Source organism: Rhinoderma darwinii, assembly GCF_050947455.1.
Source record: "Rhinoderma darwinii isolate aRhiDar2 chromosome 5 unlocalized genomic scaffold, aRhiDar2.hap1 SUPER_5_unloc_16, whole genome shotgun sequence".
Classification (NCBI taxonomy): Eukaryota; Metazoa; Chordata; class Amphibia; order Anura; family Rhinodermatidae; genus Rhinoderma; species Rhinoderma darwinii.
The window spans coordinates 320,256-461,044 of NW_027461772.1; the positions used below are offsets into that span (position 1 = coordinate 320,256).

General features: G+C 44.1%; 27 non-coding genes and 8 pseudogenes across 27 annotated transcripts; all 35 read left to right on the top strand.

Annotated features, from left to right (window-relative positions):
• The first annotated feature begins 14,729 nt into the window (after positions 1-14,729).
• On the top strand, positions 14,730-14,871 carry LOC142685991 (U2 spliceosomal RNA; annotated as a pseudogene).
• Positions 14,872-16,205: 1,334 nt separating this feature from the next.
• On the top strand, positions 16,206-16,408 carry LOC142685962 (U2 spliceosomal RNA; annotated as a pseudogene).
• A 6,442-nt stretch (positions 16,409-22,850) lies between these two features.
• On the top strand, positions 22,851-23,044 carry LOC142685952 (U2 spliceosomal RNA). Its single transcript, XR_012855367.1, has one exon. It is a non-coding gene; the product is annotated as a U2 spliceosomal RNA (small nuclear RNA).
• Positions 23,045-24,328: 1,284 nt separating this feature from the next.
• Positions 24,329-24,398, top strand: LOC142685999 (U2 spliceosomal RNA; annotated as a pseudogene).
• A 791-nt stretch (positions 24,399-25,189) lies between these two features.
• Positions 25,190-25,373, top strand: LOC142685956 (U2 spliceosomal RNA). Its single transcript, XR_012855370.1, has one exon. It is a non-coding gene; the product is annotated as a U2 spliceosomal RNA (small nuclear RNA).
• A 6,192-nt stretch (positions 25,374-31,565) lies between these two features.
• On the top strand, positions 31,566-31,756 carry LOC142685940 (U2 spliceosomal RNA). Its single transcript, XR_012855362.1, has one exon. It is a non-coding gene; the product is annotated as a U2 spliceosomal RNA (small nuclear RNA).
• A 6,298-nt stretch (positions 31,757-38,054) lies between these two features.
• Positions 38,055-38,244, top strand: LOC142685938 (U2 spliceosomal RNA). Its single transcript, XR_012855360.1, has one exon. It is a non-coding gene; the product is annotated as a U2 spliceosomal RNA (small nuclear RNA).
• A 6,304-nt stretch (positions 38,245-44,548) lies between these two features.
• Positions 44,549-44,768, top strand: LOC142685969 (U2 spliceosomal RNA; annotated as a pseudogene).
• Positions 44,769-50,898: 6,130 nt separating this feature from the next.
• LOC142685929 (U2 spliceosomal RNA) lies at positions 50,899-51,097 on the top strand. Its single transcript, XR_012855356.1, has one exon. It is a non-coding gene; the product is annotated as a U2 spliceosomal RNA (small nuclear RNA).
• Positions 51,098-57,389: 6,292 nt separating this feature from the next.
• LOC142685972 (U2 spliceosomal RNA) lies at positions 57,390-57,599 on the top strand (annotated as a pseudogene).
• Positions 57,600-64,240: 6,641 nt separating this feature from the next.
• On the top strand, positions 64,241-64,430 carry LOC142685977 (U2 spliceosomal RNA). The gene has a single exon (XR_012855385.1). It is a non-coding gene; the product is annotated as a U2 spliceosomal RNA (small nuclear RNA).
• Positions 64,431-65,710: 1,280 nt separating this feature from the next.
• On the top strand, positions 65,711-65,852 carry LOC142685989 (U2 spliceosomal RNA; annotated as a pseudogene).
• Positions 65,853-67,146: 1,294 nt separating this feature from the next.
• LOC142685954 (U2 spliceosomal RNA) lies at positions 67,147-67,332 on the top strand. The gene has a single exon (XR_012855369.1). It is a non-coding gene; the product is annotated as a U2 spliceosomal RNA (small nuclear RNA).
• Positions 67,333-73,970: 6,638 nt separating this feature from the next.
• Positions 73,971-74,158, top strand: LOC142685963 (U2 spliceosomal RNA). Its single transcript, XR_012855375.1, has one exon. It is a non-coding gene; the product is annotated as a U2 spliceosomal RNA (small nuclear RNA).
• A 6,126-nt stretch (positions 74,159-80,284) lies between these two features.
• LOC142685926 (U2 spliceosomal RNA) lies at positions 80,285-80,475 on the top strand. Its single transcript, XR_012855354.1, has one exon. It is a non-coding gene; the product is annotated as a U2 spliceosomal RNA (small nuclear RNA).
• A 1,293-nt stretch (positions 80,476-81,768) lies between these two features.
• LOC142686004 (U2 spliceosomal RNA) lies at positions 81,769-81,959 on the top strand. The gene has a single exon (XR_012855392.1). It is a non-coding gene; the product is annotated as a U2 spliceosomal RNA (small nuclear RNA).
• Positions 81,960-89,268: 7,309 nt separating this feature from the next.
• Positions 89,269-89,439, top strand: LOC142685947 (U2 spliceosomal RNA; annotated as a pseudogene).
• A 6,384-nt stretch (positions 89,440-95,823) lies between these two features.
• On the top strand, positions 95,824-95,994 carry LOC142685981 (U2 spliceosomal RNA; annotated as a pseudogene).
• A 7,974-nt stretch (positions 95,995-103,968) lies between these two features.
• Positions 103,969-104,159, top strand: LOC142686016 (U2 spliceosomal RNA). Its single transcript, XR_012855403.1, has one exon. It is a non-coding gene; the product is annotated as a U2 spliceosomal RNA (small nuclear RNA).
• A 1,307-nt stretch (positions 104,160-105,466) lies between these two features.
• On the top strand, positions 105,467-105,657 carry LOC142686028 (U2 spliceosomal RNA). Its single transcript, XR_012855414.1, has one exon. It is a non-coding gene; the product is annotated as a U2 spliceosomal RNA (small nuclear RNA).
• A 1,320-nt stretch (positions 105,658-106,977) lies between these two features.
• LOC142686040 (U2 spliceosomal RNA) lies at positions 106,978-107,168 on the top strand. The gene has a single exon (XR_012855425.1). It is a non-coding gene; the product is annotated as a U2 spliceosomal RNA (small nuclear RNA).
• A 1,293-nt stretch (positions 107,169-108,461) lies between these two features.
• Positions 108,462-108,652, top strand: LOC142685921 (U2 spliceosomal RNA). The gene has a single exon (XR_012855350.1). It is a non-coding gene; the product is annotated as a U2 spliceosomal RNA (small nuclear RNA).
• Positions 108,653-109,947: 1,295 nt separating this feature from the next.
• On the top strand, positions 109,948-110,138 carry LOC142685933 (U2 spliceosomal RNA). The gene has a single exon (XR_012855357.1). It is a non-coding gene; the product is annotated as a U2 spliceosomal RNA (small nuclear RNA).
• A 1,303-nt stretch (positions 110,139-111,441) lies between these two features.
• On the top strand, positions 111,442-111,632 carry LOC142685945 (U2 spliceosomal RNA). The gene has a single exon (XR_012855366.1). It is a non-coding gene; the product is annotated as a U2 spliceosomal RNA (small nuclear RNA).
• Positions 111,633-112,943: 1,311 nt separating this feature from the next.
• On the top strand, positions 112,944-113,134 carry LOC142685958 (U2 spliceosomal RNA). Its single transcript, XR_012855371.1, has one exon. It is a non-coding gene; the product is annotated as a U2 spliceosomal RNA (small nuclear RNA).
• An 8,146-nt stretch (positions 113,135-121,280) lies between these two features.
• On the top strand, positions 121,281-121,471 carry LOC142685970 (U2 spliceosomal RNA). The gene has a single exon (XR_012855379.1). It is a non-coding gene; the product is annotated as a U2 spliceosomal RNA (small nuclear RNA).
• Positions 121,472-122,775: 1,304 nt separating this feature from the next.
• Positions 122,776-122,966, top strand: LOC142685982 (U2 spliceosomal RNA). The gene has a single exon (XR_012855387.1). It is a non-coding gene; the product is annotated as a U2 spliceosomal RNA (small nuclear RNA).
• Positions 122,967-124,253: 1,287 nt separating this feature from the next.
• Positions 124,254-124,444, top strand: LOC142685994 (U2 spliceosomal RNA). Its single transcript, XR_012855388.1, has one exon. It is a non-coding gene; the product is annotated as a U2 spliceosomal RNA (small nuclear RNA).
• Positions 124,445-125,766: 1,322 nt separating this feature from the next.
• LOC142686000 (U2 spliceosomal RNA) lies at positions 125,767-125,957 on the top strand. The gene has a single exon (XR_012855389.1). It is a non-coding gene; the product is annotated as a U2 spliceosomal RNA (small nuclear RNA).
• A 1,299-nt stretch (positions 125,958-127,256) lies between these two features.
• LOC142686002 (U2 spliceosomal RNA) lies at positions 127,257-127,447 on the top strand. The gene has a single exon (XR_012855390.1). It is a non-coding gene; the product is annotated as a U2 spliceosomal RNA (small nuclear RNA).
• Positions 127,448-128,760: 1,313 nt separating this feature from the next.
• LOC142686003 (U2 spliceosomal RNA) lies at positions 128,761-128,951 on the top strand. The gene has a single exon (XR_012855391.1). It is a non-coding gene; the product is annotated as a U2 spliceosomal RNA (small nuclear RNA).
• A 1,297-nt stretch (positions 128,952-130,248) lies between these two features.
• On the top strand, positions 130,249-130,439 carry LOC142686005 (U2 spliceosomal RNA). Its single transcript, XR_012855393.1, has one exon. It is a non-coding gene; the product is annotated as a U2 spliceosomal RNA (small nuclear RNA).
• Positions 130,440-131,762: 1,323 nt separating this feature from the next.
• On the top strand, positions 131,763-131,953 carry LOC142686006 (U2 spliceosomal RNA). The gene has a single exon (XR_012855394.1). It is a non-coding gene; the product is annotated as a U2 spliceosomal RNA (small nuclear RNA).
• Positions 131,954-133,263: 1,310 nt separating this feature from the next.
• LOC142686007 (U2 spliceosomal RNA) lies at positions 133,264-133,454 on the top strand. The gene has a single exon (XR_012855395.1). It is a non-coding gene; the product is annotated as a U2 spliceosomal RNA (small nuclear RNA).
• A 1,308-nt stretch (positions 133,455-134,762) lies between these two features.
• On the top strand, positions 134,763-134,953 carry LOC142686008 (U2 spliceosomal RNA). Its single transcript, XR_012855396.1, has one exon. It is a non-coding gene; the product is annotated as a U2 spliceosomal RNA (small nuclear RNA).
• The last annotated feature ends 5,836 nt before the right edge of the window (positions 134,954-140,789 follow it).

A 140,789-nucleotide genomic window follows, 5' to 3' on the forward strand; every position in this document is an offset into this window, starting at 1 on the left:
TAAACATTAATAAGATGAATATCTATTGTATGCATATAAGATAAAGGGACAAAGAAAAAAGGGCGGGGGGCGGGACTTACAAGCCCTAAATGAGCATGATGGTAACGGTGGGGATACACTCTAAATGAATTATAAACCTAGAAACGGAGTCCGACACACCAAGGTTTGGTTAAAAATGACAAATTTTATTAGAACAGATAACAAAAGACATTTAAAAGTTAAAGATGATGGCCACAGTGTGAAAAGGATGCCAGACAGTGATGTAGGCAATGTTAGAGTTGTAATACATTAAATAACAAAGTGACAAGGGGAAGAAATGAGCAATTCCTAATTCATAAATGAATGAATAAATGAAATAACTAAATAAATGAATAAATAAATATATAAATAAATAAATATGAGTGTAGCTATAGTGCACACAGTCCTGCACCCAGTGTAATGGGTGAGGATCACACCAGGCGGTGATATTAATCACAGCCAGATGCAGGAGTTGGAGAGAGCAACAGTCCACTCGCACATGTATAACCATCAAAGGAATACATGCATAGAAGGAACGGCTGAAATAGCTGAAATGAAGCAAAACGTCTTACCCATGTCACAGTTGGCACTGTCTGGCATCATACACCTACACACGTACACCCTTCACTTACCTTATTTTATCTCTTTATCTTTGCACGCATACACACACATACGTTTTATATTCCTAATTTTACACCATCTACATATCCTGATTTTTAGTTCAATTATGTACCTATTTAGCATTCTTTAGTCACTATCACTTATCTAGTAGTACATACACTTTCACATCACATTCATCATTGGTGCGTGAAACAGTGCCATCATAATTTTGGATAACACACTTTTTCACGTTTTCTTGGGTCTTGACTATAGTGTATTAAATTATTGTATTCATATATGTTGATATTTTCTGAATGTATTGTGTGTACATATTATACATGAATCTTGATATACATTTTTTGTACATATGAGTGGGCGCACATATATGTATATATCACACCACATATATATATATATATATATATATATATATAGATTTTTTAACACATATAACAGTTGTTATACATTCTTTATAGGTCACATAACCACTAGTTTTTATATTTATATTTCTGGTTCATGTATGTGTGTGTATATATATATATATATATTTTTATATTTTCATGTATATATTTGGGTATGCGCTCACATGGCCCCCCCTTTTTAACAACTTGTACTTGTATATCTCGATTTAAACCAAACTGTAATATTGGAATTATGTGGATCTATCTGATTGCATCTGCCTATGTTTGGTCTGAGAGAAAATATATGGAAATTTCTTTGGATTTGTGCACATACGCATACATGCAATATCCTTTTATATTTTCTTATTTGTTTATACTATGGAATTGCGGTAGGGAAAGCAGTAGGGACAGTCGAACAAAGAATGAATAAATTGTAACCAATGCAATATTTATATTTATTTTATTATTATGTTTTCATTCATTTTTCCAATTCTGTTATATATATTCTTTACACACATTCTTTTATTATATATATTTTTTATTTTTTACTTTTTATTATTTTTTATTTTATTTATTTATTTATTTATTTATTTTTTTAATTCATATTTATTTTTATTTATATTTATTTTTATTTTCATATTTATTCTTATTAACATTTATTTTTATTATATTTTTCACATATTGTATATATATTTTTGCATTCATTTCATCTATTTATTCAATTTGTTTTATTTAAATTTATATATTTTGTTTTTCTGTGCCATACATACTGTGATTAAATTCATCCAAACATTTCATTATTATTCTGGCACTTGCAATCTGATATATGTATACTCTGTTTCCCCTATGATGTTCGTTGCTCTATCTTTGTTCAGTGCGCATGCGCGGCCTGGCGGTCTGGGATTTCGCTGCCGCGGCCGGAATAACATGGAGGCGTGGCTCTCGTCCTCCTGGGTCCAGGGTCGTGCCTGGGATGCTGATACGCCGGAACTTCTTCTCCGGCTGTCTGTGTCCCTGGCCGGACTGGGTCGCGGGACACCAGATCCTCGTCCCTGCTCCGTTTCCGGCGGATGATGTACCGGACTGTCGGGCCGCGACACATCATGTGTCAACAATGATTTCAAGCAGCCACAGCTGCTCCCCTGCTGTTTTATTGGCTTTTGTTGGTTTAAATGTGGTCTTTTCACTTTCTGACACCACCCCCAGACGAAGGCTCGAGGGCCGAAACGCGCGTCGGGGTTGATGCCAGACAGTGCCAACTGTGACATGGGTAAGACGTTTTGCTTCATTTCAGCTATTTCAGCCGTTCCTTCTATGCATGTATTCCTTTGATGGTTATACATGTGCGAGTGGACTGTTGCTCTCTCCAACTCCTGCATCTGGCTGTGATTAATATCACCGCCTGGTGTGATCCTCACCCATTACACTGGGTGCAGGACTGTGTGCACTATAGCTACACTCATATTTATTTATTTATATATTTATTTATTCATTTATTTAGTTATTTCATTTATTCATTCATTTATGAATTAGGAATTGCTCATTTCTTCCCCTTGTCACTTTGTTATTTAATGTATTACAACTCTAACATTGCCTACATCACTGTCTGGCATCCTTTTCACACTGTGGCCATCATCTTTAACTTTTAAATGTCTTTTGTTATCTGTTCTAATAAAATTTGTCATTTTTAACCAAACCTTGGTGTGTCGGACTCCGTTTCTAGGTTTATAATTCATTTAGAGTGTATCCCCACCGTTACCATCATGCTCATTTAGGGCTTGTAAGTCCCGCCCCCCGCCCTTTTTTCTTTGTCCCTTTATCTTATATGCATACAATAGATATTCATCTTATTAATGTTTAACCTTTGGGACTTGGGTTTGGCTGGCGCTGCTCTTTTGGTGCTCTCCATATAGGTATAGTACTTTCATGTTCTGTTTTCTTTGCAGATTCTGGGAGGTCCACCAGCATGGACTTCAAGGCCAGGGAAAGATCCTGGTTGACCAAGTTAGACTTGGTCTTTAAAGATGATCCCACAGTGGGAGATCCCGACACCCGGGGTAACATAGCTGCTATTAAAAATAACCTCAAGTCATTATTTCACAAGCGAACCAAAACCTGGTGGAATAAGGCCTTTTTGGAGAAATATCTACAGAGAGGCCTTATACCCAGAGGACTCAGGATTCAGGTCTTCCCGACCCTCAACAGTTTGGACGAATGCTTTGTCTCCCGGTGGGAGGACACTTGCAGGACGTCATCCCAAACGTTCATGGAACTGCTGATTGGTCTGGATAAGCAGACACTTGAGATGCTTAACGTTGAGATCGAAAACACACAGACTGAACTCAAGACCAAGTTGAGTGATGAGGAGTGGATCAACACATTCCAACAACTTGATCTTGAGATGGACAAATGGGAGAAAAATATTCAAGACATCAAAAGTCGTAAATTCCAACGAGACCTGAACGATAAGTTAACAAACCGCATGTACAGGTGGCAATATCCCAAACAATTCAGTGCGGATGGAAGAAGATCTCCCTCTGTGTCATCAGCGAGCTCCATGTCAGAGTCTGAAGACAATGCGCAGAGAGGCAGGACACGGAGTGGAATAGATTACAGGAGACCAAATACGTTTAGACAGAAGAGTCGGCAGAGAGGTAGGGGTGGCGAACAACGGATGCAGACATTTAATCATGATCCAGCCAATAGACAAAGAGGAGAAGGCTGGCGCAACCAAATGGCCACCCATTTGCCCGAAAACCCGAGAATGCAGGTAATTAATCTTTCTACCCATTATTTGTCCCCTACAGATATTGGGGTATTGTCCAAGGGATTGACCTTTGCACCCTCTTCCCATTTTGACACCTTCACAGCGGTAAAGGACTTACATCTATTTGCCAGAGGACTGATCTTCAAAAGATGGTTCCACAGGAAGGAAGATGAGATTTTTGACACACCGGAAGAAAGAGAGGCTTTACAGTCTTTACAACAGCTACTTAAAGAACAACAAAATCCTGAGACAGGTACGATCCCTCAAACTATAAGAAAACGATCTTCCAAATTTCCCCCATTCACTATATGCCCACCAATCGACTTATTTGTTAAATTGGTAGCCCGGGATTTCGAGAGAATATCCACGGGTATCAAACATGACAATCTAACCCGTGCTGAACGGAGGAGCCTAAAGAGATTGCAAACGCTCGAGGATACTGTAATTAAACCCGCAGATAAGGGGGGCAATATAGTGATATGGCCGAGGGTTATGTATGAACGGGAAGCATATCGGCAACTGAGAAACACGACCTGTTATAAAAAGCTGACTTTTAATCCTCTCTCCTCTTTCAGTAGTTTGCTCGACGATATATTAAAAGAAGCTCAAAATGAGGGTATTATCTCTGCGGCCCTTATTGAATGTCTCATGGTACAGGATCCCACAGTAGCAAGCCTATACTTATTACCCAAGATACATAAAGACCCCAAACTACCACCAGGGCGTCCTATCATATCGGGAAGAGGCAACTTAAGCGACAACATAAGTAAGTATATTGATGCTATACTGAAGCCCATGGTTGAGACTTTACCATCATATCTCAGGGACTCCTCAGACCTTCTTAAAAGACTGGAAGGGATTCAATTAGAACCCAATATGCTGCTTGCTACGTGTGACGTAGAATCCTTATACACTAACATCCGACACCAGGATGGCCTCCAAGCAGTGTCATACTTTCTGGGGATGACTGACAGTCATCCATCTATGTCTCAGCTTATTCTCACCCTTCTAGAATTTGTGCTCACGCACAACTTCTTCACCTTTAACGGATCCTTCTACCTACAGCTCCAGGGCACGGCAATGGGGGCAGCCTGCGCACCTTCATATGCCAACCTGTTCCTGGGGCTGTGGGAGAGGGATCTGTTCCTATCTGATCGGATATCATCAATGGACAAGGTGGTCCTTTGGACCAGGTTCATTGATGATATCTTTATTATTTGGCATGGCACCAGTGATGAATTTGCTCTTTTCATGAGAAATCTTAACATCAATGATCTGAACATTCACCTGACCTGGAAAACTAGTGAAGTAGCTATTGATTTTCTGGACGTATTGATCAGACGGGATAACGACGGGTATATCAGGACAGATATACATAGAAAGGATACGTCAGTTAATGCATACTTACATGCCTCATCTTCGCACCCTAGTCATCTGATCCGTGCCATCCCTATCGGCCAGTTTTTGAGGATTAAAAGGCTATGCTCATCTAATGATGACTTCGAGTTACAGGCCAAGAATCTTAAACAACGTTTTCTTGACAGGGGATACAACAGAAGATGTATCAACAGGGCATACGAGAGGGCAAGGCGTTCGACACGGACCCAACTTCTTCACTCCAGCACCAAGAGAAATGTGGATTCGACAATCAGGTATGTTACCACTTACCATGACAGATGGGGACAGATGAGGAAATGTTTGGCCAAACATTGGTCAATATTACAAACCGATGCTACCTTATCAAAAATTCTCCCTTCAAAACCTGCGGTAGCATCGAGAAGAGCAAGGAATCTTCGGGATACCCTTGTCCACAGTTACCACCAACCCCAAAGTATAAAACCAATCTTTGGAGCATCAAAACCAAAATGGGGCTGTCGCCCCTGCGGAAGATGCATAGCCTGCCCAAATGTGGCTAACAGTGATGAATTTGTGGATTCAACTGGCCAGATGACATACAAAATCACGTGGCCAATCAACTGTGGTACTAAGGGTGTGATTTATTACGCCTGGTGTCCGTGCCCAAAGATCTACATTGGTCTTACCAGTAGAGAACTCAAAATTAGAACAAGGGAACACGTGAACAGCATAGAGGCAGCGAGGGGCACTGCCCCAGAAAACATTGATTTATTAAAAACTCTCCCGAGGCATTTCTTTACGTATCATGGATGTGAATCCAGAGCCCTCAAAGTCAAAGGCATTGATTGTGTAAAGACTGACTTGAGAGGTGGTTCAATAATGAAAAAACTGGCAAAATTGGAATCCAGATGGATCTGGAAATTAAAGACAGTACAACCGAATGGCCTGAACGAAAATTTGGGATTTGCAGCATTTTTATAGGGGTGTCGGGTTTTCCCATGGTGTCAGTTTTTATTCTAGCAACGATTAAGTCACTGTCGTTTCTAATTTTTATTTTATTTTCCTAATTTTTATTTTTAATGTTACAGATGATCGTTTTCGAACTTGCTGTGATCTAACATTTAATGACCTCCTGAGACCATAACAACTTCCTTATTTGATCTCTAGACAGTTTATTCTAGGGGATTTACTCAACCATTTTTCAACAATGGACATGCAGAAAATCATGGGGATATGATATTAATATGTGTAAATATTTAAATATGCATTATTAGTGTAAATTTGCATAGTTGGGTGTCAATATCAGTTTCCTGTATCCGCAGGAATTATTCAAGTGTGCTTTTTACACTATTTTATTATATTATTCAAATGGATTTCTTCTATTAATTTTCTCACCTTATGATTATTGTCATACACACACATACACCTACACACGTACACCCTTCACTTACCTTATTTTATCTCTTTATCTTTGCACGCATACACACACATACGTTTTATATTCCTAATTTTACACCATCTACATATCCTGATTTTTAGTTCAATTATGTACCTATTTAGCATTCTTTAGTCACTATCACTTATCTAGTAGTACATACACTTTCACATCACATTCATCATTGGTGCGTGAAACAGTGCCATCATAATTTTGGATAACACACTTTTTCACGTTTTCTTGGGTCTTGACTATAGTGTATTAAATTATTGTATTCATATATGTTGATATTTTCTGAATGTATTGTGTGTACATATTATACATGAATCTTGATATACATTTTTTGTACATATGAGTGGGCGCACATATATGTATATATCACACCACATATATATATATATATATATATATATATATAGATTTTTTAACACATATAACAGTTGTTATACATTCTTTATAGGTCACATAACCACTAGTTTTTATATTTATATTTCTGGTTCATGTATGTGTGTGTATATATATATATATATATTTTTATATTTTCATGTATATATTTGGGTATGCGCTCACATGGCCCCCCCTTTTTAACAACTTGTACTTGTATATCTCGATTTAAACCAAACTGTAATATTGGAATTATGTGGATCTATCTGATTGCATCTGCCTATGTTTGGTCTGAGAGAAAATATATGGAAATTTCTTTGGATTTGTGCACATACGCATACATGCAATATCCTTTTATATTTTCTTATTTGTTTATACTATGGAATTGCGGTAGGGAAAGCAGTAGGGACAGTCGAACAAAGAATGAATAAATTGTAACCAATGCAATATTTATATTTATTTTATTATTATGTTTTCATTCATTTTTCCAATTCTGTTATATATATTCTTTACACACATTCTTTTATTATATATATTTTTTATTTTTTACTTTTTATTATTTTTTATTTTATTTATTTATTTATTTATTTATTTTTTTAATTCATATTTATTTTTATTTATATTTATTTTTATTTTCATATTTATTCTTATTAACATTTATTTTTATTATATTTTTCACATATTGTATATATATTTTTGCATTCATTTCATCTATTTATTCAATTTGTTTTATTTAAATTTATATATTTTGTTTTTCTGTGCCATACATACTGTGATTAAATTCATCCAAACATTTCATTATTATTCTGGCACTTGCAATCTGATATATGTATACTCTGTTTCCCCTATGATGTTCGTTGCTCTATCTTTGTTCAGTGCGCATGCGCGGCCTGGCGGTCTGGGATTTCGCTGCCGCGGCCGGAATAACATGGAGGCGTGGCTCTCGTCCTCCTGGGTCCAGGGTCGTGCCTGGGATGCTGATACGCCGGAACTTCTTCTCCGGCTGTCTGTGTCCCTGGCCGGACTGGGTCGCGGGACACCAGATCCTCGTCCCTGCTCCGTTTCCGGCGGATGATGTACCGGACTGTCGGGCCGCGACACATCATGTGTCAACAATGATTTCAAGCAGCCACAGCTGCTCCCCTGCTGTTTTATTGGCTTTTGTTGGTTTAAATGTGGTCTTTTCACTTTCTGACACCACCCCCAGACGAAGGCTCGAGGGCCGAAACGCGCGTCGGGGTTGATGCCAGACAGTGCCAACTGTGACATGGGTAAGACGTTTTGCTTCATTTCAGCTATTTCAGCCGTTCCTTCTATGCATGTATTCCTTTGATGGTTATACATGTGCGAGTGGACTGTTGCTCTCTCCAACTCCTGCATCTGGCTGTGATTAATATCACCGCCTGGTGTGATCCTCACCCATTACACTGGGTGCAGGACTGTGTGCACTATAGCTACACTCATATTTATTTATTTATATATTTATTTATTCATTTATTTAGTTATTTCATTTATTCATTCATTTATGAATTAGGAATTGCTCATTTCTTCCCCTTGTCACTTTGTTATTTAATGTATTACAACTCTAACATTGCCTACATCACTGTCTGGCATCCTTTTCACACTGTGGCCATCATCTTTAACTTTTAAATGTCTTTTGTTATCTGTTCTAATAAAATTTGTCATTTTTAACCAAACCTTGGTGTGTCGGACTCCGTTTCTAGGTTTATAATTCATTTAGAGTGTATCCCCACCGTTACCATCATGCTCATTTAGGGCTTGTAAGTCCCGCCCCCCGCCCTTTTTTCTTTGTCCCTTTATCTTATATGCATACAATAGATATTCATCTTATTAATGTTTAACCTTTGGGACTTGGGTTTGGCTGGCGCTGCTCTTTTGGTGCTCTCCATATAGGTATAGTACTTTCATGTTCTGTTTTCTTTGCAGATTCTGGGAGGTCCACCAGCATGGACTTCAAGGCCAGGGAAAGATCCTGGTTGACCAAGTTAGACTTGGTCTTTAAAGATGATCCCACAGTGGGAGATCCCGACACCCGGGGTAACATAGCTGCTATTAAAAATAACCTCAAGTCATTATTTCACAAGCGAACCAAAACCTGGTGGAATAAGGCCTTTTTGGAGAAATATCTACAGAGAGGCCTTATACCCAGAGGACTCAGGATTCAGGTCTTCCCGACCCTCAACAGTTTGGACGAATGCTTTGTCTCCCGGTGGGAGGACACTTGCAGGACGTCATCCCAAACGTTCATGGAACTGCTGATTGGTCTGGATAAGCAGACACTTGAGATGCTTAACGTTGAGATCGAAAACACACAGACTGAACTCAAGACCAAGTTGAGTGATGAGGAGTGGATCAACACATTCCAACAACTTGATCTTGAGATGGACAAATGGGAGAAAAATATTCAAGACATCAAAAGTCGTAAATTCCAACGAGACCTGAACGATAAGTTAACAAACCGCATGTACAGGTGGCAATATCCCAAACAATTCAGTGCGGATGGAAGAAGATCTCCCTCTGTGTCATCAGCGAGCTCCATGTCAGAGTCTGAAGACAATGCGCAGAGAGGCAGGACACGGAGTGGAATAGATTACAGGAGACCAAATACGTTTAGACAGAAGAGTCGGCAGAGAGGTAGGGGTGGCGAACAACGGATGCAGACATTTAATCATGATCCAGCCAATAGACAAAGAGGAGAAGGCTGGCGCAACCAAATGGCCACCCATTTGCCCGAAAACCCGAGAATGCAGGTAATTAATCTTTCTACCCATTATTTGTCCCCTACAGATATTGGGGTATTGTCCAAGGGATTGACCTTTGCACCCTCTTCCCATTTTGACACCTTCACAGCGGTAAAGGACTTACATCTATTTGCCAGAGGACTGATCTTCAAAAGATGGTTCCACAGGAAGGAAGATGAGATTTTTGACACACCGGAAGAAAGAGAGGCTTTACAGTCTTTACAACAGCTACTTAAAGAACAACAAAATCCTGAGACAGGTACGATCCCTCAAACTATAAGAAAACGATCTTCCAAATTTCCCCCATTCACTATATGCCCACCAATCGACTTATTTGTTAAATTGGTAGCCCGGGATTTCGAGAGAATATCCACGGGTATCAAACATGACAATCTAACCCGTGCTGAACGGAGGAGCCTAAAGAGATTGCAAACGCTCGAGGATACTGTAATTAAACCCGCAGATAAGGGGGGCAATATAGTGATATGGCCGAGGGTTATGTATGAACGGGAAGCATATCGGCAACTGAGAAACACGACCTGTTATAAAAAGCTGACTTTTAATCCTCTCTCCTCTTTCAGTAGTTTGCTCGACGATATATTAAAAGAAGCTCAAAATGAGGGTATTATCTCTGCGGCCCTTATTGAATGTCTCATGGTACAGGATCCCACAGTAGCAAGCCTATACTTATTACCCAAGATACATAAAGACCCCAAACTACCACCAGGGCGTCCTATCATATCGGGAAGAGGCAACTTAAGCGACAACATAAGTAAGTATATTGATGCTATACTGAAGCCCATGGTTGAGACTTTACCATCATATCTCAGGGACTCCTCAGACCTTCTTAAAAGACTGGAAGGGATTCAATTAGAACCCAATATGCTGCTTGCTACGTGTGACGTAGAATCCTTATACACTAACATCCGACACCAGGATGGCCTCCAAGCAGTGTCATACTTTCTGGGGATGACTGACAGTCATCCATCTATGTCTCAGCTTATTCTCACCCTTCTAGAATTTGTGCTCACGCACAACTTCTTCACCTTTAACGGATCCTTCTACCTACAGCTCCAGGGCACGGCAATGGGGGCAGCCTGCGCACCTTCATATGCCAACCTGTTCCTGGGGCTGTGGGAGAGGGATCTGTTCCTATCTGATCGGATATCATCAATGGACAAGGTGGTCCTTTGGACCAGGTTCATTGATGATATCTTTATTATTTGGCATGGCACCAGTGATGAATTTGCTCTTTTCATGAGAAATCTTAACATCAATGATCTGAACATTCACCTGACCTGGAAAACTAGTGAAGTAGCTATTGATTTTCTGGACGTATTGATCAGACGGGATAACGACGGGTATATCAGGACAGATATACATAGAAAGGATACGTCAGTTAATGCATACTTACATGCCTCATCTTCGCACCCTAGTCATCTGATCCGTGCCATCCCTATCGGCCAGTTTTTGAGGATTAAAAGGCTATGCTCATCTAATGATGACTTCGAGTTACAGGCCAAGAATCTTAAACAACGTTTTCTTGACAGGGGATACAACAGAAGATGTATCAACAGGGCATACGAGAGGGCAAGGCGTTCGACACGGACCCAACTTCTTCACTCCAGCACCAAGAGAAATGTGGATTCGACAATCAGGTATGTTACCACTTACCATGACAGATGGGGACAGATGAGGAAATGTTTGGCCAAACATTGGTCAATATTACAAACCGATGCTACCTTATCAAAAATTCTCCCTTCAAAACCTGCGGTAGCATCGAGAAGAGCAAGGAATCTTCGGGATACCCTTGTCCACAGTTACCACCAACCCCAAAGTATAAAACCAATCTTTGGAGCATCAAAACCAAAATGGGGCTGTCGCCCCTGCGGAAGATGCATAGCCTGCCCAAATGTGGCTAACAGTGATGAATTTGTGGATTCAACTGGCCAGATGACATACAAAATCACGTGGCCAATCAACTGTGGTACTAAGGGTGTGATTTATTACGCCTGGTGTCCGTGCCCAAAGATCTACATTGGTCTTACCAGTAGAGAACTCAAAATTAGAACAAGGGAACACGTGAACAGCATAGAGGCAGCGAGGGGCACTGCCCCAGAAAACATTGATTTATTAAAAACTCTCCCGAGGCATTTCTTTACGTATCATGGATGTGAATCCAGAGCCCTCAAAGTCAAAGGCATTGATTGTGTAAAGACTGACTTGAGAGGTGGTTCAATAATGAAAAAACTGGCAAAATTGGAATCCAGATGGATCTGGAAATTAAAGACAGTACAACCGAATGGCCTGAACGAAAATTTGGGATTTGCAGCATTTTTATAGGGGTGTCGGGTTTTCCCATGGTGTCAGTTTTTATTCTAGCAACGATTAAGTCACTGTCGTTTCTAATTTTTATTTTATTTTCCTAATTTTTATTTTTAATGTTACAGATGATCGTTTTCGAACTTGCTGTGATCTAACATTTAATGACCTCCTGAGACCATAACAACTTCCTTATTTGATCTCTAGACAGTTTATTCTAGGGGATTTACTCAACCATTTTTCAACAATGGACATGCAGAAAATCATGGGGATATGATATTAATATGTGTAAATATTTAAATATGCATTATTAGTGTAAATTTGCATAGTTGGGTGTCAATATCAGTTTCCTGTATCCGCAGGAATTATTCAAGTGTGCTTTTTACACTATTTTATTATATTATTCAAATGGATTTCTTCTATTAATTTTCTCACCTTATGATTATTGTCATACACACACATACACCTACACACGTACACCCTTCACTTACCTTATTTTATCTCTTTATCTTTGCACGCATACACACACATACGTTTTATATTCCTAATTTTACACCATCTACATATCCTGATTTTTAGTTCAATTATGTACCTATTTAGCATTCTTTAGTCACTATCACTTATCTAGTAGTACATACACTTTCACATCACATTCATCATTGGTGCGTGAAACAGTGCCATCATAATTTTGGATAACACACTTTTTCACGTTTTCTTGGGTCTTGACTATAGTGTATTAAATTATTGTATTCATATATGTTGATATTTTCTGAATGTATTGTGTGTACATATTATACATGAATCTTGATATACATTTTTTGTACATATGAGTGGGCGCACATATATGTATATATCACACCACATATATATATATATATATATATATATATAGATTTTTTAACACATATAACAGTTGTTATACATTCTTTATAGGTCACATAACCACTAGTTTTTATATTTATATTTCTGGTTCATGTATGTGTGTGTATATATATATATATATATTTTTATATTTTCATGTATATATTTGGGTATGCGCTCACATGGCCCCCCCTTTTTAACAACTTGTACTTGTATATCTCGATTTAAACCAAACTGTAATATTGGAATTATGTGGATCTATCTGATTGCATCTGCCTATGTTTGGTCTGAGAGAAAATATATGGAAATTTCTTTGGATTTGTGCACATACGCATACATGCAATATCCTTTTATATTTTCTTATTTGTTTATACTATGGAATTGCGGTAGGGAAAGCAGTAGGGACAGTCGAACAAAGAATGAATAAATTGTAACCAATGCAATATTTATATTTATTTTATTATTATGTTTTCATTCATTTTTCCAATTCTGTTATATATATTCTTTACACACATTCTTTTATTATATATATTTTTTATTTTTTACTTTTTATTATTTTTTATTTTATTTATTTATTTATTTATTTATTTTTTTAATTCATATTTATTTTTATTTATATTTATTTTTATTTTCATATTTATTCTTATTAACATTTATTTTTATTATATTTTTCACATATTGTATATATATTTTTGCATTCATTTCATCTATTTATTCAATTTGTTTTATTTAAATTTATATATTTTGTTTTTCTGTGCCATACATACTGTGATTAAATTCATCCAAACATTTCATTATTATTCTGGCACTTGCAATCTGATATATGTATACTCTGTTTCCCCTATGATGTTCGTTGCTCTATCTTTGTTCAGTGCGCATGCGCGGCCTGGCGGTCTGGGATTTCGCTGCCGCGGCCGGAATAACATGGAGGCGTGGCTCTCGTCCTCCTGGGTCCAGGGTCGTGCCTGGGATGCTGATACGCCGGAACTTCTTTTCCGGCTGTCTGTGTCCCTGGCCGGACTGGGTCGCGGGACACCAGATCCTCGTCCCTGCTCCGTTTCCGGCGGATGATGTACCGGACTGTCGGGCCGCGACACATCATGTGTCAACAATGATTTCAAGCAGCCACAGCTGCTCCCCTGCTGTTTTATTGGCTTTTGTTGGTTTAAATGTGGTCTTTTCACTTTCTGACACCACCCCCAGACGAAGGCTCGAGGGCCGAAACGCGCGTCGGGGTTGATGCCAGACAGTGCCAACTGTGACATGGGTAAGACGTTTTGCTTCATTTCAGCTATTTCAGCCGTTCCTTCTATGCATGTATTCCTTTGATGGTTATACATGTGCGAGTGGACTGTTGCTCTCTCCAACTCCTGCATCTGGCTGTGATTAATATCACCGCCTGGTGTGATCCTCACCCATTACACTGGGTGCAGGACTGTGTGCACTATAGCTACACTCATATTTATTTATTTATATATTTATTTATTCATTTATTTAGTTATTTCATTTATTCATTCATTTATGAATTAGGAATTGCTCATTTCTTCCCCTTGTCACTTTGTTATTTAATGTATTACAACTCTAACATTGCCTACATCACTGTCTGGCATCCTTTTCACACTGTGGCCATCATCTTTAACTTTTAAATGTCTTTTGTTATCTGTTCTAATAAAATTTGTCATTTTTAACCAAACCTTGGTGTGTCGGACTCCGTTTCTAGGTTTATAAAGGCCCCATGGAATTGCCTAGAAGTAGGCTGAATCGCTGCAAGGGGTGAACAGCAGTATTAGGCAGGCTCGGTCAACGCCAGGCCCATTCGGGTTATCGCTTCTCGGCCTTTTGGCTAAGATCAAGTGTAGTACTTTAGGGTATTGCCTTGTTTCTTGGTCAGGAGGTGCCCTGGTACCCTTTTCCTTGGCCTGGGGGGATCGTCTCTTTTACAAGAGACTTCACCCCTCTGCTGCTATTGGGGAGGAGGATTAGTCCAGGGCAACGAGGAGCGATCACCCACCTGACACCTCGGTGTTGAAGGTTTATCCTGAAAACCATCAGAATGGAGGCCATACCGGAATATATGAAGACCAGGAATGCTGTTCGTTTTACGGTGACGGAACTGGAAAGGACCAAGAAAGACCTGCGTTTTCTGAGCGAAGATTTGTTGCTGGGACTGTTTCGGCTGAGCAAGGAGGACATACTGGCTGTAATGGACTACCCACGGAGAGGTGTTTATGACGTCACGTTCATCAATGAAGAAACGTATTTGAAGTTTTTGGGAATCATGTTGAAGTCACGTGAAGATCCTAAGTTGGGAGGTGTGGTGATGGTACCACACTTTCCTGTGTGGCAGCGACTTGTGACCGTCAAGATGTACTCGCCATATGTTGAAGAGGAGGATATTAGTATATTCCTAGGAAAGTATTGCGAGAAAGTTGTGGAGAAAGGCAAAGTTCTGAATGAATTTGGCTTTTGGACCGGGAAATGGAGATTTTTTTGTTCAATGAAACTGGACAGAACTTCAGGAAAAATGGTAACCCCACCAGCTCGCTTTAAAATTGGAAACACGACTGGAGATTTGTTCTTTTCTGGGATGGACATTTTTTGCAGGAACTGTAAGAAATATGGGCACAATACAGCAGAATGTCAAAAGACTGTCTGTACGAAATGTTTGCAGGAAGGCCATAGCTACCAAGACTGCAAAGAGGAAAAGATTTGTAACATGTGTGGAGAGGCTGGGCATGTCTTCAGGATATGTCCAAAGAGACATAGAAGAGGAGTGCAACAAGAGAGTGGAACGAGTATGGAGAAAAGTAAATCGAATGTTGAAGAGGTTGCTTCAGTAACGGAAAAAATGGAGAATAGTGGAGGAGAAAGTGTTAAAGATATAGATATGGGGAAAGAAAAAATGGCTGAAAAAAGAAAAATTGAGAAAGCTAAAATATCTAAAGAAGAAAGTGAAGAAAGAAAGAAGATAATGAGAGAGGTTATGATTTTACGGGAGAAGGCGGATATAGAGGATTTGCGTGAAAGAATAGAATCGCATTTGTCAAAACATTTTTTCCGCTTTATGGAAAGATTTAGCATACCACCTTGGTTGGTGGAAGAGGTTAAAAGCGAATGGGATGGTGAAACCCTGAAGCAGGAACAATTAGAAATGCTTGTTATTTTTGCGATGAAAAAAGGCTTGGTGCCATGATTTAAATGGCAACAGGTATGGATGTATTTGTGTAATGTATATGTATGTTCAATAAATATATTAAAAGAGGAAAATTAAAAAAAAAAAAAAAATTAATAAAAAAATAATAACAATTTTGCAAAAAAAAAAAAAAAAAAAAAAAAAAAAAAAAAAAAATCTGTTCTTATCAGTTTAATATCTGATACGTCCCCTATCTGGGGACCATATATTAAATGGATTTTTAGAACAGGGAGATGGAAATAGAGCTTGCTCTGTCCACTCCACGCATTGACCTGGTATTGCAGTATTTCCAGGACCGGTGCACCCTTCCCTTATGTGTTGACTAAAATCAGATTCCAAAAGTGCTATTTGTGTTTGCTATTGTTTTTGTCTTTCTGATGGGATCTCCCCTTTTAATCCCATTATTTCAACACCTGTTGGACAATGCATTTGTACAGTCATGTGTGATAATGAGCTCATTTATTAAATGCAATTAATTAATACATTGCCACCTCTTGTTGTGTGTGTGTGTGTGTGTGTGTGTGTGTCTTCTGTGTTTCTGTGTTTCCGGCATTTCACATTGGAACAGCTCATTCACCTTCCTTGTCTTCTCTCCGCCCTCCCTCCTAGGTAAGTTAAAGAGCTGCACCTGAGCCAGCCACTGATTGATGCAGCACCACAGTCAAATAGTGGAGTGGAGTGGAGTAGGGGAACAGCAAACAGCCATTAAAGCAGCCAGCCGCCTACCCGCCACAATGGACCTACCTGTGTACACTAGATGGATGTGATGGAATGTACTGTCGTCCCTACATTTCAAGAAGAAGTAAGAATTGCAGTTGCAACAAACCCTTGCTTGCCTACAAAGAGAGCAGCAATTTGGATTTGTTACTTTGTTACCTGGAAGAATAACAAACTGTGCAAGGATGGAGGTTGTAGGAGCAAGGAGAAGTTGTCTGTAAAGTTGGTGGATGCTTATTTTCCATTTTGCAGTCCCTTGTCTCCCTCTTGTGGCCTCCTGGAGGCAAATAAATGTGCAAAAAAAAGACAGCCTGGCGGCCGGCTGTTGCAGTGTTGCCCTCTCAGGCAACACTGAGTGACTGACTGAGCCTCACCGTCTTATATAAAGTTCAGACGGAACTTTGCACGTGTCATAGTGGAGCCCTCAGGATTCCAGAGCCAGCTTTCTGACATCATAATGGGGCCTCAGAGATAGATAAAAGCCTGGGCCCAGGCAGTGTTGGTCAGTGCTGCTCAGCAGGCAGCACTGGACTGGATTAAAGCTAATACAAGTTGTGAAGGAACAAGGGGTGGCTGTGGGCATGCACTTACTGCTGCTGCTGCTGCTGCCAGTATTTGCACGGCAGGAGGGCATTTGGGCGTTGCCAAGAAGGCGTTTTTATGTAGATTCCTCCTCTTTCAGCACTGCATTGTGGTGCAAGCAAAAGAAGCAAATCCTGTGTAGCTTCCTCTCCGGCCTTTATTCACCTCCCGCTTAGTAGCTGTAAATGTGTGTGAGCCTGCAGGGCCCCATGGAATTGCCTAGAAGTAGGCTGAATCGCTGCAAGGGGTGAACAGCAGTATTAGGCAGGCTCGGTCAACGCCAGGCCCATTCGGGTTATCGCTTCTCGGCCTTCTGGCTGAGATCAAGTGTAGTGCTGTTTATTCGTATCAGTACTGCCTTGGTTTTGGTTGGGAGGTGCTCCGGTACCCTCTCTCTCGGCCTCGGGGGATTGTCCAGGTTCGCCTGGACTTCACCCCCGTGCTGCTATTTGGGAGAGAGGCTTAGTCCGGAGCAACGAGCGGCGATCCCCCTGGCCACAGTGACCCGTGTGTCTCTGTGGTGCGATACCCAGTGAGTTATCATGGCGGCAGATGATACTCTCACGTTCGAGCCGAACTTCACTCGGCTAAAAAACTCGGTACGTTTTACGTATACGGAGGAGGCTCCAGCCAATCGTGGATTGAAACACCTGATCGAAGAGGTGCTTTTGGGAGTATTTGCGATCCGGCCATTGGAGATTTTGGCAATCCAGGACTATCCTAGGCGTGGGATCTATGATGTGACCTTGCGATATGACGGTATATACTTGGATTTTGCAAATCGCTTGAAAAAGGTAGGCAGAGATCCCAGGCTTAAAGGGGTCCAGATTATGGAGCATTTTTCTTCAGATCGGAAACTCATGGTGATTAAAATGTATTCTCCTTATATAACTGAAGATGAGATAATATTTTTTTTAAAAAATTTTTGTACTTTGGTTATTCCTAAGGGGAAGGTTATGAATGAGTTTGATGTATGGACCTCTAAATGGAAATTTTTTGTTGAACTTAAAGACGACCCAAAAGCACCTGAGGAAAAATTGGTACCCCCAGCTCGTTTTAAATTGGGCAATATTAACGGTGATATTTTTTTTAACGGTATGGAGGAATTTTGTAGAATTTGCAAAAAATATGGGCATACAAAAAATGATTGTGAGAGTACTTGCACAAATTGTGGTAGCCAAAACCATACTGTTAAAAATTGTAACAAACCAAAAAAGTGTAGTCTGTGTCAAGACACCAGTCACTTTTACATAGCTTGTCCCCACAGACAGAAACCGCAGAAGAGACCACAAATTTCTACATACCGACCCCAACGAGAGAAACAACTGGAAAACCAGCCGGCCCCCGAAGAGGAAGCAAGAATGGAGACCCAAGAAGCAAGTCACACTTTGGACATTAATACTGGTAAGTCTGTTGCCTCTCTGGATAACGAAGGATTTCAGTCTCAAATTAGGATGAAGGACCGACAAAAGGAGAGGAAGCGAATAGAGAAGCAGGGGACGGGGATGCCTTTTTCTCGAAAGGAAGGTAGAAACCCGGAGGAAGCTGTTTCTCAAGAAAAACAAGAAGATCTAGGTGCGAAAAAACGGAAGACAGGTGAGCCTCAAAATCAGGACGTACTAAGGATGACAAACCGGTACTTAGCAATACAACCTGTAGGTGAACCTGGAGCAACCAGCACTGTCCCGGAAACCCCAGAAGAGATGGCCCAGATGTCTGTTGGACAGCCTGGCGCTTCCCATTCAGGAGGCCCTATGGAAGAGACGGACTACGGGTCAAAAACACCAGAGAGGGGAAAGACGGGTTTAACGATCATTCCAAATACTCTCCTTAGTCCTCTGTGTGAGGATTTTTCGGAGGAGGCAACAGACAGCGATTCCAGTTCTACAAGCTTCTTGCACTGCGTAACTTCTAGAGGTGACCTGGAAAACTCTGACAGCTCTCAGGGGTTGGCTAGGCTGGAAGAAGAAATAAAGGTTTTAAGGGGTTGAAAATTGTGTTTTATCCCACCTTTTATATCTCATCAATGGCAGTTTTAAAAGGACTCTCCCTAAATGTAAGGGGACTCAAGTCAAAAATACGCAGAACAGTCCTTTTTAATTATTTATCCCTGCTTTCTGCTTCAGTGTTCTTTTTGCAGGAGTGTGGCATCCCTCATCGGGCAGAATATCAAAAATACGAAACAGATTGGAAATATGGAACTTCGGTATGGTCTGGTTCTAACCTATCAAAATCTGCAGGAGTGGCAATCCTTTTTAAGGGTAATATTAACATTACTTTTAAACAAGAAATTTTACCAGGCAGGATTTTATTAGTAAAGGCTTTTATAAATGGTATTAAGTGGCAGTTTTTAAATTTTTATGGATCACCAGATAAAAAAGAAAGAGAAGAAATGCTGGGAATTTTACCTCTTTTTATAACCGATTCCTGTCCCTTGGTTTTAGCTGGGGATTTTAATTGTGTTTTAAGAGGTGAAAAAAGAATTACGCAGTCCTCCAGTAGAAACTACGATAAAACTTCTGGTCTTTTAAGTAACATTGTGAGTGATTTTAAACTTACAGATGTCTTCAAAAATTGTAATAAAAAAATGTCAGATCTAGATAGCACTACTTGGAGTAACATACGATGTAGCTCAAGAATTGATTTTATTTTTTCTTCTCAGCAAATTTTACCTGTCCACTGTGAACTTTTAACAAACATGTTCTCTGACCATAAAGGCCTTTTATTTGTTCTAAATTTTGACTCTGGTTTTAGAAGAGGCTCCAGTTCATGGAAGATGAATGTAGCACTTTTAAAGGATGAAAAAATAATTGCAGATTTTATTAGGTTTTATAATAGGTGTAAGCGAAAGAGAGACCCTACAGAATCCATGACGTTATGGTGGGATAAGATGAAGAAGAAGATCAAAAATTTTTTCATAAGGTATGGAATTCAAAGAGCAAAAGAAAAAAGAGCGGTCTATGAAAAATTAAATATTCAATTGCAAACTCTTTACAAAATAAGGTCTGTGGGGGTAGAAGTGACTGAGGAGATAATACAGGTTAAAAAAGAAGCCCAAATGTTTCTGGAAGATAAAGGAAAAGAGATAATTTTTAAAGCAAAAATACAACACATGGAAGAAAACGAGAAATGCTCCAGATACTTTTTTAAAAAAAGTATACAAAAGAAGATTCATATAGATAAAATGGAAGGAGAAACCGATATTGACAACATTTTAAAAAAAACTCATATTTATTATAAAAATCTTTTTAGCGAAAAAAATGTGGATACTAATTTTATGGAGAACGTTTTAAAAGAAGTTTCATGTGTTTTAGATTTTAATGCCCAATCTGCTTTATTACAGCCCATCACCGAGAAAGAGATGCTGGATACTATAAATAGTTTTAAGTTGGGCAAGGTTCCAGGAGCTGATGGGGTACCAATCGAATTTTACAGAACTTTTTATGAGGTTTTAAAGGATGATTTTTTATCTCTCCTTTTAGAAGTTTTTAGCTCAAAGATTTTACCAGAATCCTGGAAAATGGGTGATGTATCATTACTGCACAAAAAAGGTAATAAAGAAGAGATCAAGAACTGGAGGCCGATAACTTTATTAAATTGCGACTACAAGGTAATGGCCAAGATCTGTGCAAACAGACTCAAAACTGTGATTGAGAAACTTATTCACCCCAATCAAGTCTGTGGAATTCCAGGAAGAAGTATATGGGAAAATCTTAACCTCATAAAAGATCTGATAAATGATGCAAACAGCAGGAAAAGCAACTTGGCAATTTTAATGGTAGATTTTGAAAAAGCATTTGACAGGGTCTCACACCAGTTTTTATTCAATGTTTTAGGAAAGATGGGCGTACCAGAAAATTTTATAAATTCTTTAAAAGCATTTTATAGGGACTGTCAAAGTAGAATTTTAATTAATGGTTTTAAGTCCCAGGCTGTTCCCCTCAGGTCCGGTGTGAAACAAGGTTGTCCCCTATCACCTCTACTTTTTATCTGTGCCCTTGAACCCCTTTTATGCATGATTAGGAGAGATAATGACATTTGTGGGGTAGCTCTCCCGGGTAGCAAGGGTACTGAAGCCAAGGTTGTAAGTTATATGGATGATGTTGCAATAACCTGTAAGGATAATATATCATTAAAAAAGACCTTAAAACAAATCCATTATTTCTGCTGTGCATCAGGTTTTAAAGTAAATTTTAATAAATGTGAGATTTTAAAGATTGGTGCAATAGATATGCAAGACATTGAGATTCCAATTGTAGAGAAAGTGAAGATTTTAGGTATTTATTTTAATGAATACAATAATGTAACGGAGAACTGGGAGGGGATCATGCAAAAAGTAAACCAGAAGTTATGTATATGGAGAATGAGAGATCTGACTATGGAGGGCAAAGTGCTTATTATTAAAATGGTGATCCTGCCTTTGATTTTATACTTGAGCTTAGTCTTCCCCCCTCCCACCCGTATTTTATGCAAATTGCAAAAAGCATGTTTCACTTTCTTTTGGAATTCAAAAATGGAAAAATTAAAAAGAGAAATCGTTTTTAAACCCAAAGATAAAGGAGGAAAAGATTTTACTGATTTTAGAGTTTTCTTATACACTAAGTTCTTTTCATTATGTTTTAAGAATTTTTTTAAAGAAAACTACTGGTCATTCTTCTTGAGATATAATTTGGGAAATTTCATGAGGCGTTTTGGGTGGTTTCAAACTGATCTTAAACATCCCTACAGTTTCAACATGCCAGATATTTATGAGATTTTAGAGAAAATTGTTATCCTTTTTAATCTCACTAAGGTAAAAACAGATGTCTTAATGAATGGCAAAGTTTTAACAAAATTTATTTCAAAATCCACTGAGGTTTGTTTTATTGGGAATTTTAATGAGATACAATGTAAGAATATATGGAAAATGCTGAATTCTTTTTATCTTTTTAATTCCCAGAAAGACCTAGCCTGGAGCTGCGTCCACAGTTGCCTGCCATGCCGTTCCTTCCAACACAGAAGGCATTTGTCATCTACAGCCAATTGCCCAAGAGAGGGATGCCACAACGAGGAAACTGTTTTTCATCTATTATGGACTTGCGATTTTGCGAAGGACGTTTGGAAGAAGATTTTACCGCTACTAAAAACAATCACGGCAATAAAGACTTTGAACTATTACGTCATATTATATGGACAAATAGACTGTGTTTCCTTTCCAGACAGATGGACGGCATGGAGGATCATAAACTGTGTGAAGGCAGCTCTTTGGAAGGCACGGAACATTTTACTTTTTAAAAAGGATATTTTATCGGTGGATAATGTAATTGGGATGATTTTAAGTGAAATGTTTTTATATCTTTTACTTGATAAACAAAAGGACGCTTCTGCATATGTAAAATGGCATTTTAATGATTGGAATTCTATATTGTAAATGTCTTGCACCTGTATGTAAAATCTTTTGAAATTTGAATAAACGGTTTTGTATCCTTGTGGTACAGCCAAAACAAAAAAAAATCTGTTCTTATCAGTTTAATATCTGATACGTCCCCTATCTGGGGACCATATATTAAATGGATTTTTAGAACAGGGAGATGGAAATAGAGCTTGCTCTGTCCACTCCACGCATTGACCTGGTATTGCAGTATTTCCAGGACCGGTGCACCCTTCCCTTATGTGTTGACTAAAATCAGATTCCAAAAGTGCTATTTGTGTTTGCTATTGTTTTTGTCTTTCTGATGGGATCTCCCCTTTTAATCCCATTATTTCAACACCTGTTGGACAATGCATTTGTACAGTCATGTGTGATAATGAGCTCATTTATTAAATGCAATTAATTAATACATTGCCACCTCTTGTTGTGTGTGTGTGTGTGTGTGTGTGTGTGTCTTCTGTGTTTCTGTGTTTCCGGCATTTCACATTGGAACAGCTCATTCACCTTCCTTGTCTTCTCTCCGCCCTCCCTCCTAGGTAAGTTAAAGAGCTGCACCTGAGCCAGCCACTGATTGATGCAGCACCACAGTCAAATAGTGGAGTGGAGTGGAGTAGGGGAACAGCAAACAGCCATTAAAGCAGCCAGCCGCCTACCCGCCACAATGGACCTACCTGTGTACACTAGATGGATGTGATGGAATGTACTGTCGTCCCTACATTTCAAGAAGAAGTAAGAATTGCAGTTGCAACAAACCCTTGCTTGCCTACAAAGAGAGCAGCAATTTGGATTTGTTACTTTGTTACCTGGAAGAATAACAAACTGTGCAAGGATGGAGGTTGTAGGAGCAAGGAGAAGTTGTCTGTAAAGTTGGTGGATGCTTATTTTCCATTTTGCAGTCCCTTGTCTCCCTCTTGTGGCCTCCTGGAGGCAAATAAATGTGCAAAAAAAAGACAGCCTGGCGGCCGGCTGTTGCAGTGTTGCCCTCTCAGGCAACACTGAGTGACTGACTGAGCCTCACCGTCTTATATAAAGTTCAGACGGAACTTTGCACGTGTCATAGTGGAGCCCTCAGGATTCCAGAGCCAGCTTTCTGACATCATAATGGGGCCTCAGAGATAGATAAAAGCCTGGGCCCAGGCAGTGTTGGTCAGTGCTGCTCAGCAGGCAGCACTGGACTGGATTAAAGCTAATACAAGTTGTGAAGGAACAAGGGGTGGCTGTGGGCATGCACTTACTGCTGCTGCTGCTGCCAGTATTTGCACGGCAGGAGGGCATTTGGGCGTTGCCAAGAAGGCGTTTTTATGTAGATTCCTCCTCTTTCAGCACTGCATTGTGGTGCAAGCAAAAGAAGCAAATCCTGTGTAGCTTCCTCTCCGGCCTTTATTCACCTCCCGCTTAGTAGCTGTAAATGTGTGTGAGCCTGCAGGGCCCCATGGAATTGCCTAGAAGTAGGCTGAATCGCTGCAAGGGGTGAACAGCAGTATTAGGCAGGCTCGGTCAACGCCAGGCCCATTCGGGTTATCGCTTCTCGGCCTTTTGGCTAAGATCAAGTGTAGTACCTGCTCAAGCTGAGGTTAGTAATCATCCCTGCCGGTGGTACGTGGGCCATCGTAGGGGGATGACAGAACGCCGAGGTGAGGGCAGGGAACCACAACGGTCATCGCTCTGGTGTACGCATTTGGTTTAAAGGTACCATTTGTAGGTGACCAGGCGACCGCCGGATCGAGGTCATTAGGCCGGGTAGTTTGGAAGCCCGAGTTGCTATGTGCCCCAGGGCTGGTGACCCTGGGGTGCCCTAACTCACTGGGGGTGGGATCCCACTGAGTGAAGGCACACTTGCACGCACTCTCTTTCACGCTATATGAGCACACACCTTTATTCTCCCGGCCTTCTGGCTGGGAGATGAGGAATTTTTTTTATACCTGGCGGATGTCCAGGCTGTATCACAGCGCACATCCACTTATTTAATTTTGTTTTTCACTGTGTGTTTGTCACGTTTGTCACAAGGATTTTGGGATGCGGTGCCCTTTTGGGACCCTCCTGAGGTCTAGGGGGAAAATGTGTGGCCTTCTGGTTCCTTTTTCCCCTGCAACCCGGCCTCCCTTCTTCGGAGGGGAGGTGCAACTAGGATGCAGGCTCCTAGGTGGACACTGGGGTGGCAGCCCAGGTAGAAGCCTAGGAGTGTGTTTGGGTCTCCCTAAGCTTCGGCGAGGGGGGACCATCGATCCTTGATCCTCTAGGCCTATGGTTTGGAGGGTCAGGGAATGGTTATGCGGGGCCTCTCTCTTTTAAGAGAAGGGCTGCGATAGACCGCATCCTTGTGCACTTTTTGTGTGGCACCTCTGCACTTTTTATGCACTTGGGTGATAGAAAGCACGACTCGGGCTTTTAAAAAAAAAAAAAAAAAAAAAATCTGTTCTTATCAGTTTAATATCTGATACGTCCCCTATCTGGGGACCATATATTAAATGGATTTTTAGAACAGGGAGATGGAAATAGAGCTTGCTCTGTCCACTCCACGCATTGACCTGGTATTGCAGTATTTCCAGGACCGGTGCACCCTTCCCTTATGTGTTGACTAAAATCAGATTCCAAAAGTGCTATTTGTGTTTGCTATTGTTTTTGTCTTTCTGATGGGATCTCCCCTTTTAATCCCATTATTTCAACACCTGTTGGACAATGCATTTGTACAGTCATGTGTGATAATGAGCTCATTTATTAAATGCAATTAATTAATACATTGCCACCTCTTGTTGTGTGTGTGTGTGTGTGTGTGTGTCTTCTGTGTTTCTGTGTTTCCGGCATTTCACATTGGAACAGCTCATTCACCTTCCTTGTCTTCTCTCCGCCCTCCCTCCTAGGTAAGTTAAAGAGCTGCACCTGAGCCAGCCACTGATTGATGCAGCACCACAGTCAAATAGTGGAGTGGAGTGGAGTAGGGGAACAGCAAACAGCCATTAAAGCAGCCAGCCGCCTACCCGCCACAATGGACCTACCTGTGTACACTAGATGGATGTGATGGAATGTACTGTCGTCCCTACATTTCAAGAAGAAGTAAGAATTGCAGTTGCAACAAACCCTTGCTTGCCTACAAAGAGAGCAGCAATTTGGATTTGTTACTTTGTTACCTGGAAGAATAACAAACTGTGCAAGGATGGAGGTTGTAGGAGCAAGGAGAAGTTGTCTGTAAAGTTGGTGGATGCTTATTTTCCATTTTGCAGTCCCTTGTCTCCCTCTTGTGGCCTCCTGGAGGCAAATAAATGTGCAAAAAAAAGACAGCCTGGCGGCCGGCTGTTGCAGTGTTGCCCTCTCAGGCAACACTGAGTGACTGACTGAGCCTCACCGTCTTATATAAAGTTCAGACGGAACTTTGCACGTGTCATAGTGGAGCCCTCAGGATTCCAGAGCCAGCTTTCTGACATCATAATGGGGCCTCAGAGATAGATAAAAGCCTGGGCCCAGGCAGTGTTGGTCAGTGCTGCTCAGCAGGCAGCACTGGACTGGATTAAAGCTAATATAAGTTGTGAAGGAACAAGGGGTGGCTGTGGGCATGCACTTACTGCTGCTGCTGCTGCCAGTATTTGCACGGCAGGAGGGCATTTGGGCGTTGCCAAGAAGGCGTTTTTATGTAGATTCCTCCTCTTTCAGCACTGCATTGTGGTGCAAGCAAAAGAAGCAAATCCTGTGTAGCTTCCTCTCCGGCCTTTATTCACCTCCCGCTTAGTAGCTGTAAATGTGTGTGAGCCTGCAGGGCCCCATGGAATTGCCTAGAAGTAGGCTGAATCGCTGCAAGGGGTGAACAGCAGTATTAGGCAGGCTCGGTCAACGCCAGGCCCATTCGGGTTATCGCTTCTCGGCCTTTTGGCTAAGCTCAAGTGGCTTGTCAGAGGGTCTCCTAGCCTGTCATACCCTTGGCCTTAGAGCATTGGCAGTTTACTGTCTGAAGCTCTATGCTGCTATAAGGGGAAGACCACGGAGAACAAGAAGGCGATCGACTGAGTTCCCAGACAGGGATACAGATAATATGGCTTCTTATGGCCGAATCCGATTCCTGGAGCGTGGACAAAATTTTGTGAAGAACGGCATCCGAATTGATATTGGAGAAAATTATCGGGAGGAGTTCGGATTGAAACATCTGGCTACAGAGATCCTGTTTGGACTTCTTCTGGTAGAAAAGAATGACATTCTCTGCCTACAACATCCGGCAAAAGACTATTATATCCTGGTCTTGGAGACAACAGCTGCCTGCCAGAACTTCTACCAGACTCTGAAATTGAAAGAGGGGAGTCCAGAGCTGGAAGGACTTAAATTCACCTTGCTGTACTCCTATGGTGAAGCGTATGTGACTGTCTTCATGTACAATCCGTATGTCACCATGGACAATATTGCTCGGTTCCTGCTGCGGTATTGTACGGACATTAAAAATGGCCAGAAGGTGATGGACGAAGTTGGCCTATGGACAGGCAAATACAAATTTTTGGTGAAGTTTGGAGCAGACCCAGATGGGATTGGGGGAGTTCACCACCCGCCTTCCAATTTCACCATTGGCCGTGACAGAGGCTATCTGTTCTACAACAATATGCCCTCCTATTGTAGGAAATGTAGGAAGTTTGGGCACAAGCCAGATGGATGCAAAGCAGAGGCGGCTGACACACGCTTCTGCAGTCACTGTGGGAAACTTGGCCACAATAGAGACGAGTGTCAGGAGGAGATCACATGTAATCTGTGTGGTGGGAAGAGACACACGTTCAAAGATTGCCCAGATAGGGTAAAGACTTGGGCGCAGGTTGCAGCGTCAGCTCAACAACAACCTGGACTGACTATTCTATCCAAGGAGCCTGCTGCTGGGCCATCTGTTGCTGGCCTCATACGGAAGGTGGCCCCAGTATCAGAGGGAAAAAAGAACCTATCCGTTATCCTGAGTCCTTCCGTAATGGTGGCAGGTCCTGTAGCAGTTACAGAGTCCGATGTCCCATCCGAGGCCAAGGGTCTGCCATCTAGCGGTTCTCGTGTGACTGATGTCCGCTCTCCCGGTCTTCCTGATGGCCAAGAGGATGACTGGGGTGAAGTGATGGAGCTGGAGGAGAAAAGAAAAAGGAAAAAGGTTGAGTCGGCTGAGTCTAGTAGTGTCAAGTCGAAAAAGACTATGAAGGCAAAATTAAAAGACGTACAGCCAGTGCTGGCAATGGAGACACCGCAACCAGTATCGGCAATTGAGATGTCTCAACCTATCCAGCCCACCATGGATATCCAGGAGTTCGCAACTCCAAGCCTGGGGGATATACTTCCTGAACTTTCTGATTCTGATGGGTCATCATGAAGTCTGAATGATGTCCTGTCTGAAGTTGCTCTCGCTGAATGTGAGGAGTGTGAGGAGCTCTGCCAGAAGGGCTGCCTTTTTTTCGTTTTTGAGCACATTGAACTTTGATATTGTTTTTCTGCAAGAATGTGATATAGATCACAGTATGGACTATAAAGAGCTGAGAGACAGTTGGCCTCACGGACAATCGGTTTGGTCAGGCGAAAATTCAAATAAGTCAACAGGAGTAGGTGTTTTATTGAAAGGGCAGAATTGCCGAATTATTTCCTTTGTTGAACTTATCCCCGGGAGGGCGCTTTTAGTTATTGTTGACTATAATGGGAGTGAAGTGAAACTCCTCAATGTGTATGCCTCACCTGATACTAATGAAAGGTCAGAATTGATTGAAGATATCCAGCCATTTATTGCCGGCTCAACATCGCTTGTAGTAGCAGGTGATCTCAATTGTGCACTCGAAAGTGAAGATCGAACTGGAGGTGCTGCAAGAAGAGTAGATAAAACCGTGCAACAGTGGAAAAATTTCATTTGCGATTTTGAATTGTCTGATGTATGGAGGAGTCTGAAGAGGTCTGAACCAGGTTATACCTGGGAGAACATTACAGTCAAGTCCAGACTGGATTATGTACTCACATCGAAAAATATGAAGCCAGTGGACATTAAGATTGAAGACAATATCTTCTCTGACCATAAAATGCTCAGTGCAACTATTCATATCCCTGCAAATGAAAGAGGAAGAGGAGTATGGAGATTAAATACCAGCTTTCTGGAAGACAAAGTGATGCAGGAGGAATTCATTGTAGCCTACAAAAAATGGGCAACTGCTAAAGGAAAATTTCCATCAATCCTAGAATGGTGGGACAATACTAAAGAGAAGATCAAGAACTTCTTCTTAGATTATGGGATTAAAAGAGCCCGAGAGAAGAAAAGGTGGTACAAGAGACTCAACACAAAATTACAGACTTACCTGAGTTTGAAGAACGCTGGTGTTGATGTCGCTGACCTGGTGGGAAAAATTAAAAAAGAAATTAAAGAGGTCATCCATCAAAAAGGACAAGAAGTGATCTTTAATACTAAAGTGCAACAGTTGGAAAATAACGAGAAATGTTCACGCTTCTTTTTCAAGAAAAGTATGGAACAGAAAAATATCATGACCAATATCGCTGGTCAAACCAGCAAAGAAGGTATGCTTCAAGAGGCCAAGAAATTCTATCAGTCTCTCTTTGACAAAAAGAAGATAGATATGTCTTATGTCTCACACGCCCTAGAAGCGCTAGAACTTAAGCTTGGCCAAGCTGAGAAAGAAGACTTATGCAAGGAACTTACCTTGGGAGAACTCCTGAGTGTAATCAAGAGTTTCGCAAGAGGGAAGGCTCCAGGATCAGATGGTCTATCAGTGGAGTTCTTTTCAACATTCTGGAACACTCTGAAGGAAGACCTGCTGGAGATCTTCAAAGCAGCAATGAAGAGCGAGCTGTTACCTGAGTCATGGAGGAGAGGAATAGTTACTTTGCTGTTCAAGAAAGGAGACAAGACCAGCCTTGAAAATTGGAGGCCAATAACCCTCCTCAATGTCGATTACAAGGTGTTATCCAAAATCTTGGTCAATAGAATTAAGAAACACATCGACAAGGTCATCCACCAAGACCAAGTTTGTGGGGTACCGGGTAGAAGTATCGCAGATAACCTAAATACCATCAGGGACTGCATCTGGTACTCCAAAGACAGAAAGCAAGATTTGGCCGTGTTGTCACTGGACTTTCAGAAGGCCTATGACCGAGTCTCGCACGAGTTTCTGTGGCTTGTGCTGAAGAAAATGAATTTTCCTGAGACCGTGATCAAACAAGTCGCATTACTGTACAAAGAATCCTATAGCCAAGTTACCATTAATGGCTTCTTGTCTGGAAAAGTGGATCTGATGTCTGGGGTAAAACAAGGATGCCCCCTGTCGCCCATCCTCTTCATCTGTGTCCTCGAACCCCTGCTCACGCTGTTGAGGAAAGAGAAGATCATTAGAGGGGTGCCGATTCCAGGAGGAGGTGGGCAGTCAGTGAAAGTAAGTGCCTATATGGACGATGTCAATATTTTATGCTCCAATAAACAATCTGTGAGGAGGGCGCTACTGCTAACAGACTTCTTCTGTCAAGCATCAGGATTCAGATTGAATAAGAATAAGTGCGACTGCTTCACACTGAAGGAATGGAGGGATTTCGACTTACCAGAGGTCAATACCCAGTGCGACAGAATCAAAATTCTTGGTGTCATATTCACGCCCCAGAATGATGGAAAAGAAAGCTGGGAGCTGATAAGTGAAAAGGTGAAGAAGAAGATTGAGTTTTGGAAACTCAGACAGCTAACAATTGAAGGGAAGAACTTGGTCATCAAAGCACTAGTACTACCTCTGCTGTTGTACTTGAGCCAGGTTTTTCTACCAAGCGAAAATCGTCTTAAGGAACTCCAAAGGATATGTTTCCATTTCATCTGGAATTCAAAAATGGAGAAAGTTAGACGAGAGATAATGTACAAGCAGAAGAAGAATGGAGGAAAGGAGATTATCTTCTTTAAACGCTTTCTATATCTGCAGTATTTCTCCTTGTGTTTCAAGAACATCAAGACGAATAAAACCTGGGCCTATTTTCTAAGGTATGCCGCTGGACACGTGTTCAGAAAGAGAAAGTGGATAGAGCTGCCCCTTACAAAGCCTACCCTGCTGCTACCACCTGTGCAGTATGTATGTTTGGAAAGAACCATCCGTGTCTACCAACTGGAAGGTATGGAACAGGAACATCTTAAGAATGCCAGAAAGCTGAGAATGTTGCTGGACAGTCACCAAGAGACAACAAATGTGAGTAACTTCACAACATCAAAGTCTATGGAGCTATGGAGAAACACCAACGCTCCTTACCTATCAAATGTTCTTAAAGACTTGTCTTGGATGATTCTACACGAAAGTCTCCCTACCAGGGCATTTCAGTATAGAAGAGGGCTCGTCTCCACTCCAAGATGCCCAAGAGCTGGGTGTCCTGGAGAAGAAAGCGTCATGCACTTAATGTGGAACTGTGCCTATGCTCAGAAGGTATGGAAAACTGTTGGCATTCTACTGAAATTTACCTGTGAATTAAGGTTCCTGAACCATGAAGTGGTGCTGTATGGAGACTTCAAGCATCCTGTGGGAGAGAAGAAGAGAGTGTTGTGGATTATCTTGAACTGTTTAAAAAATGCCCTATGGAAGGTGCGCAACATCTTACTGTTCAGAAGAGACACCATTTCCGAGAAAGACTGTATAAAGCTGGCCCTAAGTGAAATTTACGTCTTCTATTTGTTGGACAGGAAGAGAGTGGGTCCAAAAGCCTCAAGCTGGTGGAATTTAAGAAGTTGGAACGTCCTGTTGGAAGATGTTTGAACTGAAGCTTTTTTCTGTTTCGCAGATTTTATAAGAAATAGCTGAATAAGAACTAAAAAAATTAAAATGTAAAAATCTGTTCTTATCAGTTTAATATCTGATACGTCCCCTATCTGGGGACCATATATTAAATGGATTTTTAGAACAGGGAGATGGAAATAGAGCTTGCTCTGTCCACTCCACGCATTGACCTGGTATTGCAGTATTTCCAGGACCGGTGCACCCTTCCCTTATGTGTTGACTAAAATCAGATTCCAAAAGTGCTATTTGTGTTTGCTATTGTTTTTGTCTTTCTGATGGGATCTCCCCTTTTAATCCCATTATTTCAACACCTGTTGGACAATGCATTTGTACAGTCATGTGTGATAATGAGCTCATTTATTAAATGCAATTAATTAATACATTGCCACCTCTTGTTGTGTGTGTGTGTGTGTGTGTGTGTCTTCTGTGTTTCTGTGTTTCCGGCATTTCACATTGGAACAGCTCATTCACCTTCCTTGTCTTCTCTCCGCCCTCCCTCCTAGGTAAGTTAAAGAGCTGCACCTGAGCCAGCCACTGATTGATGCAGCACCACAGTCAAATAGTGGAGTGGAGTGGAGTAGGGGAACAGCAAACAGCCATTAAAGCAGCCAGCCGCCTACCCGCCACAATGGACCTACCTGTGTACACTAGATGGATGTGATGGAATGTACTGTCGTCCCTACATTTCAAGAAGAAGTAAGAATTGCAGTTGCAACAAACCCTTGCTTGCCTACAAAGAGAGCAGCAATTTGGATTTGTTACTTTGTTACCTGGAAGAATAACAAACTGTGCAAGGATGGAGGTTGTAGGAGCAAGGAGAAGTTGTCTGTAAAGTTGGTGGATGCTTATTTTCCATTTTGCAGTCCCTTGTCTCCCTCTTGTGGCCTCCTGGAGGCAAATAAATGTGCAAAAAAAAGACAGCCTGGCGGCCGGCTGTTGCAGTGTTGCCCTCTCAGGCAACACTGAGTGACTGACTGAGCCTCACCGTCTTATATAAAGTTCAGACGGAACTTTGCACGTGTCATAGTGGAGCCCTCAGGATTCCAGAGCCAGCTTTCTGACATCATAATGGGGCCTCAGAGATAGATAAAAGCCTGGGCCCAGGCAGTGTTGGTCAGTGCTGCTCAGCAGGCAGCACTGGACTGGATTAAAGCTAATACAAGTTGTGAAGGAACAAGGGGTGGCTGTGGGCATGCACTTACTGCTGCTGCTGCTGCCAGTATTTGCACGGCAGGAGGGCATTTGGGCGTTGCCAAGAAGGCGTTTTTATGTAGATTCCTCCTCTTTCAGCACTGCATTGTGGTGCAAGCAAAAGAAGCAAATCCTGTGTAGCTTCCTCTCCGGCCTTTATTCACCTCCCGCTTAGTAGCTGTAAATGTGTGTGAGCCTGCAGGGCCCCATGGAATTGCCTAGAAGTAGGCTGAATCGCTGCAAGGGGTGAACAGCAGTATTAGGCAGGCTCGGTCAACGCCAGGCCCATTCGGGTTATCGCTTCTCGGCCTTTTGGCTAAGCTCAAGTGGTTTAGCTGGGAGGTCCGTCTGAGTGTTCGCCCTTGGCCTTGTGGCATCGCTGGTCCGCCAGCTTAAGCCACCTGCTGCTTTAGGGGGTGATCCAGGAGACAGGGAAGGCGATCGGAGGACGAGGACGAGGAGGATTATGGCTGGACCGCCTAATGCACCAAATACAGTTCGGCTGTTTATCGCAGAGGAGAAGAGGACGTCGTATGGAATTTTGCATGTGCAACAGAAGGTGTTGGAAGGAATTCTGGGAATGGCACACGAATCGATCTTCTGTCTTCAGTCCTTTCCCCAGCAAGGATTCTTTGATGCAAGTTTTTCCACCGTGAGTGAAATGAGGACCTGCTACCTCCGGAGTCAGGAGAACCTTTCCCATCCAGAGCTGCAGGGAATTGATTTTGTCCCTTGTGAGACCAAGAAAAAGAGGATCCCGGTGGTAATCCACATGTACAATCCTTTTGTTGAGGATGAGGAGATCCAGGCATTTTTGGGTCGTTATTGTGCCTATGTCTCTGGGGTGGAGAAAAGGAAGAACATTCTTGGGACTTTTAATGGTATGAGGAGGGTTTGGGTGGAGCTGCGTCCAGACCCAAATGGGCATGATGGTCTGTGCCACCCTCCCCAGAATTTTGCTATTGGGAACAACAGAGGTTTCCTTCACTACCCTGGCCAGCCGGATTTTTGTAGGGTGTGCTACGCCTTTGGCCACACCCGGGAGAATTGTACCACTGGACAGGTATGCAGAAACTGTTACAAGCCTGGACATGAGACTGCCAATTGCGAGGAGGCACGTAAGTGTCACTTCTGCGGATCTGTGGAACACCTGGCCAGGCGGTGCCCTAAGGTGTATGGAGAGGTACAGAGGTCCTATGCCGGGGTCGTGAGAGGTGAGATTGCTGCCTCCGGTCCAACAGCGCCGCCTGTGATGGAGCCGGAGGTTCATGAGGCGGCTGTTGTGGAGGATGTTCCTGTTGCGGTGATGACGGAAGCTGTTGCAGTTCCAGACCTGTTGGTCGCTGAAGGGGAGGAGGCTCAAGCTCCATCTGAGTCCTCTGGAGATCCGGGGGAGATGCAGGTTGATAAATCCTCTCTGAAGCGCAAGGAACCAGAGAGCGTAGTTTCAACGCCATTGAGTGAGCGCATTGAGGAATTTTCCAGTCCGGGTGGGGGAGGGGGAGATTCATCGGCTGCGGTGGACTCTGACTCTTCTACCTCTTCTTTTGGGGCTGGCTACCTTGAGAGCGGTACTGTTACCAAGTTGGCGAAAACCATTCACTTCACAAGAGGTGTAGTGGGGAATAAGAAGGAGAATGTGGCTCGTACTGCTGCGGATGGGACTCCGACGAAACATAGAGGAAGGGGTGCTTTAAAGAAGTCGTGAGGCCCTGTGTTTGAATTGTTTTGACTTTCATTTATAAATAATGCATTTTGTTATAGGTTCCTTAAATGTCCGGAGTATCAGGACTGCAACAAGAAGAGCTGCAACTTTTGATTTTCTGTCAAATTATCATTTTGATGTTTTATGTTTGCAGGAGTGTTGTTTGCTGGAGGAACCTATAAATGCTACCTGGGCCTTGGGTCCTGCAATTTGGTCAGGATCCCAGGAAAGAAACGGGGGGGTGGGAATATTATTTAAAAGTAATGATTTTGTTGTGAAGAAGGTAATTCACATAGTTCAGGGGAGGGTTTTATTAGTTAATTTTGAGTATAGAGGTGCCTCTTATAAAGTTATTAATGTCTATGCTCCGACTGGACGGAGAGAAAGAGCGGAGATGTTTGAGAAATTATATTTTTTCTTGGGGGGGAGGGAAAATTGTTTCCTTCTGGGAGACTTTAATTGTACAGTGAATGCAGGGGATAGGAGTAATGTTGGAGGGGGAGGTGATAGTGGGGTGGATAGTACTGGGAAACAATTAAATGAAATTGTGAGTTTATTTGAACTTAAGGATTGTTTTCGTGAAAAAAATGATGGTTCTTTTGGTTATACGTATTTTAGTAATACTGGAAATATATCGTCACGAATTGATTTTATTTTTTGTTCTAGGTCATTAACTGTTATGGACTTTAAAAGGAGGAGGATGCCGTTCACGGATCATGCGTGGATCGAATGTGTGGTTAAAAGTAACAGTACGTATGAATTTGGTAGGGGTGTATGGAAATTAAATGTGACATTGTTGGATGATGAATGTGTTCGGGAGCAATATAGGAGATTGTTTGGGATGTGGCAATCAAAGAAAGGGGAGTTTTTTAGTGTGATTGACTGGTGGGAATGGGTTAAAAGGGAAACAAAAAGGTTTTTTGTAAAAAAAGGGTGTGAAAGAGGAAGGAAGGAAATGGAGGAGTATGAGAGATGGCAAAAAAGATTGGAGTATTTGTATGAACTTAGACGGGTGGGTATGAATGTTGAAGGTGAGATTGAAGAAGCGCGTGATTATGTTAAAAGATGTTTGGAGGAAAAAGGTAAGAAAATTATTGCACAAGCTAGAGTGGAAGTAAGGGAAAAAGATGAGAAATGCACAAAGTTTTTCTTTAAAAAAGCTTTTAATAAAAAAACTGGAATGGTGAGTGTGTTGAGAGAGGATGGTGTAGAAGTGTTTGGTAAAAATGAGATTCTGGATGAAGTATGGAAGTTTTATACGGATTTGTTTACTGAGAAGAAGCGTGATTGTTCATTAGAGCGTGAATGTTTGGGGTATGTGGATAAACAGTTGGATGAGATTGATCAGAGTTTTTTGAGTGAGGACATAAGGAAGAGTGAAGTAGAGGATGCAATGAATGGTATGAAGAAGGGGAAAGTAGCAGGGAGTGATGGTTTGCCTGTAGAATTTTATTGTGTATTTTGGGATATGATTGGTGATTATGTATGGGAAGTTTGTAAGGAAGTTTTGGAGAGAGGTAGGTTGTCAAAAAGTATGAGTGAAAGTGTGACTGTTCTTTTGTTTAAGAAGGGGGAGAAAAAGAGTTTAAAAAATTGGAGGCCGATAGCGCTCTTAAATTGCGATTACAAGATTATATCTAAGATTATTGCTAATAGGTTGAGAAGTGTGATTGACTGTATGGTTGGTGAAGAACAAATGTGTGCAGTGCCTGACAGGAGGATTTCTGAATGTTTGCTGGGTTTGAGAGATGTGTTGTGGGACTGTAAGGATAGGAAACAAGGTGTGGCTGTGATTACGGTTGATTTTGAGAAGGCGTATGATAGAGTTGTGCATGATTTTATGTTCAAGATTTTGAGGAAAATGGGTGTACCGGAGAGAATGGTTGGATGGATTCAGTGTTTATACAGAGATATAGGGAGTAGAATCCAGGTGAATGGTTTTCTGAGCGAGAAGGTGAGGATTATGTCAGGAGTTCGTCAAGGGTGTCCATTGTCACCAATTTTATTTGTTTGTGTGATTGAACCGTTGTTGGGTATGTTTAGGCGGGACAAGGTAATGCGGGGTGTAGAAATCCCTGGCAGTAAGGGGAGAGATGTGCGTGTGATTGGTTATATGGATGATGTCACGGTTGTGTGTAAATGTATGGCTGCTGTTAAGCGGGCTAAGTTGCTGATTGAATGTTTTTGTATGATGAGTGGGTTTAAGTTGAATGTGGATAAAAGTGGTTGTAAGTTTTTTGATGAATGGAAGGAAAATGACTTGTGTGGATGGCCAGTGAGACAGGGTGGGGTGGAAGTTCTGGGGGTGATTTTTGACAATGATTTGTATGGGAAAGAGAGTTGGGGGAGAGTTTTAGAACGGGTGAAAAATAAAACAAATTTTTGGTCTTTAAGGACTTTATCGATTGATGGGAGAGTTTTGGTGATTAAATCTGTGATTATTCCAATTTTGTTGTATATTAATTATGTTTTTCCTCCGCCTGACAGATGTCTGGCGAGAATCATCCGAGTAATTTTTTTGTTCCTTTGGAACTCAAAGATGGAGAAATTGAAGCGAGAGAAAGTGGTGAAGAGAAGAGTGAATGGTGGAAAAGGTCTGATGAATATTGAATGTTTTCTGGCGGTGAAGTATGTAAGTTTTTGTATGTCGATCAGTAAGAAGGAAAGTGTGTATGGTTGTATGGTGAAGTATTTGGCTGGAAGGGTGTTACTGAGATATAAATTAATGGTAAGGGATTTGAGGGAGCCAACAAGTTTTGGTACTCCATGGTTTTATATGAGGATTGATAGGTGCATTAGGAGGAACCACTTAGAGAATGTGACAGTGAATGATTGGTGTGAGAGCAAGAAAGTGATGAAAGTTTTGGAGTCAAGAGAGATGGTTGAATGTGTGGCTGGTTTGACTGAGAATGAGAGTAAAGCAGTGTGGAAGAATGTGCAAAATAAAGAGTTAGTAAACAGGCAAAAGGATCTTGCTTGGATGACTGTGCATAGGTGTTTATCTACGCGCGAGTTTCAACGGAGAAGAAGGTTGGTAAACAGTGAGAACTGCCCCAGGGCAGGATGTGGTAGGTGTGAGAATTATGTTCATTTACTGTGGGAGTGTGAGTATGCTAAGAATGTATGGAAAGGGATGGGTAAATTGATTAAAGGTATAACTGGGGTTGAATTATTGACGTTTAATATGATGATGTTTGGGTTGTGTGGTGTGAATAGAGAGAAAGCTAGGTTGTTGTGGTTGATTGTAAATTGCGTAAAAGAAGTGTTGTGGGATGTCAGGAATATCTTAGTTTTTAAGCAAAAGGACGTTGAAGTGTATGAGTGTTTGGGCATGATCCGTGGACGTTTATTTCTGTATGTGTTATGTGACCGAAAAAGACTTGGCAGTGATGCCGAAGGAGTCTGGAAATACAAAAAATGGCGGTCATGGCTTATTAATTGAATTTAATGTGTTTTTTTTCTTTTCTTATAAGAATGGGTTTTTTTTGTTTTTTTTGGGAGGATACAATGTATTTGTGTTTGTATTTTTGGATATTTCTCTTTTGAAATGATGGATGTATCTTTGAATATTTTGTTTTTGTACTTTTCATGACAAATGTATGAAATGTAATCTGACTTTATTTTCAATAAAAATTAAAAAAAAAAATCTGTTCTTATCAGTTTAATATCTGATACGTCCCCTATCTGGGGACCATATATTAAATGGATTTTTAGAACAGGGAGATGGAAATAGAGCTTGCTCTGTCCACTCCACGCATTGACCTGGTATTGCAGTATTTCCAGGACCGGTGCACCCTTCCCTTATGTGTTGACTAAAATCAGATTCCAAAAGTGCTATTTGTGTTTGCTATTGTTTTTGTCTTTCTGATGGGATCTCCCCTTTTAATCCCATTATTTCAACACCTGTTGGACAATGCATTTGTACAGTCATGTGTGATAATGAGCTCATTTATTAAATGCAATTAATTAATACATTGCCACCTCTTGTTGTGTGTGTGTGTGTGTGTGTGTGTCTTCTGTGTTTCTGTGTTTCCGGCATTTCACATTGGAACAGCTCATTCACCTTCCTTGTCTTCTCTCCGCCCTCCCTCCTAGGTAAGTTAAAGAGCTGCACCTGAGCCAGCCACTGATTGATGCAGCACCACAGTCAAATAGTGGAGTGGAGTGGAGTAGGGGAACAGCAAACAGCCATTAAAGCAGCCAGCCGCCTACCCGCCACAATGGACCTACCTGTGTACACTAGATGGATGTGATGGAATGTACTGTCGTCCCTACATTTCAAGAAGAAGTAAGAATTGCAGTTGCAACAAACCCTTGCTTGCCTACAAAGAGAGCAGCAATTTGGATTTGTTACTTTGTTACCTGGAAGAATAACAAACTGTGCAAGGATGGAGGTTGTAGGAGCAAGGAGAAGTTGTCTGTAAAGTTGGTGGATGCTTATTTTCCATTTTGCAGTCCCTTGTCTCCCTCTTGTGGCCTCCTGGAGGCAAATAAATGTGCAAAAAAAAGACAGCCTGGCGGCCGGCTGTTGCAGTGTTGCCCTCTCAGGCAACACTGAGTGACTGACTGAGCCTCACCGTCTTATATAAAGTTCAGACGGAACTTTGCACGTGTCATAGTGGAGCCCTCAGGATTCCAGAGCCAGCTTTCTGACATCATAATGGGGCCTCAGAGATAGATAAAAGCCTGGGCCCAGGCAGTGTTGGTCAGTGCTGCTCAGCAGGCAGCACTGGACTGGATTAAAGCTAATACAAGTTGTGAAGGAACAAGGGGTGGCTGTGGGCATGCACTTACTGCTGCTGCTGCTGCCAGTATTTGCACGGCAGGAGGGCATTTGGGCGTTGCCAAGAAGGCGTTTTTATGTAGATTCCTCCTCTTTCAGCACTGCATTGTGGTGCAAGCAAAAGAAGCAAATCCTGTGTAGCTTCCTCTCCGGCCTTTATTCACCTCCCGCTTAGTAGCTGTAAATGTGTGTGAGCCTGCAGGGCCCCATGGAATTGCCTAGAAGTAGGCTGAATCGCTGCAAGGGGTGAACAGCAGTATTAGGCAGGCTCGGTCAACGCCAGGCCCATTCGGGTTATCGCTTCTCGGCCTTTTGGCTCAGATCTGTAGTGGGTTTGAAACCATTAGGCAAGGTTCCTACAGTGGAAACCTACCTGCTCGGCCTTTTCGGTTTTCGGACCGAACTGCTGCTATTGAGGGGTGGCTGAAAGCTGTAGTGCCTTTTCCTTAGGAGGATCCGGATTCTTTTCGTGGAGGGAGAAATTCTTTGGACGTGGGATTCTGGATTATCGATTTGGATCAGGAGGCGATCGAGCTTGGATTTCTGGGCTGTGAGTATATTTTTCATTTGGAACGATGGAAGGAAGATCGGATAATTTCCAGGACTTCTTTGCGGATGATACTCCTTTGAAGGACACGATTCGTTTTGTCATCTCGCCGCAATACCGCCAGGTAAAAGAACTGGGGTTTCTTTATTCCAATGTGTTTGGTCCTATCCTGAAGATCAAGGATGGGGATTATTTTTGTGTTCAATCGTTTAACTCCCGTGGAATTCACGATGTTACTTTGAACTCTTGTGGGATTTGTGAAGCAGCGTATGCTCTCTATGAGCGAAATAGAGGACATGCTATGTTGGAGGGAGTAAAGGTCCTTCCTTTGTTTCAATATCAATATAAACTGCTGACAGTGCAAATGTACAACCCATTTATTTCTGATATGGAAGTCACATCTTTTTTGTACAACTTTTGTGAGAAGGTGACCCTTAAGAAACATGGGATTACTAATTTCGGTGCATGGAATGGGAAAAGGATCTACAGTGTGGTCTTTAAAAAAGATCCGACTGCTGAGGGGGGTGTTCTGAGACCACCCCCTATTATTTTCATCAACAGGAGTAGGGGTTATCTTTTTTTTACGGGGATGCCCCAATACTGTCGTAGATGTCGCAAATATGGACATGCTGACATGGCCTGTAAGCGTTGCATGAAATGCCATGATTCCGTTCATCAGGAAACAGATTGTCCTAAAAAAAGAGTGGAGGAAATTTTGTCAGATGAGGACTTCGTGCCTCCAGAAGAGGCGCAGGCTCCTATAGGTTCTGTGGTACAGAATAAGGGCAAGGAAAAAAAAGAGGAAAAAAAGAAGGATAAAAAGAGCTCCCAGGGGAAAACAAAATCCTCAGGTGTGGAGGCTTCAGTGGTAGAAAAAGAGAAAAAAATATCAAAAGAGAAAAAGGAGAAGAAAAAAGAGGAATTAACTGTGGTGTTGGAGACTCCCCTTTCACCCCCTGGGCAAGCAGGTTCGTCTGGTGCTCAGGAGGAGATGGAGGTGGCAACAAAAAGTTTAAAAAGATATACTAGAGAAGAAGAGAAAGTGAGTGATGAAGAGACTGACCAAAGTGGGAAGAAAAGCAAGGTTTATGATCTTCTTGGAGATATTTCTCCCTCTGACTCATCTGGAGCTGAAGATCTGAAGATTGATACTTCTCCACCATTTATCGATGAGGGCGGGGGAGAAAGCCCTGGCATCTTGGTTAAAAGATGATCAGGGCTGCCTCCCTGAATGTTCAGGGGTTTAATAACCAATATAAACGTACAGCCATTTATGATTTTTTTAATAATGAAAATTATGACTTTGTTTTCTTACAGGAATGTAATTTAGAAAAGAGATTATGTTATAAGTATCTACAAGGTATATGGAAAGGTAAATCTTGTTTTTCAGGTGGAAACGAATTCAAAAGTGACGGGATAGGTTTTTTATGTTCTAAAGATTGGGAAATTGTTAGGCATGAAGAAATATACCCAGGGCGCATACTTATGGTGGAGGTTTTAAAAGATAGCAAAAAAATCAAGTGTTTTTGCATATATGCAAATACAGAAAAAAAATTGAGAATTCACCTTTTTGAGTTACTACAGTTGTTTATTGTTGGTTCAGATCCCATCATCATTGGTGGTGATTTTAACTGCCAAATCTGTAAAAAAAAAGAAGGATCAGTATCTGTTTTGAAAAATATTCTTTCTGCCTGTAACCTTAAAGATACCTGGGAACTAGGTGGAAAAAGGAAAGAGTATGAGCTTACTTGGAGTAATCGTGGATGCTCATCTAGACTAGATTATATTTTTGTATCTAGTGATTTGATGTGTTCTTCTTTTAAATCCTTTGACAGTTGTTTTTCAGATCACAAGTTAATTGAATGTACACTAAATTATGAGGTTTCAGAAGGTAAGGTGCCATCACACTGGAAACTTAATGTGTCCCTCTTGGAAGGAAGTAAGGTTAAAGAAGAATTCTGTAAGTTTTATGATAAACTAAAACAAAAAGAGGGCGAGTTTAATAATGTATTGGAGTGGTGGGATTTCATGAAGAGGGGTTTTAAAACCTTCTTTGTTAAATATGGGAAGAAGATAGCCTATGCAAAAAAGAAACTATACATTGATCTTAGTTCTAGGCTCCAGTGTTTTTACCTATTTAGAAACAATGGTATAGAAATGGATGATCAAATTGAGGATGTAAAAAGTCAGATAAAAAATTTATTAAAAGAAAAAGGGAAAGAGATTATTTTCAACTCTCGTGTAAGAATCCTTGAAAAGGATGAGAAATGCTCTCATTTCTTTTTTAAAAAAATTAACGGGAAAAAAGATTTTATTGAGTGTCTAGAAGGGGAAACAAACCGTGAAGAAAAATTATTAAAAGCAAAAAATTTTTATGAGGAATTATTTTCCGAAAAGGTGCTTGATGCCTCTTTAAAGGAACATTTTATGGGGTTGTTAGATAAAAAGCTTAGCACTGATGAGATGATGTTTCTAGAGGAGGAATTTACTAAAAATGAAATATTAGATACGATTAATAGTTTTCAGAATTTAAAAACCCCTGGTATGGATGGTCTACCAATAGAATTCTATAAAAAAATTTGGGATGTAATAGGTGAGGATGTGTTCAAAGTTTTTTCTCAAATTGAATCTTCATTAATAATCCCGGAGTCCTGGTTGGAGGGTCTTATTGTTTTAATTTTTAAAAAAGGTGATAAAAAATTAATCAAGAATTGGAGGCCAATTACGCTACTGAACACCGATTATAAAATGTATGCAAAATTGTTAGGGAATCGTTTAAAAAAAGTGATAGCATCAATAATTGGGGTTGACCAGACATGCGCTGTGCCAAAAAGAAAAATTGTCGATTCTTTGGTTTTGCTACGGGATATTATTTGGGACAGCAAGGACCGCAATCAGGATTTAGCTTTGATCTCCTTTGATTTTGAAAAAGCTTATGATCGAGTTTCACACGATTTCTTATTCACAGTTTTAAGCAAATTAGGATGTTCAGAGGGTTTTATTAATCGTATTAAAATCTTATACAATGGAGGTTTTAGTAAAATTTCAGTTAATGGTTCCTTATCTGATAAAGTTCATATTCGATGTGGGGTGAAACAGGGCTGCCCTCTGTCACCTATCTTATTTATATGTGCAATTGAACCCCTCTTAGAGGCCTTTAGAAAAGATAAAGTAATTAACGGTTTTTTTATCCCGGGCTGTAAAAATGAACAAGTTAAAGTTATTGCATATATGGATGACGTGACAGTTTTGGTGCGTGATCTTAGAAGTTTTAATAGGGTTTTAAGAACAGTGGATTGGTTCTGTGGAGCATCAGGTTTCAAAGTGAATTTAGATAAAACCGGTGTTTTAACAATTGGGAAATTTACCCTTGAACCTGATTGTAAGTTGCTTAAAATGCATGACATGAAGATTTTAGGTATCTATTTTTCAGAATCTTGTGGGAATATAAAAAATTGGGAATCCTTGCTGGAAAGGGTAAGGAAAAAGATTTCCTTTTGGAATTTGCGAACTTTGACTCTTGAAGGTAAAATTTTGATCATAAAACAGGTTTTACTCCCCATGATTTTGTACATATCTGCTGTTTTTATCCCCCCAAATAATATCATGAAAAAACTTATTAAAATCTGTTTTTATTTCCTATGGAAATCAAATATGGAAAGAGTCAAAAGGGAGGAGTTGTATAAACCTAAGAATAAAGGAGGGAAAGGCTTCCCCGATATTAGGTCTTTTTTGTATATTAAATATTTGGCCTATTGTACAAGCACTTTATTGGGGCCCAGTTCAAAGATAAAAACTTTTCTTATTTATAATCTTGGGTTTTATATAAGGAAATACAAGTGGTTAGAAATTGACTTAAACAGACCATATAAGTTTTTACCACCAGAACATTATATTATTTTAGAGAAAATTTTAAGGGAGTTTGAGTTGTTAAAATCTGACTTAAGTATTATTACTAATCATAGAAAAGTGTTAAAGATCTTAGATGAGAGGAAAATTATGAGTTCTGTAACAGGTTTCTCTGTAAGAATTGTACAAGGTATTTGGATCAATGTTAACCTGTTTTACTTGTCTAACGAACATAAGGACCTGTTGTGGTGTATGTTGAAGGATTGCTTACCTACAAGAGAATTTCAGCATAGAAGAGGTTTGGTAAGACATGAAAGATGCCCAAGAGTAAGATGTAGCGGAAGTGAAACGCCAACGCATATTTTTTGGAATTGCTCATTTGCACAAAAGATTTGGAGGAAAGTTAGCATCTTAGTTAAATATTTGAGCAAAATTGATCATTTTGATTTTAATATGATCTTTTATGGATTGGGCATTGGTAAAGAGGATTTTAAAGTCGTATGGTTAATATTTACATGTGTTAAGATGGCTTTATGGAAAGCAAGAAATATTGTATTATTTAAAAGAGATCAGCTATCTGTTGAAAACTGTCTTAAACTATGTTTAAGCTATCTGTATGTATATTTCTGGAGAGATAAATTATTACTAGGTACTGTGAGAGCAAATGAGATTTGGAAACCAGAAATGTGGAATGTACTTACCTTGTGATGTGTAATCTTGTATTGTTTTCTTCTTTGTTATACCTGTAAAAAAAAAAAAAAAAAAAAAAAGTTAAAATATAATTTAAAAAAAACAGAAAACAAAACATATTAAAAAAAGAGAAAAAAAGTAATAATAACAATTAAAAAATGGATAAGATCATGAAAATTATATATTCATACTACAATGATGGTTTTGATGAAATCTAAGACTTTCAACCTATGTTTTGCGTTTTAAGATTTCAAATCTGAGTAGAGAAAAAAAAAAAAAAAAAAAAAAAAAAAAAAAAAAATCTGTTCTTATCAGTTTAATATCTGATACGTCCCCTATCTGGGGACCATATATTAAATGGATTTTTAGAACAGGGAGATGGAAATAGAGCTTGCTCTGTCCACTCCACGCATTGACCTGGTATTGCAGTATTTCCAGGACCGGTGCACCCTTCCCTTATGTGTTGACTAAAATCAGATTCCAAAAGTGCTATTTGTGTTTGCTATTGTTTTTGTCTTTCTGATGGGATCTCCCCTTTTAATCCCATTATTTCAACACCTGTTGGACAATGCATTTGTACAGTCATGTGTGATAATGAGCTCATTTATTAAATGCAATTAATTAATACATTGCCACCTCTTGTTGTGTGTGTGTGTGTGTGTGTGTGTGTGTCTTCTGTGTTTCTGTGTTTCCGGCATTTCACATTGGAACAGCTCATTCACCTTCCTTGTCTTCTCTCCGCCCTCCCTCCTAGGTAAGTTAAAGAGCTGCACCTGAGCCAGCCACTGATTGATGCAGCACCACAGTCAAATAGTGGAGTGGAGTGGAGTAGGGGAACAGCAAACAGCCATTAAAGCAGCCAGCCGCCTACCCGCCACAATGGACCTACCTGTGTACACTAGATGGATGTGATGGAATGTACTGTCGTCCCTACATTTCAAGAAGAAGTAAGAATTGCAGTTGCAACAAACCCTTGCTTGCCTACAAAGAGAGCAGCAATTTGGATTTGTTACTTTGTTACCTGGAAGAATAACAAACTGTGCAAGGATGGAGGTTGTAGGAGCAAGGAGAAGTTGTCTGTAAAGTTGGTGGATGCTTATTTTCCATTTTGCAGTCCCTTGTCTCCCTCTTGTGGCCTCCTGGAGGCAAATAAATGTGCAAAAAAAAGACAGCCTGGCGGCCGGCTGTTGCAGTGTTGCCCTCTCAGGCAACACTGAGTGACTGACTGAGCCTCACCGTCTTATATAAAGTTCAGACGGAACTTTGCACGTGTCATAGTGGAGCCCTCAGGATTCCAGAGCCAGCTTTCTGACATCATAATGGGGCCTCAGAGATAGATAAAAGCCTGGGCCCAGGCAGTGTTGGTCAGTGCTGCTCAGCAGGCAGCACTGGACTGGATTAAAGCTAATACAAGTTGTGAAGGAACAAGGGGTGGCTGTGGGCATGCACTTACTGCTGCTGCTGCTGCCAGTATTTGCACGGCAGGAGGGCATTTGGGCGTTGCCAAGAAGGCGTTTTTATGTAGATTCCTCCTCTTTCAGCACTGCATTGTGGTGCAAGCAAAAGAAGCAAATCCTGTGTAGCTTCCTCTCCGGCCTTTATTCACCTCCCGCTTAGTAGCTGTAAATGTGTGTGAGCCTGCAGGGCCCCATGGAATTGCCTAGAAGTAGGCTGAATCGCTGCAAGGGGTGAACAGCAGTATTAGGCAGGCTCGGTCAACGCCAGGCCCATTCGGGTTATCGCTTCTCGGCCTTCTGGCTAAGCTCAAGTGGTTTAGCTAGGGGGACCTTGGGAGTACGCTCTTCCTTCGGCCTTGTGGCATCGGCAGCTTGCTGTCTTAAGCCACCTGCTGCTATAGGGGGAAGACTACGAACAAGACCGAAAAGGCGATCGATCATCATGGGTGTGATCATCCGTTATATTCCAGCCGGCGAAGCGCGGATTCGTTTTTCGTTTCGATTTGAAGTGGAGGAGAGCAAGGTGGATCGGTTCCAGTTACCTTACTTCGTGAGAGAAATCCTTTACAAGATCTTGTTGGTGAAGAAGGAGACCATCGTTTGCCTGAGGGATTCCAGGAAAGGAGCCTACATTTTGACCTTGGATTCTATTTCTGCCTGCCAAAATTTATTTGAGGTACTCAAGACCTGCAAAGAGAACCCGGAGCTCGATGGACTGACCGTAACCATCCTTTATTCTGGTGGGGATGTGCCTTTGGTGGTATGTATGTATAACCCTTTTGTGCCTGTGGAGGACATTGCTTTGTTTCTGAGAAAATACTGCAGTAGCATAAAATATTCGCATAAGGTCATGAACTCGGAAGATTTGTGGACTGGCAAACACAAGTTTTTTGTTAAATTGGCTGGAGATCCAGGTGGTGTTGGGGGACTGTGTCATCCACCATCAAACTTTTCCATTGGGCGTGACAAGGGATATCTCTTTTACCCAGAGATGCCTCTGTTTTGCAGGAAGTGCAAGAAATTTGGCCACACTGCAGATGGTTGTGAAAGTCCGGCTGTCTTTTGTGGTCGCTGTAATAAAGAAGGTCATCTGTCTAAGGACTGCAGCACAATGGTCTGCAATGTTTGTGGAGAAGAAGGTCATGCCTTTAAGGACTGCAGTATGCGTACATCCAGATCTTGGGCTGATCAAGTGGCTGGAAGGAGTGGCGCTGTCCAGGTTGGGCTCCCTGCTGCGGACCCAGGGGGGAGTAATCAACCTGAGCAGCCAAAACTACTTGCTGAGAAGCCAACAGTAAAAATCAAGACCGGGGTGGAGCTTGTGGGGCACTCTGCTGCTGCAGCTGAGGTGGGGAGGGCACTCCCTGCTGAGGCTGTAGCTGGTGGAAAGCCCAGATCAAGTGAGGAAGCCATGGAAGTCGCCTTAAGGGAAACAAAACGCAAGAAAGGCAAAAAAGACGGGGAGGAGCAACCCCTGGGAGTTAAAAGACCCTCAAAGATGAGTGCTGAAGAAATTGATACATGTCAGCTAATGTCAAGGCCTCTAATACCACTAATGTCAGCGTCTGATCCTTTCAATATTGAGGATTTTGTAAGTCCAGAGTCACTATTGGGCTTTATATCCAAAAGTTCGAGCTCCAGCTGATAAAATCATCTATTAGATGGCATCTTTAAAATATGCCTCACTTAATGTGAGAAGTTTGAAGAGCCCCACACGGAGGGCTGCTTTGTTTAAGTATTTGGAGTCTGTGGACTGTTCTATTTATTTTTTACAGGAATGTGCAATTGATCACAGCCCAAACTACAGTGATATCCGGAAGGACTGGACTATTGGGCCATCAGTCTGGTCTGGAGATAACATAAATAAAAATTCGGGTGTTGGGGTTTTATTTAGAGGTTCAGATATACAAATATTGTCATATTTTGAGATTGTTCCTGGGAGAGCTCTACAGGTGAATGTCAAGTATAATGGGTTAGAGATCAAGTTGATAAATGTGTATGCTTCACCTGAGAAACAAGAAAGGGCTGATTTGCTTAATGATATGCAAGTTTTTATCCCAGGGCCAACACCGATTCTAATGGCTGGTGATTTTAATTGTAATATGAGTGGTGAACAGCGTGAGAGTAGAAGTGTACATGTGAGAACGGATAAAACAGAGAAACAACTTAAAAATTTTACAATAGATTTTAATCTCTCTGATATGTGGAAGAGTTTACATCCCAATGACCCTGGATATACTTGGGAGAATAATGTCTGTAAATCTAGAATAGATTTTGTTTTAATATCAGATAGTGTTAAATTGAATAATATTTCTCTTTTATCTAATATATTCTCAGATCATAAATGTTTGTATGCACATGTCACTTTACCTGGCCTGGAGAAAGGAAGAGGAGTCTGGAAACTCAATACTACATTGCTGGAAGATATGCAAATTAAAAATGAGTTTATTCTTGTATATAAAAAATGGAGGTTGGGTCAGTCTAAATACGAGAGTATTCTGGCATGGTGGGAGGAGGTAAAGAAATGGATAAAACAGTTTTTTATTAGGAAAGGGATGCAAAAGGCCAGGGAAAAAAAACAGTGGTTTAAAGTATTGAACACAAAAATGCAGACGTATTACAGGTTAAAACAAGAGGGTCTAGAAATGGATGATGTTATTGCAATGACAAAAAGTGATATCAAGAATGCGATAAGTGCAAAAGGTAAGGAGGTGATTTTTAATGCAAAAGTGCAATGTTTAGAAAATGATGAGAAATGTTCAAGGTTTTTCTTTAAAAAAGTGGTGGAAAATAAAGGAATGATTGTCGAGATGGAAGGTAAGAAGACAAATGACGAGATTTTAGTAGAAGCGCAGAAGTTTTATCAGGATCTTTTTAATAAAAAAACAATTGACCATTCTTTTACTGAAGACCTTTTAAATGCTATGGATTTAAAACTCGAGAATTCTGATCAGGAAAGTCTATGTGAGAGTGTGAGTTTACCAGAACTGTTGAGTGTGTTTAAAAGTTTCTCTAAGGGGAAAACACCAGGCTCTGACGGATTACCCGTGGAGTTTTACTTATGCTTCTGGTCTATTTTAAAAGATGATCTTATAAGTGTTTTTAAAAACGCTCTTTCATGTAAAATTTTGCCTGCCTCCTGGCGTGATGGAGTAGTTACTCTGATTTTTAAGAAAGGTGATAGGACAAAATTGGAGAACTGGAGACCTATAACCTTATTAAATGTGGATTACAAAGTGTTAGCAAAGGTCTTAGTAAATAGGATGAAAAAAGTGATCTCCAAAGTAATTCACAGTGACCAAGTATGTGGAGTGCCAGGGAGGAAAGTAAGTGATCATCTTAATCTTATCAGAGACGTTCTATGGTATCAGAAACAATGCAAACAGAGAGTGGCGATTTTATCTTTAGATTTTCAAAAGGCCTATGATAGGGTCTCGCATGAATTTTTATTGATGGTCTTAAAAAGAATGTGCTTTCCTGATTTTATTATTGAAAGAATTGCGCTTTTATATAAAAATTGTGTTAGTCGTATTTTAGTAAATGGTTTTCTGTCTCAAGAAGTGTTTTTGCAATCGGGAGTTAAACAAGGATGCCCGCTTTCCCCGATACTTTTTATATGTACAATAGAGCCACTTTTAACCCTTTTAAGGAAAGATAAGATTATTAAAGGTGTGCCAATTCCTGGGAGTGGAGGACAAAGTGTCAAGACTATAGCCTATATGGACGATGTTAACATTTTTTGCACAAATGAATCATCCTTGAAACGTGCAATAAGGCAAACTGAATACTTTTGTGAGGGTTCTGCCTTTAGATTAAACAAAGAGAAATGTGATTGCTTTGCAATAGGGGAATGGTGCAATACGGAAGTACAAGTGCAATATAATAAGATCAAGATTTTAGGGATTATCTTTGATAGTGGAAATAATGGAGAAGAAAGTTGGTCTATAGTGAAAGAGAAAGTACAAAAGAAGATAAGTTTTTGGAAAATGAGAAAATTAACTATTGAGGGGAAGATACTTATTATGAAATCTCTGCTTTTACCTATAATGTTATATCTAAGCATTGTTTTCCCACCGAAAGAATGCACTTTAAAGTTTTTAAATAAGATTTGCTTTCATTTTATATGGAGTTCAAAAATGGATAAAATTAAAAGAGAGGTTATGTTTACGGCAAAGAAATTGGGAGGTAAAGATGTACCAAACATTAAGAGGTTTTTATATGTGAAATTCTTTTCTATGTGTTTTAATGGCCTACACGGTCATAGTTATTGGTCGTATTTTCTAAGATATGCTGCTGGTCATATTTTTAGGAAAAGAAAATGGATAACCTTGTCTTTAACATCCCCTGTTCTATATGTTCCCCCAATTCATTATGCTATTTTAGAAAGAATTATTCGTATGTATGATATTAGTGGTTTTGATGCAAATGTTTTAAGTAATACAAGAAAATTAAATTTGGAAGTTAGGAAGAACGAACAACTATCAATGGTTTTAAATTATTCTGTTGAAAAGACTCAAAAAATATGGAGAATGACCAATATGGCTTTCCTGTCAAATGAACTCAAGGACTTAGCATGGCAAATTGTACACCAATGTTTACCTACCCGGGATTTTCAACATAAGAGAAGGCTAGTTAGAACTGCAAAATGTACGAGAGCAGGATGCTTTAATGATGAGACAGTTCTACATTTATTTTGGAATTGTTTTTATGCTCAAAATGTTTGGCGTTATATTGGTTCTCTGTTGAAATTTGTATCTGATCTTAATGTTTTGAATCATGAAGTAATACTATATGGTGTTTTTAATGTCCCGACAAGTGAAAAGAGTCGAGTTCTATGGATTACTGTAAATTGTATAAAGATGGCATTGTGGAAAGTTAGAAACATCTTGCTTTTTAAACGTGATTCCATTACAGAGAAGGACTGTATTAAGTTGGCTCTTAGTGAGATGTACGTTTTTTATCTCCTGGACAAAAAAAGGTTGGGACTGAGGAAAGCAAAGAGCCTTTGGAATATTCATCTATGGAATATGTTTCTGCAAGATTAAGTTGCTTTTCTGATGTCAGGACTTTGATGTTCTTTGTTCTTATCTGTTGTTCATGTTTTGCAAAATTCTTCTGATATAATGTATTGTATTTTCTGAATAATTCAATAAAAAAGTAAAAAATCAAAAAATCTGTTCTTATCAGTTTAATATCTGATACGTCCCCTATCTGGGGACCATATATTAAATGGATTTTTAGAACAGGGAGATGGAAATAGAGCTTGCTCTGTCCACTCCACGCATTGACCTGGTATTGCAGTATTTCCAGGACCGGTGCACCCTTCCCTTATGTGTTGACTAAAATCAGATTCCAAAAGTGCTATTTGTGTTTGCTATTGTTTTTGTCTTTCTGATGGGATCTCCCCTTTTAATCCCATTATTTCAACACCTGTTGGACAATGCATTTGTACAGTCATGTGTGATAATGAGCTCATTTATTAAATGCAATTAATTAATACATTGCCACCTCTTGTTGTGTGTGTGTGTGTGTGTGTGTGTGTCTTCTGTGTTTCTGTGTTTCCGGCATTTCACATTGGAACAGCTCATTCACCTTCCTTGTCTTCTCTCCGCCCTCCCTCCTAGGTAAGTTAAAGAGCTGCACCTGAGCCAGCCACTGATTGATGCAGCACCACAGTCAAATAGTGGAGTGGAGTGGAGTAGGGGAACAGCAAACAGCCATTAAAGCAGCCAGCCGCCTACCCGCCACAATGGACCTACCTGTGTACACTAGATGGATGTGATGGAATGTACTGTCGTCCCTACATTTCAAGAAGAAGTAAGAATTGCAGTTGCAACAAACCCTTGCTTGCCTACAAAGAGAGCAGCAATTTGGATTTGTTACTTTGTTACCTGGAAGAATAACAAACTGTGCAAGGATGGAGGTTGTAGGAGCAAGGAGAAGTTGTCTGTAAAGTTGGTGGATGCTTATTTTCCATTTTGCAGTCCCTTGTCTCCCTCTTGTGGCCTCCTGGAGGCAAATAAATGTGCAAAAAAAAGACAGCCTGGCGGCCGGCTGTTGCAGTGTTGCCCTCTCAGGCAACACTGAGTGACTGACTGAGCCTCACCGTCTTATATAAAGTTCAGACGGAACTTTGCACGTGTCATAGTGGAGCCCTCAGGATTCCAGAGCCAGCTTTCTGACATCATAATGGGGCCTCAGAGATAGATAAAAGCCTGGGCCCAGGCAGTGTTGGTCAGTGCTGCTCAGCAGGCAGCACTGGACTGGATTAAAGCTAATACAAGTTGTGAAGGAACAAGGGGTGGCTGTGGGCATGCACTTACTGCTGCTGCTGCTGCCAGTATTTGCACGGCAGGAGGGCATTTGGGCGTTGCCAAGAAGGCGTTTTTATGTAGATTCCTCCTCTTTCAGCACTGCATTGTGGTGCAAGCAAAAGAAGCAAATCCTGTGTAGCTTCCTCTCCGGCCTTTATTCACCTCCCGCTTAGTAGCTGTAAATGTGTGTGAGCCTGCAGGGCCCCATGGAATTGCCTAGAAGTAGGCTGAATCGCTGCAAGGGGTGAACAGCAGTATTAGGCAGGCTCGGTCAACGCCAGGCCCATTCGGGTTATCGCTTCTCGGCCTTTTGGCTACGACCAAGTGTAGTAGTCAGGGTGCGAGTCCTGGAGTGATCCAGCAGTTTCCTTTGCAGGAGCTGCTGTCTAATTTTCTGTGGTTTTTACCGACAGTGTCTTATTGAAGAATGGCTGGGCTGAAGAATACCATCCGGATGGAAGTGGATCCCAAGGACCATCAGAAGAACAACCTCCGTTTTATGATTGAAAAGATCATTGAAGGTAAAGCTGGTGTGCAGAGAAATCTGATTTTTGCTGTTCAGGACTTCTGGAAAACAGGTGTGTACGACGTTACCTTCATAAATGAAGAAATTTGCATAAACGTCTATGAATGGCTGCGCAGTAACAAGGATGACCCCATGATGCAAGGTATAAAATGTACGCCGTTGTTCGGATTGAATGAAATTGTTATCACGGTGCATGTCTACAATCCCTACACCAAGATGGAGGTACTTGTAAATTTTCTCCTTAACTACTGCCAGTATGTTAGAGATGGAGTACCCCAGGTGAATTGCATGGGTATTTTCAACTGCAAATACAAGTTCAGAGTGAAGTTAAAGCAGGACCCTAATTACTTAGGAGGTTTTATGCACCCACCTGCGAGTTTCTCTGTGGCAGGCCAGAGGGGTTTCATAATGTACCCTGGGCAGCCAAAGTACTGCAGAAATTGTTTTCTTTTTGGTCATACACAGGATGTTTGCACTAAAGGAAGTTGCTGCAGGAACTGTAAGCAGGAGGGGCACACAGCTAATGAGTGTCCTACTCCACGGGCCTGTGATATCTGTGGTAAAACTGACCATTTATTTAGAGATTGCCCCAATGCAGCTGCACAGAAGGAGCAGAATCAGAAGAGGGCGGAGGAGGCTCAGCAAAGAGAAGTGGAGCGGCGGGAACACAGTGCAACGCAAAGGAGATCATTTGCAAGTGTGGTAAGAGGCCCAGCCAGTGAAGAGGTAAGGAGGGGTGATGAGACTACTACACAAACACCTGTGGTGAGTGCCCTGCCCCCGCTTTTACCTCCTTTGAGAAGTTTGGAGGAAGTGATTGAGGAGTTCACCAGCTCTGTTCATGCATCTGACCCATGTAACATAGAGGAATATCCATCTGAGTTAGAGACTATAAAGAGTCAAAGGGAGGGTGGTGGGGATAAAAGCTCTGAGGAAGACAGTCAAACCTTCTTGGTTCGCAGGGAAAAATCCTGTAAAAAAAGACGCACTGAGAAGAGTGAGAAGGAAGGTGTGGAAACAAGCAACCCTTTTCAGGTGCTGGAGATTGACCCTATGGACGCTGACACAGTATGCCCTGCAGTTTAGGGATAAGTGATGTGTTTCACTCACCTGTGGTCTTCACATTATGCAAGGAAGAGGAGACCTCTGGGAAGAGAAATTTGTGTTATTTTTAGTCCTATGTGCAAAAATGTATTCTGTTGTACTTTTATGTATTTTCTTTTTATGTTGCTCTCCATGAGCTAGAAGTTTTTAGTTGAATATGGGCATCAGGATAGTGTCTCAAAACGTCAGAGTCTTCAAGAGTAAAAATAGACGAGCTGCTATTCTAGAGTTCCTGGCACAGGAAAGTGCTTCTATTTTTTGTTTGCAGGAATGTGGTTTGTGTGAGTCAATTGGAAGTGATGAATGGGTGCATGGAAGTATGGTATGGTCAGGCAGTGTGTTAAATAAAAATGATGGGGTGGGAGTTTTGTTTAAAGGGAGGGAAGTATCTTTAGTTAGTTATACTGTTATAGAACAAGGTAGATGCATTTTAGTTATCTTTGAGTACAAAAATGTACAGTTATGTTTAATTAATATATATGCTCCAACAAATAAAGTAGAAAGAAATGTTTTATTTGAAAAAATTAAGTTTTTCATTCCAGGGAGAATGCCTGTAATTTTAGTTGGTGATCTAAATTGTGATCTCACTAAGTGTAATGTTGACATATCAGGGAAAACATTTTTGGATTTAGTTAGTGATTTTAATTTATCAGATATGCAAAAGTTATGTAAAATAGACCCGAATTTAAATACCTATCATGCTGATAGGGGGAGAATTCATAGTAGGTTGGATTATTGCTTTGTTTCGCAAAATGTTATTTCTTTAAGTTATAAACAGCATGGGGTTTTGTTTTCAGACCATGAGTGTGTAATATGTGAGGTGGATGTGGATGCAAAGGGTGTGTATGGGCGGGGTTTATGGAAATTAAATGTGAGTCTGTTGGAAAGTGAGGATGTGAGGCGGGAATATGCAAATCGGTATGCATGTTGGGTAAGGAAGAAAAGTGATTTTACTGATATCTGTAGGTGGTGGGATTGGGTTAAAATGAAGACAAGATCGTTTTTCAAAAATGTTGGGTATAAATTTGCTGCGATTAAGAGGGAAAAGTATGTGAGGTTGAATGCTCAGTTGAGTTTATTATATAAGTTAAGGGATGAAGGTTCTGATGTGAGTGAGGATATATTAGTTATCAAAAGAGAGGTTAATGAATTTATGTTTGAGAGAGGTAAGAGTGTTATTTTTAGAGCAAAATTGGAGAGAATGGAATATGATGAGAAATGTACACGGTTTTTTTTCAAAAAAGTGTTTGGTAAAAAACAAAGTATGAATGTGTTGATTGGGGAGGATGGTAGTGAGGTGAGTGGTGATGATGTGAGTGAGGAAGTGGCAAAGTTCTATGAAGAGTTGTATGCAGAAAAATGGAGGGATGATACTTTGGAGAGTGAGGTGTTGAATGGGATGGATAAAAATTTGAGTGATGTTGAGAAAGAATGTGTTATGAAGGATGTGACTATGGATGAAGTATGGAAGGTAATAAATAGTATGGCTGTGAATAAGACACCAGGGGAAGATGGACTCCCTATAGAGTTCTATAGGTTAATGTGGGATGTGATTGGAAAAGATGTGATAGAATTGTGTAAATATATGTGGGTGAATGAAGAAATTACTGAAAGTATGCGTGCGGGTGTGATTGTGTTGATTCCGAAAAAGGGAGAGTTAAAGGAATTGAAAAATTGGCGCCCAATAACGTTACTCAATTGTGATTATAAGATTTACGCAAAAGTGATAGCCAATAGGATGCGTGATGTGATTGAGAGTGTGGTTGGGGATGAGCAATGTTGTGCGGTACCTGGGAGAAGAATACATGAGAATGTGTGTATGTTAAGAGATTGTTTGTGGGATTGTATGGAAAGGAAGAAGGATGTGCATTTGGTAAGTTTGGATTTTGAAAAAGCGTATGATAGGTTGTCTCATAAGTTTTTGTATAAGGTGTTGCTGAAAATGGGCTTTCCAGCTGAGTTTGTATGTAGAATTAGGAGTTTATATGGTGGGATATATAGTCGTGTGTTACTGAATGGGTGTGTGGGTAGGAGAGTGATTGTGTCTTCTGGTGTGCGTCAAGGATGTCCGTTGTCACCGGTTGCTTTCATTTGTGCGATTGAGCCATTATTGTGTTTGTTAAGGAAAGATAAGGTTGTGCGTGGTGTTCAGATTCCAGGGAGTGGGGGGAGAGAGTGGAAGGTAAGTGGCTATATGGATGATGTGTGCGTTCTATGCGATTCTGAATGTGCTATAAAACGTGTGAAACTGTTAGTGTCCTTTTTTTGTGGCGCGTCTGCTTTTCGTGTTAACTGGAGTAAGAGTGAATGTAAAAGTTTTGGGAGCAGTAAGGTGAGGGGGGATATAGGGGTGAACATTGTGGATGGACCAATTAAGGTGTTGGGGGTGAAATTTACAGAAAAATTAGATGGGAAAGAATGTTGGGATGATGTAAAGAAGAAAGTGGAAAGTAAATTATGTTTTTGGAGGATGAGAAGTTTATCTTTTACTGGGAAGATTTTGATCATTAAGAGTGTTGTTTTGCCAATATACTTGTATATTGCTTTTGTGTTTCCACCTAATTATATGTGTTTGAGGAGCTTAAATAGGATTTTGTTTGTTTTCTTGTGGGGATCAAAAATGGAGCGAGCAAGGAGGGAGGTGGTAATTAAATCTGTGAGGAATGGTGGATTGGGTTTTCCTAACTTAGAAGTATTCTTTGGGGTAAATATGTGTATTTTTCTTCTAAGAGTAGTTAGGGCAGACTTAAAATATTCTGTTATGTGTAAATATTTGTTTGGGACTTACCTGATTCGGATGAAGTGGTGTGCGAGAGATTTACGTAGTCCAGTTGCGTTTGTTGTGCCTGTATGGTATGTGTGGATGTATAAGTTTCTTGTGAAATATAAGTTGCATGGTGTGGATGTTAGGATGTTGCGCAATAAGAGTTTGGTGTACAGGATGATTGAGTGTGCGGAGACTGAGTGCGGTATAAATATGGTGAGAGGAAGAGATGTGGGGAAAGTATGGAAGAAAGTAAGAATGGATGGTTTGACAAATAAGCAGAGTGAATTGGTGTGGCAAAGTTTGCATGGAGTGTTACCAGTAAGAGAATTCCAGAGGAATCGTGGGCTAATCAGGAGTGATATGTGTCCAAGGTCTGATTGTAATGGAAGGGAGAGTGTTATTCATTTGTTCTGGAATTGTAAGTATGCAAGAGAAGTGATAAAGAGAATGGGACCGTTATGTAAGGAGTTGACTGGGGTGAGTTTGTTGTCTTTTGAAATGTTTATGTTTGGGTTGTGTGCGTGTAATGGAGAAAAAGAGAGAGTGTTGTGGTTGTTGCTTGCATGTATAAAAGAAGTATTATGGGATGTAAGGAATGTATATGTGTTTAAAAGGAAAGAACTGGCTGTTAGAGACAGTGTGAGAATGGCATTGGGAAAGCTGTATGTTTGTTTTTTGTGGGATAAAAAGAGAAAAGGGGAAATGGATGCAGAGGGGGTGTGGAAAGTTAAAAAATGGATTGATATTGTTGATTGTTCATCATGATTTCTTTTTTCTGTAATGTTTTATGCAATGATGTTGCTGTTTTTGTTGTTGACCTTTGGAAAAATATATTTAGAATGTTTTCTGGATGATGATGGGACAGTTTTTTCGTGAAATTGTCATAGAACGGATATGGTTGTGGTTGATCGTATTCATTCCCATCTGAGGGAAAGCAAAAAAAAAAAAAAAAAAAAAAAAAAAATCTGTTCTTATCAGTTTAATATCTGATACGTCCCCTATCTGGGGACCATATATTAAATGGATTTTTAGAACAGGGAGATGGAAATAGAGCTTGCTCTGTCCACTCCACGCATTGACCTGGTATTGCAGTATTTCCAGGACCGGTGCACCCTTCCCTTATGTGTTGACTAAAATCAGATTCCAAAAGTGCTATTTGTGTTTGCTATTGTTTTTGTCTTTCTGATGGGATCTCCCCTTTTAATCCCATTATTTCAACACCTGTTGGACAATGCATTTGTACAGTCATGTGTGATAATGAGCTCATTTATTAAATGCAATTAATTAATACATTGCCACCTCTTGTTGTGTGTGTGTGTGTGTGTGTGTGTGTCTTCTGTGTTTCTGTGTTTCCGGCATTTCACATTGGAACAGCTCATTCACCTTCCTTGTCTTCTCTCCGCCCTCCCTCCTAGGTAAGTTAAAGAGCTGCACCTGAGCCAGCCACTGATTGATGCAGCACCACAGTCAAATAGTGGAGTGGAGTGGAGTAGGGGAACAGCAAACAGCCATTAAAGCAGCCAGCCGCCTACCCGCCACAATGGACCTACCTGTGTACACTAGATGGATGTGATGGAATGTACTGTCGTCCCTACATTTCAAGAAGAAGTAAGAATTGCAGTTGCAACAAACCCTTGCTTGCCTACAAAGAGAGCAGCAATTTGGATTTGTTACTTTGTTACCTGGAAGAATAACAAACTGTGCAAGGATGGAGGTTGTAGGAGCAAGGAGAAGTTGTCTGTAAAGTTGGTGGATGCTTATTTTCCATTTTGCAGTCCCTTGTCTCCCTCTTGTGGCCTCCTGGAGGCAAATAAATGTGCAAAAAAAAGACAGCCTGGCGGCCGGCTGTTGCAGTGTTGCCCTCTCAGGCAACACTGAGTGACTGACTGAGCCTCACCGTCTTATATAAAGTTCAGACGGAACTTTGCACGTGTCATAGTGGAGCCCTCAGGATTCCAGAGCCAGCTTTCTGACATCATAATGGGGCCTCAGAGATAGATAAAAGCCTGGGCCCAGGCAGTGTTGGTCAGTGCTGCTCAGCAGGCAGCACTGGACTGGATTAAAGCTAATACAAGTTGTGAAGGAACAAGGGGTGGCTGTGGGCATGCACTTACTGCTGCTGCTGCTGCCAGTATTTGCACGGCAGGAGGGCATTTGGGCGTTGCCAAGAAGGCGTTTTTATGTAGATTCCTCCTCTTTCAGCACTGCATTGTGGTGCAAGCAAAAGAAGCAAATCCTGTGTAGCTTCCTCTCCGGCCTTTATTCACCTCCCGCTTAGTAGCTGTAAATGTGTGTGAGCCTGCAGGGCCCCATGGAATTGCCTAGAAGTAGGCTGAATCGCTGCAAGGGGTGAACAGCAGTATTAGGCAGGCTCGGTCAACGCCAGGCCCATTCGGGTTATCGCTTCTCGGCCTTTTGGCTAAGACCAAGTGTATTTATACAGGAGGTTTTTAGTCAGAAGGTGCTCAGGTACCCTCTCTCTCGGCCTCGGGGGATCGTCCAGGTTCGCCTGGACTTCACCCCCGTGCTGCTATTTGGGAGAGAGGCTTAGTCCTGAGCAACGAGTTGCGATCCCCCCCCCCAGCCCTTTGGTAAGTCTCAGGACCCCATAGGGCGCAGCAATTGCTGTGCGGTTCGGCCTGGCCACGGAAATGGCAGGCGAGCCTGATGCGGTGCCGGTGTATGCCCGGCTAAGGAACTCTGCCCGATTTATCGTGGCAGAGGGTGGAGGCGGTCCACGTGGCGTAAAGTTCTTGGTCCACAAGATCCTGGAAGAACTACTGGCGGTCCACAAGAATGAGATTCTGGCTATCCAGGACTACCCGAAACGAGGCATTTTCGACGTCACCTTTATGGGAGAAGGAATCCTCCGTGATGCCATGGACCGAGCTGAGAGGAGAAAAGGTGAACTCGTGGTAGCGGGAGTCCAGGTAGTAGAACATGCCTTCGAAATTACGAAACTCGTGGTGATTAAAATGTACTCCCCATATGTGAAGGATATGGAAGTGGCAGCATTCTTAGCTGCCTACTTCAAGAATGTCAAACTGTTGGGGAGAGTTATGAACGAGTGTGGAGTGTGGACCGTCAAGTGGAAGTTTTTAGTAACATTGATAAAGGACCCCTCCACCCAGGAAACGAGATTACCACCGGCTCGTTTTAAAATTGGAAATGTGAATGGCGACCTCTATTTTTCAGGGATGCCAAACTTCTGCAGGGCCTGCGGTACTTATGGACATACCAGTTTTAACTGCGATGTCACCTGTAGAAACTGTGGAAGCAAAGAGCACAATATGAGAGAGTGCTCACAAGAGAAAAAATGTAATTTTTGCCAAAAAACTGGTCATTTGTACTATTCTTGTCCCCATAGGTACCGAGGCGAAGAAAATGAGCAACCCGAGGCGCCCCCACGTGCTCCACCAGCGGACCAGTCCCACCCCCGGGGAGAGGAGCATGCCGGGGCCGCGAAGGAGCAGCGAGGCACCTGGGCTTCAGTGGTGCGGAGTAATGGAGCCAAAGCAGGTGCCTCGCAGCCAGCAACCTCTGAGGAAAGGAAGGAGCCCAGCGCCAATGACAAAAGGCAAGCTAAGCGGAAGGCGGAAAAGGAGCAGGCCACCAATGATACTGTGGCATCCCAGAGGGCTGGTTGTCCAGTGGGTGCCGGGCCTGCTCCTGTACCTGGGTCTCAGGAGTCTGACTCCGAGCAGGAGAACTGGGTAGCGGTGGGTCCCCGAAAAAAGGGAAAACAGGAGCGTGCTGGTAGGAGGGAATCAGGGGAGGAGCAGATGGACACATACGTGAAGAAAAGTGAGGCTCCTCCTAGGACCACCTCCTCGCCTGACCTGGTGAGGAGGGTGGGCACTGTTCCCTCCCAGATACCGGACACCCCGCCGTGTGCGCAACCTCCCCCTCTAAGACGGCGTCAACAGAGCCTGGGGGGAGAGGCGGGGCCCTTGGGGGACCCACCCGAAATGGACCTACGTGGTCACCCAGTGGAGACCCAGGTGACGCTAAGCGAGAGTGGGCTCCCCTTGTACGAGATAAGAGTTGCTGGCACGGCTCTCAGTGAAGGTAGTTCCTCTCCCTTTTCGTCCCTCTTTGCAGGCGATTCGGACGAGGGTGGGGATATGAGCGCAAACGAGAGTTCTGGTAATGCTGGTGGAGGAAATGTCTGATTTTAAGTTCCACGAATATTTATTATTTTAAAATCAAGACGTTATTTTAATCTCCACAATGTCAGAAGTAAAGGGAATCTCCCTCAACGTGAGGGGCGCCAAGTCCAAAGTTAGAAGGGTTGCTCTCTTAAGCTTTTTAGCTGGCCTGGCAGCCTCTGTTTTTTTCCTGCAGGAGTGCGGCATTCCCCATATGATGAAGTACCATAAATACCAAGAGGATTGGAAGTATGGTCCATCAGTCTGGTCTGGATCTAACGAGTCCAGATCAGCAGGGGTCGCCATTCTTTTTAAGGGAAACGTTTTAATCGATTTTATCCAAGAGATTCTTCCAGGACGTATTTTATTGGTTAAGGCTTTTATTGACGGTGTGAAATGGCAGTTCTTAAATTTTTATGGCTCACCTGACAAAAATGAAAGAGAAGAAATGTTAGCGATTTTACCTCTTTTTATTAACACGACTGAGCCTTTTATCCTCGCAGGTGATTTTAATTGTATCCTGAGAGGGGAACGCCGGCTTACCAGTGCTACAAGCAGGAACTATGATAAGACCTCTGGACTGCTCAAAGATATGGTGGGTGATTTTAAATTAAAAGACGTTTATAAAGAGTGTAACAGGAGCAGTCCAGAGGAAGCCGGCGTTACCTGGAGCAACGCCACCTGTAGCTCCAGGATAGATTTTATATTTTGTAATGAGAATCTACTGCCTTTTAAATGTGAAGTTTTAACCAATGTTTTTTCTGATCACAAGCTTTTATCATTTTATGTAAAGCGTGATTTTAATAACATTATTAGTAAAAAGTCCTGGAAGTTAAATGTTTCCCTTTTAGATGATCCACAGGTTTTTACAGATTTTATTGAATTTTACAAAGAGAGTAGGCGGGTGAGAGACACGCGGGCTCCCATCACCACATGGTGGGAGAAAATGAAAAGGAAAATAAAAGAATTTTTTATTAAAAAAAGCGTGGCGAAAGCCAGAGAGAAGCAAGCTTTTTTTAAAATTCTCAACACCCGCCTACAGACCCTGTACAAGATGAGAGCGCACGAGATAGAGGTAAAAGACGACATCGCCAACTTAAAAAAAGAGATAGCTCAGTGCCTGGAGCAGAAAGGTAAAGAAATTATATTTCGTTCTAAAGTACAGCACGTGGAAGAGAACGAGACCTGCTCCAGGTACTTTTTTAAGAAAATGAACAATAAAAAAGCTATTCTTAAAAATATTGATGGGGTGTCGGATATACAGGGTCTTTTAAGTAAAGTTCATGAGTTTTATACTGACCTTTTTAATGTGAAAACTGTGGATCGTGATTTTATGCGTGACTCGCTGAAGGAGATTACCACTGTTTTAGACCCTGTCTCCCAGAATTTTTTATTGCAGGAACTGTCGGAGCAGGAGATTTTAGAGACAGTGAAGAGTTTTAAAGCAGGTAAAGTTCCTGGCCCGGACGGTATACCCAGCGAGTTTTATGTCAAATTTTACGACATTTTAAAAGATGATCTCTTAAACCTTTTTACCGAAGTCTTTCATTCCAAGATGCTGCCTAAGTCCTGGCGGAAGGGTGAGGTCTCCTTGCTATACAAGAAAGGTGACATCGCAGTTTTAGAGAATTGGAGACCAATAACCCTTCTGAATAGTGACTACAAAATAATGGCAAAACTATGCGCAAACCGTTTAAAAGCCATAGTACCCCACATCATACACTCTAACCAGGTATGTGGGGTGCCAGGCCGCAGCATCTGGGATAATATTAATTTAATAAAAGATGCGATTGAAGACACAAAATCTAGAAACGGAAAATTAGCCATTTTATCCATAGATTTTCAAAAAGCTTTCGACCGAGTATCGCACTTTTATCTTTTTAAGGTTTTAGAGCGGATGGGTATACCTGAAGGTTTTTTACTATCTATTAAAGCCTTTTATAAAGATTGCACAAGCAAAATTTTAGTAAATGGTTTTAAGACACAGGACGTTCTTTTAAACTCTGGGGTGAAGCAGGGGTGTCCCTTGTCCCCACTGCTTTTCATATGTGCACTAGAGCCTCTGCTATGCGCAATACGCCGTGATAAACAAATACGTGGAGTCCCCCTGCCGGGGGGAGGCGGCATAGAGGCTAAAGCAGTGGGGTACATGGATGATGTGGCGATACTTTGTAGGGACACCCTGTCGCTTCAGAAAGCCCTAAAACAAATTGAGTTTTATTGCTGTGCTTCTGGTTTTAGAATAAATTTCAGCAAAAGTAATATTTTAAGAATAGGAAGCATGGTTTTTAGAGACGTACCCGTTCCTGTGTCAGATACTATTAAAGTTTTAGGTATCTCCTTCAGTGAGCACGACAATGGTTTTATAAGTTGGGACATGGTGGCGCAGAAGGTAAACAATAAAATTTGTATGTGGAATATGAGGAAACTCACCATGGAGGGAAAAATTTTAATCATAAAAATGGTCATTTTACCCCTTCTTTTATATACAAGCATGGTGTTCCCTCCCCCAACAGTTTTATTACGAAAAATAACAAAAGCATGTTTTACCTTCTTTTGGAGTTCCAGGATGGAGAAATTGAAACGAGAAACGGTAATAAAGTCCAAACCAAAGGGTGGCAAAGATTTTCCTGATTTTAATAGGTTTCTTTTAATTAAGTTCTTTAGTTTCTGTTTTAATTCCCTTTTTAAAGAGCACTATTGGTCTTACTTTTTACGTTTTAATACTGGGTTTTTTATGCGGAGGTTTGGTTGGTTTAACATAATTTTATCCTCACCATACGCTTTTAAATTACCAGCTAACTACGTAATTTTAGAAAAAATAGTGGCTCTCTTCAATTTAAAAGGGAAGACCGTGAATGAACTCAAGAATAGCAAAAAACTAATAAAAGACCTGAGAGAGAGCGAGACGGTCAGCAATGTAGAGAATTTTAATACACAACGATGTGCTTTTATTTTCAAAATGATTAATGTGTTTTATCTTTTTAATACACAGATGGACCTGGCCTGGAGCTGCGTTCATCAATGTCTTCCATGCCGGGCATTCCAGTACAGAAGAGGATTCGCGAGGTCTGCCGTCTGCCCGAGGGAAGGCTGCCAGGCCGAGGAGACGATAAGACATATTTTTTGGACATGTGACTTTGCAAAAGAATTTTGGAAAAAAATATTCCCTCTTTTGGTGAAGATGGCAGACCTAAAGGACTTAAACTATGAGGATATTTTATATGGACTTTTTGGATGCCCAACCGCGAATCAGAAAATAATTGCATGGAAGACGATGAATTGCGCCAAAGAAGCTCTATGGAAGGCCAGGAACATCCTCCTTTTTAAGCACGACGTTTTATCGGTTGATGATGTTTTAGGTCTTTGTTTTAGTGAGATGTATATTTATTTTTTATTAGACAAAAAAAGGAATGCCACCCTTCTAAATAAATGGTTTGTGACTGACTGGAACTCCAAATAAATAAAGATTTGCCCCATGTCCCCCTACATAAATTTTAAGGAAATTTGATTTTACTATTGTTACAATGTAAAAAAAATTTTTATCTATCTATGTAACCAAAAAGTATTTTATTGTAAAATTGAATTTTTTTATCAATAAATCATTGACACCCCTGCAAAGGGGTAGCCAACTGAAAAAAAAAAAATCTGTTCTTATCAGTTTAATATCTGATACGTCCCCTATCTGGGGACCATATATTAAATGGATTTTTAGAACAGGGAGATGGAAATAGAGCTTGCTCTGTCCACTCCACGCATTGACCTGGTATTGCAGTATTTCCAGGACCGGTGCACCCTTCCCTTATGTGTTGACTAAAATCAGATTCCAAAAGTGCTATTTGTGTTTGCTATTGTTTTTGTCTTTCTGATGGGATCTCCCCTTTTAATCCCATTATTTCAACACCTGTTGGACAATGCATTTGTACAGTCATGTGTGATAATGAGCTCATTTATTAAATGCAATTAATTAATACATTGCCACCTCTTGTTGTGTGTGTGTGTGTGTGTGTGTGTCTTCTGTGTTTCTGTGTTTCCGGCATTTCACATTGGAACAGCTCATTCACCTTCCTTGTCTTCTCTCCGCCCTCCCTCCTAGGTAAGTTAAAGAGCTGCACCTGAGCCAGCCACTGATTGATGCAGCACCACAGTCAAATAGTGGAGTGGAGTGGAGTAGGGGAACAGCAAACAGCCATTAAAGCAGCCAGCCGCCTACCCGCCACAATGGACCTACCTGTGTACACTAGATGGATGTGATGGAATGTACTGTCGTCCCTACATTTCAAGAAGAAGTAAGAATTGCAGTTGCAACAAACCCTTGCTTGCCTACAAAGAGAGCAGCAATTTGGATTTGTTACTTTGTTACCTGGAAGAATAACAAACTGTGCAAGGATGGAGGTTGTAGGAGCAAGGAGAAGTTGTCTGTAAAGTTGGTGGATGCTTATTTTCCATTTTGCAGTCCCTTGTCTCCCTCTTGTGGCCTCCTGGAGGCAAATAAATGTGCAAAAAAAAGACAGCCTGGCGGCCGGCTGTTGCAGTGTTGCCCTCTCAGGCAACACTGAGTGACTGACTGAGCCTCACCGTCTTATATAAAGTTCAGACGGAACTTTGCACGTGTCATAGTGGAGCCCTCAGGATTCCAGAGCCAGCTTTCTGACATCATAATGGGGCCTCAGAGATAGATAAAAGCCTGGGCCCAGGCAGTGTTGGTCAGTGCTGCTCAGCAGGCAGCACTGGACTGGATTAAAGCTAATACAAGTTGTGAAGGAACAAGGGGTGGCTGTGGGCATGCACTTACTGCTGCTGCTGCTGCCAGTATTTGCACGGCAGGAGGGCATTTGGGCGTTGCCAAGAAGGCGTTTTTATGTAGATTCCTCCTCTTTCAGCACTGCATTGTGGTGCAAGCAAAAGAAGCAAATCCTGTGTAGCTTCCTCTCCGGCCTTTATTCACCTCCCGCTTAGTAGCTGTAAATGTGTGTGAGCCTGCAGGGCCCCATGGAATTGCCTAGAAGTAGGCTGAATCGCTGCAAGGGGTGAACAGCAGTATTAGGCAGGCTCGGTCAACGCCAGGCCCATTCGGGTTATCGCTTCTCGGCCTTTTGGCTAAGATCAAGTGTAGTGCTTTAGGGTATTGCCTTGTTTCTTGGTCAGGAGGTGCCCTGGTACCCTTTTCCTTGGCCTGGGGGGATCGTCTCTTTCACAAGAGACTTCACCCCTCTGCTGCTATTGGGGAGGAGGATTAGTCCAGGGCAACGAGGAGCGATCACCCACCTGACACCTCGGTGTTGAAGGTCTATCCTGAAAACCATCAGAATGGAGGCCATACCGGAATATATGAGGACCAGGAATGCTGTTCGTTTTACGGTGACGGAACTGGAAAGGACCAAGAAAGACCTGCGTTTCCTGAGCGAAGATTTGTTGCTGGGACTGTTTCGGCTGAGCAAGGAGGACATACTGGCGGTAATGGACTACCCACAGAGAGGTGTCTATGACGTCACGTTCATCAATGAAGAAACGTATTTGAAGTTTTCGGTAAACTTGTTGAAGTCACGTGAAGATCCAAAGTTGGAAGGTGTGGTGTTGGTACCACACTTTTCTGTGTGGCAGCGTCTTGTGACCGTCAAGATGTACTCGCCATATGTTGAAGAGGAGGATATTAGTATATTCCTAGGGAAGTATTGCGAGAAAGTTGTGGAGAAAGGCAAAGTTCTGAATGAATTTGGCTTCTGGACCGGAAAATGGAGATTTTTTTGTTCAATGAAACTGGACAGAACTTCAGGAAAAATGGTAACCCCACCAGCTCGCTTTAAAATTGGAAACACGACTGGAGATTTGTTCTTTTCTGGAATGGACATTTTTTGCAGGAACTGTAAGAAATATGGGCACAATACAGCAGAATGTCAAAAGATTGTGTGTACAAAATGTTTGCATGAAGGCCACGACTATCAAGACTGCAAAGAGGAAAAGATTTGTAACATGTGTGGAGAGGGTGGGCATGTCTTCAGGATATGTCCAAAGAGACATAGAAGAGGAGTGCAACAAGAGAGTGGAGCAAGCAGGGAGAAAAGTAAACCGAATATTGAAGAGGTTTCTTCAGTAACGGAAAAAGTGGAGAATAGTGGAGGAGGAGGTATTAAAGATACTGATGTGGGCAAAGGTAAAATTGCTGAAAAAAGGAAAATTGGGAAAGCTAAAATATCTAAAGAAGAAAGTGAAGAAAGAGAGGATATAATAAGAGAGTCGATTAATTTACGGAAGAAGGCGGATGTAGAGGTTTTGCGTGGAATAATAGAGACGCATTTGACAAAACAATTTTTCCGTTTTATGGAAACATATAAAATACCACCTTGGTTGGTGGAAGAGGTCAAGAATGAATGGGATGGTAAACCCCTGAAGCAGGAACTATTGGAGATGCTTGCTGTTTGCGCGGTTAGAAAAGGCTTGGTGACATGATTTAAATGTTTCTGATGTCAGGACTTTGATGTTTTTTGTTCTTATCTGTTGTTCATGTTTTGCAAAATTCTTCTGATATAATAAAAAAGTAAAAAAAAATCTGTTCTTATCAGTTTAATATCTGATACGTCCCCTATCTGGGGACCATATATTAAATGGATTTTTAGAACAGGGAGATGGAAATAGAGCTTGCTCTGTCCACTCCACGCATTGACCTGGTATTGCAGTATTTCCAGGACCGGTGCACCCTTCCCTTATGTGTTGACTAAAATCAGATTCCAAAAGTGCTATTTGTGTTTGCTATTGTTTTTGTCTTTCTGATGGGATCTCCCCTTTTAATCCCATTATTTCAACACCTGTTGGACAATGCATTTGTACAGTCATGTGTGATAATGAGCTCATTTATTAAATGCAATTAATTAATACATTGCCACCTCTTGTTGTGTGTGTGTGTGTGTGTGTGTGTCTTCTGTGTTTCTGTGTTTCCGGCATTTCACATTGGAACAGCTCATTCACCTTCCTTGTCTTCTCTCCGCCCTCCCTCCTAGGTAAGTTAAAGAGCTGCACCTGAGCCAGCCACTGATTGATGCAGCACCACAGTCAAATAGTGGAGTGGAGTGGAGTAGGGGAACAGCAAACAGCCATTAAAGCAGCCAGCCGCCTACCCGCCACAATGGACCTACCTGTGTACACTAGATGGATGTGATGGAATGTACTGTCGTCCCTACATTTCAAGAAGAAGTAAGAATTGCAGTTGCAACAAACCCTTGCTTGCCTACAAAGAGAGCAGCAATTTGGATTTGTTACTTTGTTACCTGGAAGAATAACAAACTGTGCAAGGATGGAGGTTGTAGGAGCAAGGAGAAGTTGTCTGTAAAGTTGGTGGATGCTTATTTTCCATTTTGCAGTCCCTTGTCTCCCTCTTGTGGCCTCCTGGAGGCAAATAAATGTGCAAAAAAAAGACAGCCTGGCGGCCGGCTGTTGCAGTGTTGCCCTCTCAGGCAACACTGAGTGACTGACTGAGCCTCACCGTCTTATATAAAGTTCAGACGGAACTTTGCACGTGTCATAGTGGAGCCCTCAGGATTCCAGAGCCAGCTTTCTGACATCATAATGGGGCCTCAGAGATAGATAAAAGCCTGGGCCCAGGCAGTGTTGGTCAGTGCTGCTCAGCAGGCAGCACTGGACTGGATTAAAGCTAATACAAGTTGTGAAGGAACAAGGGGTGGCTGTGGGCATGCACTTACTGCTGCTGCTGCTGCCAGTATTTGCACGGCAGGAGGGCATTTGGGCGTTGCCAAGAAGGCGTTTTTATGTAGATTCCTCCTCTTTCAGCACTGCATTGTGGTGCAAGCAAAAGAAGCAAATCCTGTGTAGCTTCCTCTCCGGCCTTTATTCACCTCCCGCTTAGTAGCTGTAAATGTGTGTGAGCCTGCAGGGCCCCATGGAATTGCCTAGAAGTAGGCTGAATCGCTGCAAGGGGTGAACAGCAGTATTAGGCAGGCTCGGTCAACGCCAGGCCCATTCGGGTTATCGCTTCTCGGCCTTTTGGCTAAGACCAAGTGTATTTATACAGGAGGTTTTTAGTCAGAAGGTGCTCAGGTACCCTCTCTCTCGGCCTCGGGGGATCGTCCAGGTTCGCCTGGACTTCACCCCCGTGCTGCTATTTGGGAGAGAGGCTTAGTCCTGAGCAACGAGTTGCGATCCCCCCCCCAGCCCTTTGGTAAGTCTCAGGACCCCATAGGGCGCAGCAATTGCTGTGCGGTTCGGCCTGGCCACGGAAATGGCAGGCGAGCCTGATGCGGTGCCGGTGTATGCCCGGCTAAGGAACTCTGCCCGATTTATCGTGGCAGAGGGTGGAGGCGGTCCACGTGGCGTAAAGTTCTTGGTCCACAAGATCCTGGAAGAACTACTGGCGGTCCACAAGAATGAGATTCTGGCTATCCAGGACTACCCGAAACGAGGCATTTTCGACGTCACCTTTATGGGAGAAGGAATCCTCCGTGATGCCATGGACCGAGCTGAGAGGAGAAAAGGTGAACTCGTGGTAGCGGGAGTCCAGGTAGTAGAACATGCCTTCGAAATTACGAAACTCGTGGTGATTAAAATGTACTCCCCATATGTGAAGGATATGGAAGTGGCAGCATTCTTAGCTGCCTACTTCAAGAATGTCAAACTGTTGGGGAGAGTTATGAACGAGTGTGGAGTGTGGACCGTCAAGTGGAAGTTTTTAGTAACATTGATAAAGGACCCCTCCACCCAGGAAACGAGATTACCACCGGCTCGTTTTAAAATTGGAAATGTGAATGGCGACCTCTATTTTTCAGGGATGCCAAACTTCTGCAGGGCCTGCGGTACTTATGGACATACCAGTTTTAACTGCGATGTCACCTGTAGAAACTGTGGAAGCAAAGAGCACAATATGAGAGAGTGCTCACAAGAGAAAAAATGTAATTTTTGCCAAAAAACTGGTCATTTGTACTATTCTTGTCCCCATAGGTACCGAGGCGAAGAAAATGAGCAACCCGAGGCGCCCCCACGTGCTCCACCAGCGGACCAGTCCCACCCCCGGGGAGAGGAGCATGCCGGGGCCGCGAAGGAGCAGCGAGGCACCTGGGCTTCAGTGGTGCGGAGTAATGGAGCCAAAGCAGGTGCCTCGCAGCCAGCAACCTCTGAGGAAAGGAAGGAGCCCAGCGCCAATGACAAAAGGCAAGCTAAGCGGAAGGCGGAAAAGGAGCAGGCCACCAATGATACTGTGGCATCCCAGAGGGCTGGTTGTCCAGTGGGTGCCGGGCCTGCTCCTGTACCTGGGTCTCAGGAGTCTGACTCCGAGCAGGAGAACTGGGTAGCGGTGGGTCCCCGAAAAAAGGGAAAACAGGAGCGTGCTGGTAGGAGGGAATCAGGGGAGGAGCAGATGGACACATACGTGAAGAAAAGTGAGGCTCCTCCTAGGACCACCTCCTCGCCTGACCTGGTGAGGAGGGTGGGCACTGTTCCCTCCCAGATACCGGACACCCCGCCGTGTGCGCAACCTCCCCCTCTAAGACGGCGTCAACAGAGCCTGGGGGGAGAGGCGGGGCCCTTGGGGGACCCACCCGAAATGGACCTACGTGGTCACCCAGTGGAGACCCAGGTGACGCTAAGCGAGAGTGGGCTCCCCTTGTACGAGATAAGAGTTGCTGGCACGGCTCTCAGTGAAGGTAGTTCCTCTCCCTTTTCGTCCCTCTTTGCAGGCGATTCGGACGAGGGTGGGGATATGAGCGCAAACGAGAGTTCTGGTAATGCTGGTGGAGGAAATGTCTGATTTTAAGTTCCACGAATATTTATTATTTTAAAATCAAGACGTTATTTTAATCTCCACAATGTCAGAAGTAAAGGGAATCTCCCTCAACGTGAGGGGCGCCAAGTCCAAAGTTAGAAGGGTTGCTCTCTTAAGCTTTTTAGCTGGCCTGGCAGCCTCTGTTTTTTTCCTGCAGGAGTGCGGCATTCCCCATATGATGAAGTACCATAAATACCAAGAGGATTGGAAGTATGGTCCATCAGTCTGGTCTGGATCTAACGAGTCCAGATCAGCAGGGGTCGCCATTCTTTTTAAGGGAAACGTTTTAATCGATTTTATCCAAGAGATTCTTCCAGGACGTATTTTATTGGTTAAGGCTTTTATTGACGGTGTGAAATGGCAGTTCTTAAATTTTTATGGCTCACCTGACAAAAATGAAAGAGAAGAAATGTTAGCGATTTTACCTCTTTTTATTAACACGACTGAGCCTTTTATCCTCGCAGGTGATTTTAATTGTATCCTGAGAGGGGAACGCCGGCTTACCAGTGCTACAAGCAGGAACTATGATAAGACCTCTGGACTGCTCAAAGATATGGTGGGTGATTTTAAATTAAAAGACGTTTATAAAGAGTGTAACAGGAGCAGTCCAGAGGAAGCCGGCGTTACCTGGAGCAATGCCACCTGTAGCTCCAGGATAGATTTTATATTTTGTAATGAGAATCTACTGCCTTTTAAATGTGAAGTTTTAACCAATGTTTTTTCTGATCACAAGCTTTTATCATTTTATGTAAAGCGTGATTTTAATAACATTATTAGTAAAAAGTCCTGGAAGTTAAATGTTTCCCTTTTAGATGATCCACAGGTTTTTACAGATTTTATTGAATTTTACAAAGAGAGTAGGCGGGTGAGAGACACGCGGGCTCCCATCACCACATGGTGGGAGAAAATGAAAAGGAAAATAAAAGAATTTTTTATTAAAAAAAGCGTGGCGAAAGCCAGAGAGAAGCAAGCTTTTTTTAAAATTCTCAACACCCGCCTACAGACCCTGTACAAGATGAGAGCGCACGAGATAGAGGTAAAAGACGACATCGCCAACTTAAAAAAAGAGATAGCTCAGTGCCTGGAGCAGAAAGGTAAAGAAATTATATTTCGTTCTAAAGTACAGCACGTGGAAGAGAACGAGACCTGCTCCAGGTACTTTTTTAAGAAAATGAACAATAAAAAAGCTATTCTTAAAAATATTGATGGGGTGTCGGATATACAGGGTCTTTTAAGTAAAGTTCATGAGTTTTATACTGACCTTTTTAATGTGAAAACTGTGGATCGTGATTTTATGCGTGACTCGCTGAAGGAGATTACCACTGTTTTAGACCCTGTCTCCCAGAATTTTTTATTGCAGGAACTGTCGGAGCAGGAGATTTTAGAGACAGTGAAGAGTTTTAAAGCAGGTAAAGTTCCTGGCCCGGACGGTATACCCAGCGAGTTTTATGTCAAATTTTACGACATTTTAAAAGATGATCTCTTAAACCTTTTTACCGAAGTCTTTCATTCCAAGATGCTGCCTAAGTCCTGGCGGAAGGGTGAGGTCTCCTTGCTATACAAGAAAGGTGACATCGCAGTTTTAGAGAATTGGAGACCAATAACCCTTCTGAATAGTGACTACAAAATAATGGCAAAACTATGCGCAAACCGTTTAAAAGCCATAGTACCCCACATCATACACTCTAACCAGGTATGTGGGGTGCCAGGCCGCAGCATCTGGGATAATATTAATTTAATAAAAGATGCGATTGAAGACACAAAATCTAGAAACGGAAAATTAGCCATTTTATCCATAGATTTTCAAAAAGCTTTCGACCGAGTATCGCACTTTTATCTTTTTAAGGTTTTAGAGCGGATGGGTATACCTGAAGGTTTTTTACTATCTATTAAAGCCTTTTATAAAGATTGCACAAGCAAAATTTTAGTAAATGGTTTTAAGACACAGGACGTTCTTTTAAACTCTGGGGTGAAGCAGGGGTGTCCCTTGTCCCCACTGCTTTTCATATGTGCACTAGAGCCTCTGCTATGCGCAATACGCCGTGATAAACAAATACGTGGAGTCCCCCTGCCAGGGGGAGGCGGCATAGAGGCTAAAGCAGTGGGGTACATGGATGATGTGGCGATACTTTGTAGGGACACCCTGTCGCTTCAGAAAGCCCTAAAACAAATTGAGTTTTATTGCTGTGCTTCTGGTTTTAGAATAAATTTCAGCAAAAGTAATATTTTAAGAATAGGAAGCATGGTTTTTAGAGACGTACCCGTTCCTGTGTCAGATACTATTAAAGTTTTAGGTATCTCCTTCAGTGAGCACGACAATGGTTTTATAAGTTGGGACATGGTGGCGCAGAAGGTAAACAATAAAATTTGTATGTGGAATATGAGGAAACTCACCATGGAGGGAAAAATTTTAATCATAAAAATGGTCATTTTACCCCTTCTTTTATATACAAGCATGGTGTTCCCTCCCCCAACAGTTTTATTACGAAAAATAACAAAAGCATGTTTTACCTTCTTTTGGAGTTCCAGGATGGAGAAATTGAAACGAGAAACGGTAATAAAGTCCAAACCAAAGGGTGGCAAAGATTTTCCTGATTTTAATAGGTTTCTTTTAATTAAGTTCTTTAGTTTCTGTTTTAATTCCCTTTTTAAAGAGCACTATTGGTCTTACTTTTTACGTTTTAATACTGGGTTTTTTATGCGGAGGTTTGGTTGGTTTAACATAATTTTATCCTCACCATACGCTTTTAAATTACCAGCTAACTACGTAATTTTAGAAAAAATAGTGGCTCTCTTCAATTTAAAAGGGAAGACCGTGAATGAACTTAAGAATAGCAAAAAACTAATAAAAGACCTGAGAGAGAGCGAGACGGTCAGCAATGTAGAGAATTTTAATACACAACGATGTGCTTTTATTTTCAAAATGATTAATGTGTTTTATCTTTTTAATACACAGATGGACCTGGCCTGGAGCTGCGTTCATCAATGTCTTCCATGCCGGGCATTCCAGTACAGAAGAGGATTCGCGAGGTCTGCCGTCTGCCCGAGGGAAGGCTGCCAGGCCGAGGAGACGATAAGACATATTTTTTGGACATGTGACTTTGCAAAAGAATTTTGGAAAAAAATATTCCCTCTTTTGGTGAAGATGGCAGACCTAAAGGACTTAAACTATGAGGATATTTTATATGGACTTTTTGGATGCCCAACCGCGAATCAGAAAATAATTGCATGGAAGACGATGAATTGCGCCAAAGAAGCTCTATGGAAGGCCAGGAACATCCTCCTTTTTAAGCACGACGTTTTATCGGTTGATGATGTTTTAGGTCTTTGTTTTAGTGAGATGTATATTTATTTTTTATTAGACAAAAAAAGGAATGCCACCCTTCTAAATAAATGGTTTGTGACTGACTGGAACTCCAAATAAATAAAGATTTGCCCCATGTCCCCCTACATAAATTTTAAGGAAATTTGATTTTACTATTGTTACAATGTAAAAATTTTTTTTATCTATCTATGTAACCAAAAAGTATTTTATTGTAAAATTGAATTTTTTTATCAATAAATCATTGACACCCCTGCAAAGGGGTAGCCAACTGAAAAAAAAAATCTGTTCTTATCAGTTTAATATCTGATACGTCCCCTATCTGGGGACCATATATTAAATGGATTTTTAGAACAGGGAGATGGAAATAGAGCTTGCTCTGTCCACTCCACGCATTGACCTGGTATTGCAGTATTTCCAGGACCGGTGCACCCTTCCCTTATGTGTTGACTAAAATCAGATTCCAAAAGTGCTATTTGTGTTTGCTATTGTTTTTGTCTTTCTGATGGGATCTCCCCTTTTAATCCCATTATTTCAACACCTGTTGGACAATGCATTTGTACAGTCATGTGTGATAATGAGCTCATTTATTAAATGCAATTAATTAATACATTGCCACCTCTTGTTGTGTGTGTGTGTGTGTGTGTGTGTCTTCTGTGTTTCTGTGTTTCCGGCATTTCACATTGGAACAGCTCATTCACCTTCCTTGTCTTCTCTCCGCCCTCCCTCCTAGGTAAGTTAAAGAGCTGCACCTGAGCCAGCCACTGATTGATGCAGCACCACAGTCAAATAGTGGAGTGGAGTGGAGTAGGGGAACAGCAAACAGCCATTAAAGCAGCCAGCCGCCTACCCGCCACAATGGACCTACCTGTGTACACTAGATGGATGTGATGGAATGTACTGTCGTCCCTACATTTCAAGAAGAAGTAAGAATTGCAGTTGCAACAAACCCTTGCTTGCCTACAAAGAGAGCAGCAATTTGGATTTGTTACTTTGTTACCTGGAAGAATAACAAACTGTGCAAGGATGGAGGTTGTAGGAGCAAGGAGAAGTTGTCTGTAAAGTTGGTGGATGCTTATTTTCCATTTTGCAGTCCCTTGTCTCCCTCTTGTGGCCTCCTGGAGGCAAATAAATGTGCAAAAAAAAGACAGCCTGGCGGCCGGCTGTTGCAGTGTTGCCCTCTCAGGCAACACTGAGTGACTGACTGAGCCTCACCGTCTTATATAAAGTTCAGACGGAACTTTGCACGTGTCATAGTGGAGCCCTCAGGATTCCAGAGCCAGCTTTCTGACATCATAATGGGGCCTCAGAGATAGATAAAAGCCTGGGCCCAGGCAGTGTTGGTCAGTGCTGCTCAGCAGGCAGCACTGGACTGGATTAAAGCTAATACAAGTTGTGAAGGAACAAGGGGTGGCTGTGGGCATGCACTTACTGCTGCTGCTGCTGCCAGTATTTGCACGGCAGGAGGGCATTTGGGCGTTGCCAAGAAGGCGTTTTTATGTAGATTCCTCCTCTTTCAGCACTGCATTGTGGTGCAAGCAAAAGAAGCAAATCCTGTGTAGCTTCCTCTCCGGCCTTTATTCACCTCCCGCTTAGTAGCTGTAAATGTGTGTGAGCCTGCAGGGCCCCATGGAATTGCCTAGGAGTAGGCTGAATCGCTGCAAGGGGTGAACAGCAGTATTAGGCAGGCTCGGTCAACGCCAGGCCCATTCGGGTTATCGCTTCTCGGCCTTCTGGCTAAGCTCAAGTGGTTTAGCTAGGGGGACCTTGGGAGTACGCTCTTCCTTCGGCCTTGTGGCATCGGCAGCTTGCTGTCTTAAGCCACCTGCTGCTATAGGGGGAAGACTACGAACAAGACCGAAAAGGCGATCGATCATCATGGGTGTGATCATCCGTTATATTCCAGCCGGCGAAGCGCGGATTCGTTTTTCGTTTCGATTTGAAGTGGAGGAGAGCAAGGTGGATCGGTTCCAGTTACCTTACTTCGTGAGAGAAATCCTTTACAAGATCTTGTTGGTGAAGAAGGAGACCATCGTTTGCCTGAGGGATTCCAGGAAAGGAGCCTACATTTTGACCTTGGATTCTATTTCTGCCTGCCAAAATTTATTTGAGGTACTCAAGACCTGCAAAGAGAACCCGGAGCTCGATGGACTGACCGTAACCATCCTTTATTCTGGTGGGGATGTGCCTTTGGTGGTATGTATGTATAACCCTTTTGTGCCTGTGGAGGACATTGCTTTGTTTCTGAGAAAATACTGCAGTAGCATAAAATATTCGCATAAGGTCATGAACTCGGAAGATTTGTGGACTGGCAAACACAAGTTTTTTGTTAAATTGGCTGGAGATCCAGGTGGTGTTGGGGGACTGTGTCATCCACCATCAAACTTTTCCATTGGGCGTGACAAGGGATATCTCTTTTACCCAGAGATGCCTCTGTTTTGCAGGAAGTGCAAGAAATTTGGCCACACTGCAGATGGTTGTGAAAGTCCGGCTGTCTTTTGTGGTCGCTGTAATAAAGAAGGTCATCTGTCTAAGGACTGCAGCACAATGGTCTGCAATGTTTGTGGAGAAGAAGGTCATGCCTTTAAGGACTGCAGTATGCGTACATCCAGATCTTGGGCTGATCGAGTGGCTGGAAGGAGTGGCGCTGTCCAGGTTGGGCTCCCTGCTGCGGACCCAGGGGGGAGTAATCAACCTGAGCAGCCAAAACTACTTGCTGAGAAGCCAACAGTAAAAATCAAGACCGGGGTGGAGCTTGTGGGGCACTCTGCTGCTGCAGCTGAGGTGGGGAGGGCACTCCCTGCTGAGGCTGTAGCTGGTGGAAAGCCCAGATCAAGTGAGGAAGCCATGGAAGTCGCCTTAAGGGAAACAAAACGCAAGAAAGGCAAAAAAGACGGGGAGGAGCAACCCCTGGGAGTTAAAAGACCCTCAAAGATGAGTGCTGAAGAAATTGATACATGTCAGCTAATGTCAAGGCCTCTAATACCACTAATGTCAGCGTCTGATCCTTTCAATATTGAGGATTTTGTAAGTCCAGAGTCACTATTGGGCTTTATATCCAAAAGTTCGAGCTCCAGCTGATAAAATCATCTATTAGATGGCATCTTTAAAATATGCCTCACTTAATGTGAGAAGTTTGAAGAGCCCCACACGGAGGGCTGCTTTGTTTAAGTATTTGGAGTCTGTGGACTGTTCTATTTATTTTTTACAGGAATGTGCAATTGATCACAGCCCAAACTACAGTGATATCCGGAAGGACTGGACTATTGGGCCATCAGTCTGGTCTGGAGATAACATAAATAAAAATTCGGGTGTTGGGGTTTTATTTAGAGGTTCAGATATACAAATATTGTCATATTTTGAGATTGTTCCTGGGAGAGCTCTACAGGTGAATGTCAAGTATAATGGGTTAGAGATCAAGTTGATAAATGTGTATGCTTCACCTGAGAAACAAGAAAGGGCTGATTTGCTTAATGATATGCAAGTTTTTATCCCAGGGCCAACACCGATTCTAATGGCTGGTGATTTTAATTGTAATATGAGTGGTGAACAGCGTGAGAGTAGAAGTGTACATGTGAGAACGGATAAAACAGAGAAACAACTTAAAAATTTTACAATAGATTTTAATCTCTCTGATATGTGGAAGAGTTTACATCCCAATGACCCTGGATATACTTGGGAGAATAATGTCTGTAAATCTAGAATAGATTTTGTTTTAATATCAGATAGTGTTAAATTGAATAATATTTCTCTTTTATCTAATATATTCTCAGATCATAAATGTTTGTATGCACATGTCACTTTACCTGGCCTGGAGAAAGGAAGAGGAGTCTGGAAACTCAATACTACATTGCTGGAAGATATGCAAATTAAAAATGAGTTTATTCTTGTATATAAAAAATGGAGGTTGGGTCAGTCTAAATACGAGAGTATTCTGGCATGGTGGGAGGAGGTAAAGAAATGGATAAAACAGTTTTTTATTAGGAAAGGGATGCAAAAGGCCAGGGAAAAAAAACAGTGGTTTAAAGTATTGAACACAAAAATGCAGACGTATTACAGGTTAAAACAAGAGGGTCTAGAAATGGATGATGTTATTGCAATGACAAAAAGTGATATCAAGAATGCGATAAGTGCAAAAGGTAAGGAGGTGATTTTTAATGCAAAAGTGCAATGTTTAGAAAATGATGAGAAATGTTCAAGGTTTTTCTTTAAAAAAGTGGTGGAAAATAAAGGAATGATTGTCGAGATGGAAGGTAAGAAGACAAATGACGAGATTTTAGTAGAAGCGCAGAAGTTTTATCAGGATCTTTTTAATAAAAAAACAATTGACCATTCTTTTACTGAAGACCTTTTAAATGCTATGGATTTAAAACTCGAGAATTCTGATCAGGAAAGTCTATGTGAGAGTGTGAGTTTACCAGAACTGTTGAGTGTGTTTAAAAGTTTCTCTAAGGGGAAAACACCAGGCTCTGACGGATTACCCGTGGAGTTTTACTTATGCTTCTGGTCTATTTTAAAAGATGATCTTATAAGTGTTTTTAAAAACGCTCTTTCATGTAAAATTTTGCCTGCCTCCTGGCGTGATGGAGTAGTTACTCTGATTTTTAAGAAAGGTGATAGGACAAAATTGGAGAACTGGAGACCTATAACCTTATTAAATGTGGATTACAAAGTGTTAGCAAAGGTCTTAGTAAATAGGATGAAAAAAGTGATCTCCAAAGTAATTCACAGTGACCAAGTATGTGGAGTGCCAGGGAGGAAAGTAAGTGATCATCTTAATCTTATCAGAGACGTTCTATGGTATCAGAAACAATGCAAACAGAGAGTGGCGATTTTATCTTTAGATTTTCAAAAGGCCTATGATAGGGTCTCGCATGAATTTTTATTGATGGTCTTAAAAAGAATGTGCTTTCCTGATTTTATTATTGAAAGAATTGCGCTTTTATATAAAAATTGTGTTAGTCGTATTTTAGTAAATGGTTTTCTGTCTCAAGAAGTGTTTTTGCAATCGGGAGTTAAACAAGGATGCCCGCTTTCCCCGATACTTTTTATATGTACAATAGAGCCACTTTTAACCCTTTTAAGGAAAGATAAGATTATTAAAGGTGTGCCAATTCCTGGGAGTGGAGGACAAAGTGTCAAGACTATAGCCTATATGGACGATGTTAACATTTTTTGCACAAATGAATCATCCTTGAAACGTGCAATAAGGCAAACTGAATACTTTTGTGAGGGTTCTGCCTTTAGATTAAACAAAGAGAAATGTGATTGCTTTGCAATAGGGGAATGGTGCAATACGGAAGTACAAGTGCAATATAATAAGATCAAGATTTTAGGGATTATCTTTGATAGTGGAAATAATGGAGAAGAAAGTTGGTCTATAGTGAAAGAGAAAGTACAAAAGAAGATAAGTTTTTGGAAAATGAGAAAATTAACTATTGAGGGGAAGATACTTATTATGAAATCTCTGCTTTTACCTATAATGTTATATCTAAGCATTGTTTTCCCACCGAAAGAATGCACTTTAAAGTTTTTAAATAAGATTTGCTTTCATTTTATATGGAGTTCAAAAATGGATAAAATTAAAAGAGAGGTTATGTTTACGGCAAAGAAATTGGGAGGTAAAGATGTACCAAACATTAAGAGGTTTTTATATGTGAAATTCTTTTCTATGTGTTTTAATGGCCTACACGGTCATAGTTATTGGTCGTATTTTCTAAGATATGCTGCTGGTCATATTTTTAGGAAAAGAAAATGGATAACCTTGTCTTTAACATCCCCTGTTCTATATGTTCCCCCAATTCATTATGCTATTTTAGAAAGAATTATTCGTATGTATGATATTAGTGGTTTTGATGCAAATGTTTTAAGTAATACAAGAAAATTAAATTTGGAAGTTAGGAAGAACGAACAACTATCAATGGTTTTAAATTATTCTGTTGAAAAGACTCAAAAAATATGGAGAATGACCAATATGGCTTTCCTGTCAAATGAACTCAAGGACTTAGCATGGCAAATTGTACACCAATGTTTACCTACCCGGGATTTTCAACATAAGAGAAGGCTAGTTAGAACTGCAAAATGTACGAGAGCAGGATGCTTTAATGATGAGACAGTTCTACATTTATTTTGGAATTGTTTTTATGCTCAAAATGTTTGGCGTTATATTGGTTCTCTGTTGAAATTTGTATCTGATCTTAATGTTTTGAATCATGAAGTAATACTATATGGTGTTTTTAATGTCCCGACAAGTGAAAAGAGTCGAGTTCTATGGATTACTGTAAATTGTATAAAGATGGCATTGTGGAAAGTTAGAAACATCTTGCTTTTTAAACGTGATTCCATTACAGAGAAGGACTGTATTAAGTTGGCTCTTAGTGAGATGTACGTTTTTTATCTCCTGGACAAAAAAAGGTTGGGACTGAGGAAAGCAAAGAGCCTTTGGAATATTCATCTATGGAATATGTTTCTGCAAGATTAAGTTGCTTTTCTGATGTCAGGACTTTGATGTTCTTTGTTCTTATCTGTTGTTCATGTTTTGCAAAATTCTTCTGATATAATGTATTGTATTTTCTGAATAATTCAATAAAAAAGTAAAAAATCTGTTCTTATCAGTTTAATATCTGATACGTCCCCTATCTGGGGACCATATATTAAATGGATTTTTAGAACAGGGAGATGGAAATAGAGCTTGCTCTGTCCACTCCACGCATTGACCTGGTATTGCAGTATTTCCAGGACCGGTGCACCCTTCCCTTATGTGTTTACTAAAATCAGATTCCAAAAGTGCTATTTGTGTTTGCTATTGTTTTTGTCTTTCTGATGGGATCTCCCCTTTTAATCCCATTATTTCAACACCTGTTGGACAATGCATGAGTGATAATGAGCTCATTGATTAAATGCAATTAATGAATAGATTGCCACCTCTTGTTGTGTGTCGTCTGTGTTTCTGTGTTTCCGGCATTTCACATTGGAACAGCTCATTCACCTTCCTTGTCTTCTCTCCGCCCTCCCTTTTAGGTAAGTTAAAGAGCTGCACCTGAGCCAGCCACTGATTGATTGATTGATTGATTGATTGATTGATTGATTGATGCAGCACCACAGTCAAATAGTGGAGTGGAGTAGGGGAACAGCAAACAGCCAATAAAGCAGCCCGCCCGCTCGCCTGCCCGCCACAATGGACCTACCTGTGTACACTAGATGGATGTGATGGAATGTACTGTCGTCCCTACATTTCAAGAAGAAGTAAGAATTGCAGTTGCAACAAAGCCTTGCTTGCCTACAAAGAGAGCAGCAATTTGGATTTGTTACTATGTTACCTAGAAGAATAACAAACTGTGCAAGGATGGAGGTTGTAGGAGCAAGGAGAAGTTGTCTGTAAAGTTGGTGGATGCCTATTTTCCATTTTGCAGTCCCTTGTCTCCCTCTTGTGGCCTCCTGGAGGCAAATAAATGTGCAAAAAAAAGACAGCCTGGCGGCCGGCTGTTGCAGTGTTGCCCTCTCAGGCAACACTGAGTGACTGACTGAGCCTCACCGTCTTATATAAAGTTCAGACGGAACTTTGCACATGTCATAGTGGAGCCCTCAGGATTCCAGAGCCAGCTTTCTGACATCATAATGGGGCCTCAGAGATAAAAGCCTGGGCCCAGGCAGTGTTGGTCAGTGCTGCTCAGCAGGCAGCACTGGACTGGATTAAAGCTAATACAAGTTGTGAAGGAACAAGGGGTGGCTGTGGGCATGCACTTACTGCTGCTGCTGCTGCTGCTGCTGCTGCTGCCAGTATTTGCACGGCAGGAGGGCATTTGGGCGTTGCCAAGAAGGCGTTTTTATGTCGATTCCTCCTCTTTCAGCACTGCATTGTGGTGCAAGCAAAAGAAGCAAATCCTGTGTAGCTTCCTCTCCGGCCTTTATTCACCTCCCGCTTAGTAGCTGTAAATGTGTGTGAGCCTGCAGGGCCCCATTGAATTGCCTTGGAGTAGGCTGAATCGCTGCAAGGGGTGAACAGCAGTATTAGGCAGGCTCGGTCAACGCCAGGCCCATTCGGGTTATCGCTTCTCGGCCTTTTGGCTAAGATCAAGTGTAGTATCTGTTCTTATCAGTTTAATATCTGATACGTCCCCTATCTGGGGACCATATATTAAATGGATTTTTAGAACAGGGAGATGGAAATAGAGCTTGCTCTGTCCACTCCACGCATTGACCTGGTATTGCAGTATTTCCAGGACCGGTGCACCCTTCCCTTATGTGTTTACTAAAATCAGATTCCAAAAGTGCTATTTGTGTTTGCTATTGTTTTTGTCTTTCTGATGGGATCTCCCCTTTTAATCCCATTATTTCAACACCTGTTGGACAATGCATGAGTGATAATGAGCTCATTGATTAAATGCAATTAATGAATAGATTGCCACCTCTTGTTGTGTGTCGTCTGTGTTTCTGTGTTTCCGGCATTTCACATTGGAACAGCTCATTCACCTTCCTTGTCTTCTCTCCGCCCTCCCTTTTAGGTAAGTTAAAGAGCTGCACCTGAGCCAGCCACTGATTGATTGATTGATTGATTGATTGATTGATTGATTGATTGATGCAGCACCACAGTCAAATAGTGGAGTGGAGTAGGGGAACAGCAAACAGCCAATAAAGCAGCCCGCCCGCTCGCCTGCCCGCCACAATGGACCTACCTGTGTACACTAGATGGATGTGATGGAATGTACTGTCGTCCCTACATTTCAAGAAGAAGTAAGAATTGCAGTTGCAACAAAGCCTTGCTTGCCTACAAAGAGAGCAGCAATTTGGATTTGTTACTATGTTACCTAGAAGAATAACAAACTGTGCAAGGATGGAGGTTGTAGGAGCAAGGAGAAGTTGTCTGTAAAGTTGGTGGATGCCTATTTTCCATTTTGCAGTCCCTTGTCTCCCTCTTGTGGCCTCCTGGAGGCAAATAAATGTGCAAAAAAAAGACAGCCTGGCGGCCGGCTGTTGCAGTGTTGCCCTCTCAGGCAACACTGAGTGACTGACTGAGCCTCACCGTCTTATATAAAGTTCAGACGGAACTTTGCACGTGTCATAGTGGAGCCCTCAGGATTCCAGAGCCAGCTTTCTGACATCATAATGGGGCCTCAGAGATAAAAGCCTGGGCCCAGGCAGTGTTGGTCAGTGCTGCTCATGAGTGATAATGAGCTCATTGATTAAATGCAATTAATGAATAGATTGCCACCTCTTGTTGTGTGTCGTCTGTGTTTCTGTGTTTCCGGCATTTCACATTGGAACAGCTCATTCACCTTCCTTGTCTTCTCTCCGCCCTCCCTTTTAGGTAAGTTAAAGAGCTGCACCTGAGCCAGCCACTGATTGATTGATTGATTGATTGATTGATTGATTGATTGATTGATTGATTGATGCAGCACCACAGTCAAATAGTGGAGTGGAGTAGGGGAACAGCAAACAGCCAATAAAGCAGCCCGCCCGCTCGCCTGCCCGCCACAATGGACCTACCTGTGTACACTAGATGGATGTGATGGAATGTACTGTCGTCCCTACATTTCAAGAAGAAGTAAGAATTGCAGTTGCAACAAAGCCTTGCTTGCCTACAAAGAGAGCAGCAATTTGGATTTGTTACTATGTTACCTAGAAGAATAACAAACTGTGCAAGGATGGAGGTTGTAGGAGCAAGGAGAAGTTGTCTGTAAAGTTGGTGGATGCCTATTTTCCATTTTGCAGTCCCTTGTCTCCCTCTTGTGGCCTCCTGGAGGCAAATAAATGTGCAAAAAAAAGACAGCCTGGCGGCCGGCTGTTGCAGTGTTGCCCTCTCAGGCAACACTGAGTGACTGACTGAGCCTCACCGTCTTATATAAAGTTCAGACGGAACTTTGCACGTGTCATAGTGGAGCCCTCAGGATTCCAGAGCCAGCTTTCTGACATCATAATGGGGCCTCAGAGATAAAAGCCTGGGCCCAGGCAGTGTTGGTCAGTGCTGCTCAGCAGGCAGCACTGGACTGGATTAAAGCTAATACAAGTTGTGAAGGAACAAGGGGTGGCTGTGGGCATGCACTTACTGCTGCTGCTGCTGCTGCTGCTGCTGCTGCTGCCAGTATTTGCACGGCAGGAGGGCATTTGGGCGTTGCCAAGAAGGCGTTTTTATGTCGATTCCTCCTCTTTCAGCACTGCATTGTGGTGCAAGCAAAAGAAGCAAATCCTGTGTAGCTTCCTCTCCGGCCTTTATTCACCTCCCGCTTAGTAGCTGTAAATGTGTGTGAGCCTGCAGGGCCCCATGGAATTGCCTAGGAGTAGGCTGAATCGCTGCAAGGGGTGAACAGCAGTATTAGGCAGGCTCGGTCAACGCCAGGCCCATTCGGGTTATCGCTTCTCGGCCTTTTGGCTAAGATCAATTGGATTTATCCAGGAGACTTGTCAGGAGGTGCTTCCGGTACCCTTTCTCTCGGCCTGGGGGGATCGTCTGGGTTCATAGCCCAGACTTCACCCCCCTGTCGCTATTGGGAGAAGGGCCTAGTCCGGGAGCAACGGGAAGGGATCCCCAGGCAATCGGCCTGTTTCCTGCCAGACGGGAGAGATGCCAGCCAGGATTTCGTACGCATCGGGTGAGGCCCGGATGAAGAATACTATTCGTATTGAAGTGGAGGAAAGACACAGACCAAAGAAGAACTTGGAATTTATCGCCAGAGAAGTGCTTTTGGGTTCGCTTGGACTACATCACAGGGATATTTTTTGCTTCCAGGACAACGAAGCCAAAGGAACCCACACCATCACCTTCCAGGATCTCGGGTGCTGCCAGAACGTCGTAAAGAAGGTAAACGAACTAATGTATGATGAAAAGTTTGATGGACTAGAGTTCGTATTACTTTTTGCCTATGATGAGATCCCTCTGGTAGTCTATCTCTACAATCCCCATGTAGAGACTGATGATATAACCACTTACCTTCAGAGATATTGTGATGACGTAAAATTTATGAACAAAATTAATAATGCTGTTGGATTTTGGGGAGGCAAGCGAAAATTTTTGGTCCGCTTAAAAAAAGACCCAGAGGGAATCGGAGGCATGCAGCACCCACCCTCTACCGTAGTTATTGGGAAAAGCAGAGGTTATATATTTTACCCGGGTATGCCCACATATTGCCGGCAGTGTGGACGCTTTGGACATACCCAGGTTTCCTGCAAAGATGAGAAGTTGGATAGGTGCAATAATTGTGGCCAATACGGACATCAAATGAAGAGTTGCCCCAAAGAGAGACTGTGCAATTTATGTGGGGGCAAGGGCCACATGTTCAGGGATTGCCCCAGCAGAGCCAGGAATCGTACCTACGCTGACACGGTGAAGAGTTTTGTGAAATCCACACCTGGGTCAGAGCCAAAGCGATCTTCAGTAGCGTCTGCTGAGGATCGGGTGATGATGACCCAGGGCGCCAGACAAGAGACTGTGATTTCAAGACCGGAGCCAATGTCTGCTGAATCTCTATCAGTAGACAAGGCGATGAAGGTCAAGGGCGCCTCCTGTAGCAGGAGTGCGGTTGGGACAGAGCAGGAGCCTGACACAGTTCCTGGTCAGGCCTCTGCTTGTAAGTCCCGTGGTGTTGCCATCAGTGGGTCAGAGCAGAGGGTCTCCATAACTTCAGTGGAGAGCCCTGCAATGACGACCCCAAATACCAGCCGCAAGTCCGAGCAGAAATCCCTTTCAACACCAGAGGGAGGAGCTATGCAAATGACCTCAAAGTCCCAACGTGAGAAGAGCCAGCCTAGGAAGGAGACTTCGCTGAAGACCCTTGACGACCGCTCTGAGGACCACCAAAACATCGTGGAGGAGATGGAGTCAAGCATTCCAGAGGGTGAGAAGAGAGCAGCCTCCAGTGAGCGGGGAGGAGATGACAGCGATGAGAGGGAGAATGAACCAGTAAGGAAGTGGCGGAGGGGAGTGGAACTTGACTCCCCGGATATCTGCTTGGCCGATGACGATTTGTGGTTGGGGCCGGTGACCTATCAGTTGTCTGCTTCCAACCCCCAGAACATCCAGTCGCCTGGGTCTCCTGAGCAGGAGATCTTTGGTGGGCTAGACATCCAGGAGTTTAGTTGTGGCTCGAGCATGGACGATCCGCCACCATAATATGTGTAATGCCTCTCGTCAATGTCGTCTCACTGAACGTGAGACTATTAAAGAGCCCCGCTCGTAGGGCTGCTTTGTTTTCCTTCCTAGAGACTGAGGACTTTGATTTCTGCTTGTTACAGGAGTGTGGATTTCAACACGCAATAGACTATTCGGACATTAAAAAAGATTGGAAGCTGGGTCCTTCCGTGTGGTCCGGCTCCAATGAAAATAGATCTGCTGGGGTAGGACTGCTCTGCCGTGGCTTTTCTACTATTATACATTCTGTGACTGAGATTTTACCTGGCAGAGCAATAGTAGTCCACCTGAATTTTAATGGTTTTATGTTTCATATTTTAAATGTATATGCCTCTCCTGATAAGCAGGAGAGGGCGGAGTTAATGCAAATTTTACCATTGTTTTGTGTTGGGTCATCCCCCTTATTAGTAGGAGGAGATTTCAATTGTATATGTGAAGGAGAATGCCGGCAGGGGGGTGACCCTCTCCGCAAACTAGATAAGACCTCTTACCTGCTTAAGAATTTTTTATGCGATTTTAAGCTGAGGGATGCCTGGAAGTTGCTCTTGCCGGCAGACCTAGGCCACACATGGTCCAATGGGAGAGTGGCTTCTAGGATCGATTTTATATTTTTATCAGAGGATTTTAACCCAGTGAAATTTGTTTTAATATCTAATATATTTTCTGACCACAAACTCTTGCAGGCTAAGATAGAGTTTAGTGGTGAACTGAAGGTAAATAAGGGCCTCTGGAGGTTGAGCACGCACCTGCTGGAGGATCCTCTGACTCAGCTGGAATTTGGCCAATCCTACCAGTGTTGGCAGCAGCAGAAAAACCCCGACATACCAATGCTGACCTGGTGGGAAGAAATAAAAACAAAAATTAAGTTATTTTTTATTAAAGCAGGTAAGAGGAAAGCAAAAGAAAAGAAGCAATGGTTTTATAATTTTAACACAAGGTTGCAAACACTTTTTAAATTCAAGGAGCTGGGGATAGATGTGAAAGAAGATATTGAAAGTATGAAAGCAGAAATTAAGAAATGTTTAGAGCAAAGAGGTAAACAAATTATTTTCAGATCCCGAGTTCAACATCTGGAGGAAGGAGAAAAATGTTCCAGATTTTTCTTCAAAAAAGTTATGGATAAAAGAGATGTGATTTTAAACTTGGAGGGTCAAACCTCTAGGGAAGGTATTTTAAAGTCTGCTCATGATTTTTACCAGCTCCTTTTTAATGAAAAGTGTATTGATATGTCCTTTTTAACAGATGCTCTTAATGTCCTTGATCTTAAGTTAGATGTTTTAGACCAGGAGGTTTTATCACGTGATATCAACTTAGAAGAACTTTTTACTGTTTTTAAAAGTTTTTCTTATGGGAAAGCTCCTGGTTCAGATGGACTTCCCATCGAATTTTATCTAACGTTTTGGGACATTTTAAAGGACGACCTTTTTGTGTTATTTAAAGATGCTTTTACTGTAAATATGTTGCCGGTTTCATGGAGGAGGGGGGTAGTGTCTTTGATTTTTAAAAAAGGAGATCGGACTCTGCTGGGGAACTGGAGACCTATCACCCTCCTAAATATGGAATACAAAGTAATGGCCAAGATAATTGCAAACCGGTTAAAAATAGTGATCAGCAAAATTATACATCCGGACCAGGTTTGTGGGGTTCCTGGGAGAAGTATTACTGAGACTTTAAATATAATCCGTGATGTCATATGGTATTCAAGAGACCGGAGTCAAGGTTTAGCCCTCCTAGCGCTAGATTTTGAGAAGGCTTTTGACAGAGTTTCACATTTGTACCTTTTTAATGTTTTAAAGAAAATGTCAATCCCTGAGATGATTTTAAGTCGTATTAAGGTTCTATATAAGTCTTGTTTTAGCCAAATTTCTATTAATGGGTTTTTAACCGAAAATGTGGTTTTAAAATCTGGAGTGAAGCAGGGGTGTCCGCTCTCCCCGATTTTATTTATATGTGCAATGGAGCCCCTATTGTGTCAGATACGCAAGGACAAAGTCATCAGAGGGGTTCCTATCCCTGGAGGAGGTGGCAACCAGGTAAAAGTGTTGAGCTATATGGATGATGTGACAGTAGCATGTACAGACCCTGCTTCGCTCAAAAGAACCTTAAGGTGCACAGAGTTTTTTAGCCAGGCTTCAGGTTTTAAATTAAACGTTGCAAAAAGTGAATGTCTGAGCGTTGGAGCTTGGGACGCCTCCCAGACTCCGGAAATTAGCATAAAACAAGATAAAATAAAAATTCTTGGTATCATTTTCAAAGAAACAAATGATGGGATTGACAATTGGGATGAGATTTTATGCAAAATGGAAAAAAAGATCTCTTTCTGGAACCTTAGAGAATTGACGATGGAGGGCAAGGTACTAATAATAAAAATGATCTTACTGCCGCTAATGTTATATGTGGGAATGGTTTTCCCTCCATCGGATGTTTTGATAAAAAAACTAACCAGAATTATATTTATGTTTTTATGGGGTTCAAAGATGGAAAGATTAAAAAGAGATCATATGTACAAAAGCAAGTTGAATGGTGGAAAAGATGTCCCTAATTTGCATATTTTCTTTTATGTAAAATTTTTCTGCTTCTGTTTTAAATGTTTTAATTCCAATGGCGTTTTTAGTTGTTTTTTAAAGTACGCTGCCGGTATGGTTTTTAAAAAATGGTGTATGCCTCCGTTGAATTCCCCTGTTCTTTTATGCCCCCCAAAGCATTATGTGATTTTAGAAAAGACTATACGAACATTTCATTTAAAGGACCAAGAAAGCGACGTTTTAAAGGACCAGAGGAAACTGTCTGCAATTCTAAGGGGGAATGAGGAGGTTATCCCTGTGGCAAACTATTCCCAGACGAGGTCTAGACAAGTATGGCGGAACGTCTTTGGGAAATTTCTCGCAAATGGACATATAGACCTTGCCTGGATGATGGTCCACCAGTGCCTCCCAACAAGAGACTTTCAGCACAGGAGAGGCCTGGTGGCAAGGGCAAAATGCCCAAGAGACTCTTGTGTGAATGATGAATCTGTGCTACATTTATTTTGGAACTGTCCTTACGCACAAGAAGTCTGGAGGAAAGTCGGCGTGCTTTTAAAATGGACTTGTGGATTAAAAGATCTAACATACGAATATATAATTTACGGACTATTTAATTGCCCAACTTTTAAACAGTACATGGTTTGTTGGAGTATGATAAATTGTCTTAAAAACGCCATTTGGAAAGTCAGAAATATTTTACTTTTTAAACGTGATTTTATTTCTGTGGACGAATGTATTAAACTTGCTTTTAGTGAAATGTACATATATTTTTTAAGGGACAGGAAAAACTATGGTACAAGAGATGCAAATAGTGCTTGGAATGTACAATTATGGAAAACAGTTTTATATTAATGTACATATTGTATTTTATTGTATGACGAACTTGTGAATCAATAAAATCTTTGTTGAAACCTTATCTGTTCTTATCAGTTTAATATCTGATACGTCCCCTATCTGGGGACCATATATTAAATGGATTTTTAGAACAGGGAGATGGAAATAGAGCTTGCTCTGTCCACTCCACGCATTGACCTGGTATTGCAGTATTTCCAGGACCGGTGCACCCTTCCCTTATGTGTTTACTAAAATCAGATTCCAAAAGTGCTATTTGTGTTTGCTATTGTTTTTGTCTTTCTGATGGGATCTCCCCTTTTAATCCCATTATTTCAACACCTGTTGGACAATGCATGAGTGATAATGAGCTCATTGATTAAATGCAATTAATGAATAGATTGCCACCTCTTGTTGTGTGTCGTCTGTGTTTCTGTGTTTCCGGCATTTCACATTGGAACAGCTCATTCACCTTCCTTGTCTTCTCTCCGCCCTCCCTTTTAGGTAAGTTAAAGAGCTGCACCTGAGCCAGCCACTGATTGATTGATTGATTGATTGATTGATTGATTGATTGATTGATTGATGCAGCACCACAGTCAAATAGTGGAGTGGAGTAGGGGAACAGCAAACAGCCAATAAAGCAGCCCGCCCGCTCGCCTGCCCGCCACAATGGACCTACCTGTGTACACTAGATGGATGTGATGGAATGTACTGTCGTCCCTACATTTCAAGAAGAAGTAAGAATTGCAGTTGCAACAAAGCCTTGCTTGCCTACAAAGAGAGCAGCAATTTGGATTTGTTACTATGTTACCTAGAAGAATAACAAACTGTGCAAGGATGGAGGTTGTAGGAGCAAGGAGAAGTTGTCTGTAAAGTTGGTGGATGCCTATTTTCCATTTTGCAGTCCCTTGTCTCCCTCTTGTGGCCTCCTGGAGGCAAATAAATGTGCAAAAAAAAGACAGCCTGGCGGCCGGCTGTTGCAGTGTTGCCCTCTCAGGCAACACTGAGTGACTGACTGAGCCTCACCGTCTTATATAAAGTTCAGACGGAACTTTGCACGTGTCATAGTGGAGCCCTCAGGATTCCAGAGCCAGCTTTCTGACATCATAATGGGGCCTCAGAGATAAAAGCCTGGGCCCAGGCAGTGTTGGTCAGTGCTGCTCAGCAGGCAGCACTGGACTGGATTAAAGCTAATACAAGTTGTGAAGGAACAAGGGGTGGCTGTGGGCATGCACTTACTGCTGCTGCTGCTGCTGCTGCTGCCAGTATTTGCACGGCAGGAGGGCATTTGGGCGTTGCCAAGAAGGCGTTTTTATGTCGATTCCTCCTCTTACAGCACTGCATTGTGGTGCAAGCAAAAGAAGCAAATCCTGTGTAGCTTCCTCTCCGGCCTTTATTCACCTCCCGCTTAGTAGCTGTAAATGTGTGTGAGCCTGCAGGGCCCCATGGAATTGCCTAGGAGTAGGCTGAATCGCTGCAAGGGGTGAACAGCAGTATTAGGCAGGCTCGGTCAACGCCAGGCCCATTCGGGTTATCGCTTCTCGGCCTTTTGGCTCAGATCTGTAGTGGGTTTGAAACCATTAGGCAAGGTTCCTACAGTGGAAACCTACCTGCTCGGCCTTTTCGGTTTTCGGACCGAACTGCTGCTATTGAGGGGTGGCTGAAAGCTGTAGTGCCTTTTCCTTAGGAGGATCCGGATTCTTTTTGTGGAGGGAGAAATTCTTTGGACGTGGGATTCTGGATTATCGATTTGGATCAGGAGGCGATCGAGCTTGGATTTCTGGGCTGTGAGTATATTTTTCATTTGGAACGATGGAAGGAAGATCGGATAATTTCCAGGACTTCTTTGCGGATGATACTCCTTTGAAGGACACGATTCGTTTTGTCATCTCGCCGCAATACCGCCAGGTAAAAGAACTGGGGTTTCTTTATTCCAATGTGTTTGGTCCTATCCTGAAGATCAAGGATGGGGATTATTTTTGTGTTCAATCGTTTAACTCCCGTGGAATTCACGATGTTACTTTGAACTCTTGTGGGATTTGTGAAGCAGCGTATGCTCTCTATGAGCGAAATAGAGGACATGCTATGTTGGAGGGAGTAAAGGTCCTTCCTTTGTTTCAATATCAATATAAACTGCTGACAGTGCAAATGTACAACCCATTTATTTCTGATATGGAAGTCACATCTTTTTTGTACAACTTTTGTGAGAAGGTGACCCTTAAGAAACATGGGATTACTAATTTCGGTGCATGGAATGGGAAAAGGATCTACAGTGTGGTCTTTAAAAAAGATCCGACTGCTGAGGGGGGTGTTCTGAGACCACCCCCTATTATTTTCATCAACAGGAGTAGGGGTTATCTTTTTTTTACGGGGATGCCCCAATACTGTCGTAGATGTCGCAAATATGGACATGCTGACATGGCCTGTAAGCGTTGCATGAAATGCCATGATTCCGTTCATCAGGAAACAGATTGTCCTAAAAAAAGAGTGGAGGAAATTTTGTCAGATGAGGACTTCGTGCCTCCAGAAGAGGCGCAGGCTCCTATAGGTTCTGTGGTACAGAATAAGGGCAAGGAAAAAAAAGAGGAAAAAAAGAAGGATAAAAAGAGCTCCCAGGGGAAAACAAAATCCTCAGGTGTGGAGGCTTCAGTGGTAGAAAAAGAGAAAAAAATATCAAAAGAGAAAAAGGAGAAGAAAAAAGAGGAATTAACTGTGGTGTTGGAGACTCCCCTTTCACCCCCTGGGCAAGCAGGTTCGTCTGGTGCTCAGGAGGAGATGGAGGTGGCAACAAAAAGTTTAAAAAGATATACTAGAGAAGAAGAGAAAGTGAGTGATGAAGAGACTGACCAAAGTGGGAAGAAAAGCAAGGTTTATGATCTTCTTGGAGATATTTCTCCCTCTGACTCATCTGGAGCTGAAGATCTGAAGATTGATACTTCTCCACCATTTATCGATGAGGGCGGGGGAGAAAGCCCTGGCATCTTGGTTAAAAGATGATCAGGGCTGCCTCCCTGAATGTTCAGGGGTTTAATAACCAATATAAACGTACAGCCATTTATGATTTTTTTAATAATGAAAATTATGACTTTGTTTTCTTACAGGAATGTAATTTAGAAAAGAGATTATGTTATAAGTATCTACAAGGTATATGGAAAGGTAAATCTTGTTTTTCAGGTGGAAACGAATTCAAAAGTGACGGGATAGGTTTTTTATGTTCTAAAGATTGGGAAATTGTTAGGCATGAAGAAATATACCCAGGGCGCATACTTATGGTGGAGGTTTTAAAAGATAGCAAAAAAATCAAGTGTTTTTGCATATATGCAAATACAGAAAAAAAATTGAGAATTCACCTTTTTGAGTTACTACAGTTGTTTATTGTTGGTTCAGATCCCATCATCATTGGTGGTGATTTTAACTGCCAAATCTGTAAAAAAAAAGAAGGATCAGTATCTGTTTTGAAAAATATTCTTTCTGCCTGTAACCTTAAAGATACCTGGGAACTAGGTGGAAAAAGGAAAGAGTATGAGCTTACTTGGAGTAATCGTGGATGCTCATCTAGACTAGATTATATTTTTGTATCTAGTGATTTGATGTGTTCTTCTTTTAAATCCTTTGACAGTTGTTTTTCAGATCACAAGTTAATTGAATGTACACTAAATTATGAGGTTTCAGAAGGTAAGGTGCCATCACACTGGAAACTTAATGTGTCCCTCTTGGAAGGAAGTAAGGTTAAAGAAGAATTCTGTAAGTTTTATGATAAACTAAAACAAAAAAAGGGCGAGTTTAATAATGTATTGGAGTGGTGGGATTTCATGAAGAGGGGTTTTAAAACCTTCTTTGTTAAATATGGGAAGAAGATAGCCTATGCAAAAAAGAAACTATACATTGATCTTAGTTCTAGGCTCCAGTGTTTTTACCTATTTAGAAACAATGGTATAGAAATGGATGATCAAATTGAGGATGTAAAAAGTCAGATAAAAAATTTATTAAAAGAAAAAGGGAAAGAGATTATTTTCAACTCTCGTGTAAGAATCCTTGAAAAGGATGAGAAATGCTCTCATTTCTTTTTTAAAAAAATTAACGGGAAAAAAGATTTTATTGAGTGTCTAGAAGGGGAAACAAACCGTGAAGAAAAATTATTAAAAGCAAAAAATTTTTATGAGGAATTATTTTCCGAAAAGGTGCTTGATGCCTCTTTAAAGGAACATTTTATGGGGTTGTTAGATAAAAAGCTTAGCACTGATGAGATGATGTTTCTAGAGGAGGAATTTACTAAAAATGAAATATTAGATACGATTAATAGTTTTCAGAATTTAAAAACCCCTGGTATGGATGGTCTACCAATAGAATTCTATAAAAAATTTTGGGATGTAATAGGTGAGGATGTGTTCAAAGTTTTTTCTCAAATTGAATCTTCATTAATAATCCCGGAGTCCTGGTTGGAGGGTCTTATTGTTTTAATTTTTAAAAAAGGTGATAAAAAATTAATCAAGAATTGGAGGCCAATTACGCTACTGAACACCGATTATAAAATGTATGCAAAATTGTTAGGGAATCGTTTAAAAAAAGTGATAGCATCAATAATTGGGGTTGACCAGACATGCGCTGTGCCAAAAAGAAAAATTGTCGATTCTTTGGTTTTGCTACGGGATATTATTTGGGACAGCAAGGACCGCAATCAGGATTTAGCTTTGATCTCCTTTGATTTTGAAAAAGCTTATGATCGAGTTTCACACGATTTCTTATTCACAGTTTTAAGCAAATTAGGATGTTCAGAGGGTTTTATTAATCGTATTAAAATCTTATACAATGGAGGTTTTAGTAAAATTTCAGTTAATGGTTCCTTATCTGATAAAGTTCATATTCGATGTGGGGTGAAACAGGGCTGCCCTCTGTCACCTATCTTATTTATATGTGCAATTGAACCCCTCTTAGAGGCCTTTAGGAAAGATAAAGTAATTAACGGTTTTTTTATCCCGGGCTGTAAAAATGAACAAGTTAAAGTTATTGCATATATGGATGACGTGACAGTTTTGGTGCGTGATCTTAGAAGTTTTAATAGGGTTTTAAGAACAGTGGATTGGTTCTGTGGAGCATCAGGTTTCAAAGTGAATTTAGATAAAACCGGTGTTTTAACAATTGGGAAATTTACCCTTGAACCTGATTGTAAGTTGCTTAAAATGCATGACATGAAGATTTTAGGTATCTATTTTTCAGAATCTTGTGGGAATATAAAAAATTGGGAATCCTTGCTGGAAAGGGTAAGGAAAAAGATTTCCTTTTGGAATTTGCGAACTTTGACTCTTGAAGGTAAAATTTTGATCATAAAACAGGTTTTACTCCCCATGATTTTGTACATATCTGCTGTTTTTATCCCCCCAAATAATATCATGAAAAAACTTATTAAAATCTGTTTTTATTTCCTATGGAAATCAAATATGGAAAGAGTCAAAAGGGAGGAGTTGTATAAACCTAAGAATAAAGGAGGGAAAGGCTTCCCCGATATTAGGTCTTTTTTGTATATTAAATATTTGGCCTATTGTACAAGCACTTTATTGGGGCCCAGTTCAAAGATAAAAACTTTTCTTATTTATAATCTTGGGTTTTATATAAGGAAATACAAGTGGTTAGAAATTGACTTAAACAGACCATATAAGTTTTTACCACCAGAACATTATATTATTTTAGAGAAAATTTTAAGGGAGTTTGAGTTGTTAAAATCTGACTTAAGTATTATTACTAATCATAGAAAAGTGTTAAAGATCTTAGATGAGAGGAAAATTATGAGTTCTGTAACAGGTTTCTCTGTAAGAATTGTACAAGGTATTTGGATCAATGTTAACCTGTTTTACTTGTCTAACGAACATAAGGACCTGTTGTGGTGTATGTTGAAGGATTGCTTACCTACAAGAGAATTTCAGCATAGAAGAGGTTTGGTAAGACATGAAAGATGCCCAAGAGTAAGATGTAGCGGAAGTGAAACGCCAACGCATATTTTTTGGAATTGCTCATTTGCACAAAAGATTTGGAGGAAAGTTAGCATCTTAGTTAAATATTTGAGCAAAATTGATCATTTTGATTTTAATATGATCTTTTATGGATTGGGCATTGGTAAAGAGGATTTTAAAGTCGTATGGTTAATATTTACATGTGTTAAGATGGCTTTATGGAAAGCAAGAAATATTGTATTATTTAAAAGAGATCAGCTATCTGTTGAAAACTGTCTTAAACTATGTTTAAGCTATCTGTATGTATATTTCTGGAGAGATAAATTATTACTAGGTACTGTGAGAGCAAATGAGATTTGGAAACCAGAAATGTGGAATGTACTTACCTTGTGATGTGTAATCTTGTATTGTTTTCTTCTTTGTTATACCTGTAAAAAAAAAAAAAAAAAAAAAAGTTAAAATATAATTTAAAAAAAACAGAAAACAAAACATATTAAAAAAAAGAGAAAAAAAGTAATAATAACAATTAAAAAATGGATAAGATCATGAAAATTATATATTCATACTACAATGATGGTTTTGATGAAATCTAAGACTTTCAACCTATGTTTTGCGTTTTAAGATTTCAAATCTGAGTAGAGAAAGAAAAAAAAAAAAAAAAAAAAAAAAAAAAAAAAAAAAAAAAAAAAAAATCTGTTCTTATCAGTTTAATATCTGATACGTCCCCTATCTGGGGACCATATATTAAATGGATTTTTAGAACAGGGAGATGGAAATAGAGCTTGCTCTGTCCACTCCACGCATTGACCTGGTATTGCAGTATTTCCAGGACCGGTGCACCCTTCCCTTATGTGTTTACTAAAATCAGATTCTAAAAGTGCTATTTGTGTTTGCTATTGTTTTTGTCTTTCTGATGGGATCTCCCCTTTTAATCCCATTATTTCAACACCTGTTGGACAATGCATGAGTGATAATGAGCTCATTGATTAAATGCAATTAATGAATAGATTGCCACCTCTTGTTGTGTGTCGTCTGTGTTTCTGTGTTTCCGGCATTTCACATTGGAACAGCTCATTCACCTTCCTTGTCTTCTCTCCGCCCTCCCTTTTAGGTAAGTTAAAGAGCTGCACCTGAGCCAGCCACTGATTGATTGATTGATTGATTGATTGATTGATTGATTGATTGATTGATTGATTGATGCAGCACCACAGTCAAATAGTGGAGTGGAGTAGGGGAACAGCAAACAGCCAATAAAGCAGCCCGCCCGCTCGCCTGCCCGCCACAATGGACCTACCTGTGTACACTAGATGGATGTGATGGAAAGAAGAGGCTGGACGCAGCCTGCAGGGCTTAAGGGGAAGCCTCCATGACCTCACTGGTAGGGAAAGGGTTAATAGGTAAGGGAGAGTTGGAGGGAGAGTTAGGAGGAGGTGGAGGAGGGACAAGGAGGAGTCAGGGGGCCGTTGCTGAGCTTCCCGCTGTTTGCGGCATTGAGCCGGAAGCAGCGGGAGGAGTAACACAGGGAGAGACAAGCTCCCCGTTGCCCGCGCTTATAACAATGTCGGAGGCCGTATTATTAGAGCGGCTGCGTGCCGCTGATGTGCACCACGGTCCCGGATGGCTTGAGGAGACCGTGGCTGCATTAACTAGGATCCCGGACGCCGTTTCGCCACGCCGGGCCCGGCGTTCGGGGTCTGTTGCAGGGGACAGGCTCCCCTCCCCCGGCCCCCTTACTAGCATTACTATGGCGGCGGGGGGGGAGTCGGCAACAACCGCTCCTGCTCGGAGCAGGCTGAGAGCGTTGCCGGGGGTGACGGCGACTCAGGCCGGGTCGACCCGGCCCTCCCGGCGGTCCCGACCTCCAGAGCGCCTCAGTCCTGAGGCAGTCCCGCGGACACGGCGTCGCAGAGGGAGCCCGATCTCGGACGCTGCAGGCCAGGCAGCTGGGAGGACCGCCCCTTCCCAGGCCCTGCGTCCTGGCAGGAATCCCAAGCCGCGACGGGGTCCGGCGGTAAGCAGGGAGTCGCAGGCCGGGCTCCCTGTCACCCCTCCCCCATCGGATGGAAGATTCGGAGGACAAGGTACGGCCGCCCCGCCTGGTGATGTTCCGGCCAGGGGGCAGGCTTCTTCAGGATCAGCGAGACGGACGTCTAGATCTGCAGCGACGTCGAGGCAACAGGTCCGGTCGGAAGTCTGGGTCCCGGCGGTCGGGCGGCAGGTTGCCGGCCCATCGGTCAGCGCGTCCTCATCCCCGTTCCGAAGATGTCGTTTGGATGGACAGTCGTCGGCGAGAGAAGAGCTGGAGGAAGGTGAACTGGACGTGTATCGTCGAGGTCAGGATGGTCCGGCTGACGGGAACACAGCGCCTGTGCAGCCCGGTGAGTGTATAACTCCATCATTGTCATATCCAGCGATTTTTATGTCGGGTATCGGCGGGGGGGCTGCTAGCGTCGCATCGGTGGCCGGTAGTGGCGCGGGCGGGCGCGATGGCGCGGGTTTGGCAGACTTAGTGGGTTGCTTGAGAGAGCTGGTCGGGCGCCTAGATAGGGCGGTGGCGCCGGTAGTCACGGAAGTGTCCCCGGCGGTAGTTTGGGAGGGTCCCAGGGAAGGGGGATTGTTACAAGCGCGGCCCGTAACGGCGGTTAGAGAGGCGGTCGCGGTGTCGGTACAGACCGAGGCGCAAAAAGATGGCGATCGGGTGCGTATGGATGATCGCGCTCGTGGGGAGGTGTATGTGTGTTTCGAAGGTCCGTTGGGGGCGCATTTAAAGCAGGAGGTGCGTGAGCGGATCTGGAAGGACGAATATGTAGAGATTTTTTCTCTCTTGCCGCTCGCTAAATTTAATTTGGATAAGAGCAAGCGGGACGAGAGTAAAAAGGACGAGGAGGAACGGCGGCGGTATAGGCTTATCCCGCAGACGTTCGTTAATTGGTCGCAGGCGTTCGCCATATTAGCCAGTGTGATAGGGGAAAAGGCGCCGAAAAATTGTTCGGCGTTGTTTTGTTATTTTGATGCTATTGGGGAGGCTCATAGGGCGTATGGGGGCCAGGCGTGGCTGCGATACGACGAGCAATTCCGTCAGCGAAAAGCGGTTCGGCCGGCGATTCGGTGGGACCAGAAGGATATTGCTCTCTGGTTACGGGTTACGGCTCCGGTTAGGCAGTCCTTCCCCGGGAGCGCCGGCCAAGGAGGCCAGTCTAGTCAGGTTGGACAAGGCGGCGGGGGAAAGGCAGGGTTTTGCTGGCAATTTAATGAAGGCCAGTGCAAGTTCGGGGCCACGTGCAAGTTCAAGCACGTGTGTTCGGAGTGTAATGGTGCATCACACGGGGCGGCGAAATGTATGCGGAAAAGGAGGTCAGGGAACCAGTCCTCCGCGGCTGGTCAAGGGGGTGTCACCGGTGAGGGTGGAAAAGATGGCCCCTTATCTAAATGAGTATCCGGACAGGGCGGCGGCTAAGTTGCTTTACGAGGGTTTTCGTGTTGGTTTCGTTATTCCCCGCCTCCTTATGAGGTTCCGGTTACGCGGAGGAATTTAAAATCGGCTTACTCGCATGCCAAGGTCGTGTCGGACAAATTGTTAAAAGAAGTTTCGTTGGGTCGCATGTCAGGGCCTTTTGTTGAGTCGCCAGTAAAAGATTTAGTTGTGTCCCCGTTGGGTATTGTTCCTAAGCGTGAGCCCGTAAAATTTCGTTTAATTCAACACTTATCGTATCCCAAGGGTTCGTCGGTAAACGACGGGATAGATCACGAGTTGTGCTCCGTAGCCTATACCTCACTCGATGAGGCGGTGGGGTTGGTGCGGGCTGCGGGCCCGGGCGCGCTGCTAGCAAAAACCGAAATCGAGGCGGCGTTCAGGTTGTTGCCAGTTCATCCAGAAAGCCAACGGCTGTTGGGGCTGTCTTTGGAATGGGGCCTTTTATGTGGATCGGTGCCTTCCGATGGGGCGTTCCCTTTCTTGTGCGTACTTCGAGGCGTTTAGTAGCTTCGTGGAGTGGGTAGCGAGGGGAGTATCCGGGGTCGACTCGTTGATCCATTACTTAGATGATTTCTTGTGCGTTGGCCCGGGGGGTTCGCCGGTTTGCGGTAATTTGCTTTATGCACTACAGAAGGTTGCGAGGGATTTTGGGATCCCTTTGGCGCCAGAAAAAACGGAGGGCCCAGTAGCGACGATTTGTTTTTTGGGAATTGAAATAGATTCGGTGGCAATGGAGTGTCGTCTCCCTGCGGATAAGCTGGGTGCTTTGAGGCTGGAGGTACGGCGGGCTTGTAGACTGAAGAAAATGACGCTGCGGGAGCTTCAGTCGCTGCTGGGGAAGTTGAATTTCGCCTGCCGGATTAGGCCAATGGGGAGGGTGTTTGGTAGACGGTTGGCAGCGGCAACGGCGGGAGTGCGAGTGATTTGAATAATTTTACGGATGCGGCTGGGGCGGGCGGTTTTGGAGCTTACGGGGGAGGTCCGTGGTGCGCAGGTCAATTGCCGGCTAGTTGGGTGTCCAGCGGACTCACGCGGAATCTGGCCCTGCTCGAGCTGTTCCCCATCGTGGTGGCGGCAACCATTTGGGGGGACAGGGTCAGGGATAAGAAGGTTCGTTTTGTTTTTTACTGCGACAACATGGGGGTGGTGCTGGCCATTAATAACATCACGGCGTTCCCTCCTCCTGTAGTTCAATTGTTGCGACATTTAGTGTTGGTATGTTTGTCGTTGAACGCGTGGGTGGTGGCGGTGCATGTGCCGGGGGTACGGAATTGCATCTCTGATGCTCTTTCTCGCTCGCAGTGGGACCGGTTTCGGCAATTGGCACTGGGAGTGGAACGTCTCGGTTTGGCTTGTCCGGAACATCTTTGGGATCTGGTCTCGGTCCCGTAGAACAACTGATACAAAGGTCTTTGGCGCGCACGACGTGGAGTGCTTATTCTGCTTGTTGGAGGCAGTGGGAGGAGTGGGTAAGAGAGTTGGGTGACGTCAATACGGATAGAGACAGGTTGGTGGCACTTTTGTACTGGTTAGGGGACGCCTGGGAGGCGGGGTTTTCAGTGGCAAAGGTGAACCGGTTCATATCTGCGGTGGCGTTTGGTTTCAAGTTACGAGGCTTTCAAGATGTATCTAAGGAATTTTTGGTGCTACAGGCTTTGAAGGGGTTGGGCCGAGGTAGAGGGGAGGCGGATAGTAGAAGGCCTGTGTCGTTTGCTTTGCTTAGCCAAGTAGGGAAGGGTAAGCTGATAGTTTTGTTCGCCCTCCCGGGGTCGGTTATGTGCCCAGTAGAGTGCATGCGGGGTTTTTTAAGCCGCAAGCGGGGTCTCCAGATTTGCCTTTGTTACGCCATGTGGACGGGTCGTTTTGTCCAGGTTTCAGTTTGGAGATGTATTTAAGGAATGTCTGACGGCGGTTGGTGTCGCGGCGGGCTCATATTCATCTCATTCCTTCAGGATTGGCGCAGCAACTGCAGCGGGGCGCTGGGGGTTGGATGATGAAGGGGTGCGGCGCATTGGTCGTTGGGAGTCCAACTGAGTTAAGTCCTATGTCCGCTCCATTTGTTATGAGGTTGTGGTTAACGCTTAAAAAATGTTTTGTATGGCAGTGTCTAATTGTTTTCCATTTCAGATTCGCCTCCGTGTTTGGTGTGGTTGCTGGGTCATTCGTACGTGCACTGGGTCATTCGTACGGGCCCGGACGGTCGCCAGTTGCGCATTCCGCGACAGGATGCGGTTGTGCATTGGCTGGGATTTAGAGGTATGTCATGGAGCAGGGGGTTGGCAGAATTCCAGACATAGGCCCGGCTTGATAGGGTTCCGGAGGTCTTAGTGTTGCACGTGGGTGGGGATGACTTGGGAGTCTGCCCCTTGCGTGAGTTGGTGCGGGATATCAAACACGATATGTTGGGTTTGTGGGTTTCTTATCCCAAGTTGGTGATAGTGTGGTCGGACATAGTCCCGAGGAAACATTGGCGGTTGGCTAGGTCAGTGAAAGAGTCAATAAGGCTCGCATTAAAAGTTAATCGGGCGGTGTCCCGTTTCGTAGCAAAAATCGGGGGCATTTGTGTGCGGCACAGGGATTTGGAGTCAGGAGTGGGGAACTTCTGGAGGGGTGATGGGGTTCATCTGACCGAGGTTGGCATTGATCTTTGGAGCTTGGCGATAGCAGAAGGAATAGAAAGGGCGGTGGTGGTGTGGCGGAACTCACAGGCTTAAGGTGGTCAAGGCCTGTTTCGCTGTGGCGGGGGGAGTCCTTGAGGCCAGTCAGTACAAAATGGTGGGGGGGTCGCATCGGGGGTATGCGTCCCCCAAAAAAGGTACATGGTTGAAGACTTCATCGGGTGTTATCCCTTTGAAGTGGTCTTCTGGTAGAAGGTATATCACTTGAAGGCTTCATCGGGTGTTATCCCTTTGAAGTGGACTTCTAGTGGTCGGTATATCACTTGAGGGCTTCATCGGGTGTTATCCCCTTGAAGTGGACTTCTAGTGGTCGGTATATCACTTGAGGGCTTCATCGGGTGTTATCCCCTTGAAGTGGACTTCTAGTGGTTGGAGCCATCTGCAGAGGTGAACGGTGCTTCCGAGCTGGTTTACGGCTGGAGGTAATTGGTGGTTTGCAGATGGCTAATTCGGTGTGTTCTTAAAAAGGAACATCTGAAGGGGCTTCAAGGACTTCCTCTGCTCGGGTTAATGTTAACGTTAAATTGTTATGTACGATTCTGACCCATGTTGGGTCAAGTGAATTATTAGGAGGAATTCTCTGGTGGATTCCTAAATAGTTATCCGAATGTTTCGGATTTAAATTGTTTTGATAAAACTGTGAAATTAATAAACGGCTGCTGTGGCCATTTCACATCCAACCTCGGTGTCACGTGTCTTTCCTAAAGGTGGGGGTGGAGGGATAAGATGGGTAAGGGAAGGTTCATTAACACACGACTTTACTTAGGAAGGTCAAGAAGAGGCTGGACGCAGCCTGCAGGGCTTAAGGGGAAGCCTCCATGACCTCACTGGTAGGGAAAGGGTTAATAGGTAAGGGAGAGTTGGAGGGAGAGTTAGGAGGAGGTGGAGGAGGGACAAGGAGGAGTCAGGGGGCCGTTGCTGAGCTTCCCGCTGTTTGCGGCATTGAGCCGGAAGCAGCGGGAGGAGTAACACAGGGAGAGACAAGCTCCCACCCTCCCGCCCTTTGTTTGTTACCCCTGTGGGGCTTTATGTACGTCCGTTTATGAGTGTTGTCTTTGTTTTGTGTGCTTATTTAACATGTTTTTCCTTTTTTCCCGGAGTAGGTTCTGTTGTCATGGCAGCTGGCGGGGGGAGTCCTTGAGGCCAGTCAGTACAAAATGGTGGGGGGGTCGCATCGGGGGTATGCGTCCCCCAAAAAAGGTACATGGTTGAAGACTTCATCGGGTGTTATCCCTTTGAAGTGGTCTTCTGGTAGAAGGTATATCACTTGAAGGCTTCATCGGGTGTTATCCCTTTGAAGTGGACTTCTAGTGGTCGGTATATCACTTGAGGGCTTCATCGGGTGTTATCCCCTTGAAGTGGACTTCTAGTGGTCGGTATATCACTTGAGGGCTTCATCGGGTGTTATCCCCTTGAAGTGGACTTCTAGTGGTTGGAGCCATCTGCAGAGGTGAACGGTGCTTCCGAGCTGGTTTACGGCTGGAGGTAATTGGTGGTTTGCAGATGGCTAATTCGGTGTGTTCTTAAAAAGGAACATCTGAAGGGGCTTCAAGGACTTCCTCTGCTCGGGTTAATGTTAACGTTAAATTGTTATGTACGATTCTGACCCATGTTGGGTCAAGTGAATTATTAGGAGGAATTCTCTGGTGGATTCCTAAATAGTTATCCGAATGTTTCGGATTTAAATTGTTTTGATAAAACTGTGAAATTAATAAACGGCTGCTGTGGCCATTTCACATCCAACCTCGGTGTCACGTGTCTTTCCTAAAGGTGGGGGTGGAGGGATAAGATGGGTAAGGGAAGGTTCATTAACACACGACTTTACTTAGGAAGGTCATGTACTGTCGTCCCTACATTTCAAGAAGAAGTAAGAATTGCAGTTGCAACAAAGCCTTGCTTGCCTACAAAGAGAGCAGCAATTTGGATTTGTTACTATGTTACCTAGAAGAATAACAAACTGTGCAAGGATGGAGGTTGTAGGAGCAAGGAGAAGTTGTCTGTAAAGTTGGTGGATGCCTATTTTCCATTTTGCAGTCCCTTGTCTCCCTCTTGTGGCCTCCTGGAGGCAAATAAATGTGCAAAAAAAAGACAGCCTGGCGGCCGGCTGTTGCAGTGTTGCCCTCTCAGGCAACACTGAGTGACTGACTGAGCCTCACCGTCTTATATAAAGTTCAGACGGAACTTTGCACGTGTCATAGTGGAGCCCTCAGGATTCCAGAGCCAGCTTTCTGACATCATAATGGGGCCTCAGAGATAAAAGCCTGGGCCCAGGCAGTGTTGGTCAGTGCTGCTCAGCAGGCAGCACTGGACTGGATTAAAGCTAATACAAGTTGTGAAGGAACAAGGGGTGGCTGTGGGCATGCACTTACTGCTGCTGCTGCTGCTGCTGCTGCTGCCAGTATTTGCACGGCAGGAGGGCATTTGGGCGTTGCCAAGAAGGCGTTTTTATGTCGATTCCTCCTCTTTCAGCACTGCATTGTGGTGCAAGCAAAAGAAGCAAATCCTGTGTAGCTTCCTCTCCGGCCTTTATTCACCTCCCGCTTAGTAGCTGTAAATGTGTGTGAGCCTGCAGGGCCCCATGGAATTGCCTAGGAGTAGGCTGAATCGCTGCAAGGGGTGAACAGCAGTATTAGGCAGGCTCGGTCAACGCCAGGCCCATTCGGGTTATCGCTTCTCGGCCTTTTGGCTAAGATCAAGTGTAGTATCTGTTCTTATCAGTTTAATATCTGATACGTCCCCTATCTGGGGACCATATATTAAATGGATTTTTAGAACAGGGAGATGGAAATAGAGCTTGCTCTGTCCACTCCACGCATTGACCTGGTATTGCAGTATTTCCAGGACCGGTGCACCCTTCCCTTATGTGTTTACTAAAATCAGATTCCAAAAGTGCTATTTGTGTTTGCTATTGTTTTTGTCTTTCTGATGGGATCTCCCCTTTTAATCCCATTATTTCAACACCTGTTGGACAATGCATGAGTGATAATGAGCTCATTGATTAAATGCAATTAATGAATAGATTGCCACCTCTTGTTGTGTGTCGTCTGTGTTTCTGTGTTTCCGGCATTTCACATTGGAACAGCTCATTCACCTTCCTTGTCTTCTCTCCGCCCTCCCTTTTAGGTAAGTTAAAGAGCTGCACCTGAGCCAGCCACTGATTGATTGATTGATTGATTGATTGATTGATTGATTGATTGATTGATTGATTGATTGATGCAGCACCACAGTCAAATAGTGGAGTGGAGTAGGGGAACAGCAAACAGCCAATAAAGCAGCCCGCCCGCTCGCCTGCCCGCCACAATGGACCTACCTGTGTACACTAGATGGATGTGATGGAATGTACTGTCGTCCCTACATTTCAAGAAGAAGTAAGAATTGCAGTTGCAACAAAGCCTTGCTTGCCTACAAAGAGAGCAGCAATTTGGATTTGTTACTATGTTACCTAGAAGAATAACAAACTGTGCAAGGATGGAGGTTGTAGGAGCAAGGAGAAGTTGTCTGTAAAGTTGGTGGATGCCTATTTTCCATTTTGCAGTCCCTTGTCTCCCTCTTGTGGCCTCCTGGAGGCAAATAAATGTGCAAAAAAAAGACAGCCTGGCGGCCGGCTGTTGCAGTGTTGCCCTCTCAGGCAACACTGAGTGACTGACTGAGCCTCACCGTCTTATATAAAGTTCAGACGGAACTTTGCACGTGTCATAGTGGAGCCCTCAGGATTCCAGAGCCAGCTTTCTGACATCATAATGGGGCCTCAGAGATAAAAGCCTGGGCCCAGGCAGTGTTGGTCAGTGCTGCTCAGCAGGCAGCACTGGACTGGATTAAAGCTAATACAAGTTGTGAAGGAACAAGGGGTGGCTGTGGGCATGCACTTACTGCTGCTGCTGCTGCTGCTGCTGCCAGTATTTGCACGGCAGGAGGGCATTTGGGCGTTGCCAAGAAGGCGTTTTTATGTCGATTCCTCCTCTTTCAGCACTGCATTGTGGTGCAAGCAAAAGAAGCAAATCCTGTGTAGCTTCCTCTCCGGCCTTTATTCACCTCCCGCTTAGTAGCTGTAAATGTGTGTGAGCCTGCAGGGCCCCATGGAATTGCCTAGGAGTAGGCTGAATCGCTGCAAGGGGTGAACAGCAGTATTAGGCAGGCTCGGTCAACGCCAGGCCCATTCGGGTTATCGCTTCTCGGCCTTTTGGCTAAGATCAAGTGTAGTATCTGTTCTTATCAGTTTAATATCTGATACGTCCCCTATCTGGGGACCATATATTAAATGGATTTTTAGAACAGGGAGATGGAAATAGAGCTTGCTCTGTCCACTCCACGCATTGACCTGGTATTGCAGTATTTCCAGGACCGGTGCACCCTTCCCTTATGTGTTTACTAAAATCAGATTCTAAAAGTGCTATTTGTGTTTGCTATTGTTTTTGTCTTTCTGATGGGATCTCCCCTTTTAATCCCATTATTTCAACACCTGTTGGACAATGCATGAGTGATAATGAGCTCATTGATTAAATGCAATTAATGAATAGATTGCCACCTCTTGTTGTGTGTCGTCTGTGTTTCTGTGTTTCCGGCATTTCACATTGGAACAGCTCATTCACCTTCCTTGTCTTCTCTCCGCCCTCCCTTTTAGGTAAGTTAAAGAGCTGCACCTGAGCCAGCCACTGATTGATTGATTGATTGATTGATTGATTGATTGATTGATTGATTGATTGATTGATTGATTGATGCAGCACCACAGTCAAATAGTGGAGTGGAGTAGGGGAACAGCAAACAGCCAATAAAGCAGCCCGCCCGCTCGCCTGCCCGCCACAATGGACCTACCTGTGTACACTAGATGGATGTGATGGAATGTACTGTCGTCCCTACATTTCAAGAAGAAGTAAGAATTGCAGTTGCAACAAAGCCTTGCTTGCCTACAAAGAGAGCAGCAATTTGGATTTGTTACTATGTTACCTAGAAGAATAACAAACTGTGCAAGGATGGAGGTTGTAGGAGCAAGGAGAAGTTGTCTGTAAAGTTGGTGGATGCCTATTTTCCATTTTGCAGTCCCTTGTCTCCCTCTTGTGGCCTCCTGGAGGCAAATAAATGTGCAAAAAAAAGACAGCCTGGCGGCCGGCTGTTGCAGTGTTGCCCTCTCAGGCAACACTGAGTGACTGACTGAGCCTCACCGTCTTATATAAAGTTCAGACGGAACTTTGCACGTGTCATAGTGGAGCCCTCAGGATTCCAGAGCCAGCTTTCTGACATCATAATGGGGCCTCAGAGATAAAAGCCTGGGCCCAGGCAGTGTTGGTCAGTGCTGCTCAGCAGGCAGCACTGGACTGGATTAAAGCTAATACAAGTTGTGAAGGAACAAGGGGTGGCTGTGGGCATGCACTTACTGCTGCTGCTGCTGCTGCTGCTGCTGCTGCTGCCAGTATTTGCACGGCAGGAGGGCATTTGGGCGTTGCCAAGAAGGCGTTTTTATGTCGATTCCTCCTCTTTCAGCACTGCATTGTGGTGCAAGCAAAAGAAGCAAATCCTGTGTAGCTTCCTCTCCGGCCTTTATTCACCTCCCGCTTAGTAGCTGTAAATGTGTGTGAGCCTGCAGGGCCCCATGGAATTGCCTAGGAGTAGGCTGAATCGCTGCAAGGGGTGAACAGCAGTATTAGGCAGGCTCGGTCAACGCCAGGCCCATTCGGGTTATCGCTTCTCGGCCTTTTGGCTAAGATCAAGTGTAGTATCTGTTCTTATCAGTTTAATATCTGATACGTCCCCTATCTGGGGACCATATATTAAATGGATTTTTAGAACAGGGAGATGGAAATAGAGCTTGCTCTGTCCACTCCACGCATTGACCTGGTATTGCAGTATTTCCAGGACCGGTGCACCCTTCCCTTATGTGTTTACTAAAATCAGATTCTAAAAGTGCTATTTGTGTTTGCTATTGTTTTTGTCTTTCTGATGGGATCTCCCCTTTTAATCCCATTATTTCAACACCTGTTGGACAATGCATGAGTGATAATGAGCTCATTGATTAAATGCAATTAATGAATAGATTGCCACCTCTTGTTGTGTGTCGTCTGTGTTTCTGTGTTTCCGGCATTTCACATTGGAACAGCTCATTCACCTTCCTTGTCTTCTCTCCGCCCTCCCTTTTAGGTAAGTTAAAGAGCTGCACCTGAGCCAGCCACTGATTGATTGATTGATTGATTGATTGATTGATTGATTGATGCAGCACCACAGTCAAATAGTGGAGTGGAGTAGGGGAACAGCAAACAGCCAATAAAGCAGCCCGCCCGCTCGCCTGCCCGCCACAATGGACCTACCTGTGTACACTAGATGGATGTGATGGAATGTACTGTCGTCCCTACATTTCAAGAAGAAGTAAGAATTGCAGTTGCAACAAAGCCTTGCTTGCCTACAAAGAGAGCAGCAATTTGGATTTGTTACTATGTTACCTAGAAGAATAACAAACTGTGCAAGGATGGAGGTTGTAGGAGCAAGGAGAAGTTGTCTGTAAAGTTGGTGGATGCCTATTTTCCATTTTGCAGTCCCTTGTCTCCCTCTTGTGGCCTCCTGGAGGCAAATAAATGTGCAAAAAAAAGACAGCCTGGCGGCCGGCTGTTGCAGTGTTGCCCTCTCAGGCAACACTGAGTGACTGACTGAGCCTCACCGTCTTATATAAAGTTCAGACGGAACTTTGCACGTGTCATAGTGGAGCCCTCAGGATTCCAGAGCCAGCTTTCTGACATCATAATGGGGCCTCAGAGATAAAAGCCTGGGCCCAGGCAGTGTTGGTCAGTGCTGCTCAGCAGGCAGCACTGGACTGGATTAAAGCTAATACAAGTTGTGAAGGAACAAGGGGTGGCTGTGGGCATGCACTTACTGCTGCTGCTGCTGCTGCTGCTGCTGCTGCCAGTATTTGCACGGCAGGAGGGCATTTGGGCGTTGCCAAGAAGGCGTTTTTATGTCGATTCCTCCTCTTTCAGCACTGCATTGTGGTGCAAGCAAAAGAAGCAAATCCTGTGTAGCTTCCTCTCCGGCCTTTATTCACCTCCCGCTTAGTAGCTGTAAATGTGTGTGAGCCTGCAGGGCCCCATGGAATTGCCTAGGAGTAGGCTGAATCGCTGCAAGGGGTGAACAGCAGTATTAGGCAGGCTCGGTCAACGCCAGGCCCATTCGGGTTATCGCTTCTCGGCCTTTTGGCTAAGATCAAGTGTAGTATCTGTTCTTATCAGTTTAATATCTGATACGTCCCCTATCTGGGGACCATATATTAAATGGATTTTTAGAACAGGGAGATGGAAATAGAGCTTGCTCTGTCCACTCCACGCATTGACCTGGTATTGCAGTATTTCCAGGACCGGTGCACCCTTCCCTTATGTGTTTACTAAAATCAGATTCCAAAAGTGCTATTTGTGTTTGCTATTGTTTTTGTCTTTCTGATGGGATCTCCCCTTTTAATCCCATTATTTCAACACCTGTTGGACAATGCATGAGTGATAATGAGCTCATTGATTAAATGCAATTAATGAATAGATTGCCACCTCTTGTTGTGTGTCGTGTGTTTCTGTGTTTCCGGCATTTCACATTGGAACAGCTCATTCACCTTCCTTGTCTTCTCTCCGCCCTCCCTTTTAGGTAAGTTAAAGAGCTGCACCTGAGCCAGCCACTGATTGATTGATTGATTGATTGATTGATTGATTGATTGATTGATGCAGCACCACAGTCAAATAGTGGAGTGGAGTAGGGGAACAGCAAACAGCCAATAAAGCAGCCCGCCCGCTCGCCTGCCCGCCACAATGGACCTACCTGTGTACACTAGATGGATGTGATGGAATGTACTGTCGTCCCTACATTTCAAGAAGAAGTAAGAATTGCAGTTGCAACAAAGCCTTGCTTGCCTACAAAGAGAGCAGCAATTTGGATTTGTTACTATGTTACCTAGAAGAATAACAAACTGTGCAAGGATGGAGGTTGTAGGAGCAAGGAGAAGTTGTCTGTAAAGTTGGTGGATGCCTATTTTCCATTTTGCAGTCCCTTGTCTCCCTCTTGTGGCCTCCTGGAGGCAAATAAATGTGCAAAAAAAAGACAGCCTGGCGGCCGGCTGTTGCAGTGTTGCCCTCTCAGGCAACACTGAGTGACTGACTGAGCCTCACCGTCTTATATAAAGTTCAGACGGAACTTTGCACGTGTCATAGTGGAGCCCTCAGGATTCCAGAGCCAGCTTTCTGACATCATAATGGGGCCTCAGAGATAAAAGCCTGGGCCCAGGCAGTGTTGGTCAGTGCTGCTCAGCAGGCAGCACTGGACTGGATTAAAGCTAATACAAGTTGTGAAGGAACAAGGGGTGGCTGTGGGCATGCACTTGCTGCTGCTGCTGCTGCTGCTGCTGCTGCTGCCAGTATTTGCACGGCAGGAGGGCATTTGGGCGTTGCCAAGAAGGCGTTTTTATGTCGATTCCTCCTCTTTCAGCACTGCATTGTGGTGCAAGCAAAAGAAGCAAATCCTGTGTAGCTTCCTCTCCGGCCTTTATTCACCTCCCGCTTAGTAGCTGTAAATGTGTGTGAGCCTGCAGGGCCCCATGGAATTGCCTAGGAGTAGGCTGAATCGCTGCAAGGGGTGAACAGCAGTATTAGGCAGGCTCGGTCAACGCCAGGCCCATTCGGGTTATCGCTTCTCGGCCTTTTGGCTAAGATCAAGTGTAGTATCTGTTCTTATCAGTTTAATATCTGATACGTCCCCTATCTGGGGACCATATATTAAATGGATTTTTAGAACAGGGAGATGGAAATAGAGCTTGCTCTGTCCACTCCACGCATTGACCTGGTATTGCAGTATTTCCAGGACCGGTGCACCCTTCCCTTATGTGTTTACTAAAATCAGATTCCAAAAGTGCTATTTGTGTTTGCTATTGTTTTTGTCTTTCTGATGGGATCTCCCCTTTTAATCCCATTATTTCAACACCTGTTGGACAATGCATGAGTGATAATGAGCTCATTGATTAAATGCAATTAATGAATAGATTGCCACCTCTTGTTGTGTGTCGTCTGTGTTTCTGTGTTTCCGGCATTTCACATTGGAACAGCTCATTCACCTTCCTTGTCTTCTCTCCGCCCTCCCTTTTAGGTAAGTTAAAGAGCTGCACCTGAGCCAGCCACTGATTGATTGATTGATTGATTGATTGATTGATTGATTGATTAATTGATTGATTGATGCAGCACCACAGTCAAATAGTGGAGTGGAGTAGGGGAACAGCAAACAGCCAATAAAGCAGCCCGCCCGCTCGCCTGCCCGCCACAATGGACCTACCTGTGTACACTAGATGGATGTGATGGAATGTACTGTCGTCCCTACATTTCAAGAAGAAGTAAGAATTGCAGTTGCAACAAAGCCTTGCTTGCCTACAAAGAGAGCAGCAATTTGGATTTGTTACTATGTTACCTAGAAGAATAACAAACTGTGCAAGGATGGAGGTTGTAGGAGCAAGGAGAAGTTGTCTGTAAAGTTGGTGGATGCCTATTTTCCATTTTGCAGTCCCTTGTCTCCCTCTTGTGGCCTCCTGGAGGCAAATAAATGTGCAAAAAAAAGACAGCCTGGCGGCCGGCTGTTGCAGTGTTGCCCTCTCAGGCAACACTGAGTGACTGACTGAGCCTCACCGTCTTATATAAAGTTCAGACGGAACTTTGCACGTGTCATAGTGGAGCCCTCAGGATTCCAGAGCCAGCTTTCTGACATCATAATGGGGCCTCAGAGATAAAAGCCTGGGCCCAGGCAGTGTTGGTCAGTGCTGCTCAGCAGGCAGCACTGGACTGGATTAAAGCTAATACAAGTTGTGAAGGAACAAGGGGTGGCTGTGGGCATGCACTTACTGCTGCTGCTGCTGCTGCTGCTGCCAGTATTTGCACGGCAGGAGGGCATTTGGGCGTTGCCAAGAAGGCATTTTTATGTCGATTCCTCCTCTTTCAGCACTGCATTGTGGTGCAAGCAAAAGAAGCAAATCCTGTGTAGCTTCCTCTCCGGCCTTTATTCACCTCCCGCTTAGTAGCTGTAAATGTGTGTGAGCCTGCAGGGCCCCATGGAATTGCCTAGGAGTAGGCTGAATCGCTGCAAGGGGTGAACAGCAGTATTAGGCAGGCTCGGTCAACGCCAGGCCCATTCGGGTTATCGCTTCTCGGCCTTTTGGCTAAGATCAAGTGTAGTATCTGTTCTTATCAGTTTAATATCTGATACGTCCCCTATCTGGGGACCATATATTAAATGGATTTTTAGAACAGGGAGATGGAAATAGAGCTTGCTCTGTCCACTCCACGCATTGACCTGGTATTGCAGTATTTCCAGGACCGGTGCACCCTTCCCTTATGTGTTTACTAAAATCAGATTCCAAAAGTGCTATTTGTGTTTGCTATTGTTTTTGTCTTTCTGATGGGATCTCCCCTTTTAATCCCATTATTTCAACACCTGTTGGACAATGCATGAGTGATAATGAGCTCATTGATTAAATGCAATTAATGAATAGATTGCCACCTCTTGTTGTGTGTCGTCTGTGTTTCTGTGTTTCCGGCATTTCACATTGGAACAGCTCATTCACCTTCCTTGTCTTCTCTCCGCCCTCCCTTTTAGGTAAGTTAAAGAGCTGCACCTGAGCCAGCCACTGATTGATTGATTGATTGATTGATTGATTGATTGATTGATTGATTGATTGATTGATGCAGCACCACAGTCAAATAGTGGAGTGGAGTAGGGGAACAGCAAACAGCCAATAAAGCAGCCCGCCCGCTCGCCTGCCCGCCACAATGGACCTACCTGTGTACACTAGATGGATGTGATGGAATGTACTGTCGTCCCTACATTTCAAGAAGAAGTAAGAATTGCAGTTGCAACAAAGCCTTGCTTGCCTACAAAGAGAGCAGCAATTTGGATTTGTTACTATGTTACCTAGAAGAATAACAAACTGTGCAAGGATGGAGGTTGTAGGAGCAAGGAGAAGTTGTCTGTAAAGTTGGTGGATGCCTATTTTCCATTTTGCAGTCCCTTGTCTCCCTCTTGTGGCCTCCTGGAGGCAAATAAATGTGCAAAAAAAAGACAGCCTGGCGGCCGGCTGTTGCAGTGTTGCCCTCTCAGGCAACACTGAGTGACTGACTGAGCCTCACCGTCTTATATAAAGTTCAGACGGAACTTTGCACGTGTCATAGTGGAGCCCTCAGGATTCCAGAGCCAGCTTTCTGACATCATAATGGGGCCTCAGAGATAAAAGCCTGGGCCCAGGCAGTGTTGGTCAGTGCTGCTCAGCAGGCAGCACTGGACTGGACTGGATTACAGCTGATACAAGGTGTGAAGGAACAAGGGGTGGCTGTGGGCATGCACTTACTGCTGCTGCTGCTGCTGCTGCTGCTGCCAGTATTTGCACGGCAGGAGGGCATTTGGGCGTTGCCAAGAAGGCGTTTTTATGTCGATTCCTCCTCTTTCAGCACTGCATTGTGGTGCAAGCAAAAGAAGCAAATCCTGTGTAGCTTCCTCTCCGGCCTTTATTCACCTCCCGCTTAGTAGCTGTAAATGTGTGTGAGCCTGCAGGGCCCCATGGAATTGCCTAGGAGTAGGCTGAATCGCTGCAAGGGGTGAACAGCAGTATTAGGCAGGCTCGGTCAACGCCAGGCCCATTCGGGTTATCGCTTCTCGGCCTTTTGGCTAAGATCAAGTGTAGTATCTGTTCTTATCAGTTTAATATCTGATACGTCCCCTATCTGGGGACCATATATTAAATGGATTTTTAGAACAGGGAGATGGAAATAGAGCTTGCTCTGTCCACTCCACGCATTGACCTGGTATTGCAGTATTTCCAGGACCGGTGCACCCTTCCCTTATGTGTTTACTAAAATCAGATTCCAAAAGTGCTATTTGTGTTTGCTATTGTTTTTGTCTTTCTGATGGGATCTCCCCTTTTAATCCCATTATTTCAACACCTGTTGGACAATGCATGAGTGATAATGAGCTCATTGATTAAATGCAATTAATGAATAGATTGCCACCTCTTGTTGTGTGTCGTCTGTGTTTCTGTGTTTCCGGCATTTCACATTGGAACAGCTCATTCACCTTCCTTGTCTTCTCTCCGCCCTCCCTTTTAGGTAAGTTAAAGAGCTGCACCTGAGCCAGCCACTGATTGATTGATTGATTGATTGATTGATTGATTGATTGATTGATTGATGCAGCACCACAGTCAAATAGTGGAGTGGAGTAGGGGAACAGCAAACAGCCAATAAAGCAGCCCGCCCGCTCGCCTGCCCGCCACAATGGACCTACCTGTGTACACTAGATGGATGTGATGGAATGTACTGTCGTCCCTACATTTCAAGAAGAAGTAAGAATTGCAGTTGCAACAAAGCCTTGCTTGCCTACAAAGAGAGCAGCAATTTGGATTTGTTACTATGTTACCTAGAAGAATAACAAACTGTGCAAGGATGGAGGTTGTAGGAGCAAGGAGAAGTTGTCTGTAAAGTTGGTGGATGCCTATTTTCCATTTTGCAGTCCCTTGTCTCCCTCTTGTGGCCTCCTGGAGGCAAATAAATGTGCAAAAAAAAGACAGCCTGGCGGCCGGCTGTTGCAGTGTTGCCCTCTCAGGCAACACTGAGTGACTGACAGAAGAGGCTGGACGCAGCTGCAGGCTTGAGGGAAGCCGACATGACCGTCCTGGTAGGGAAAGGGTTAATGTTAAGAGGTGAGGGAAAGGTGAAGGAGCTGAAGGAGGGACGGGGAGGAGCTAGGGGGGACGGGGGGGCCGTTACTGCGCTTCCCGCTGTTTCTCGGCATTGAGCCGGAAGCAGCGGGAGGAGTAATACACAAGAAGCAAAGCTCCCCGTTGCCCGGCTTTTTAGTATGGCAGAGGCCCTGATTTTAGAGCGGCTGCGTGCCGCTGCTGTGCACCACGGTCCCGGATGGCTGGAGGAGACCGTGGCTGCATTAACGCGGATCCCGGACGCCGTTTCGCCACGTCGGGCACGGCGTTCGGGGTCTGTTGTAAGGGACAGGCTCCCCTCCCCCGGCCCCCCTACGAGCATGGCTATGGCGGCGGGGGGGGAGTCGGCAACAACCGCTCCTGCGCTGGGCAGGCAGAGAGCGGTAGCAGGGGTGACGGCGATGCAGGCTGTGTCGACCCGTCCCTCTCGGCGGTCCCGACCTCCAGAGCGCCTGAGTCCGGAGGTAGTCCCGCGGACACGGCGTCGCAGAGGGAGCCCGATCCCGGACGCTGCAGGCCAGGCAGCTGGGAGGACCGCCCCTTCCCAGGCCCTGCGTCCTGGCAGGAATCCCAGGCCGCGACGGGGTCCGGCGGTAAGCAGGGAGTCGCAGGCCGGGCTCCCTGTCACCCCTCCCCCATCAGATGGAAGATGTCGAGAGCAAGGTACGGCCGCCCCGCATGGTGATGTTCCGGCCAGGGGGCAGGCTTCGTCAGGATCGTCTAGATGGACGACTAGATCTGCAGCGACGTCGAGGCAACAGGTCCGGTCGGAAGTCTGGGTCCCGGCGGTCGGGCGGCAGGTTGCCGGCCCATCGGTCAGCGCGTCCTCATCCCCTTTCCGAAGAGGTCGTTGGGAGGGACAGTCGTCGGCGAGAGAAGAACTGGAGGAAGGTGAACTGGACGTCTATCGTCGAGGTCAGGATGGTCCGGCTGACGGGAACACAGCGCCTGTGCAGCCCGGTGAGTGTATAACTCCATTATTGTCTTATCCAGCGATTTTTATGTCGGGTGTCGGCGGGGGGGCTGCTAGCATAGCATCGGGGGCCGGTAGTGGCGCGGGCGGACGCGACGGAGCGGGTTTGGCAGATTTAGTGGGTTGCTTACGGGAGCTGGTGGGGCGCCTGGATAGGGCCGCGGCGCCGGTAGTAACGGAAGTGTCCCCTGCGGTAGTTTGGGAAGGCCCCAGGGAAGTGGGATCGTTGCAGGCGCGTCCTGTGGTGGCGGTTAGAGAGGCGGTCGCGGTGTCGGTGCAGACTGAGGCACAGAAGGACGGCGATCGAGTGCGCATGGACGATCGTGCTCGGGGGGAGGTGTATGTTTGTTTTGAGGGTCCGTTGGGGGCGCATTTAAAGCAGGAGGTGCGTGATCGGATCTGGAAAGATGAATATGTTGAAATTTTTTCTCTCTTGCCGCTGGCTAAATTCAATTTGGATAAGAGCAAGCGGGATGAGAGTAAAAAGGACGAGGAGGAACGGCGGCGGTATAGGCTTATCCCGCAGACGTTCGTTAATTGGTCGCAGGCGTTCGCCATATTGGCTAGTGTGATAGGGGAAAAGGCGCCGGAAAATTGTTCGGCGTTATTTTGTTATTTTGATGCTATTGGGGAGGCTCATAGGGCGTATGGGGGTCAGGCGTGGCTGCGATATGATGAGCAATTCCGTCAGCGGAAGGCGGTTCGGCCGGCGATTCGGTGGGACCAGAAGGATATTGCTCTCTGGTTACGGGTTACGGCTCCGGTTAGGCAGCCCTTTCCCGGGAGCGGTGGCCAGGGAGGCCAGACTAGTCAGAGTGGACCAAGCGGCGGGGGAAAGGCGGGGTTTTGCTGGCAATTCAATGAAGGCCAGTGCAAGTTCGGGGCCACGTGCAAGTTCAAGCACGTGTGCTCCGAGTGTAATGGGGCATCACACGGGGCGGCAAAATGTCTGCGGAAAAAGAGGTCCGGGAACCAGCACGGGGCTGGTCAAGGGGGTGTCGCCGGTGAGGGTGGAAAAGATGGCCCCTTATCTAAATGAGTATCCGGATAGGGCGGCAGCTAAGTTGCTTTATGAAGGGTTTAGTGTTGGTTTTGTTATTCCTCCGCCTCCTTATGAGGTTCCGGTTACGCGGAGAAATTTAAAATCGGCTTACTTGCATGCGGAAGTCGTGTCGGAAAAGTTGTTAAAAGAAGTTTCGTTGGGGCGCATGTCGGGGCCATTTGTGGAGTCGCCGGTGAAAGATTTAGTTGTGTCCCCTTTGGGTATTGTCCCTAAACGCGAGCCCGGAAAGTTTCGTTTGATTCAACATTTATCGTATCCCAAAGGTTCGTCGGTAAATGACGGGATTGATCACGAGTTGTGTTCCGTAGTTTATACCTCGTTCGATAAGGCGGTGGGGTTAGTGCGGGCTGCGGGTCCGGGGGCGCTGCTAGCAAAAACCGACATCGAGGCGGCGTTCAGGTTGTTGCCGGTGCATCCAGAAAGCCAACGGCTGTTGGGTTGTTTTTGGAATGGGGCCTTTTACGTGGATCGGTGCCTTCCGATGGGGTGTTCTCTTTCTTGTGCATACTTCGAGGCGTTTAGTAGCTTCGTGGAGTGGGTAACGAGGGGAGTATCCGGGGTCGATTCGTTGATCCATTACTTAGATGATTTTTTGTGCGTTGGCCCGGGGGGTTCGCCGGTTTGCGGTAACTTGCTTCATGCCCTGCAGAAGGTGGCGAGGGATTTTGGGATCCCTTTGGCGCCGGAAAAAACGGAGGGCCCGGTAGCGACGATTTGTTTCTTGGGAATCGAAATTGACTCGGTGGCAATGGAGTGTCGGCTCCCGGCGGATAAGTTGGGTGCTTTGAGGCTGGAGGTGCGACGGGCTTGTAGAAGGAAGAAAATGTCGCTGAGGGAGCTTCAGTCGCTGCTGGGGAAGTTGAATTTCGCCTGCCGGATTATGCCGATGGGGAGGGTGTTTGGTAGAAGGTTGGCGGCGGCAACGGCGGGAGTGCGGGCGCCGCATCATTTTGTGAGGCTCAAGGAGGAGCACCGAGCTGATCTTCAGGTTTGGGATGACTTCTTGGGCCAGTACAATGGTCGCTCGCTATGGATGGCCCCAGCGCAGGATACGAGTGATCTGAATATTTTCACGGATGCGGCTGGGGCGGGTGGCTTTGGAGCTTACGGGGGAGGTCCGTGGTGCGCAGGTCAATGGCCGGCTAGCTGGGTGTCCAGTGGATTGACGCGGAATCTGGCCCTGCTCGAGCTGTTTCCCATCGTGGTGGCGGCTACCATTTGGGGGGACAGGCTCAGGGATAAGAAGGTCCGTTTTTACTGCGACAACATGGGGGTGGTGCTTGCCATTAATAACATCACGGCGTCCTCTCCTCCGGTAGTTCAATTGTTGCGACATTTAGTGTTGGTGTGTTTGTCGCTGAACGCGTGGGTGGTGGCGGTGCATGTCCCGGGTGTACGGAATTGTGTTGCTGATGCTCTTTCTCGCTCGCAGTGGGACCGGTTTCGGCAATTGGCCCCGGGAGCGGAACGTCTCGGTTTGGCGTGTCCGGATCATCTATGGGATCTGGTATCGGTCCCGTAGAGCAGCTGTTACAAAGGTCTTTGGCGCGCACGACGTGGAGGGCTTATGCTGCTTGTTGGAGGCAGTGGGAGGAGTGGGTAAGAGAGTTGGGTGATGTTAATACGGATAGAGACAGGTTGGTGGCACTTTTGTATTGGTTAGGGGATGCCTGGGAGGGGGGGTTTTCAGTAGCGAAGGTGAACCGGTTTATATCCGCGGTGGCGTTTGGGCTTAAGTTGCGGGGCTTGCGGGATGTATCGAAGGAATTTCTGGTATCGCAGGCTTTGAAGGGGTTGCGCAGAGGTAGGGTGGAGGCGGATAGTAGAAGGCCGGTGTCGTTTGCTTTGCTGGGCTTGTTGGGCGGTTCATTGGCATCGGTATGTCGTTCTTCAGATGAAATGGATTTGTTTCGGTTGGCTTTCTCGTTGGCGTTCTTCGGAGCATTTAGAATAGGTGAGTTGGTGTCGCCAAGTACTAAACAGGCAGGGGGGCTGAGATCTGGGGAGGTGAGCCTTTTTGCAGATCGGTTGGAGGTATGGTTGCGTAGATCAAAAACTGACCAATTAGGGAAGGGAAAACTGATAGTTTTGTTCGCTCTCCCGGGGTCGGTCATGTGCCCAGTAGAGTGCATGCGGGGTTTTACAAAAAACAGGGGGTCTCCAGATTTGCCTTTGTTACGTCATGTGGACGGGTCGTTCTTGTCCAGGTTTCAGTTTGGAGCTGTTTTTAAAAAATGTTTGACGGCGGTTGGGGTTGCGGCAGGCTCATATTCATCTCATTCCTTCCGGATTGGCGCAGCAACGGAAGCAGGGCGCTGGGGGTTGGATGATGAGGGGGTGAGGCGTATTGGTCGTTGGGAGTCAAAAAGGTTTAAGTCCTATGTCCGCCCCCATATGTTGTAATTTTGTTGTTTATGCTTGCAAATGTTATATGGTGGTGCCTAACTGTGTTTTCCGTTTCAGATTCGCCTCCTTGTCTGGTGTGGTTGATGGGTCATTCGTACGTGCACTGGGGGGCTTTGAGGGCGGACGTCCGCCCGGATGGTCGCCAGTTGCGCATTCCGCGACAGGATGCGGTTGTGCATTGGCTGGGGTTTAGAGGTATGTCGTGGAACAGGGTGTTGGCGGAATTCCAGACATATGTGCGGCTTGATAGGGTTCCGGAGGTTTTAGTGTTGCACGTGGGTGGGAATGACTTAGGAGTCCGCCCTTTTCGTGAGTTGGTGCGGGATATCAAACATGATTTGTTGTGTTTGTGGGTATCTTATCCCAAGTTGGTGGTAGTGTGGTCGGACATAGTCCCAAGGAAGCATTGGCGGTTAGCTAGATCGGTGGAGAGAGTCAATAAAGCTCGGATAAAAGTTAACCGGGCGGTGTCCCGTTTTGTGGCAAAGAACGGGGGCATTTGCGTGAGGCATAGGGATTTGGAGTCAGGATTGGGGAATTTCTGGAGGAGTGACGGGGTTCATCTGACCGAGGTTGGCATTGATATTTGGAGCTTGGCTATAGCAGAAGGCATAGAAAGGGCGGTGGTGGTGTGGAGGAACTCACAGGCTTAAGGTGGTCAAGGCCTGTTTCGCGGTGGCGGGGGGAGTCCTTGAGGCCAGTCAGTACAAAATGGTGGGGGGGTCGCATCGGGGGTATGCGTCCCCCAAAAAAGGTACATGGTTGAAGACTTCATCGGGTGTTATCCCTTTGAAGTGGTCTTCTGGTAGAAGGTATGTCACTTGAAGGCTTCATCGGGTGTTATCCCTTTGAAGTGGACTTCTAGTGGTCGGTATATCACTTGAGGGCTTCAACGGGTGTTATCCCCTTGAAGTGGACTTCTAGTGGTTGGAGCCATCTGCAGAGGTGAACGGTGCTTCCGAGCTGGTTTACGGCTGGAGGTAATTAGTGGTTTGCAGATGGCTAATTCGGTGTGTTCTTGAAAGGAACATCTGAAGGGGCTTCAAGGACTTCCTCTGCTCGGGTTAATGTTAACGTTTAATTGTTATTTATGATTCTGACCCATGTTGGGTCATGTGAATTATTAGGAGGAATTCTCTGGTGGATTCCTAACTAGTTATCCGAATGTTTCGGATTTAAATTGTTTTTATAAAACTGTGAAATTAATAAACGGCTGCTGTGGCCATTTCACATCCAACCTCGGTGTCATGTGTCGTTACTAAATGGGGGTGGGGGATAGTATGGTTTAAGGTTAACACACGACTCTACCTAGGCAGGTCAAGAAGAGGCTGGACGCAGCTGCAGGCTTGAGGGAAGCCGACATGACCGTCCTGGTAGGGAAAGGGTTAATGTTAAGAGGTGAGGGAAAGGTGAAGGAGCTGAAGGAGGGACGGGGAGGAGCTAGGGGGGACGGGGGGGCCGTTACTGCGCTTCCCGCTGTTTCTCGGCATTGAGCCGGAAGCAGCGGGAGGAGTAATACACAAGAAGCAAAGCTCCCACCCTCCCACCCTTGTTTTGTTACTCCTTAGGTCTTCTGTACGTCCGTATATGAGCGTTGTGTTTTATTTTGTGTGTTTATTTAACATGTTTTTCTTTTTTCCGGAGTAGGTTCTGTTGTCATGGCAGCTGGCGGGGGGAGTCCTTGAGGCCAGTCAGTACAAAATGGTGGGGGGGTCGCATCGGGGGTATGCGTCCCCCAAAAAAGGTACATGGTTGAAGACTTCATCGGGTGTTATCCCTTTGAAGTGGTCTTCTGGTAGAAGGTATGTCACTTGAAGGCTTCATCGGGTGTTATCCCTTTGAAGTGGACTTCTAGTGGTCGGTATATCACTTGAGGGCTTCAACGGGTGTTATCCCCTTGAAGTGGACTTCTAGTGGTTGGAGCCATCTGCAGAGGTGAACGGTGCTTCCGAGCTGGTTTACGGCTGGAGGTAATTAGTGGTTTGCAGATGGCTAATTCGGTGTGTTCTTGAAAGGAACATCTGAAGGGGCTTCAAGGACTTCCTCTGCTCGGGTTAATGTTAACGTTTAATTGTTATTTATGATTCTGACCCATGTTGGGTCATGTGAATTATTAGGAGGAATTCTCTGGTGGATTCCTAACTAGTTATCCGAATGTTTCGGATTTAAATTGTTTTTATAAAACTGTGAAATTAATAAACGGCTGCTGTGGCCATTTCACATCCAACCTCGGTGTCATGTGTCGTTACTAAATGGGGGTGGGGGATAGTATGGTTTAAGGTTAACACACGACTCTACCTAGGCAGGTCATGAGCCTCACCGTCTTATATAAAGTTCAGACGGAACTTTGCACGTGTCATAGTGGAGCCCTCAGGATTCCAGAGCCAGCTTTCTGACATCATAATGGGGCCTCAGAGATAAAAGCCTGGGCCCAGGCAGTGTTGGTCAGTGCTGCTCAGCAGGCAGCACTGGACTGGATTAAAGCTAATACAAGTTGTGAAGGAACAAGGGGTGGCTGTGGGAATGCACTTACTGCTGCTGCTGCTGCTGCTGCTGCTGCCAGTATTTGCACGGCAGGAGGGCATTTGGGCGTTGCCAAGAAGGCGTTTTTATGTCGATTCCTCCTCTTTCAGCACTGCATTGTGGTGCAAGCAAAAGAAGCAAATCCTGTGTAGCTTCCTCTCCGGCCTTTATTCACCTCCCGCTTAGTAGCTGTAAATGTGTGTGAGCCTGCAGGGCCCCATGGAATTGCCTAGGAGTAGGCTGAATCGCTGCAAGGGGTGAACAGCAGTATTAGGCAGGCTCGGTCAACGCCAGGCCCATTCGGGTTATCGCTTCTCGGCCTTTTGGCTAAGATCAAGTGTAGTATCTGTTCTTATCAGTTTAATATCTGATACGTCCCCTATCTGGGGACCATATATTAAATGGATTTTTAGAACAGGGAGATGGAAATAGAGCTTGCTCTGTCCACTCCACGCATTGACCTGGTATTGCAGTATTTCCAGGACCGGTGCACCCTTCCCTTATGTGTTTACTAAAATCAGATTCCAAAAGTGCTATTTGTGTTTGCTATTGTTTTTGTCTTTCTGATGGGATCTCCCCTTTTAATCCCATTATTTCAACACCTGTTGGACAATGCATGAGTGATAATGAGCTCATTGATTAAATGCAATTAATGAATAGATTGCCACCTCTTGTTGTGTGTCGTCTGTGTTTCTGTGTTTCCGGCATTTCACATTGGAACAGCTCATTCACCTTCCTTGTCTTCTCTCCGCCCTCCCTTTTAGGTAAGTTAAAGAGCTGCACCTGAGCCAGCCACTGATTGATTGATTGATTGATTGATTGATTGATTGATTGATTGATTGATGCAGCACCACAGTCAAATAGTGGAGTGGAGTAGGGGAACAGCAAACAGCCAATAAAGCAGCCCGCCCGCTCGCCTGCCCGCCACAATGGACCTACCTGTGTACACTAGATGGATGTGATGGAATGTACTGTCGTCCCTACATTTCAAGAAGAAGTAAGAATTGCAGTTGCAACAAAGCCTTGCTTGCCTACAAAGAGAGCAGCAATTTGGATTTGTTACTATGTTACCTAGAAGAATAACAAACTGTGCAAGGATGGAGGTTGTAGGAGCAAGGAGAAGTTGTCTGTAAAGTTGGTGGATGCCTATTTTCCATTTTGCAGTCCCTTGTCTCCCTCTTGTGGCCTCCTGGAGGCAAATAAATGTGCAAAAAAAAGACAGCCTGGCGGCCGGCTGTTGCAGTGTTGCCCTCTCAGGCAACACTGAGTGACTGACTGAGCCTCACCGTCTTATATAAAGTTCAGACGGAACTTTGCACGTGTCATAGTGGAGCCCTCAGGATTCCAGAGCCAGCTTTCTGACATCATAATGGGGCCTCAGAGATAAAAGCCTGGGCCCAGGCAGTGTTGGTCAGTGCTGCTCAGCAGGCAGCACTGGACTGGATTAAAGCTAATACAAGTTGTGAAGGAACAAGGGGTGGCTGTGGGCATGCACTTACTGCTGCTGCTGCTGCTGCTGCTGCTGCTGCTGCCAGTATTTGCACGGCAGGAGGGCATTTGGGCGTTGCCAAGAAGGCGTTTTTATGTCGATTCCTCCTCTTTCAGCACTGCATTGTGGTGCAAGCAAAAGAAGCAAATCCTGTGTAGCTTCCTCTCCGGCCTTTATTCACCTCCCGCTTAGTAGCTGTAAATGTGTGTGAGCCTGCAGGGCCCCATGGAATTGCCTAGGAGTAGGCTGAATCGCTGCAAGGGGTGAACAGCAGTATTAGGCAGGCTCGGTCAACGCCAGGCCCATTCGGGTTATCGCTTCTCGGCCTTTTGGCTAAGATCAAGTGTAGTATCTGTTCTTATCAGTTTAATATCTGATACGTCCCCTATCTGGGGACCATATATTAAATGGATTTTTAGAACAGGGAGATGGAAATAGAGCTTGCTCTGTCCACTCCACGCATTGACCTGGTATTGCAGTATTTCCAGGACCGGTGCACCCTTCCCTTATGTGTTTACTAAAATCAGATTCCAAAAGTGCTATTTGTGTTTGCTATTGTTTTTGTCTTTCTGATGGGATCTCCCCTTTTAATCCCATTATTTCAACACCTGTTGGACAATGCATGAGTGATAATGAGCTCATTGATTAAATGCAATTAATGAATAGATTGCCACCTCTTGTTGTGTGTCGTCTGTGTTTCTGTGTTTCCGGCATTTCACATTGGAACAGCTCATTCACCTTCCTTGTCTTCTCTCCGCCCTCCCTTTTAGGTAAGTTAAAGAGCTGCACCTGAGCCAGCCACTGATTGATTGATTGATTGATTGATTGATTGATTGATTGATGCAGCACCACAGTCAAATAGTGGAGTGGAGTAGGGGAACAGCAAACAGCCAATAAAGCAGCCCGCCCGCTCGCCTGCCCGCCACAATGGACCTACCTGTGTACACTAGATGGATGTGATGGAATGTACTGTCGTCCCTACATTTCAAGAAGAAGTAAGAATTGCAGTTGCAACAAAGCCTTGCTTGCCTACAAAGAGAGCAGCAATTTGGATTTGTTACTATGTTACCTAGAAGAATAACAAACTGTGCAAGGATGGAGGTTGTAGGAGCAAGGAGAAGTTGTCTGTAAAGTTGGTGGATGCCTATTTTCCATTTTGCAGTCCCTTGTCTCCCTCTTGTGGCCTCCTGGAGGCAAATAAATGTGCAAAAAAAAGACAGCCTGGCGGCCGGCTGTTGCAGTGTTGCCCTCTCAGGCAACACTGAGTGACTGACTGAGCCTCACCGTCTTATATAAAGTTCAGACGGAACTTTGCACGTGTCATAGTGGAGCCCTCAGGATTCCAGAGCCAGCTTTCTGACATCATAATGGGGCCTCAGAGATAAAAGCCTGGGCCCAGGCAGTGTTGGTCAGTGCTGCTCAGCAGGCAGCACTGGACTGGATTAAAGCTAATACAAGTTGTGAAGGAACAAGGGGTGGCTGTGGGCATGCACTTACTGCTGCTGCTGCTGCTGCTGCTGCCAGTATTTGCACGGCAGGAGGGCATTTGGGCGTTGCCAAGAAGGCGTTTTTATGTCGATTCCTCCTCTTACAGCACTGCATTGTGGTGCAAGCAAAAGAAGCAAATCCTGTGTAGCTTCCTCTCCGGCCTTTATTCACCTCCCGCTTAGTAGCTGTAAATGTGTGTGAGCCTGCAGGGCCCCATGGAATTGCCTAGGAGTAGGCTGAATCGCTGCAAGGGGTGAACAGCAGTATTAGGCAGGCTCGGTCAACGCCAGGCCCATTCGGGTTATCGCTTCTCGGCCTTTTGGCTAAGATCAAGTGTAGTATCTGTTCTTATCAGTTTAATATCTGATACGTCCCCTATCTGGGGACCATATATTAAATGGATTTTTAGAACAGGGAGATGGAAATAGAGCTTGCTCTGTCCACTCCACGCATTGACCTGGTATTGCAGTATTTCCAGGACCGGTGCACCCTTCCCTTATGTGTTTACTAAAATCAGATTCTAAAAGTGCTATTTGTGTTTGCTATTGTTTTTGTCTTTCTGATGGGATCTCCCCTTTTAATCCCATTATTTCAACACCTGTTGGACAATGCATGAGTGATAATGAGCTCATTGATTAAATGCAATTAATGAATAGATTGCCACCTCTTGTTGTGTGTCGTCTGTGTTTCTGTGTTTCCGGCATTTCACATTGGAACAGCTCATTCACCTTCCTTGTCTTCTCTCCGCCCTCCCTTTTAGGTAAGTTAAAGAGCTGCACCTGAGCCAGCCACTGATTGATTGATTGATTGATTGATTGATTGATTGATTGATTGATTGATTGATTGATTGATGCAGCACCACAGTCAAATAGTGGAGTGGAGTAGGGGAACAGCAAACAGCCAATAAAGCAGCCCGCCCGCTCGCCTGCCCGCCACAATGGACCTACCTGTGTACACTAGATGGATGTGATGGAATGTACTGTCGTCCCTACATTTCAAGAAGAAGTAAGAATTGCAGTTGCAACAAAGCCTTGCTTGCCTACAAAGAGAGCAGCAATTTGGATTTGTTACTATGTTACCTAGAAGAATAACAAACTGTGCAAGGATGGAGGTTGTAGGAGCAAGGAGAAGTTGTCTGTAAAGTTGGTGGATGCCTATTTTCCATTTTGCAGTCCCTTGTCTCCCTCTTGTGGCCTCCTGGAGGCAAATAAATGTGCAAAAAAAAGACAGCCTGGCGGCCGGCTGTTGCAGTGTTGCCCTCTCAGGCAACACTGAGTGACTGACTGAGCCTCACCGTCTTATATAAAGTTCAGACGGAACTTTGCACGTGTCATAGTGGAGCCCTCAGGATTCCAGAGCCAGCTTTCTGACATCATAATGGGGCCTCAGAGATAAAAGCCTGGGCCCAGGCAGTGTTGGTCAGTGCTGCTCAGCAGGCAGCACTGGACTGGATTAAAGCTAATACAAGTTGTGAAGGAACAAGGGGTGGCTGTGGGCATGCACTTACTGCTGCTGCTGCTGCTGCTGCTGCTGCTGCTGCTGCTGCCAGTATTTGCACGGCAGGAGGGCATTTGGGCGTTGCCAAGAAGGCGTTTTTATGTCGATTCCTCCTCTTTCAGCACTGCATTGTGGTGCAAGCAAAAGAAGCAAATCCTGTGTAGCTTCCTCTCCGGCCTTTATTCACCTCCCGCTTAGTAGCTGTAAATGTGTGTGAGCCTGCAGGGCCCCATGGAATTGCCTAGGAGTAGGCTGAATCGCTGCAAGGGGTGAACAGCAGTATTAGGCAGGCTCGGTCAACGCCAGGCCCATTCGGGTTATCGCTTCTCGGCCTTTTGGCTAAGATCAAGTGTAGTATCTGTTCTTATCAGTTTAATATCTGATACGTCCCCTATCTGGGGACCATATATTAAATGGATTTTTAGAACAGGGAGATGGAAATAGAGCTTGCTCTGTCCACTCCACGCATTGACCTGGTATTGCAGTATTTCCAGGACCGGTGCACCCTTCCCTTATGTGTTTACTAAAATCAGATTCCAAAAGTGCTATTTGTGTTTGCTATTGTTTTTGTCTTTCTGATGGGATCTCCCCTTTTAATCCCATTATTTCAACACCTGTTGGACAATGCATGAGTGATAATGAGCTCATTGATTAAATGCAATTAATGAATAGATTGCCACCTCTTGTTGTGTGTCGTCTGTGTTTCTGTGTTTCCGGCATTTCACATTGGAACAGCTCATTCACCTTCCTTGTCTTCTCTCCGCCCTCCCTTTTAGGTAAGTTAAAGAGCTGCACCTGAGCCAGCCACTGATTGATTGATTGATTGATTGATTGATTGATTGATTGATTGATTGATTGATGCAGCACCACAGTCAAATAGTGGAGTGGAGTAGGGGAACAGCAAACAGCCAATAAAGCAGCCCGCCCGCTCGCCTGCCCGCCACAATGGACCTACCTGTGTACACTAGATGGATGTGATGGAATGTACTGTCGTCCCTACATTTCAAGAAGAAGTAAGAATTGCAGTTGCAACAAAGCCTTGCTTGCCTACAAAGAGAGCAGCAATTTGGATTTGTTACTATGTTATCTAGAAGAATAACAAACTGTGCAAGGATGGAGGTTGTAGGAGCAAGGAGAAGTTGTCTGTAAAGTTGGTGGATGCCTATTTTCCATTTTGCAGTCCCTTGTCTCCCTCTTGTGGCCTCCTGGAGGCAAATAAATGTGCAAAAAAAAGACAGCCTGGCGGCCGGCTGTTGCAGTGTTGCCCTCTCAGGCAACACTGAGTGACTGACTGAGCCTCACCGTCTTATATAAAGTTCAGACGGAACTTTGCACGTGTCATAGTGGAGCCCTCAGGATTCCAGAGCCAGCTTTCTGACATCATAATGGGGCCTCAGAGATAAAAGCCTGGGCCCAGGCAGTGTTGGTCAGTGCTGCTCAGCAGGCAGCACTGGACTGGATTAAAGCTAATACAAGTTGTGAAGGAACAAGGGGTGGCTGTGGGCATGCACTTACTGCTGCTGCTGCTGCTGCTGCTGCCAGTATTTGCACGGCAGGAGGGCATTTGGGCGTTGCCAAGAAGGCGTTTTTATGTCGATTCCTCCTCTTTCAGCACTGCATTGTGGTGCAAGCAAAAGAAGCAAATCCTGTGTAGCTTCCTCTCCGGCCTTTATTCACCTCCCGCTTAGTAGCTGTAAATGTGTGTGAGCCTGCAGGGCCCCATGGAATTGCCTAGGAGTAGGCTGAATCGCTGCAAGGGGTGAACAGCAGTATTAGGCAGGCTCGGTCAACGCCAGGCCCATTCGGGTTATCGCTTCTCGGCCTTTTGGCTAAGATCAAGTGTAGTATCTGTTCTTATCAGTTTAATATCTGATACGTCCCCTATCTGGGGACCATATATTAAATGGATTTTTAGAACAGGGAGATGGAAATAGAGCTTGCTCTGTCCACTCCACGCATTGACCTGGTATTGCAGTATTTCCAGGACCGGTGCACCCTTCCCTTATGTGTTTACTAAAATCAGATTCTAAAAGTGCTATTTGTGTTTGCTATTGTTTTTGTCTTTCTGATGGGATCTCCCCTTTTAATCCCATTATTTCAACACCTGTTGGACAATGCATGAGTGATAATGAGCTCATTGATTAAATGCAATTAATGAATAGATTGCCACCTCTTGTTGTGTGTCGTCTGTGTTTCTGTGTTTCCGGCATTTCACATTGGAACAGCTCATTCACCTTCCTTGTCTTCTCTCCGCCCTCCCTTTTAGGTAAGTTAAAGAGCTGCACCTGAGCCAGCCACTGATTGATTGATTGATTGATTGATTGATTGATTGATTGATTGATTGATTGATTGATTGATGCAGCACCACAGTCAAATAGTGGAGTGGAGTAGGGGAACAGCAAACAGCCAATAAAGCAGCCCGCCCGCTCGCCTGCCCGCCACAATGGACCTACCTGTGTACACTAGATGGATGTGATGGAATGTACTGTCGTCCCTACATTTCAAGAAGAAGTAAGAATTGCAGTTGCAACAAAGCCTTGCTTGCCTACAAAGAGAGCAGCAATTTGGATTTGTTACTATGTTACCTAGAAGAATAACAAACTGTGCAAGGATGGAGGTTGTAGGAGCAAGGAGAAGTTGTCTGTAAAGTTGGTGGATGCCTATTTTCCATTTTGCAGTCCCTTGTCTCCCTCTTGTGGCCTCCTGGAGGCAAATAAATGTGCAAAAAAAAGACAGCCTGGCGGCCGGCTGTTGCAGTGTTGCCCTCTCAGGCAACACTGAGTGACTGACTGAGCCTCACCGTCTTATATAAAGTTCAGACGGAACTTTGCACGTGTCATAGTGGAGCCCTCAGGATTCCAGAGCCAGCTTTCTGACATCATAATGGGGCCTCAGAGATAAAAGCCTGGGCCCAGGCAGTGTTGGTCAGTGCTGCTCAGCAGGCAGCACTGGACTGGATTAAAGCTAATACAAGTTGTGAAGGAACAAGGGGTGGCTGTGGGCATGCACTTACTGCTGCTGCTGCTGCTGCTGCTGCTGCTGCCAGTATTTGCACGGCAGGAGGGCATTTGGGCGTTGCCAAGAAGGCGTTTTTATGTCGATTCCTCCTCTTTCAGCACTGCATTGTGGTGCAAGCAAAAGAAGCAAATCCTGTGTAGCTTCCTCTCCGGCCTTTATTCACCTCCCGCTTAGTAGCTGTAAATGTGTGTGAGCCTGCAGGGCCCCATGGAATTGCCTAGGAGTAGGCTGAATCGCTGCAAGGGGTGAACAGCAGTATTAGGCAGGCTCGGTCAACGCCAGGCCCATTCGGGTTATCGCTTCTCGGCCTTTTGGCTAAGATCAAGTGTAGTATCTGTTCTTATCAGTTTAATATCTGATACGTCCCCTATCTGGGGACCATATATTAAATGGATTTTTAGAACAGGGAGATGGAAATAGAGCTTGCTCTGTCCACTCCACGCATTGACCTGGTATTGCAGTATTTCCAGGACCGGTGCACCCTTCCCTTATGTGTTTACTAAAATCAGATTCTAAAAGTGCTATTTGTGTTTGCTATTGTTTTTGTCTTTCTGATGGGATCTCCCCTTTTAATCCCATTATTTCAACACCTGTTGGACAATGCATGAGTGATAATGAGCTCATTGATTAAATGCAATTAATGAATAGATTGCCACCTCTTGTTGTGTGTCGTCTGTGTTTCTGTGTTTCCGGCATTTCACATTGGAACAGCTCATTCACCTTCCTTGTCTTCTCTCCGCCCTCCCTTTTAGGTAAGTTAAAGAGCTGCACCTGAGCCAGCCACTGATTGATTGATTGATTGATTGATTGATTGATTGATTGATTGATGCAGCACCACAGTCAAATAGTGGAGTGGAGTAGGGGAACAGCAAACAGCCAATAAAGCAGCCCGCCCGCTCGCCTGCCCGCCACAATGGACCTACCTGTGTACACTAGATGGATGTGATGGAATGTACTGTCGTCCCTACATTTCAAGAAGAAGTAAGAATTGCAGTTGCAACAAAGCCTTGCTTGCCTACAAAGAGAGCAGCAATTTGGATTTGTTACTATGTTACCTAGAAGAATAACAAACTGTGCAAGGATGGAGGTTGTAGGAGCAAGGAGAAGTTGTCTGTAAAGTTGGTGGATGCCTATTTTCCATTTTGCAGTCCCTTGTCTCCCTCTTGTGGCCTCCTGGAGGCAAATAAATGTGCAAAAAAAAGACAGCCTGGCGGCCGGCTGTTGCAGTGTTGCCCTCTCAGGCAACACTGAGTGACTGACTGAGCCTCACCGTCTTATATAAAGTTCAGACGGAACTTTGCACGTGTCATAGTGGAGCCCTCAGGATTCCAGAGCCAGCTTTCTGACATCATAATGGGGCCTCAGAGATAAAAGCCTGGGCCCAGGCAGTGTTGGTCAGTGCTGCTCAGCAGGCAGCACTGGACTGGATTAAAGCTAATACAAGTTGTGAAGGAACAAGGGGTGGCTGTGGGCATGCACTTGCTGCTGCTGCTGCTGCTGCTGCTGCTGCTGCCAGTATTTGCACGGCAGGAGGGCATTTGGGCGTTGCCAAGAAGGCGTTTTTATGTCGATTCCTCCTCTTTCAGCACTGCATTGTGGTGCAAGCAAAAGAAGCAAATCCTGTGTAGCTTCCTCTCCGGCCTTTATTCACCTCCCGCTTAGTAGCTGTAAATGTGTGTGAGCCTGCAGGGCCCCATGGAATTGCCTAGGAGTAGGCTGAATCGCTGCAAGGGGTGAACAGCAGTATTAGGCAGGCTCGGTCAACGCCAGGCCCATTCGGGTTATCGCTTCTCGGCCTTTTGGCTAAGATCAAGTGTAGTATCTGTTCTTATCAGTTTAATATCTGATACGTCCCCTATCTGGGGACCATATATTAAATGGATTTTTAGAACAGGGAGATGGAAATAGAGCTTGCTCTGTCCACTCCACGCATTGACCTGGTATTGCAGTATTTCCAGGACCGGTGCACCCTTCCCTTATGTGTTTACTAAAATCAGATTCCAAAAGTGCTATTTGTGTTTGCTATTGTTTTTGTCTTTCTGATGGGATCTCCCCTTTTAATCCCATTATTTCAACACCTGTTGGACAATGCATGAGTGATAATGAGCTCATTGATTAAATGCAATTAATGAATAGATTGCCACCTCTTGTTGTGTGTCGTCTGTGTTTCTGTGTTTCCGGCATTTCACATTGGAACAGCTCATTCACCTTCCTTGTCTTCTCTCCGCCCTCCCTTTTAGGTAAGTTAAAGAGCTGCACCTGAGCCAGCCACTGATTGATTGATTGATTGATTGATTGATTGATTGATTGATTGATTGATTAATTGATTGATTGATGCAGCACCACAGTCAAATAGTGGAGTGGAGTAGGGGAACAGCAAACAGCCAATAAAGCAGCCCGCCCGCTCGCCTGCCCGCCACAATGGACCTACCTGTGTACACTAGATGGATGTGATGGAATGTACTGTCGTCCCTACATTTCAAGAAGAAGTAAGAATTGCAGTTGCAACAAAGCCTTGCTTGCCTACAAAGAGAGCAGCAATTTGGATTTGTTACTATGTTACCTAGAAGAATAACAAACTGTGCAAGGATGGAGGTTGTAGGAGCAAGGAGAAGTTGTCTGTAAAGTTGGTGGATGCCTATTTTCCATTTTGCAGTCCCTTGTCTCCCTCTTGTGGCCTCCTGGAGGCAAATAAATGTGCAAAAAAAAGACAGCCTGGCGGCCGGCTGTTGCAGTGTTGCCCTCTCAGGCAACACTGAGTGACTGACTGAGCCTCACCGTCTTATATAAAGTTCAGACGGAACTTTGCACGTGTCATAGTGGAGCCCTCAGGATTCCAGAGCCAGCTTTCTGACATCATAATGGGGCCTCAGAGATAAAAGCCTGGGCCCAGGCAGTGTTGGTCAGTGCTGCTCAGCAGGCAGCACTGGACTGGATTAAAGCTAATACAAGTTGTGAAGGAACAAGGGGTGGCTGTGGGCATGCACTTACTGCTGCTGCTGCTGCTGCTGCTGCTGCTGCTGCTGCCAGTATTTGCACGGCAGGAGGGCATTTGGGCGTTGCCAAGAAGGCGTTTTTATGTCGATTCCTCCTCTTTCAGCACTGCATTGTGGTGCAAGCAAAAGAAGCAAATCCTGTGTAGCTTCCTCTCCGGCCTTTATTCACCTCCCGCTTAGTAGCTGTAAATGTGTGTGAGCCTGCAGGGCCCCATGGAATTGCCTAGGAGTAGGCTGAATCGCTGCAAGGGGTGAACAGCAGTATTAGGCAGGCTCGGTCAACGCCAGGCCCATTCGGGTTATCGCTTCTCGGCCTTTTGGCTAAGATCAAGTGTAGTATCTGTTCTTATCAGTTTAATATCTGATACGTCCCCTATCTGGGGACCATATATTAAATGGATTTTTAGAACAGGGAGATGGAAATAGAGCTTGCTCTGTCCACTCCACGCATTGACCTGGTATTGCAGTATTTCCAGGACCGGTGCACCCTTCCCTTATGTGTTTACTAAAATCAGATTCCAAAAGTGCTATTTGTGTTTGCTATTGTTTTTGTCTTTCTGATGGGATCTCCCCTTTTAATCCCATTATTTCAACACCTGTTGGACAATGCATGAGTGATAATGAGCTCATTGATTAAATGCAATTAATGAATAGATTGCCACCTCTTGTTGTGTGTCGTCTGTGTTTCTGTGTTTCCGGCATTTCACATTGGAACAGCTCATTCACCTTCCTTGTCTTCTCTCCGCCCTCCCTTTTAGGTAAGTTAAAGAGCTGCACCTGAGCCAGCCACTGATTGATTGATTGATTGATTGATTGATTGATTGATTGATTGATTGATTGATTGATTGATGCAGCACCACAGTCAAATAGTGGAGTGGAGTAGGGGAACAGCAAACAGCCAATAAAGCAGCCCGCCCGCTCGCCTGCCCGCCACAATGGACCTACCTGTGTACACTAGATGGATGTGATGGAATGTACTGTCGTCCCTACATTTCAAGAAGAAGTAAGAATTGCAGTTGCAACAAAGCCTTGCTTGCCTACAAAGAGAGCAGCAATTTGCATTTGTTACTATGTTACCTAGAAGAATAACAAACTGTGCAAGGATGGAGGTTGTAGGAGCAAGGAGAAGTTGTCTGTAAAGTTGGTGGATGCCTATTTTCCATTTTGCAGTCCCTTGTCTCCCTCTTGTGGCCTCCTGGAGGCAAATAAATGTGCAAAAAAAAGACAGCCTGGCGGCCGGCTGTTGCAGTGTTGCCCTCTCAGGCAACACTGAGTGACTGACTGAGCCTCACCGTCTTATATAAAGTTCAGACGGAACTTTGCACGTGTCATAGTGGAGCCCTCAGGATTCCAGAGCCAGCTTTCTGACATCATAATGGGGCCTCAGAGATAAAAGCCTGGGCCCAGGCAGTGTTGGTCAGTGCTGCTCAGCAGGCAGCACTGGACTGGATTAAAGCTAATACAAGTTGTGAAGGAACAAGGGGTGGCTGTGGGAATGCACTTACTGCTGCTGCTGCTGCTGCTGCTGCTGCCAGTATTTGCACGGCAGGAGGGCATTTGGGCGTTGCCAAGAAGGCGTTTTTATGTCGATTCCTCCTCTTTCAGCACTGCATTGTGGTGCAAGCAAAAGAAGCAAATCCTGTGTAGCTTCCTCTCCGGCCTTTATTCACCTCCCGCTTAGTAGCTGTAAATGTGTGTGAGCCTGCAGGGCCCCATGGAATTGCCTAGGAGTAGGCTGAATCGCTGCAAGGGGTGAACAGCAGTATTAGGCAGGCTCGGTCAACGCCAGGCCCATTCGGGTTATCGCTTCTCGGCCTTTTGGCTAAGATCAAGTGTAGTATCTGTTCTTATCAGTTTAATATCTGATACGTCCCCTATCTGGGGACCATATATTAAATGGATTTTTAGAACAGGGAGATGGAAATAGAGCTTGCTCTGTCCACTCCACGCATTGACCTGGTATTGCAGTATTTCCAGGACCGGTGCACCCTTCCCTTATGTGTTTACTAAAATCAGATTCCAAAAGTGCTATTTGTGTTTGCTATTGTTTTTGTCTTTCTGATGGGATCTCCCCTTTTAATCCCATTATTTCAACACCTGTTGGACAATGCATGAGTGATAATGAGCTCATTGATTAAATGCAATTAATGAATAGATTGCCACCTCTTGTTGTGTGTCGTCTGTGTTTCTGTGTTTCCGGCATTTCACATTGGAACAGCTCATTCACCTTCCTTGTCTTCTCTCCGCCCTCCCTTTTAGGTAAGTTAAAGAGCTGCACCTGAGCCAGCCACTGATTGATTGATTGATTGATTGATTGATTGATTGATTGATTGATTGATTGATGCAGCACCACAGTCAAATAGTGGAGTGGAGTAGGGGAACAGCAAACAGCCAATAAAGCAGCCCGCCCGCTCGCCTGCCCGCCACAATGGACCTACCTGTGTACACTAGATGGATGTGATGGAATGTACTGTCGTCCCTACATTTCAAGAAGAAGTAAGAATTGCAGTTGCAACAAAGCCTTGCTTGCCTACAAAGAGAGCAGCAATTTGGATTTGTTACTATGTTACCTAGAAGAATAACAAACTGTGCAAGGATGGAGGTTGTAGGAGCAAGGAGAAGTTGTCTGTAAAGTTGGTGGATGCCTATTTTCCATTTTGCAGTCCCTTGTCTCCCTCTTGTGGCCTCCTGGAGGCAAATAAATGTGCAAAAAAAAGACAGCCTGGCGGCCGGCTGTTGCAGTGTTGCCCTCTCAGGCAACACTGAGTGACTGACTGAGCCTCACCGTCTTATATAAAGTTCAGACGGAACTTTGCACGTGTCATAGTGGAGCCCTCAGGATTCCAGAGCCAGCTTTCTGACATCATAATGGGGCCTCAGAGATAAAAGCCTGGGCCCAGGCAGTGTTGGTCAGTGCTGCTCAGCAGGCAGCACTGGACTGGATTAAAGCTAATACAAGTTGTGAAGGAACAAGGGGTGGCTGTGGGCATGCACTTACTGCTGCTGCTGCTGCTGCTGCTGCTGCTGCTGCCAGTATTTGCACGGCAGGAGGGCATTTGGGCGTTGCCAAGAAGGCGTTTTTATGTCGATTCCTCCTCTTTCAGCACTGCATTGTGGTGCAAGCAAAATAAGCAAATCCTGTGTAGCTTCCTCTCCGGCCTTTATTCACCTCCCGCTTAGTAGCTGTAAATGTGTGTGAGCCTGCAGGGCCCCATGGAATTGCCTAGGAGTAGGCTGAATCGCTGCAAGGGGTGAACAGCAGTATTAGGCAGGCTCGGTCAACGCCAGGCCCATTCGGGTTATCGCTTCTCGGCCTTTTGGCTAAGATCAAGTGTAGTATCTGTTCTTATCAGTTTAATATCTGATACGTCCCCTATCTGGGGACCATATATTAAATGGATTTTTAGAACAGGGAGATGGAAATAGAGCTTGCTCTGTCCACTCCACGCATTGACCTGGTATTGCAGTATTTCCAGGACCGGTGCACCCTTCCCTTATGTGTTTACTAAAATCAGATTCCAAAAGTGCTATTTGTGTTTGCTATTGTTTTTGTCTTTCTGATGGGATCTCCCCTTTTAATCCCATTATTTCAACACCTGTTGGACAATGCATGAGTGATAATGAGCTCATTGATTAAATGCAATTAATGAATAGATTGCCACCTCTTGTTGTGTGTCGTCTGTGTTTCTGTGTTTCCGGCATTTCACATTGGAACAGCTCATGACCTGCCTAGGTAGAGTCGTGTGTTAACCTTAAACCATACTATCCCCCACCCCCATTTAGTAACGACACATGACACCGAGGTTGGATGTGAAATGGCCACAGCAGCCGTTTATTAATTTCACAGTTTTATAAAAACAATTTAAATCCGAAACATTCGGATAACTAGTTAGGAATCCACCAGAGAATTCCTCCTAATAATTCACATGACCCAACATGGGTCAGAATCATAAATAACAATTAAACGTTAACATTAACCCGAGCAGAGGAAGTCCTTGAAGCCCCTTCAGATGTTCCTTTCAAGAACACACCGAATTAGCCATCTGCAAACCACTAATTACCTCCAGCCGTAAACCAGCTCGGAAGCACCGTTCACCTCTGCAGATGGCTCCAACCACTAGAAGTCCACTTCAAGGGGATAACACCCGTTGAAGCCCTCAAGTGATATACCGACCACTAGAAGTCCACTTCAAAGGGATAACACCCGATGAAGCCTTCAAGTGACATACCTTCTACCAGAAGACCACTTCAAAGGGATAACACCCGATGAAGTCTTCAACCATGTACCTTTTTTGGGGGACGCATACCCCCGATGCGACCCCCCCACCATTTTGTACTGACTGGCCTCAAGGACTCCCCCCGCCAGCTGCCATGACAACAGAACCTACTCCGGAAAAAAGAAAAACATGTTAAATAAACACACAAAATAAAACACAACGCTCATATACGGACGTACAGAAGACCTAAGGAGTAACAAAACAAGGGTGGGAGGGTGGGAGCTTTGCTTCTTGTGTATTACTCCTCCCGCTGCTTCCGGCTCAATGCCGAGAAACAGCGGGAAGCGCAGTAACGGCCCCCCCGTCCCCCCTAGCTCCTCCCCGTCCCTCCTTCAGCTCCTTCACCTTTCCCTCACCTCTTAACATTAACCCTTTCCCTACCAGGACGGTCATGTCGGCTTCCCTCAAGCCTGCAGCTGCGTCCAGCCTCTTCTTGACCTGCCTAGGTAGAGTCGTGTGTTAACCTTAAACCATACTATCCCCCACCCCCATTTAGTAACGACACATGACACCGAGGTTGGATGTGAAATGGCCACAGCAGCCGTTTATTAATTTCACAGTTTTATAAAAACAATTTAAATCCGAAACATTCGGATAACTAGTTAGGAATCCACCAGAGAATTCCTCCTAATAATTCACATGACCCAACATGGGTCAGAATCATAAATAACAATTAAACGTTAACATTAACCCGAGCAGAGGAAGTCCTTGAAGCCCCTTCAGATGTTCCTTTCAAGAACACACCGAATTAGCCATCTGCAAACCACTAATTACCTCCAGCCGTAAACCAGCTCGGAAGCACCGTTCACCTCTGCAGATGGCTCCAACCACTAGAAGTCCACTTCAAGGGGATAACACCCGTTGAAGCCCTCAAGTGATATACCGACCACTAGAAGTCCACTTCAAAGGGATAACACCCGATGAAGCCTTCAAGTGACATACCTTCTACCAGAAGACCACTTCAAAGGGATAACACCCGATGAAGTCTTCAACCATGTACCTTTTTTGGGGGACGCATACCCCCGATGCGACCCCCCCACCATTTTGTACTGACTGGCCTCAAGGACTCCCCCCGCCACCGCGAAACAGGCCTTGACCACCTTAAGCCTGTGAGTTCCTCCACACCACCACCGCCCTTTCTATGCCTTCTGCTATAGCCAAACTCCAAATATCAATGCCAACCTCGGTCAGATGAACCCCGTCACTCCTCCAGAAATTCCCCAATCCTGACTCCAAATCCCTATGCCTCACGCAAATGCCCCCGTTCTTTGCCACAAAACGGGACACCGCCCGGTTAACTTTTATCCGAGCCTTATTGACTCTCTCCACCGATCTAGCTAACCGCCAATGCTTCCTTGGGACTATGTCCGACCACACTACCACCAACTTGGGATAAGATACCCACAAACACAACAAATCATGTTTGATATCCCGCACCAACTCACGAAAAGGGCGGACTCCTAAGTCATTCCCACCCACGTGCAACACTAAAACCTCCGGAACCCTATCAAGCCGCACATATGTCTGGAATTCCGCCAACACCCTGTTCCACGACATACCTCTAAACCCCAGCCAATGCACAACCGCATCCTGTCGCGGAATGCGCAACTGGCGACCATCCGGGCGGACGTCCGCCCTCAAAGCCCCCCAGTGCACGTACGAATGACCCATCAACCACACCAGACAAGGAGGCGAATCTGAAACGGAAAACACAGTTAGGCACCACCATATAACATTTGCAAGCATAAACAACAAAATTACAACATATGGGGGCGGACATAGGACTTAAACCTTTTTGACTCCCAACGACCAATACGCCTCACCCCCTCATCATCCAACCCCCAGCGCCCTGCTTCCGTTGCTGCGCCAATCCGGAAGGAATGAGATGAATATGAGCCTGCCGCAACCCCAACCGCCGTCAAACATTTTTTAAAAACAGCTCCAAACTGAAACCTGGACAAGAACGACCCGTCCACATGACGTAACAAAGGCAAATCTGGAGACCCCCTGTTTTTTGTAAAACCCCGCATGCACTCTACTGGGCACATGACCGACCCCGGGAGAGCGAACAAAACTATCAGTTTTCCCTTCCCTAATTGGTCAGTTTTTGATCTACGCAACCATACCTCCAACCGATCTGCAAAAAGGCTCACCTCCCCAGATCTCAGCCCCCCTGCCTGTTTAGTACTTGGCGACACCAACTCACCTATTCTAAATGCTCCGAAGAACGCCAACGAGAAAGCCAACCGAAACAAATCCCTTTCATCTGAAGAACGACATACCGATGCCAATGAACCGCCCAACAAGCCCAGCAAAGCAAACGACACCGGCCTTCTACTATCCGCCTCCACCCTACCTCTGCGCAACCCCTTCAAAGCCTGCGATACCAGAAATTCCTTCGATACATCCCGCAAGCCCCGCAACTTAAGCCCAAACGCCACCGCGGATATAAACCGGTTCACCTTCGCTACTGAAAACCCCCCCCTCCCAGGCATCCCCTAACCAATACAAAAGTGCCACCAACCTGTCTCTATCCGTATTAACATCACCCAACTCTCTTACCCACTCCTCCCACTGCCTCCAACAAGCAGCATAAGCCCTCCACGTCGTGCGCGCCAAAGACCTTTGTAACAGCTGCTCTACGGGACCGATACCAGATCCCATAGATGATCCGGACACGCCAAACCGAGACGTTCCGCTCCCGGGGCCAATTGCCGAAACCGGTCCCACTGCGAGCGAGAAAGAGCATCAGCAACACAATTCCGTACACCCGGGACATGCACCGCCACCACCCACGCGTTCAGCGACAAACACACCAACACTAAATGTCGCAACAATTGAACTACCGGAGGAGAGGACGCCGTGATGTTATTAATGGCAAGCACCACCCCCATGTTGTCGCAGTAAAAACGGACCTTCTTATCCCTGAGCCTGTCCCCCCAAATGGTAGCCGCCACCACGATGGGAAACAGCTCGAGCAGGGCCAGATTCCGCGTCAATCCACTGGACACCCAGCTAGCCGGCCATTGACCTGCGCACCACGGACCTCCCCCGTAAGCTCCAAAGCCACCCGCCCCAGCCGCATCCGTGAAAATATTCAGATCACTCGTATCCTGCGCTGGGGCCATCCATAGCGAGCGACCATTGTACTGGCCCAAGAAGTCATCCCAAACCTGAAGATCAGCTCGGTGCTCCTCCTTGAGCCTCACAAAATGATGCGGCGCCCGCACTCCCGCCGTTGCCGCCGCCAACCTTCTACCAAACACCCTCCCCATCGGCATAATCCGGCAGGCGAAATTCAACTTCCCCAGCAGCGACTGAAGCTCCCTCAGCGACATTTTCTTCCTTCTACAAGCCCGTCGCACCTCCAGCCTCAAAGCACCCAGCTTATCCGCCGGGAGCCGACACTCCATTGCCACCGAGTCAATTTCGATTCCCAAGAAACAAATCGTCGCTACCGGGCCCTCCGTTTTTTCCGGCGCCAAAGGGATCCCAAAATCCCTCGCCACCTTCTGCAGGGCATGAAGCAAGTTACCGCAAACCGGCGAACCCCCCGGGCCAACGCACAAAAAATCATCTAAGTAATGGATCAACGAATCGACCCCGGATACTCCCCTCGTTACCCACTCCACGAAGCTACTAAACGCCTCGAAGTATGCACAAGAAAGAGAACACCCCATCGGAAGGCACCGATCCACGTAAAAGGCCCCATTCCAAAAACAACCCAACAGCCGTTGGCTTTCTGGATGCACCGGCAACAACCTGAACGCCGCCTCGATGTCGGTTTTTGCTAGCAGCGCCCCCGGACCCGCAGCCCGCACTAACCCCACCGCCTTATCGAATGAGGTATAAACTACGGAACACAACTCGTGATCAATCCCGTCATTTACCGACGAACCTTTGGGATACGATAAATGTTGAATCAAACGAAACTTTCCGGGCTCGCGTTTAGGGACAATACCCAAAGGGGACACAACTAAATCTTTCACCGGCGACTCCACAAATGGCCCCGACATGCGCCCCAACGAAACTTCTTTTAACAACTTTTCCGACACGACTTCCGCATGCAAGTAAGCCGATTTTAAATTTCTCCGCGTAACCGGAACCTCATAAGGAGGCGGAGGAATAACAAAACCAACACTAAACCCTTCATAAAGCAACTTAGCTGCCGCCCTATCCGGATACTCATTTAGATAAGGGGCCATCCTTTCCACCCTCACCGGCGACACCCCCTTGACCAGCCCCGTGCTGGTTCCCGGACCTCTTTTTCCGCAGACATTTTGCCGCCCCGTGTGATGCCCCATTACACTCGGAGCACACGTGCTTGAACTTGCACGTGGCCCCGAACTTGCACTGGCCTTCATTGAATTGCCAGCAAAACCCCGCCTTTCCCCCGCCGCTTGGTCCACTCTGACTAGTCTGGCCTCCCTGGCCACCGCTCCCGGGAAAGGGCTGCCTAACCGGAGCCGTAACCCGTAACCAGAGAGCAATATCCTTCTGGTCCCACCGAATCGCCGGCCGAACCGCCTTCCGCTGACGGAATTGCTCATCATATCGCAGCCACGCCTGACCCCCATACGCCCTATGAGCCTCCCCAATAGCATCAAAATAACAAAATAACGCCGAACAATTTTCCGGCGCCTTTTCCCCTATCACACTAGCCAATATGGCGAACGCCTGCGACCAATTAACGAACGTCTGCGGGATAAGCCTATACCGCCGCCGTTCCTCCTCGTCCTTTTTACTCTCATCCCGCTTGCTCTTATCCAAATTGAATTTAGCCAGCGGCAAGAGAGAAAAAATTTCAACATATTCATCTTTCCAGATCCGATCACGCACCTCCTGCTTTAAATGCGCCCCCAACGGACCCTCAAAACAAACATACACCTCCCCCCGAGCACGATCGTCCATGCGCACTCGATCGCCGTCCTTCTGTGCCTCAGTCTGCACCGACACCGCGACCGCCTCTCTAACCGCCACCACAGGACGCGCCTGCAACGATCCCACTTCCCTGGGGCCTTCCCAAACTACCGCAGGGGACACTTCCGTTA